At 47.7% G+C, this 144,179-nt stretch overlaps 2 protein-coding genes across 2 annotated transcripts in view; both read right to left on the bottom strand.

Annotated features, from left to right (window-relative positions):
* Positions 1–22,149: 22,149 nt before the first annotated feature.
* LOC139395213 (CCR4-NOT transcription complex subunit 2-like) lies at positions 22,150–106,548 on the bottom strand. Its single transcript, XM_071142858.1, has 15 exons — positions 106,345–106,548; positions 63,269–63,391; positions 54,216–54,288; positions 52,077–52,224; positions 51,401–51,604; positions 45,366–45,445; positions 41,696–41,821; positions 40,193–40,317; positions 37,831–37,951; positions 34,683–34,839; positions 32,350–32,411; positions 32,203–32,252; positions 30,741–30,841; positions 26,528–26,672; positions 22,150–23,849 (listed from the first exon to the last, which is right to left on the bottom strand). The coding sequence occupies exons 1-15, from the start codon at positions 106,531–106,533 to the stop codon at positions 23,763–23,765; spliced, it is 1,791 nt and encodes a 596-aa protein (XP_070998959.1). The 5' UTR covers positions 106,534–106,548; the 3' UTR covers positions 22,150–23,762.
* A 21,983-nt stretch (positions 106,549–128,531) lies between these two features.
* LOC139395214 (myelin regulatory factor-like protein) overlaps positions 128,532–144,179 on the bottom strand; it is a gene marked incomplete at its 5' end in the record, with an annotated part of 17,870 nt that continues 2,222 nt past the window's right edge. Inside the window, 12 exons of the mRNA XM_071142859.1 lie at positions 128,532–128,618; positions 130,714–130,788; positions 130,937–131,048; positions 131,677–131,751; positions 131,855–131,939; positions 132,062–132,109; positions 132,473–132,646; positions 135,210–135,262; positions 135,441–135,512; positions 140,499–140,575; positions 140,684–140,747; positions 143,233–143,402. Of these exons, the coding sequence (XP_070998960.1) occupies positions 128,532–128,618; positions 130,714–130,788; positions 130,937–131,048; positions 131,677–131,751; positions 131,855–131,939; positions 132,062–132,109; positions 132,473–132,646; positions 135,210–135,262; positions 135,441–135,512; positions 140,499–140,575; positions 140,684–140,747; positions 143,233–143,402 (1,092 nt within the window). The remainder of the gene's footprint in view (positions 128,619–130,713; positions 130,789–130,936; positions 131,049–131,676; positions 131,752–131,854; positions 131,940–132,061; positions 132,110–132,472; positions 132,647–135,209; positions 135,263–135,440; positions 135,513–140,498; positions 140,576–140,683; positions 140,748–143,232; positions 143,403–144,179) is intronic.

Here is a 144,179-nt window from a genome sequence, read left to right on the forward strand (position 1 = left end):
AATCAACAGCTAGGCTAATCCTTCTTAATGGGCTACAATCCACAGCTAGGCTAATCCTTCTTAATGGGCTTACAATCCACCGCTAGGCTACTCCTTGTTATCAGGCTACAATCCACAGCTAGGCTAATCCTTGTTATCAGGCTACAATCCGTAGCTAGGCTAATCCTTGTTATCAGGCTACAATCAACAGCTAGGCTAATCCTTGTTATTGGGCTACAATCAACAGCTAGGCTAATCCTTCTTAATGGGCTACAATCCACAGCTAAACTATTCCTTTATGTTGGGCTACAATCCACAGCTAGGCTAATCCTTTATGTTGGGCTACAATCCACAGCTAGGCTATTCCTTTATATTGGGCTTACAATCCACAGCTAGGCTATTCCTTTATATTGGGCTACAATCAACCGATAGGCTATTCCTTCTTAATGGGCTTACAATCCACAGCTAGGCTACTCCTTGTTATCAGGCTACAATCCACAGCTAGGCTAATCCTTCTTAATGGGCTTACAATCCACCGCTAGGCTACTCCTTGTTATCAGGCTACAATCCACAGCTAGGCTATTCCTTTATGTTGGGCTACAATCCACAGCTAGGAAATGTAAAATAAGTAAGCTATGGATCATCTGTGGCTTAATCGTAGGCCTTCTGGTGGTGTAGTATTCTGAATGATTTCATTTCTTTCTGAACAGACAACAGTACTTATATAACTTGGGCAAATGTATTTCAATGTATCAGGAGTGTTGCAGTTTCTCCAGAATCATGCAGCTGTGATTCTATAAGGAAACAAATGATGAATTGCAACGCTGGAGAGATGAGAGTCGCAGGCTCATGTCTATCAGAGCAGAGAGGGAGAGAGATCGTAGAAAAGTGAATTCAGTTTTAGTGATGTGAGAGAGAGAGACACAGGCACGATTCTCATACAGCCCCGGCCACCCGTTGGTCTCACACATACACAGTGGTGACCCGTCATTCAAGGCAGGCCATTTGAATTAAATACATTTTGGGGGGGTCTGTTCCGCATTTTATTTTGGTGTTAATATGTGTCACATATCAGTTTGTAAACAATGTAAACATATATATATATATATATATATATATATATATATATATATATATATATATATATATATATATATATATATATATATAATTGGGTTCATAAAGCCACATACAAACATGGTCTATTTTTGCTTTCTTGAGTAAGACAGCTCCAACATGCAGGTGTTTCAGCCGAGCTTGGTGCTTTCTGTGGTGGTGGGAAAGGCAGCAGAAAATATGGAAAGTTGCACCGTGATTGGCTCAGTGTTCTGTCACTCATGGGGACACCTCGTCACCGCCAAGTCAAAAGGGTAGACCACGAAAATTCTATCCCCTTTGGTTTTGGTGCTGCCATAGAGTTACATTGGGGCAAAAAACGTATTTAGTCAGCCACCAATTGTGCAAGTTCCCACTTAAAGAGATGAGAGGCCTGTAATTTTCATCATAGGTACGTACACTTCAACTATGACAGACAAAATGAGGAAAAAAAATCCAGAAAATCACATTGTAGGATTTTTTTTTAATTTATTTGCAAATTATGGTGGAAAATAAGTATTTGGTCAATAACAAAAGTTTATCTCAATACTTTGTTATATACCCTTTGTTGGCAATGACAGAGGTCAAACGTTTTCTGTAAGTCTTCACAAGGTTTTCACACACTGTTGCTGGTATTTTGGCCCATTCCTCCATGCAGAGCAGTGATGTTTTGGGGCTGTTGCTGGGCAACACAGACTTTCAACTCCCTCCAAAGATTTTCTATGGGGTTGAGATCTGGAGACTGGCTAGGTCACTCCAGGACCTTGAAATGCTTCTTACGAAGCCACTTCTTCGTTGTCCGGGCGGTGTGTTTGGGATAATTGTCATGCTGAAAGACCCAGCCACGTTTCATCTTCAATGCCCTTGCTGATGGAAGGAGGTTTTCACTCAAAATCTCACAATACATGGCCCCATTCATTCTTTCCTTTACACGGATCAGTCGTCCTGGTCCCTTTGCAGAAAAACAGCCCCAAAGCATGGTGTTTCCACCCCCATGCTTCACAGTAGGTATGGTGTTCTTTGGATGCAACTTGGACATAAACATCACACAACAAGTTGGAACTCGCAAATTCAACAATGAGTGGTTTGGAAGTAATCAGTGGCCACCTGCAAGCATTGCAAAGCAATCATTAGCCTGCTCTTCAGTGGAGTGGCTGTGTGGTCCCAAGTCTAAGATTAAGGGTCTCTTTTCCTAGTTTAAAATTATAAACATTCAACATTGACCATGCTGTCAATGAAGCATGATTTGTGCCGCACTCAACTCAACCGTTAATTAACTCTGAACTGCAAAATATAACTTTAGTGAGTTCAAGACAACTGGGAAATCGGGAAAAATGAGCTACGACTGGGAAAATACTTTTCGAACTTTCATTCAATTCGGAATTGTAAATCCGGGAACTCTGGCTGCTTTCTGGAGCTACAACCTGAAGATCACTGATGATATCATGATTAATATTTTCTTTATTTTCCAGTTCCCAGTTCCCAGTTTTTGAGTTCCCAGTTTGTCAACGAAGGACCACCGCACCACCTTCCTGTTCAAGTGAGCACGGCACAACAAGGTGAGTCCAAAAATGTATTGCATGCTGCTGCATTAATGATCTAATATATTAAGGAGATGTGTAGACTGTAGCTAAGAAATTAATACCAGGTGTATATTGTGTAGTAAGCTGTTAGTAGCTCATGTGTCTCACCCTGATAATTTGGTCTATTTTCACCTCTTAATTTCACCTACTGTTCTGACTTGGTGGTGCACATGTAGCCTGTAACCTGTTTTAGAGAAATGTCATCATTGAATATTGTAAGAGCTTTCATTGTCTGCTTATATATGCCCCCTTTATTTATCCTACGGTTCTGACTTGGTGTACAGGGAGAACATTGTAAGAATGGCCCATATTCTGAATTCTGTCGCTGTACATTTCAAAAGTGCTAAACAAATAGTTATATCGATTACGTCCGTCCTAGCTCGCTCATTAATTTCTTCATCTAAATTACGGATGGCCTCTTATGCGCTTGTCGTCCCCTTACGCCATAGTTTGTACATCTCAATTGTCAGTAGAAACCACATTTGTTTAAGCAAGTCAGCCATATCAGCTATGTTTTTATAAAGGCAGTAAAATAGGCTGAAAGAACTGTTTCCCTGCCAGACAAGGAAGTGGTAAGGTGTTGGGACTGCTGATATCCAGGTATAGCAGTGGTAAGGTGTTGGGACTCCGCTGATAACCAGGTGTAACAGTGGTAAGGTGTTGGGACTGCTGATATCCAGGTATAGTAGTGGTAAGGTGTTGGGACTCTGCTGATATCCAGGTATAGTAGTGGTAAGGTGTTGGGACTCTGCTGATATCCAGGTATAGTAGTGGTAAGGTGTTGGGACTCTGCTGATATCCAGGTATAGTAGTGGTAAGGTGTTGGGACTCTGCTGATATCCAGGTGTAGCAGTGGTAAGGTGTTGGGACTCTGCTGATATCCAGGTATAGCAGTGGTAAGGTGTTGGGACTCTGCTGATAACCAGGTACAGCAGTGGTAAGGTGTTGGGACTCTGCTGATATCCAGGTATAGCAGTGGTAAGGTGTTGGGACTCTGCTGATATCCAGGTGTAACAGTGGTAAGGTGTTGGGACTCTGCTGATATCCAGGTGTAACAGTGGTAAGGTGTTGGGACTCTGCTGATATCCAGGTATAGCAGTGGTAAGGTGTTGAGACTCTGCTGATATCCAGGTATAGCAGTGGTAAGGTGTTGGGACTCTGCTGATATCCAGGTGTAACAGTGGTAAGGTGTTGGGACTCTGCTGATATCCAGGTGTAACAGTGGTAAGGTGTTGGGACTCTGCTGATATCCAGGTATAGCAGTGGTAAGGTGTTGAGACTCTGCTGATATCCAGGTATAGCAGTGGTAAGGTGTTGGGACTCTGCTGATATCCAGGTGTAGCAGTGGTAAGGTGTTGGGACTCTGCTGATAACCAAGTATAGCAGTGGTAAGGTGTTGAGACTCTGCTGATATCCAGGTATAGCAGTGGTAAGGTGTTGGGACTCTGCTGATATCCAGGTATAGCAGTGGTAAGGTGTTGGGACTCTGCTGATAACCAAGTATAGCAGTGGTAAGGTGTTGAGACTCTGCTGATATCCAGGTATAGCTGTTGTAAGGTGTTGGGACTGCTGATATCCAGGTATAGCAGTGGTAAGGTGTTGGGACTCTGCTGATAACCAAGTATAGCAGTGGTAAGGTGTTGAGACTCTGCTGATATCCAGGTATAGCTGTTGTAAGGTGTTGGGACTGCTGATATCCAGGTATAGCAGTGGTAAGGTGTTGGGACTCTGCTGATAACCAAGTATAGCAGTGGTAAGGTGTTGAGACTCTGCTGATATCCAGGTATAGCTGTTGTAAGGTGTTGGGACTGCTGATATCCAGGTATAGCAGTGGTAAGGTGTTGAGACTCTGCTGATATCCAGGTATAGCTGTTGTAAGGTGTTGGGACTGCTGTTGGGACAGCTTTAGTTTGTCACCGTTATAGTGCAATGAATGTATTGTTTAGTGTTGTGGCTTTGCTGGCATTACATCCCACTTTTAGATTTTTTCCCCACCAAGATTTACATGGTAAAATCGCCACTGCACATAGAGTAGGTCACAGTGTTGTGTAAACCATAACCATGACCCCAGCCCGACCCCAATCAACTCTTCAGAATATTAGGGCCAGGGCTGAAAATCTCATTTCTTACATTACGTTTGTTTATGGAGTTGAGGAAGAGGAAACTGAAAGGACATTTTTTTTTACATTTGCAAAAAGGGAATTATTTTTCGTGCCACGAGAGAGTACCCAGATCCAGCCAAATAGGTTCCCGGAACAAAACAGTCCCAAACAGAGAGGTGGGATCCGGCTCAAATGAACCACTGCTCTCTCCTCCCACCAGCCAATTCAAACCAATCAACCCCTTCTGTTCCTGGAACGCTCCGACCATCCAGTCTAGAAACAGGATATATTAGTGACCATTATAATGAAGTCATTATAGAGCAGGACCCCTGGTGGGCCATTAGTAGAAGTAGCCTGTCAATAACGACACACACGCACACACACACACGCACACACACACACACACACACACACACACACACACACACACACATACACACACACACACACACATACACACACACACACACACATTTCCTTCCTCAGACAACCATACATAAGAATGGCTAGTTGGCACATTCTCCAGGATCTTTAAATTCATTACTTTGTTTTGGTGTTTCAACAGCTAAGGAAATCAATGACTGATCAAAAAAAATCTGTGATTAATTTACAAGACTTTGGCTGTGTTTACCTAGGCAGCCCAATTCTGATCTTTTTTTTTCACTAATTGGTCTTTTGACCAATCAGATCAGCTCTGAATAATATCTGATGTGAAAAGATCTGATGTGATTGGTCAAAAGATCAGAATTGGGCTGTGTGTGTAAACACAGCCTTTTTGAAGCAGATGTTCCCTTTTCCACAAATCACAGAGTGATTCAGCGACAAAGTCAGTTGGTTTTGTCGCCGGGAACAAAGACACACACACACACACACACACACACACACACACACACACACACACACACACACACAAATCAATAAAAACAGCTAAATCTAAGTGCAAGTCATACGTAAAAGTTGTACAACTTACAATCAACATGCAGGGTCAGGGATGATAACATTAAACATGGACTGTTGTTGTATCCCAAATAGCACCCTATTCCCTATATTGTGCACTATGTAGAGAACAGGGTTCCATTTGGGACATAGTCAATCCTCTCCTCAGACTCTACAGTTCCTCCAAGCCTGCAGTGATTGAGTCTACTAAACATGAACAGACAGACAGACTGACTACAAGACAGTGTAACTAAAGTGAGTCATTGCCTGCTTACTGCCAGGTCATTCAACCCCTGGTTCCTTTTTCCTGCTTACTGCCAACTCATTCAACCCCTGGTTCGTTTGGTAGCTTACTGCCAACTCATTCAACCCCTGGTTCATTTGGTAGCTTACTGCCAGGTCATTCAACCCCTGGTTCCTTTGGTAGTTTACTGCCAACTCATTCAACCCCTGGTTCATTTGGTAGCTTACTGCCAACTCATTCAACCCCTGGTTCATTTGGTAGCTTACTGCCAACTCATTCAACCCCTGGTTCATTTGGTAGCTTACTGCCAACTCATTCAACCCCTGGTTCATTTGGTAGCTTACTGCCAACTCATTCAACCCCTGGTTCGTTTGGTAGCTTACTGCCAACTCATTCAACCCCTGGTTCATTTGGTAGCTTACTGCCAACTCATTCAACATCTGGTTCATTTGGTAGCTTACTGCCAACTCATTCAACCCCTGGTTCCTTTGGTAGCTTACTGCCAACTCATTCAACCCCTGGTTCCTTTTTCCTGCTTACTGCCAACTCATTCAACCCCTGGTTCCTTTTTCCTGCTTACTGCCAACTCATTCAACCCCTGGTTCATTTGGTAGCTTACTGCCCACTCATTCAACCCCTGGTTCATTTGGTAGCTTACTGCCAACTCATTCAACCCCTGGTTCGTTTGGTAGCTTACTGCCAACTCATTCAACCCCTGGTTCATTTGGTAGCTTACTGCCAGGTCATTCAACCCCTGGTTCCTTTGGTAGCTTACTGCCAACTCATTCAACCCCTGGTTCATTTGGTAGCTTACTGCCAACTCATTCAACCCCTGGTTCCTTTTTCCTGCTTACTGCCAACTCATTCAACCCCTGGTTCGTTTGGTAGCTTACTGCCAACTCATTCAACCCCTGGTTCGTTTGGTAGCTGGTTCATTTGGTAGCTTACTGCCAGGTCATTCAACCCCTGGTTCCTTTGGTAGCTTACTGCCAACTCATTCAACCCCTGGTTCATTTGGTAGCTTACTGCCAACTCATTCAACCCCTGGTTCCTTTTTCCTGCTTAATGCCAACTCATTCAACCCCTGGTTCATTTGGTAGCTTACTGCCAACTCATTCAACCCCTGGTTCATTTGGTAGCTTACTGCCAACTCATTCAACCCCTGGTTCCCTTTTCCTGCTTACTGCCAACTCATTCAACCCCTGGTTCATTTGGTAGCTTACTGCCAACTCATTCAACCCCTGGTTCGTTTGGTAGCTTACTGCCAACTCATTCAACCCCTGGTTCATTTGGTAGCTTACTGCCAGGTCATTCAACCCCTGGTTCCTTTGGTAGCTTACTGCCAACTCATTCAACCCCTGGTTCATTTGGTAGCTTACTGCCAACTCATTCAACCCCTGGTTCCTTTTTCCTGCTTACTGCCAACTCATTCAACCCCTGGTTCATTTGGTAGCTTACTGCCAACTCATTCAACCCCTGGTTCATTTGGTAGCTTACTGCCAACGCATTCAACCCCTGGTTCCTTTTTCCTGCTTACTGCCAACTCATTCAACCCCTGGTTCATTTGGTAGCTTACTGCCAACTCATTCAACCCCTGGTTCATTTGGTAGCTTACTGCCAACTCATTCAACCCCTGGTTCCTTTTTCCTGCTTACTGCCAACTCATTCAACCCCTGGTTCGTTTGGTAGCTTACTGCCAACGCATTCAACCCCTGGTTCATTTGGTAGCTTACTGCCAGGTCATTCAACCCCTGGTTCCTTTGGTAGCTTACTGCCAACTCATTCAACCCCTGGTTCATTTGGTAGCTTACTGCCAACTCATTCAACCCCTGGTTCCTTTTTCCTGCTTACTGCCAACTAATTCAACCCCTGGTTCAGTTGGTAGCTTACTGCCAACTCATTCAACCCCTGGTTCGTTTGGTAGCTTACTGCCAACTCATTCAACCCCTGGTTCATTTGGTAGCTTACTGCCAGGTCATTCAACCCCTGGTTCCTTTGGTAGCTTACTGCCAACTCATTCAACCCCTGGTTCCCTTTTCCTGCTTACTGCCAACTCATTCAACCCCTGGTTCATTTGGTAGCTTACTGCCAACTCATTCAACCCCTGGTTCGTTTGGTAGCTTACTGCCAACTCATTCAACATCTGGTTCATTTGGTAGCTTACTGCCAACTCATTCAACCCCTGGTTTGTTTGGTAGCTTACTGCCAACTCATTCAACCCCTGGTTCATTTGGTAGCTTACTGCCAACTCATTCAACCCCTGGTTCATTTGGTAGCTTACTGCCAACTCATTCAACCCCTGGTTCGTTTGGTAGCTTACTGCCAACTCATTCAACCCCTGGTTCGTTTGGTAGCTTACTGCCAACTCATTCAAACCCTGGTTCATTTGGTAGCTTACTGCCAACTCATTCAAACCCTGGTTCATTTGCCTGCTTACTGCCAACTCATTCAACACCTGGTTCATTTGGTAGCTTACTGCCAACTCATTCAACCCCTGGTCCATTTGGTAGCTTACTGCCAACTCATTCAAACCCTGGTTCATTTGCCTGCTTACTGCCAAGTCATTCAACCCCTGGTTGGTTTGGTAACCAGCCAAAGTCCTCACTTCTTTCCTCTCAGTGCCAGTGTCTGCAGTCGTTCTAACCTCGTCCCCAGGCTCAGGCTCAGAGAGAGCAGGCTGGGATTACATTTGTCCTAAATGGTATCTTATTACTTTTGGCCACCCTTTTCCCTTCGCACACTACTTTTAGTCACCCTATTCCCTTAGTGGACAAAAGTAGAGCACTACATGGGGAATAGGGTGCCACTTTAAATGCAGACACATGCGATCGTGCATCACTGTTCAAAGCTGTGCTCCTGTTGCCATAGAACCCAGTCAGTAAACATAGAGGCGTGTTAAAGACACAGGACGGAGGGATGCAGTGGTGTTACCATGGAGCTGGGGGGAGAGGAGTACCTGTGGTGTAGCGGGATAGAGGTCTGATCTAGACAGCAGGGAGGATGGGAGGGGGGGTGAGGAGGGGACGAAGGAGAGGAGGGGACGGAGGAGAGGACGAGGAGGAGAGGAGGAGAGGAGGGGACAGAGGAGAGGAGGGGACGGAGGAGAGGAGGGGACGGAGGAGAGGAGGGGACGGAGGAGAGGGAGGGAGGAGGGGAGGAGGAGAGGAGAGGACGGAGGAGAGGAGAAGGAGAGGATAAGGAGGATGAGGAGGGAACGGAAGAGAGGAGGGGAAAGAGGAGGGGCAGGAAGACAGGAAGAGTTGAATGCCCTACAGTACCCCCTCAAAAGTATAAACACACTATCTACAGAAGAACACAAGATGAGAAGGTTGGATTTCAACCCTTCTGAAGTCAGCTAGAAATAACTGATGATGATGATGATGATGATGACCACAGAGAATTTGAAGAAATTCTCAAAAGGACCAAGACATTCCCGATTTGTAGTCTGAGAGGTGCACGTCTGAAAAGTAATATCACACACAATGGGACTAGAGAGTTTACTGGTCCAACTGAAAAGAAAAGACACCTTCACTCACACAGACGTTTGGGCGTTCTGTCCCAAAGGGAGTCATTTAGTCTCCTCTGTTCCTCTTCATCACAGTAGAGGTTCTCTTTGTGAGTGATGATGAGGCTATGTCTCTAGAATAGACGTGGACAGGTGTAGATCCTCTCACACTTGCTGTATAGTGACTTTTATGAAAGTTAAACTCATTATTTAAGTCTGTGATTTTTTTTGCCATATCTTTGGAATAAAAAATATCAAGAATGTTATTTCGTCTTTAGAATACAAACTGTGTGTTTACATTAACATAGTTTTAAAAAAAACAGGCAACTATTAACATAATATCGATCTAGCTCATGTCAATAAACTGAGACTGGGAACTTTTCCAGCCAGACACTTTGCCTAGCTACTGTATCGATCGTTCACAGCTTTGCATTCAGTAACTGCAACACTGTGTCGACTATAAAGTCTAGAGTGCTCCTTCCCAGTGTTCTCGTTCTAGAGCTGTAGTCATTTACCTTTGGGTTCAGCACCAGTTGCTGTTCATCAAAGTGCAGCAGAGCCACGGAGTTCGACTCGGAATTATTGACGAATATCTGCAGACACGGATACAGCGAGGTCCCCTTGCAGTCCGCCCCGCACGTGAACACGCACTCGAACATCTCCTCCGGTCTGAGCACGGACACCACCGTGCAGTTGGCCGGTTTGCTCTGCATGCTCTGTAGAGTTGGACTGAGCCAGCAGAACCCGAGGATAAAGAGGGACAGGATGCCACAGACGATGAGGAACAGTCCTAGTCGGATACTCTTATCCTCCGCCTCCGAGTACTCGTATGACACCCTCATTTTCGCCATTATGCTCCTCCTCGGTCTGAAAAGAGCTCGAAAGTGACGGAGAGGAGAGCTGGAGAGGGGCTTCTCTCTCTCTCTCTGCGCTGTGTTGCCCCAAACACTGGCAGCCTCAAGGAAAACGTCCCTCTCACTCAACCGGCCTCCGCGCTCTCTCTTCTGTATGGAGAACTTTGCGAAAGCGGGGCAGCTGCGGTCCAGACTGTGCCTGCCCCTCTCCTCCCCTCGCTCTTATGCGCGTGATATCTACTTCATATCACAACGGTCCGTAGAGATGTGGATTTTGCTGAAAGGCTGGATGTTGCATCTGGGATTAGGTTCGGAGTGAATGCCCCTCCCTTGACTGGCGATCAGATGATGCGCTGCAGCGGTCCCTCGCCGTCCCTGGCTCCGACATCCATCACTTCGCTGTGGAAAAACTGGTCTACTTTTGCCCCTTTAGAGATGGAGCCCGCTCTCTCTGCTCGCGGTGCCGAGAGGTCTGAGGACCAGCCTATATAGCCCGAGGCGAGGAGCTTTCTACAGTTAAAAATAGGTCTCTTCTGCTGACACCAATGTTACCAACTTCATTACGCTGATTGGACGGTATTGTTTTGACGCATCACTACAGGGTGCACCTGTTGACAGACTAGGCTAGCTAGTTACTGTTAACACGTTCAATAACACAAATAATGACCTACGTCATTAAGCTTTAGGACACATGATAACTTGGCTTGGCATACAAAAACAAAGCTTATAGTTGACCAATCGAAAAGCAAGCATTATGCCATGCGAGTTTTAACGTAATCAGCAGTGCCCGCCAACGATTACGGTGGTGTACGGCGCTCCGTGGCGTGCACGTGGCAGAAAAGCCTAAAAGCTAGTCTGCATCTGTTCACTTCCTAGATGTACAGAATCATTTTGGGGCTTTCTTGAATAGCACATAGAAACATACACACATAAACACACGCACATAGCGTTTTATCGTAAGGGCCATTAACCAGTGGTAATTCCATTCACTGCATCTTTATAAAGACCCAGTTTACTGTCTGACATTGTTTTGAGAGAGAAATTATTGGAACCTGCTTGTCAACTCTGATTTGTATCTTTTAATGGAAAATGACAAATGTTTAGCAAGTGTAGTGTTGAAATAATAATGGAAACTGTTTTCATAAAAGTAATGACTATTTTATATTAATTAAGGATTTCTAGATGATGCTTACATTTAGATGCAGGGACAAATCAGTATCACTTCTACTACTACTACAATCAACCTTGGTCAGCTTCTTAACCTCCTCCCCAGGCTCGTTCAGAGACGGCTGGACTGGGGATGCGATTAGTTGTGCCCCAATTCCAATCTCTGTCTCTATCCACACATGCCCAGTTTGTTGTCCCTAATATGTGAATATAACAGAGGTGATTAAAGTAACCTTCCCTGGACCTGATGACTGGCCTAGTCTTTAGCTCAGAGGGCTATTGTGCCTTGCAGAATACCACGATTCAAACCCGGATTCAGTTGGATACATAAGGATTAGAATAGCAGAAACTAAGCATGACTTGTACCTTGGTTGCATCTGTAGACTTACCTCGCCGCCAGGCTCAATTGCTATACCGGCATATAGAGAGAGACGGCTGGACTGGGGAGGATATGATTTGAGATCCAATTCTAGTGGTGATTTTAGCATGTAACTCTTGGTGGGGTAAACGAAAACATTTATTTGGGGGGGGGGGGGGGTGCATGCCAGCAAAGCCACGACACAACACTAAATAATTCATTAATTGCGCTATAACAGTGCCCCCAAACTGCTAGGGCCTGCATAAAGCTGTCCCAACAGCAGAGTCCCAACAGCAGAGTCTCAACAGCAGAGTCCCAACACCTTACCACTAGTATACCTGGATATCAGCAGAACCTTGTCTGGCAGGGAAACAGTTCATTCAGCCTCATTTACTGCCTTTATAAAAACATAGCTGATATGGCTGACTTGCTTAAACAAATGTGGTTTCTACTGACAAGTGAGATGTACAAACTATGGCGTAAGGGGAGGACAAGCGCATAAGAGGCCATCCTTAATTTAGATTGAGATATTAATAAAAGAGCTAAGATGGACGAGGTCAATATAACTATTTCTTCAGCACTTTTGAAATGTACAGCGAAAGAATTCCGAATAAGGGACGTTTATTTATTTATATGTGACACGTATTAATAACAAAAATAACATGCAAAACAGGCAACCGCTGGGGCTCAAAACTACCTGCCCTGAATGACGGGTCGCTGCCCAATTCCAATCTACATTCTACAGGGGCGGACTGCACGGCAGGAATTTTATCCTGCAATAGGGTGATCAAATTAACATCCTACATCTTTATAACATCTTCAGGGGTCATTATGAACCTGCCAGACAGACAGATGATCTACACAGTTACTGTGATGTCATTGGCTGAGAGGAGACAGCGAAGAGCCAACCGGTCACCTTATCTGTTTTATAGTGTGAGACTGCAGCTCTGTGGTGAGGACATGAGACACTGATGTCATTTATTTAGTCCCTATTGATTATTCAGTACTCTTACATCAGTCTAACTTAACCACGATGGACATGATCACCACAGAGTGAGTCTAACTTAACCACGATGGACATGATCACCACAGAGTGAGTCTAACTTAACCACGATGGACATGATCACCACAGAGTGAGTCTAACTTAACCACGATGGACATGATCACCACAGAGTGAGTCTAACTTAACCACGATGGACATGATCACCACAGAGTGAGTCTAACTTAACCACGATGGACATGATCACCACAGAGTGAGTCTAACTTAACCACGATGGACATGATCACCACAGAGTGAGTCTAACTTAACCACGATGGACATGATCACCACAGAGTGAGTCTAACTTAACCACGATGGACATGATCACCACAGACTAAGTCTAACTTAACCACGATGGACCACAGTGTGATCAAATCAAAAAATATATAGTGACAACTCAAAAAAATACATCTTTATATTGAAATGTCATTCTAAAGTTTCTATGTCGTTTATTTACGACATAGAAACAGGTAGAAAATACATCCCAAGAGGTAAACAAATGTTTACGGGTAACAACAAGGACCAACTGAAGGAAGGGGAGGAGACGAGAGAGGTCAACAGAGCCTCCCTCATCAATACTATTGGACCTGTCCAGTATAATGCGATATGGCAGCCTTGTGACCGAGCACAGAGAGATGTGTGTTCCACATGGCACCCTAATTCCCTGTATAGTGCACTACTTTTGACCAGGGGCCATAGGGCTATATAGCGAATAGAGTGCCGTTTGGGACACAGACAGAGAAGAGCCGCAGTATTGATGGTCTGGCCAGTTGAAGGAACATATTGCAAATGAGCTTGCAGCTATTTTCTGTTATTTAGGTCAGTATTTTCCACCCCACAGCCTGCGCTCCAAGTTGAGGCCCTAGTCATTAAAATGTATTAAAACAACCCAGTTGTCAGAACTACTGGTGTTCCACATATCACATCGGACAGCGTGTGTGTATGTGGGGGGGGGGGGGGCTCCAAGATTAGAGATGTGAAGCTCAATGTGGCCCTCTCTCAGGCCCTCCTTCCTTAGCTGCACACGACCCCTGTAACCCTGGTGTTGGGGTCCCTCGACACCTTTGACCAGACTACACAGCTCCTTTAGTGGTTTAGAGTCGACGTAGGAACAGTGGATCACTGAGTCAGAGTAGAGGTATTTGTTGGCAGGAAAGCGTCACTGCATTGTGACATGTCCATGGTTCTCTGCCAGGTATTTGACATGAGGGACGGTCACTAAAGAATGTCCCATGTCACATGACCAGAGTAGAGAGAAAACGTTAAGGTATCCCCGTGTTTTCATTCCTGTCGTGGTTGACCATCAAAAAAGAAACTGTAAGAACGACCTGAGGAATAAAACAACGCAGACACGTGAGAGATTTAAAACAACTTCCAGATCCAAAATATCTGTCAGCACTAATTTTGTATGTACTTTTTGTAGACACTTTATAACACATTTGGTAAATACTGTTAAATCAATGGGTTGCAAAGAACATACAGATGCCGTATCTTAATTTGATCATCCTGTTTGTGGCAGACCGCACTGTAAAAACTTCTGCCTACAAATATCCTTTATCATTTATGCAAGTTAACACTCCTTTTGCACTATACCAATAGTGACACACATACAGTGCCTTGCGAAAGTATTCGGCCCCCTTGAACTTTGCGACCTTTTGCCACATTTCAGGCTTCAAACATAAAGATATAAAACTGTATTTTTTTGTGAAGAATCAACAACAAGTGGGACACAATCATGAAGTGGAACGACATTTATTGGATATTTCAAACTTTTTTAACAAATCAAAAACTGAAAAATTGGGCGTGCAAAATTATTCAGCCCCCTTAAGTTAATACTTTGTAGCGCCACCTTTTGCTGCGATTACAGCTGTAAGTCGCTTGGTGTATGTCTCTATCAGTTTTGCACATCGAGAGACTGACATTTTTTCCCATTCCTCCTTGCAAAACAGCTCGAGCTCAGTGAGGTTGGATGGAAAGCATTTGTGAACAGCAGTTTTCAGTTCTTTCCACAGATTCTCGATTGGATTCAGGTCTGGACTTTGACTTGGCCATTCTAACACCTGGATATGTTTATTTTTGAACCATTCCATTGTAGATTTTGCTTTATGTTTTGGATCATTGTCTTGTTGGAAGACAAATCTCCGTCCCAGTCTCAGGTCTTTTGCAGACTCCATCAGGTTTTCTTCCAGAATTGTCCTGTATTTGGCTCCATCCATCTTCCCATCAATTTGAACCATCTTCCCTGTCCCTGCTGAAGAAAAGCAGGCCCAAACCATGATGCTGCCACCACCATGTTTGACAGTGGGGATGGTGTGTTCAGGGTGATGCGCTGTGTTGCTTTTACGCCAAACATAACGTTTTGCATTGTTGCCAAAAAGTTCAATTTTGGTTTCATCTGACCAGAGCACCTTCTTCCACATGTTTGGTGTGTCTCCCAGGTGGCTTGTGGCAAACTTTAAACGACACTTTTTATGGATATCTTTAAGAAATGGCTTTCTTCTTGCCACTCTTCCATAAAGGCCAGATTTGTGCAATATACGACTGATTGTTGTCCTATGGACAGAGTCTCCCACCTCAGCTGTAGATCTCTGCAGTTCATCCAGAGTGATCATGGGCCTCTTGGCTGCATCTCTGATCAGTCTTCTCCTTGTATGAGCTGAAAGTTTAGAGGGACGGCCAGGTCTTGGTAGATTTGCAGTGGTCTGATACTCCTTCCATTTCAATATTATCGCTTGCACAGTGCTCCTTGGGATGTTTAAAGCTTGGGAAATCTTTTTCTATCCAAATCCGGCTTTAAACTTCTTCACAACAGTATCTCGGACCTGCCTGGTGTGTTCCTTGTTCTTCATGATGCTCTCTGCGCTTTTAACGGACCTCTGAGACTATCACAGTGCAGGTGCATTTATACGGAGACTTGATTACACACAGGTGGATTGTATTTATCATCATTAGTCATTTAGGTCAACATTGGATCATTCAGAGATCCTCACTGAACTTCTGGAGAGAGTTTGCTGCACTGAAAGTAAAGGGGCTGAATAATTTTGCACGCCCAATTTTTCAGTTTTTGATTTGTTAAAAAAGTTTGAAATATCCAATAAATGTCGTTCCACTTCATGATTGTGTCCCACTTGTTGATTCTTCACAAAAAAATACAGTTTTATATCTTTATGTTTGAAGCCTGAAATGTGTCAAAAGGTCGCAAAGTTCAAGGGGGCCGAATACTTTCGCAAGGCACTGTAATATATAAATGGTAACTTGTGGAATAAACACATAATAATATAAATGGTAACTTGTGGAATAAACACATGATATATAAATGGTAACTTGTGGAATAAACACATGATATATAAATGGTAACTTGTGGAATAAACACATGATATATAAATGGTAACTTGTGGAATAGACACATAATAGTCAGTCAGAAGCCTAAGTAAAGTAACCCTACTGTAGAGAGGAGTGTAACCCTACTGTAGAATATAGAGGAGTGTAACCCTACTGTAGAATATAGAGGAGTGTAACCCTACTGTAGAATATAGAGGAGTGTAACCCTACTGTAGAATATAGAGGAGTGTAACCCTACTGTAGAATATAGAGGAGTGTAACCCTACTGTAGAATATAGAGGAGTGTAACCCTACTGTAGAATATAGAGGAGTGTAACCCTACTGTAGAGGAGAGAGGAGTGTAACCCTACTGTAGAATATAGAGGAGTGTAACCCTACTGTAGAATATAGTCCCCTCACATCCCCCTCTCACCTGGTCTCTCACCATACCAACCCCTCACATCCCCCTCTCACCTGGTCTCTCCCCATACCAACCCTTCACATCCCCCTCTCACCTAGTCTCTCCCAATACCAACCCTTCACATCCCCCTCTCACCTAGTCTCTCCCAATACCAACCCTTCACATCCCCCTCTCACCTAGTCTCTCCCAATACCAATCCTTCACATCCCCCTCTCACCATACCAACCCCTCACATCCCCCTCTCACCTAGTCCCTCCCTACACCAACCCCTCACATCCCCCTCTCACCTGGTCTCTCCCCATACCAACCACCAACCATATCACCCATTCACATGCAGGACTCGGACAGAACATCACTAAGGGCCTGTCCAGCTGCCGTGCATGCTCAGCACTCTGGAGGCTGTCCCACATCCCAGCATGCACCCTGGGTTGTCAAAGAGCGAGAGGAAGGCAGACGGGCAGGGCTGTGAGACTGCTCAGACAGAACTCCTCTTGGGAAATCCTGCACTTTTCTGCTGTGCTGGCTGCTGTTCTGCTGCTCTGACAGAATGACTCATTTTCTCCCTTCGTTTTAGGACTCATGCATACATAAATAAGATCTGCTGTCGGTACAGAATGCATTACCGACACGTTTTACCATATCTACAGTATGTATATTTTAAGATATATGTATATTTTAGGATATCTATATGTATATTTGACACTCACTTATCTAGTGAGGAATACATTGATGGTGAAGAGGAACATAGAGGGTTAGTGGCTGAGGAAGAAGAGAAGGAGAGTAAAGGGGAAGGAGAGAGAGAAGGACAGTAAATAAAGGCTTGGTGGCTGAGGAAGAAGAGAAGGAGAGTAAAGGGGAAGGAGAGAGAGAAGGACAGTAAATGAAAGGTTTGGTGGGTGAGCCTTAATTTGCCACATCTTTCAGTGGCTGGCTGAGACCTGTCCTCTTCACCTGCTGCTGTGTCCCAACTGGTCCAATTGGGCCCGCGGGCGGTTCTCCTGCTGCTGTGTCCCTAGAGCAGGGTTCCCCAACTGGTCCAATTGGGCCCGCGGGTGGTTCTCCTGCTGCTGTGTCCCTAGAGCAGGGTTCCCCAACTGGGCCACCTGTGCCCGTGGGTGGTTCTCCTGCTGCTGTGTCCCTAGAGCAGGGTTCCCCAACTGGGCCACCTGTGCCCGTGGGTGGTTCTCCTGCTGCTGTGTCCCTAGAGCAGGGTTCCCCAACTGGGCCCGCAGGTGGTTCTCCTGCTGCTGTGTCCCTAGAGCAGGATTCCCCAACTGGGCCACCTGGGCCCGCGGGTGGTTATCCTGCTGCTGTGTCCCTAGAGCAGGATTCCCCAACTGGGCCCGCGGGTGGTTCTCCTGCTGCTGTGTCCCTAGAGCAGGATTCCCCAACTGGGCCAACTGGGCCCGCGGGTGGTTCTCCTGCTGCTGTGTCCCTAGAGCAGGATTCCCCAACTGGGCCAACTGGGCCCGCGGGTGGTTCTCCTGCTGCTGTGTCCCTAGAGCAGGATTCCCCAACTGGGCCAACTGGGCCCGCGGGTGGTTCTCCTGCTGCTGTGTCCCTAGAGCAGGATTCCCCAACTGGGCCAACTGGGCCCGCGGGTGGTTCTCCTGCTGCTGTGTCCCTAGAGCAGGATTCCCCAACTGGGCCAACTGGGCCCGCGGGTGGTTCTCCTGCTGCTGTGTCCCTAGAGCAGGATTCCCCAACTGGGCCAACTGGGCCCGCGGGTGATTTTATTTGGCCCCTTAAGTTTAGTGAGCAAAAAAAAACTAATTTCATTGTTGGACATAAATGAGTAAAAACACCATGGGGTTTCATCTTCTCAGAGTTTAAGAGATGGAGACTAAACCTGTCTCCTCCATCTGGTATATGTTTATTGTTTTTAATATTTGACCTTGACTACTTTTCTTAAAGGGTTTTTAGTCTTTTTATGGGGCTCACCTTGGCTCTGGTATGAAATGCTACAACTCAAACCTTGACATACAAGGTCCTGGGGAAAGTTTATCTCCTCTGCTCTCTGTAAAACACAACAATTCCAAACCATTTAGTTTCAGCTCGGCCTGGCTGCATTTACAGGTGATTTATCTTTTGGAAAGAAATGGGTTTTGCTTTATGAACCCAAGAGATCGTCTCCTTGGCTTTTTTGTTGTTGTTGTCAGTAATTGTAGAATTCTTTGCAGCTTCCATACTGTTACAGTTCATTTCCTCAGGTCAGGTTGTTTCCTCGTAGCCCAGCTGTGTGGATTCTGAGAGTATACCATATATATAGACTGGTGAGTAGAGTTTCTAAATTCTATCAACATTTACAGGTTTTCTAGATATCCAGGTTGGAAGAGTTCAGAAATAAAACAGGCAATCCAGAATCCTCCAACCAGGATTTCTGGAAAAACCTGACCGAGTTTAGCTACTTTACTGCACTGAGGAAAGGTGTGATTTTTCTGCCCACTAAATCATAGGTTGACCACAAGGTGGCGCCACATACCACAACTAATAATACTTAATTAACACATCTAGTCACGAGGTTTCCCTTTAGTGGAAGATTGTAGTGGATGGTTGTATGCAGTGGATCTATGCATTTGCATGAAGGCCAGCTACGTGTGAGCAATTATCAAATCCTAACTCCTGGCATGGCTGGGTCAGCCCTGTGGACTGAGGTAGTATAACTCTACTCACCAGTCTATATATATGGTATACTCTCAGAATCAACACAGCTGGGAAAAAGATGCACAGAATCAAAAGAAGAAATCAAATAAGATTTCAGATAATTCAATTGAGACCATAAACACACAGAGTCAGACACGCAGACAGACTCACACAGCACCACACAGCTCCACACGCAGACAGACTCACACAGCGTCAGACACGCAGACAGACTCACACAGCGTCAGACACGCAGACAGACTCACACAGCACCACACAGCTCCACACGCAGACAGACTCACACAGCACCACACAGTCAGACACGCAGACAGACTCACACAGCACCACACAGTCAGACACGCAGACAGACTCACACAGCACCACACAGTCAGACACGCAGACAGACTCACACAGCACCACACAGCTCCACACGCAGACAGACTCACACAGCACCACACAGTCAGACACGCAGACAGACTCACACAGCATCACACAGTCAGACACGCAGACAGACTCACACAGCACCACACAGTCAGACACGCAGACAGACTCACACAGCACCACACAGTCAGACACGCAGACAGACTCACACAGCACCACACAGCTCCACACGCAGACAGACTCACACAGCACCACACAGTCAGACACGCAGACAGACTCACACAGCACCACACAGTCAGACACGCAGACAGACTCACACAGCACCACACAGCTCCACACGCAGACAGACTCACACAGCACCACACAGTCAGACACGCAGACAGACTCACACAGCACCACACAGCTCCACACGCAGACAGACTCACACAGCACCACACAGTCAGACACGCAGACAGACTCACACAGCACCACACAGTCAGACACGCAGACAGACTCACACAGCACCACACAGCTCCACACGCAGACAGACTCACACAGCACCACACAGCTCCACACGCAGACAGACTCACACAGCACCACACAGTCAGACACGCAGACAGACTCACACAGCACCACACAGTCAGACACGCAGACAGACTCACACAGCACCACACAGCTCCACACGCAGACAGACTCACACAGCGTCAGACACGCAGACAGACTCACACAGCGTCAGACACGCAGACAGACTCACACAGCACCACACAGCTCCACACGCAGACAGACTCACACAGCACCACACAGTCAGACACGCAGACAGACTCACACAGCACCACACAGTCAGACACGCAGACAGACTCACACAGCACCACACAGTCAGACACGCAGACAGACTCACACAGCACCACACAGCTCCACACGCAGACAGACTCACACAGCACCACACAGTCAGACACGCAGACAGACTCACACAGCATCACACAGTCAGACACGCAGACAGACTCACACAGCACCACACAGTCAGACACGCAGACAGACTCACACAGCACCACACAGTCAGACACGCAGACAGACTCACACAGCACCACACAGCTCCACACGCAGACAGACTCACACAGCACCACACAGTCAGACACGCAGACAGACTCACACAGCACCACACAGTCAGACACGCAGACAGACTCACACAGCACCACACAGCTCCACACGCAGACAGACTCACACAGCACCACACAGTCAGACACGCAGACAGACTCACACAGCACCACACAGCTCCACACGCAGACAGACTCACACAGCACCACACAGTCAGACACGCAGACAGACTCACACAGCACCACACAGTCAGACACGCAGACAGACTCACACAGCACCACACAGCTCCACACGCAGACAGACTCACACAGCACCACACAGCTCCACACGCAGACAGACTCACACAGCACCACACAGTCAGACACGCAGACAGACTCACACAGCACCACACAGTCAGACACGCAGACAGACTCACACAGCACCACACAGCTCCACACGCAGACAGACTCACACAGCACCACACAGTCAGACACGCAGACAGACTCACACAGCACCACACAGTCAGACACGCAGACAGACTCACACAGCACCACACAGCTCCACACGCAGACAGACACACAGAGCCACACGCAGACAGACTCACACAGCGCCACACACAGACAGACACACAGCGCCACACGCAGACAGACACACAGCGCCACACGCAGACAGACACACAGCGCCACACGCAGACAGACACACAGCGCCACACGCAGACAGACAGACACACAGCGCCACACGCAGACAGACACACAGCGCCACACGCAGACAGACACACAGCGCCACACGCAGACAGACACACAGAGCCACACGCAGACAGACACACAGCGCCACACGCAGACAGACACACAGCGCCACACGCAGACAGACAGACACACAGCGCCACACGCAGACAGACACACAGCGCCACACGCAGACAGACACACAGAGCCACACGCAGACAGACTCACACAGACCCACACGCAGACAGACTCACACAGCGCCACACGCAGACAGACACACAGCGCCACACGCAGACAGACACACAGCGCCACACGCAGACACTCACACAGCGCCACACGCAGACAGACACACAGCGCCACACGCAGACAGACACACAGCGCCACACGCAGACAGACACACAGCGCCACATGCAGACAGACACACAGCGCCACACGCAGACAGACACACAGCGCCACACGCAGACAGACACACAGCGCCACACGCAGACAGACACACAGCGCCACACGCAGACAGACACACAGCGCCACACGCAGACAGACACACAGCGCCACACGCAGACAGACACACAGCGCCACACGCAGACAGACACACAGCGCCACACGCAGACAGACACACAGCGCCACACGCAGACAGACAGGCCAGGCACACAGAGGAAATCAACCCACCACACCGCAGCATACAGGAGAAAGCCTTTCTACTTGATTAAAGAGAAGCAGCTTTTCTCCAGAACGTGATCAGAAAACACAACTGTTTCTTCATCTCATTTTTATTGGCTTTTTCTTTTCCTATGAAAAGCTGCTGTTGAAAACAGCCAAAGTGAAGTGCTTCAGTCCTCATCTTTCTCCAAATCGCATCCCTCCAAAACTACCATCACATGGGTACGGGTGTTCTTATTGGCTCACTGAGAATGTATCTGACCCTTGATTGTAACGCTTGGTGTTCTTCATTGTTTGCTGTGGTTGTTGAATTGAAAGTGTTCAGGGCGTGAGGCATGGTCCCCTGTCCTGACCAGTTATTGTCGTCCTCTATCCACTGGCTACAGTACAGTTTTAATCCAGGTTGATGTTGTTGTTGACAGGCATGGTCCCCTGTCCTGACCAGTTATTGTCGTCCTCTATCCACTGGCTCCAGTACAGTTTTAATCCAGGTTGTTGTTGTTGTTGTTAGGCATGGTCCCCAGAATAGTCCTGTTTTATCCACGTCGTACAGTACGTCCAGTATTGCGTCGCTCCGTGCTCACCTCCTAAAAACGAGGTACAGCCGGGGCGACAGTCTGTTTTTATTTATTTTTAATCTTCTCCAAAATAGATGTCATATATATAATATATACACATCGCACACATCTCTTTATTCATCTGTGATGCCTGTAAGCCCCCCCCCCCCCCCCCTCCCAAAAAATGGAAAAACATTTTGTACTTTTATTACTAAATTGTAACAAAGACAGTTCTTTCGTGTTCTCCTGTTCATCCCTAGAAGGAGGATGAGGCTCAGTGAATACGGACAGCTGGAGGTTGTCTGTCACTGATTGGTGGATAATTCTTGTGGGCAGAAATGGTGGATGGAAAGGGAGCGAATGACAGAATAAACAGAAGGAAAGTAAATGTTATGTGTTTGAGAGTTAATGTCCAAACTGAACTATTGTGGGTCTCGTCTTCACAATATGAACAAATCCACAAACATCTTTTGTGTTCTTTTATTACGAAATAGAGCTACAATATGAACATTGCATTTTCTCCTGGCCTCTTGTCCGTCTGTGGGTCTGTCTGTCTGTCTGTCTGTGGGTCTTCCACTCTGCTACAGTAACATTGTGTTGAGGTATTTTCTGCAGGTCACTGTGTTCTTTGAACACTTCTGTTGGATAATGACAGATCGACCTTGTTCTGTCACTGTCAGAGGGTGTGTCTGTGTGTGTGTGTGTATTATGATGTCATGGTGCTTCGTGACCAATGGGGAGGTCTGAAGAATGAGGCGTAAACAAAAAGGTTCTGAATGTTTTCAAAATGACAACCAACCAAAACAAAGGGACAAGGTCAGGGGAAAAACAGGGAAAAGAAAAAAAAATAAGATTTAAAAAAAAGAGAAACCAGCGTCTGATTGGGCGGCACATCATTCAGTTCAGGGGAAGAAGGACCTGCTCGGAGCCAAAATGGTCGCCGGATTTCCCTCCATTTGGCCTAAAGTCAATTTGGCAGACGGTGGATAGTCGAGGAATAAAAAGCAGGATGCCTGAGCCAGCCACACCGGCATTCGTAGTCTGTAGGTCTGTCCGTCTGTCTGCTGTGAGGAACCAGGGCCAGGGACCAGAACTCTAACCAGGTCTAGGATCCCATGGTGGACTGAGAACGAGGGGAAGGAAGTCTCTCAGAAGGCTTGCTGGGCTGGGTTGTAGTTGAAGGTGGATGGCACGTGGGGTCTCTCCTCTAGCTTCTCGTATTCCAGATGAAACTCCTAGAAAGGGAGGGGAGGAACAAGGGTTTTAGGGACGGTAGTGGATAACGGCAGTGGATAACGGCAGTGGATGACGGTAGTGGATGACGGTAGTGGATGACGGTAGTGGACGACGGTAGTGGACGACGGCAGTGGATAACGGCAGTGGATAACGGCAGTGGATAACGGCAGTGGACGACGGTAGTGGACGACGGTAGTGGACGACGGTAGTGGACGGCGGTAGTGGACGACGGTAGTGGATAAGGGTAGTGGATAAGGGTAGTGGACGACGGTAGTGGACGACGGTAGTGGACGACGGTAGTGGATAACGGTAGTGTTCAGCTGAAGCAGTGGATAACGGTAGTGTTCAGCTGAAGCAGTGGATAACGGTAGTGGACGACGGCAGTGGATAACGGTAGTGGACGACGGTAGTGGATAACGGTAGTGGATAACGGTAGTGGACGACGGTAGTGGATAACGGTAGTGGATAACGGTAGTGGACGACGGTAGTGGATAACGGTAGTGGATAAGGGTAGTGGATAAGGGTAGTGGATAAGGGTAGTGGATGACGGTAGTGGACGACGGTAGTGGACGACGGTAGTGGATAAGGGTAGTGGATAACGGTAGTGGACAACGGTAGTGGATAACAGTAGTGGACGACGGTAGTGGATAACGGTAGTGTTCAGCTGAAGCAGTGGATAACGGTAGTGGATAACGGTAGTGGATAACGGTAGTGGACGACGGCAGTGGATAACGGTAGTGCACGACGGTAGTGGATAACGGTAGTGTTCAGCTGAAGCAGTGGATAACGGTAGCGGATAACGGTAGCGGATAACGGTAGCGGATAACGGTAGCGGATAACGGTAGCGGATAACGGTAGCGGGTAGCGGATAACGGTAGCGGATAACGGTAGTGGATAACGGTAGTGTTCAGCTGAAGCAGTGGATAACGGTAGTGGATAACGGTAGTGTTCAGCTGAAGCAGTGGATAACGGTAGTGGATAACGGTAGCGGATAACGGTAGTGTTCAGCTGAAGCAGTGGATAACGGTAGTGGATAACGGTAGTGTTCAGCTGAAGCAGTGGATAACGGTAGTGTTCAGCTGAAGCAGCATATTAAATACAGAACATCTTGAGGAGAATATTGGACATGATATAACAATACTAGAAGCTTTCTATGGGGGGAATCAGCAGGTTTACAAATCCTCTGGGAGTGAATGATCCCATATGTCAAGGGTCCAAGTTGGAAACACACATGTCCACAACTGCATGACAAAGCACATCTATACCAAACCACATACACTTTTGCAGTTGGAAAAGCTGTTATTGTTAGCTTGCCTTAACACCCCCCACACACACACAAAAACAACAACACTACAACGCATTGGGAAAGTATTCAGACCCTTCCCCTTTTCCACATTATGTTACAGCCTCATTCTAAAATGGATTACATTGTTTTTTCCTCATCAATCTACACACCATGACATCACAATACCCCATAATGACATCACAATACCCCATAATGACATCACAATACCCCATAATGACATCACAATACCCCATAATGACATCACAATACCCCATAATGACATCACAATACCCCATAATGACAAAGCAAAAACAGGTAAAAAAAAATATTCAAATGTATTACAGATAAAAAACTGAAATACCTTATTTACATAAGTATTCAGACTCTTTGCTATGAGACTGGAAATTGAGCTCCAGTGCATCCTGTTTCCATTGATCATCCCCACTATCATCCAGAAGGCGAAGTCAGTACAGGTGCATCAAAGCTGGGACCGAGAGACTGTACCATCACTCATTCATATATCTTTATGTACATATTCTTCATCCCTTTACACTTGTGTGTATAAGGTAGTAGTTGTGGAATTGTTAGGTTAGATTACCTGTTGGTTATTACTGCATTGTCGTCAACTAGAAGCACAAGCATTTTGCTACACTCGCATTAACATCTGCTAACCATGTGTATGTGACAAATACATTTGATTTGATTTGATTTTTGATTAGAGATGCTTCTACCACTTGGACATGGTTTGGAAAGGCACACACCTGTCGATATAAGGTCCCACAGTTGACAGTGCATGTCAGAGAAATAACCAAGCCACGAGGTTGAAGGAATTGTCCTTAGAACTCCGAGACAGGATTGTGTCGAGGCACAGATCTGGGGAAGGGTACCAAAACATTTCTGCAGCATTGAAGGTCCCGAAGGACACAGTGGTTTCTATCATTCTGAAATGGAAGAATTTTAGAACCACCAAGACTCTTCCTAGAGCTGTCAGCCAGGACAAACTGAGCAATCAGGGGAGAAAGGCCATTGGTCAGGGAGTTGACCAAGAACCCGAGAAGAATGGGAGAAAATCCTCAAATACAGGTGTGCCAAACTTACCCATGAAAACTCAAGGCTGTAATCGCTGCCAAAGGCGCTTCAACAAAGTACTGAGTAAAGGGTCTGAATACTTATATAAATCTTATATTTCTGTAAAAAAATATATATTATACATTTGCAAAAATGTCGAATTGTTTTTTAGGGGGTTGAGTGTGTAGAAAAAAACAATTTAAATCAATTTTATAATTTTATATAAGGCTGTAACATAAGAAAATGTGGAGAAAGTCAAGGGGTCTGAATACTTTCTGAATGCACTGTAACTACGGTAACAGTCCTCAAGCCTCTGTCCTTCACCTTGGCTACTTTCCTCCAGTTAAGACAATCAAAGAAGTAGTAGGTGCCTCTCTCATAGGCGTTGGTCTTCAGAGTGGGCTCCATGCCCGGCGCCCGCGTGATCCACACACGCTCCTCCTTGTGGTACCGCCAGTCCCGGTTGAAGCTGAGGTCACAGGTCACAGGTCATACAGGTTAGGGCAGAGCATTGTATACGGTAGTATCAATTGATTATAAGACTTGAAAAACAAACTACATAGAGGTGGCAGAAGGGGACAGACTACATAGAGGTGGCAGACTACATAGAGGGGACAGACTACATAGAGGTGGCAGACTACATAGAGGTGGCAGACTACATAGAGGTGGCAGACTACATAGAGGTGGCAGAAGGGGCCAGACTACATAGAGGTGGCAGAAGGGGACAGACTACATAGAGGTGGCAGAAGGGGACAGACTACATAGAGGTGGCAGAAGGGGACAGACTACATAGAGGTGGCAGAAGGGGCCAGACTACATAGAGGTGCATAGAGGTGGCAGAAGGGGCCAGACTACATAGAGGTGCATAGAGGTGGCAGAAGGGGGCCAGACTACATAGAGGTGGCAGAAGGGGACAGACTACATAGAGGTGGCAGAAGGGGCCTGACTACATAGAGGTGGCAGAAGGGGACAGACTACATAGAGGTGGCAGAAGGGGACAGACTACATAGAGGTGGCAGAAGGGGACAGACTACATAGAGGTGGCAGAAGGGGACAGACTACATAGAGGTGGCAGAAGGGGACAGACTACATAGAGGTGCATAGAGGTGGCAGAAGGGGGCCAGACTACATAGAGGTGGCAGAAGGGGCCTGACTACATAGAGGTAGCAGAAGGGGCCTGACTACATAGAGGTGGCAGAAGGGGCCAGACTACATAGAGGTAGCAGAAGGGGCCTGACTACATAGAGGTAGCAAAAGGGTCCAGACTACATAGAGGTAGCAGAAGGGGCCTGACTACATAGAGGTGGCAGAAGGGGCCAGACTACATAGAGGTGGCAGACTACATAGAGGTAGCAGAAGGGGCCTGACTACATAGAGGTGGCAGAAGGGGCCTGACTACATAGAGGTAGCAGAAGGGGCCTGACTACATAGAGGTAGCAGAAGGGGCCTGACTACATAGAGGTGGCAGAAGGGGACAGACTACATAGAGGTGGCAGACTACATAGAGGGGACAGACTACATAGAGGTGGCAGACTACATAGAGGTGGCAGACTACATAGAGGTGGCAGACTACATAGAGGTGGCAGAAGGGGCCAGACTACATAGAGGTGGCAGAAGGGGACAGACTACATAGAGGTGGCAGAAGGGGACAGACTACATAGAGGTGGCAGAAGGGGACAGACTACATAGAGGTGGCAGAAGGGGACAGACTACATAGAGGTGGCAGAAGGGGACAGACTACATAGAGGTGGCAGAAGGGGCCAGACTACATAGAGGTGCATAGAGGTGGCAGAAGGGGCCAGACTACATAGAGGTGCATAGAGGTGGCAGAAGGGGGCCAGACTACATAGAGGTGGCAGAAGGGGACAGACTACATAGAGGTGGCAGAAGGGGCCTGACTACATAGAGGTGGCAGAAGGGGACAGACTACATAGAGGTGGCAGAATGGGACAGACTACATAGAGGTGGCAGAAGGGGACAGACTACATAGAGGTGGCAGAAGGGGACAGACTACATAGAGGTGGCAGAAGGGGACAGACTACATAGAGGTGCATAGAGGTGGCAGAAGGGGGCCAGACTACATAGAGGTGGCAGAAGGGGCCTGACTACATAGAGGTAGCAGAAGGGGCCTGACTACATAGAGGTGGCAGAAGGGGCCAGACTACATAGAGGTAGCAGAAGGGGCCTGACTACATAGAGGTAGCAAAAGGGTCCAGACTACATAGAGGTAGCAGAAGGGGCCTGACTACATAGAGGTGGCAGAAGGGGCCAGACTACATAGAGGTGGCAGACTACATAGAGGTAGCAGAAGGGGCCTGACTACATAGAGGTGGCAGAAGGGGCCTGACTACATAGAGGTAGCAGAAGGGGCCTGACTACATAGAGGTGGCAGAAGGGGCCTGACTACATAGAGGTAGCAGAAGGGGCCTGACTACATAGAGGTGGCAGAAGGGGCCAGACTACATAGAGGTAGCAGAAGGGGCCTGACTACATAGAGGTAGCAGAAGGGGGCCTGACTACATAGAGGTAGCAAAAGGGTCCAGACTACATAGAGGTAGCAGAAGGGGCCTGACTACATAGAGGTGGCAGAAGGGGCCAGACTACATAGAGGTGGCAGAAGGGGACAGACTACATAGAGGTGGCAGAAGGGGACAGACTACATAGAGGTGGCAGAAGGGGACAGACTACATAGAGGTGGCAGAAGGGGACAGACTACATAGAGGTGGCAGAAGGGGACAGACTACATAGAGGTGGCAGAAGGGGACAGACTACATAGAGGTGGCAGAAGGGGACAGACTACATAGAGGTGGCAGAAGGGGCCAGACTACATAGAGGTGCATAGAGGTGGCAGAAGGGGCCAGACTACATAGAGGTGCATAGAGGTGGCAGAAGGGGGCCAGACTACATAGAGGTGGCAGAAGGGGACAGACTACATAGAGGTGGCAGAAGGGGCCTGACTACATAGAGGTGGCAGAAGGGGAAAGACTACATAGAGATGGCAGAAGGGGACAGACTACATAGAGGTGGCAGAAGGGGACAGACTACATAGAGGTGGCAGAAGGGGACAGACTACATAGAGGTGGCAGAAGGGGACAGACTACATAGAGGTGGCAGAAGGGGCCAGACTACATAGAGGTGCATAGAGGTGGCAGAAGGGGGCCAGACTACATAGAGGTGGCAGAAGGGGCCTGACTACATAGAGGTAGCAGAAGGGGCCTGACTACATAGAGGTGGCAGAAGGGGCCAGACTACATAGAGGTAGCAGAAGGGGCCTGACTACATAGAGGTAGCAGAAGGGGGCCTGATTACATAGAGGTAGCAAAAGGGTCCAGACTACATAGAGGTAGCAGAAGGGGCCTGACTACATAGAGGTGGCAGAAGGGGCCAGACTACATAGAGGTGGCAGACTACATAGAGGTAGCAGAAGGGGCCTGACTACATAGAGGTGGCAGAAGGGGCCTGACTACATAGAGGTAGCAGAAGGGGCCTGACTACATAGAGGTGGCAGAAGGGGCCTGACTACATAGAGGTAGCAGAAGGGGCCTGACTACATAGAGGTGGCAGAAGGGGCCAGACTACATAGAGGTAGCAGAAGGGGCCTGACTACATAGAGGTAGCAGAAGGGGGCCTGACTACATAGAGGTAGCAAAAGGGTCCAGACTACATAGAGGTAGCAGAAGGGGCCTGACAGACTACATAGAGGTAGCAAAAGGGTCCAGACTACATAGAGGTAGCAGAAGGGGCCTGACTACATAGAGGTGGCAGAAGGGGCCAGACTACATAGAGGTAGCAGAAGGGGCCTGACAGACTACATAGAGGTGGCAGAAGGGGCCTGACTACATAGAGGTGCATAGAGGTGGCAGAAGGGGGCCAGACTACATAGAGGTGGCAGAAGGGGCCAGACTACATAGAGGTGGCAGAAGGGGCCAGACTGCATAGAGGTAGCAGAAGGGGCCAGACTACATAGAGGTGGCAGAAGGGGCCAGACTACATAGAGGTGGCAGACTACATAGAGGTAGCAGAAAGGGCCTGACTACATAGAGGTGGCAGAAGGGGCCTGACAGACTACATAGAGGTGGCAGAAGGGGCCTGACTACATAGAGGTGCATAGAGGTGGCAGAAGGGGGCCAGACTACATAGAGGTGGCAGAAGGGGCCAGACTACATAGAGGTGGCAGAAGGGGCCAGACTACATAGAGGTAGCAGAAGGGGCCAGACTACATAGAGGTGCATAGAGGTGGCAGAAGGGGGCCAGACTACATAGAGGTGGCAGACTACATAGAGGTAGCAGAAGGGGCCTGACTACATAGAGGTGGCAGAAGGGGCCAGACTACATAGAGGTAGCAGAAGGGGCCTGACTACAGAGGTATGTTCTGCTTCATGTTCCACGTCAGTACCACTACAACCCAGAGGAGGGCGCTCGATCACAAGAAAAGGTGAGTAAAACAAACACCTCACCAAGCCTGTTACCATAGCAGACACTAGCTAGCCCAGCTGAGGAGCATCCTTCACACAGTGTGGTGTGTCTGTATACGTACAGCTCTACTGCTGCCAGCAGCTGAAGGAGGTCTCCTCCGTTCATGTAGTAAAGATAGAACAGCAGGTCCTCCCCATACCGAGACAGTTTGATTGCAGCAAGCTGCAGAGAGAGGGAGAAAGACAGAGGGGGGGAACGAGAGAGAGGGGGGGAACGAGAGAGAGAGAGGGAAAAGAGAGAGGAAAGAGGAAAGAGAGACAGAGAGAGAGAGAGAGAGAGAGAGAGCAAAGAGAGAGAGAGAGGAAAGAGAGAGAGAGAGAGAGAGAGAGCAAAGAGAGAGAGAGAGCAAAGAGAGAGAGAGAGCAAAGAGAGAGAGTAAAGAGAGAGAGAGTGGAAAGAGAGAGAGAGAGAAAAGAGAGAGAGAGAGGAAAGAGAGAGAGAGAGGAAAGAGAGAGAGAGGAAAGAGAGAGAGAGGAAAGAGAGAGAGGAGAGAGAGAGAGGAGAGAGAGAGAGGAAAGAGAGAGAGAGGAAAGAGAGATGAAAGAGAGGGGGGAAAGAGAGAGAGAGGAAAGAGAGAGAGAGGAAAGAGAGAGAGAGGAAAGAGAGAGAGAGGAAAGAGAGAGAGAGGAAAGAGAGAGGAGAGAGAGAGAGGAGAGAGAGAGAGGAAAGAGAGAGAGAGGAAAGAGAGATGAAAGAGAGGGGGGAAAGAGAGAGAGAGGAAAGAGAGAGAGAGGAAAGAGAGAGAGAGGAAAGAGAGAGAGAGGAAAGAGAGAGGGGAAAGAGAGAGGGGAAAGAGAGAGGGGAAAGAGAGAGGGGAAAGAGAGAGGGGAAAGAGAGAGAGGAGAGAGAGAGAGGAGAGAGAGAGAGGAAAGAGAGAGAGAGGAAAGAGAGATGAAAGAGAGGGGGGAAAGAGAGGGGGGAAAGAGAGAGGGGAAAGAGAGAGGGGAAAGAGAGAGGGGAAAGAGAGAGGGGAAAGAGAGAGGGGAAAGAGAGAGGGGAAAGAGAGAGGGGAAAGAGAGAGGGGAAAGAGAGAGGGGAAAGAGAGAGGGGAAAGAGAGAGGGGAAAGAGAGAGGGGAAAGAGAGAGGGGAAAGAGAGAGGGGAAAGAGAGAGAGGAAAGAGAGAGAGGAAAGAGAGAGAGGAAAGAGAGAGAGAGGGGAAACAGGTTATTGATCTAGTCAGCGACCTGGCACCATCAACAGAAGCTAACCGTGCCATTCTTATTTCAACCATGCTAGATAAAAAGATGATTCAACTCTCACAGTGGACAGAGCAGTTACAACAAGTGTGGCTAGTGCACCCAAACAGAGGGGCCAATAACACAAGGGTCAAAACAACAACGTTACATTGAGCTGGTTAGAAAAAGTACTTTAACCATCCTTAATGAACAACTTAGAAGAAGGTCTGAATCAGAGAGGTGCGGGGGGGCTGCCATAAGGGTGAATGGGGGTGTGTTGTTGCCATGTTGGCCAACAGCAACCCAACCCTGGGTGGGTTTATTCTGTCTCTGAGGTACGTACATACCTTGTCCCTTATGTGAATGTTGGTTAAATACTCAGATGGAACATGGAAGTCTGGAAGGGAAGAGAGAAGTGGTTAGAGAGAACCAGACGGGGAAACTGGCAGAATCTATCCCACCTCCAGAGCACTCTGGCTGGGTAGGATACGTACCGATGTCCTGGGGTCGACACGGTGCTGACGCCCAGGGAGACGCAAACTTGGGGTACAGGTTTCTGAAGGACGAGAAAGTGGTCATGCTGTTACTGACAGATTATTTTGTTGCCATGTTAACAGGCTACAATGGCGTGTCCTTTTCTTCGTTTTTAGATTGTAAAAAAATGACAGAATTGGACATAATAGCAGCCTATTGTCCAGTGAGTGTGTGTTTTTCAGGAGGCTACAGCAGAGATCAGCTGCCTGCTACTACTCTCAGGCTGTCAGGAGGAGACAACATGTAGCAGGAGGACTGATTAGTGAAGGCTGCTCATCTTCTTATGACTGGAGGAGGGAGATGCCAAGAGAGGTGTACAGGTGTGTGAAAGAGCCACTCCTCACCCCGTCCCAGTAACAGCCCGCTCCACTCCCAGTAACAGCCCGTTCCACTCCCAGTAACAGCCCGCTCTACTCCCAGTAACAGCCCGTTCCAATCCCAGTAACAAGCCCGCTCCACTCCCAGTAACAGCCCGCTCTACTCCCAGTAACAGCCCGCTCTACTCCCAGTAACAGCCCGCTCTACTCCCAGTAACAGCCCGCTCTACTCCCAGTAACAGCCCGCTCTACTCCCAGTAACAGCCCGCTCTACTCCCCAGTAACAGCCCGCTCTCTACTCCCCAGTAACAGCCCGCTCTACTCCCAGTAACAGCCCGCTCTACTCCCAGTAACAGCCCGCTCTACTCCCAGTAACAGCCCGCTCTACTCCCAGTAACAGCCCGCTCTACTCCCAGTAACAGCCCGCTCTACTCCCAGTAACAGCCCGCTCTACTCCCAGTAACAGCCCGCTCTACTCCCAGTAACAGCCCGCTCTACTTCCAGTAACAGCCCGCTCTACTCCCAGTAACAGCCCGTTCCAATCCCAGTAACAAGCCCGCTCCACTCCCAGTAACAGCCCGCTCTACTCCCAGTAACAGCCCGCTCTACTCCCAGTAACAGCCCGCTCTACTCCCAGTAACAGCCCGCTCTACTTCCAGTAACAGCCCGCTCTACTCCCAGTAACAGCCCGCTCTACTCCCAGTAACAGCCCGCTCTACTCCCAGTAACAGCCCGCTCTACTCCCAGTAACAGCCCGCTCTACTCCCAGTAACAGCCCGCTCTACTCCCAGTAACAGCCCGCTCTACTCCCAGTAACAGCCCGCTCTACTCCCAGTAACAGCCCGCTCTACTCCCAGTAACAGCCCGCTCTACTCCCAGTAACAGCCCGTTCTACTCCCAGTAACAGCCCGTTCTACTCCCAGTAACAGCCCGTTCTACTCCCAGTAACAGCCAAACTGTCACTATTATCTTCAGAAGGACTGTTATAGTAGAGATCAGCCAAACTGTCACTATTATCTTCAGAAGGACTGTTATAGTAGAGATCTAGAGATCAGCCATCCTCACATCACATTAGACAGACAGCAGCTACTCCTCACAGCACATCAGACAGACAGCAGCTACTCCTCACAGCAGACAGACAGACAGCAGCTACACCACAGAGCACATCAGACAGACAGACAGCAGCTACTCCTCACAGCACATCAGACAGCAGCTACACCACACAGCACAGACACAAACAGCAGCTACACCACACAGCACATCAGACAGCAGCTACACCACAGACAGACAGACAGCAGCTACACCACACAGCACATCAGACAGAGAGACAGCAGCTACTCCTCACAGCACATCAGACAGGAAGCAGCTACACCACACACCAGACAGACAGCAGCTACACCACACAGCACAGACAGACAGCAGCTACACCACACAGCACAGACAGACAGCAGCTACACCACACAGCACAGACAGACAGCAGCTACACCACACAGCACAGACAGACAGCAGCTACACCACACAGCACAGACAGACAGCAGCTACACCACAGACAGACAGCAGCTACACCACAGACAGACAGCAGCTACACCACACAGAACAGACAGACAGCAGCTACACCACAGACAGACAGCAGCTACACCACACAGAACAGACAGACAGCAGCTACACCACAGACAGACAGCAGCTACACCACAGACAGACAGCAGCTACACCACACAGCACATCAGTTTATTATACTGCATCTACTGATGGATAATGAAGCGTCACTCCGTCTGACTCCATAAATTAGAGTCTAACTACGGCTGCAGCCTAAACTGCTCCTGGATCAGTTATTCCCAGGTCCTGTTGAGAGAGTTTCTAAATGTCCTCCATAAATTAGAGTCTAACTACGGCTGCAGCCTAAACTGCTCCTGGATCAGTTATTCCCAGGTCCTGTTGAGAGAGTTTCTAAATGCCCTAGAGACGACCAGACTTACTCTGGCGAGTTGAGGTTGAGTCCTAGTGTTGTCAGGTCACTGCCCAGTGCTAGGTGCACCATGCCAGGGTCCGTCTCCGCTGCCCTGATGAACGTTAACAAGCCAATCATCCCAAACTGGTCTGTTACCATGCCCCCGGGAATGTTCGTCACGCGACCTGGAGGGGAGGAGGAGAGGAGAGACCAATGAGGATGGGACCCGTGTGTGTGTGTGTGTGTGTGTGTGTGTGTGTGTGTGTGTGTGTGTTTGAGTGTGTGTTTGTGTGTGAGACCCCGTCTAACTGGAGTTGAACGTTGACCTTCGTGCCCGGCTGATGGCAAAATGACTAGGTTAAATTTTTCCTGACCATGGAAAAGTCTTAGTTAAAACGTTGTAATGTCACGTGAACAACTACAGTCAAATTCCTTTCTTGTAGCGCTAAACACAACAATGCAGTAATCAATATCAACTCATTACTAGAAAAAAACATCAGAAACAAGGAAATATAAAATACACGAAGTGAGCACCCATACTATATATAGGAAATGTTTAAAAAGTGGCGTGTAGCTCGGCCCCGGTGATGTACTGGGCTGTCCGTACGACCCTCGGCAGCGTCACGTGATCCAGGGCGGTGCAGTCGTCATACCAAGCAGTGATGTACTGGGCTGTCCGTACGACCCTCTGCAGCGTCACGTGATCCAGGGCGGTGTGGTCATGATACCAAGCGATGATGTACTGGGCTGTCCGTACGACCCTCTGCAGCGTCTCGTGATCCAGGGCGGTGCCGTTGTCATACCAAGCGGTGATGTACTGGGCTGTCCGTACAACCCTCGGCAGCGTCACGTGATCCAGGGCGGTGCAGTCGTCATACCAAGCAGTGATGTACTGGGCTGTCCGTACGACCATCTGCAGCGTCACGTGATCCAGGGCGGTGTGGTCATGATACCAAGCGGTGATGTACTGGGCTGTCCGTACGACCCTCTGCAGCGTCTCGTGATCCAGGGCGGTGCCGTTGTCATACCAAGCAGTGATGTACTGGGCTGTCCGTACGACCCTCTGCAGCGTCTCGTGATCCAGGGCGGTGTGGTCGTCATACCAAGCGGTGATGTACTGGGCTGTCCGTACGACCCTCTGCAGCGTCACGTGATCCAGGGCGATCAGCTCCTTGTCTTGTTGACGTTGAGGGAGAGGTTGTTGCTCCAGCACCACACTGTCAGGTCACGGACCTCCTCCCTGTAGTCCAGGATCAGCTCCTTGTCTTGTTGAGGGAGAGGTTGTTGCTCCAGCACCACACTGTCAGGTCACGGACCTCCTCCCTGTAGTCCAGGATCAGCTCCTTGTCTTGTTGACGTTGAGGGAGAGGTTGTTGCTCCAGCACCACACTGTCAGGTCACGGACCTCCTCCCTGTAGTCCAGGATCAGCTCCTTGTCTTGTTGACGTTGAGGGAGAGGTTGTTGCTCCAGCACCACACTGTCAGATCACGGACCTCCTCCCTGTAAGCTGACTCATCGTCGCTAACTTAGTGTTGGAGACCTGCATGGCGCCACAGTCGTGGGATAACAGGGAGTACAGGAGGGGACTAAGCACACACCCCTGTGGGGTCCCTGTGTTAAGGGTCAGCGTGGCGGAGGTGATGCTGCCAACTGTCCCCACCTGCAGTTGGCCAGTCAGAAAGTCCCAAGATTCAGTTGCAGGGGGAGGTGTCCAGACCCAGAATCCTAAGCTTGGTGATGATCTTGAAGGGGACTAAGGTGTAGTCAATGAACAGCATTTTCACATAGGTATTCCTCTCATCTAGGTGGGTGAGGAGAGTAGTTGAGATCGCATCGTCGATGGATCTGTTGGGGCGGTATGCAAATTGGGGCTGGGTCTAGGGGGCTGGGGTTAACCAGCCTATCAGAGCACTTCATGATTACAGAAGTGACTGCTACAGGACGGTAGTCGTTGTGGCACGAAGCCTTAAGAGTTCTTAGGAACAGGAATCATGGTGAAACATCTTAAAACACGTGGGGATTAACAGACTGGGACAAGGAGAGGTTGAACGTTACTGTGAATATGCCTGCCAGCGGTCCTGCGCCCTGGAATGCTGTCGGGGGTCCGCGGCCTTGACCTGATTAAAGACCCTTCTCACGTCGGACTGGCAGAGTGAGATCACCCAGTCCTCTGGGTCGGCGACGGCCCTCACACCCGGCTCCATGTGGTTGTGAAAGCGTGGAGAGCGTCTGATAGAGGCATCGTTGGGCAGATCACGGCCGGTTCTTCCTCTGTAATTCGTAATGGTCTGTAGCCCCGGGACACATGAGGCTGGCGTCAGAACCTGTGTAGGAGGATTCCACCTTGTTCCTGTATTGTCCGTTTGCTGGTTTGATGACTAAGGAGGTCGTAGCGTGCCTTCTTGTACTTATTCCTGTCCTCAGCCGTAGCATCGAGGTTGTCTACGATACCTCTACGTGTGGTAGCCCTGATCTTTAGTTTAGCCCCAACCTCTGTGTTAATCCAGGGCTTTTGACCAGAGAAGCAGCGAACACTCACCGTGGGGACAACATCGCTGATTCATTTTATAATTAAGTCATCACCTATACCAGGTCTTCCTAGTCATCACCAGCACCAGGGTCTTCCTAGTCATCACCTACACCAGGTCTTCCTAGTCATCACCTATACCAGGGTCTTCCTAGTCATCACCAACACCAGGGTCTTCCTAGTCATCACCAACACCAGGGTCTTCCTAGTCATCACCTACACCAGGGTCTTCCTAGTCATCACCTACACCAGGTCTTCCTAGTCATCACCTATACCAGGTCTTCCTAGTCATCACCTATACCAGGGTCTTCCTAGTCATCACCAACACCAGGTCTTCCTAGTCATCACCAACACCAGGTCTTCCTAGTCATCACCTACACCAGGTCTTCCTAGTCATCACCTACACCAGGTCTTCCTAGTCATCACCTACACCAGGTCTTCCTAGTCATCACCTACACCAGGTCTTCCTAGTCAGGTCCTGTCCTGTGACAGGTGAAAGGTTGGATGGAGTGAAGGACAGCGTGAAGGACAGAGTGAAGGACAGAGTGAAGGACAGCGTGAGGGACAGCGTGAGGGACAGAGTGAGGGACAGAGTGAGGGACAGAGTGAGGGACAGAGTGAGGGAGAGAGAGAGGAATTGAGCCTCACCGTCCGGTAACACCTGTATGCCTTTCTTCGACTGGTTGTTGTTCTGGGCTGTTGAGCTCTTGTCCCCGGGGAACTTGGGCCCGTCTGTGCTGCTGGAAGTCTTACCTGAAGAGTTTAGATTCTGGAGAGAGGGACATGAAGAGAAGCAGGGTTTAGATTCTGGAGAGAGGATCAGGAAGAGAAGCAGGGTTTAGATTCTGGAGAGAGGAACAGGAAGAGAAGCAGGGTTTAGATTCTGGAGAGAGAGAGAGAGGGGAAGAGAAGCAGAGTAGATTCTGGAGAGAGACAGGAAGAGAAGCAGAGTAGATTCTGGAGAGAGAGAGACAGGAAGAGAAGCAGAGTAGATTCTGCAGAGAGAGAGACAGGAAGAGAAGCAGAGTAGATTCTGGAGAGAGAGAGACAGGAAGAGAAGCAGAGTAGATTCTGGAGAGAGAGACAAGAAGAGAAGCAGAGTAGATTCTGGAGAGAGAGACAGGAAGAGAAGCAGAGTAGATTCTGGAGAGAGAGACAGGAAGAGAAGCAGAGTAGATTCTGGAGAGAGAGACAGGAAGAGAAGCAGAGTAGATTCTGGAGAGAGACACAGGAAGAGAAGCAGAGTAGATTCTGGAGAGAGACACAGGAAGAGAAGCAGAGTAGATTCTGGAGAGAGGAACAGGAAGAGAAGCAGAGTAGATTCTGGAGAGAGGGACAGGAAGAGAAGCAGGGTTTAGATTCTGGAGAGAGGAACAGGAAGATAAGCAGAGTAGATTCTGGAGAGAGGGACAGGAAGAGAAGCAGAGTAGATTCCGGGGAGAGACAGGAAGAGTAGCAGAGTAGATTCCGGGGAGGGATGAAGAGGCATAGTGGAAGAGTACATTCTACACAGGGAGGAAGAATCCTGTTAGAGTCCCAGTATCTTTCCCTGTGCGGTTGGTTCTCCTCCGAACACTAAAGATAGTCTAATAACGTCACTGAAACGGTCTTCACTAAATTGAACTACTTCCTGTGGGATAAATAGAACTACACTTCAGAACAGAAAAACAGGGAAACTTACACTGGCTTCATTAACTTCTGGGTGACAGGGGGCAGTATTTGCACGTCCGGATGAAATGCATGCCCAAATGCAACTGCCTGCTACTCATCCCCAGAAGATAAAATATGCATCTTATTAGTAGATTTGGGTAGAAAACACTCTGAAGTTTCTAAAACTGTTTGAATCATGTCTGTGAGTATAACAGAACTTATTTAGCAGGCGAAACCCAGAGGACAAACCATTCAGATTTTTTGTTGTTGAGGTCACTCTTGTCAATGGGTTTCATTGGGAATCCAAATTTCTAAGGGACCTTCTTGCAGTTCCTATCGCTTCCACTGGATGTCAACAGTCTTTAGAAATTGGTTGAGGTTATTCCTTTGTTTAATGAAGAAGTACGGCCATCTTGAACAAGGGTCACTTGAAGTGTACTGTTAGATAGAGGCGCGTGACCAGAAAGCTAGCGTCAGTTTTATCGATTATTTATGTTAAAAAAATACCTAAAGTTGTATTACAAAAGTAGTTTGAAATGTTTTGGCAAAGGTTACAGGTAACTTTTGAGATATTTTGTAGTCACGTTGAGCAAGTTGGAACCGGTGTTTCTCTGGATATATATCGACAGAATTAATTGAACAAAAGGACCATTTGTGATGTTTATGGGACATACTGGAGTGCCAACAAAAGAAGCTCGTCAAAGGTAAGGCATGATTTATATTTTTATTTCTGCGTTTTGTGTCGCGCCTGCAGGGTTGAAATATGGTTTCTCTCTTTGTTTACTATGGTGCTATCCTCAGATAATAGTGTTGTTTGCTTTCGCCTAAAAGCCTTTTTTGAAATCTAACATGTCGGCTGGATTCACAACGAGTGTAGCTTTAATTTGCTATCTTGCATGTGTGATTTAATGAAAGTTAGATTTTTATAGTAATATATTTGAATTTCGCGCTCTGCATTTCCCCTGGCTTTTGGGACGCTAACGTCCCACATATCCCACAGAGGTTAAACAGCCCTCCTACAATGGATTTCAAAAGCCACGTCCATAGTAAACAGCAGCTCACAAGTCCCTCATCCGTCTCCCTCGCAATCCATTAGAGATGCTGTTTCAGACAGTGACCCGTGTTGATTTCCCCAGCAGCTCTCATACCCCCTGCTACTAGAACACATGTCCCTGCGACATGAATCAATAATAAGTTAGTTTTGTCCTAGTTTAGTTCCAGGTCTCTCTACCCATCGACGAAGCCTCCGAGCTGAGCCACATTAGTCACACAGACGACGATCAACTCCACTCAGCAGGAACAACACCAAACGGACCTTATATCAAATGGCCTAAGTTCCTCCTAGAGATTAAAGACCCACCGTTATGCTGTCGTCGTTGTTCGCCGTGGGGTCCTTGTAGTTGGGACCAGGCAGCGCAGGGAAGTCCTCGTTATGGATGGAGAAGTCTTGGGACTGTTCGTTTGAGGGTTTGGTGACCATTCCAACTGCAGTACAGGAGGACAGGATGGACAGGCTGTAGCTCGGGTAAATACAGGGACAGAGAAGATCTTATCTCTCCGGGAAGACAACCATCAATATCGTCGCATCCCAGCAACCCAGAAGCAAAGGTAAACATGTTTTATTTTCCTCACAGACTGGGACGCACTCTCACCATAAGGAGCCCTCCCAGCCAGTGGGTTGAGGAGAGGAGGTAGGGGGTCTCACCATAGAGAACCAGTGGGTTGAGGAGAGGAGGTTGGGGGTCTCACCATAGAGAACCAGTGGGTTGAGGAGAGGAGGTTGGGAGTCTCACCATAAGGAGCCCTCCCAGCCAGTGGGTTGAGGAGAGGGGGTCTCACCATAGAGAACCAGTGGGTTGAGGAGAGGATGTAGGGGGTCTCACCATAAGGAGCCATCCCAGCCAGTGGGTTGAGGAGAGGAGGTCTCACCACAGAGAACCAGTGGGTTGAGGAGAGGAGGTCTCACCACAGAGAACCAGTGGGTTGAGGAGAGGTCTCACCACAGAGAACCAGTGGGTTGAGGAGAGGAGGTTGGGGGGTCTCACCATAGAGAACCAGTGGGTTGAGGAGAGGAGGTTGGGGGGTCTCACCATAGAGAACCAGTGGGTTGAGGAGAGGAGGTAGGGGGTCTCACCATAGAGAACCAGTGGGTTGAGGAGAGGAGGTAGGGGGTCTCACCATAAGGAGCCCTCCCAGCCAGTGGGTTGAGGGGAGGAGGTAGGGGGTCTCACCACAGAGAACCAGTGGGTTGAGGAGAGGAGGTAGGGGGTCTCACCACAGAGAACCAGTGGGTTGAGGGGAGGAGGTCTCACCACAGAGAACCAGTGGGTTGAGGGGAGGAGGTCTCACCACAGAGAACCAGTGGGTTGAGGGGAGGAGATCTCACCACAGAGAACCAGTGGGTTGAGGAGAGGAGGTCTCACCACAGAGAACCAGTGGGTTGAGGGGAGGAGATCTCACCACAGAGAACCAGTGGGTTGAGGAGAGGAGGCCTCACCACAGAGAACCAGTGGGTTGAGGAGAGGTGGGGGTCTCACCACAGAGAACCAGTGGGTTGAGGAGAGGTGGGGGTCTCACCACAGAGAACCAGTGGGTTGAGAAAAGGTGGGGGTCTCACCATAGAGAACCAGTGGGTTGAGGAGAATAGGTAGGGGGTCTCACCATAAGGAGCCCTCCCAGCCAGTGGGTTGAGGAGAAGAGGTAAGGGGTCTCACCATAAGGAGCCCTCCCAGCCAGTGGGTTGAGGAGAAGAGGTAAGGGGTCTCACCATAAGGAGCCCTCCCAGCCAGTGGGTTGAGGAGAGGAGTAGGGGGTCTCACCATAGAGAACCAGTGGGTTGAGGAGAGGAGGTAGGGGGTCTCACCATAAGGAGCCCTCCCAGCCAGTGGGTTGAGGAGAGGAGTAGGGTTCCCACCTCCTTCCCTCCGACTCCGGTCTGCTAACGCTGGGAAGTCTGACAAGTCCAGACCTGTCACGTTTTCACTTCCGTCTACAGCAGGAAGAGAGACGGGACAAGAGAACAGTTAGTCAAGTCACCTCCCAATGTATTTAAAAAGCATTTCAGCATCTCACACTTTACAGATAAAACAGCTATTCCATAGCAAACCTCTAGTCAGTCAGAGAAACAAACCTCCATCTAGTCAGTTAGAGAAACAAACCTCCATCTAGTCAGTTACAGAGAAACAAACCTCCATCTAGTCAGTTAGAGAAACAAACCTCCATCTAGTCAGTTAGAGAAACAAACCTCCATCTAGTCAGTTAGAGAGAAACAAACCTCCATCTAGTCAGTTCAGAGAAACAAACCTCCATCTAGTCAGTCAGAGAAACAAACCTCCATCTAGTCAGTTAGAGAAACAAACCTCCATCTAGTCAGTTAGAGAAACAAACCTCCATCTAGTCAGTCAGAGAAACAAACCTCCATCTAGTCAGTTACAGAGAAACAAACCTCCATCTAGTCAGTTAGAGAAACAAACCTCCATCTAGTCAGTTAGAGAAACAAACCTCCATCTAGTCAGTTAGAGAAACAAACCTCCATCTAGTCAGTTAGAGAAACAAACCTCCATCTAGTCAGTTAGAGAAACAAACCTCCATCTAGTCAGTTAGAGAGAAACAAACCTCCATCTAGTCAGTTCAGTTAGAGAAACAAACCTCCATCTAGTCAGTTAGAGAAACAAACCTCCATCTAGTCAGTCTAGTCAGAGAAACAAACCTCCATCTAGTCAGTTAGAGAAACAAACCTCCATCTAGTCAGTTAGAGAAACAAACCTCCATCTAGTCAGTTAGAGAAACAAACCTCCATCTAGTCAGTTAGAGAGAAACAAACCTCCATCTAGTCAGTTAGAGAAACAAACCTCCATCTAGTCAGTTAGAGAAACAAACCTCCATCTAGTCAGTTAGAGAAACAAACCTCCATCTAGTCAGTTAGAGAAACAAACCTCCATCTAGTCAGTTAGAGAAACAAACCTCCATCTAGTCAGTTAGAGAAACAAACCTCCATCTAGTCAGTTAGAGAGAAACAAACCTCCATCTAGTCAGTTACAGAGAAACAAACCTCCATCTAGTCAGTTACAGAGAAACAAACCTCCATCTAGTCAGTTACAGAGAAACAAACCTCCATCTAGTCAGTTAGAGAGAAACAAACCTCCATCTAGTCAGTTAGAGAAACAAACCTCCATCTAGTCAGTTAGAGAAACAAACCTCCATCTAGTCAGTCAGAGAAACAAACCTCCATCTAGTCAGTTACAGAGAAACAAACCTCCATCTAGTCAGTTAGAGAGAAACAAACCTCCATCTAGAGAAACAAACCTCCATCTAGTCAGTTAGAGAAACAAACCTCCATCTAGTCAGTTAGAGAAACAAACCTCCATCTAGTCAGTTACAGAGAAACAAACCTCCATCTAGTCAGTTACAGAGAAACAAACCTCCATCTAGTCAGAGAAACAAACCTACATCTAGTCAGTTAGAGAAACAAACCTCCATCTAGTCAGTTAGAGAAACAAACCTCCATCTAGTCAGTTCAGAGAAACAAACCTCCATCTAGTCAGTTAGAGAAACAAACCTCCATCTAGTCAGTTAGAGAAACAAACCTCCATCTAGTCAGAGAGAAACAAACCTCCATCTAGTCAGTTAGAGAGAAACAAACCTCCATCTAGTCAGTTAGAGAGAAACAAACCTCCATCTAGTCAGTTAGAGAAACAAACCTCCATCTAGTCAGTTAGAGAGAAACAAACCTCCATCTAGTCAGTTAGAGAGAAACAAACCTCCATCTAGTTAGAGAAACAAACCTCCATCTAGTCAGAGAAACAAACCTCCATCTAGTCAGTTAGAGAAACAAACCTCCATCTAGTCAGTTAGAGAGAAACAAACCTCCATCTAGTCAGTCAGAGAAACAAACCTCCATCTAGTCAGTTAGAGAAACAAACCTCCATCTAGTCAGTTAGAGAAACAAACCTCCATCTAGTCAGTTAGAGAAACAAACCTCCATCTAGTCAGTTAGAGAAACAAACCTCCATCTAGTCAGTTACAGAGAAACAAACCTCCATCTAGTCAGTTACAGAGAAACAAACCTCCATCTAGTCAGTCAGAGAAACAAACCTCCATCTAGTCAGTTACAGAGAAACAAACCTCCATCTAGTCAGTTCAGAGAAACAAACCTCCATCTAGTCAGTTAGAGAAACAAACCTCCATCTAGTCAGTTAGAGAAACAAACCTCCATCTAGTCAGTTAGAGAAACAAACCTCCATCTAGTCAGAGAGAAACAAACCTCCATCTAGTCAGTCAGAGAAACAAACCTCCATCTAGTCAGTTAGAGAAACAAACCTCCATCTAGTCAGTTACAGAGAAACAAACCTCCATCTAGTCAGTCAGAGAAACAAACCTCCATCTAGTCAGTTAGAGAAACAAACCTCCATCTAGTCAGTTACAGAGAAACAAACCTCCATCTAGTCAGTTAAGAGAAACAAACCTCCATCTAGTCAGTCAGAGAAACAAACCTCCATCTAGTCAGAGAAACAAACCTCCATCTAGTCAGTTACAGAGAAACAAACCTCCATCTAGTCAGTCAGTTACAGAGAAACAAACCTCCATCTAGTCAGTCAGAGAAACAAACCTCCATCTAGTCAGTTACAGAGAAACAAACCTCCATCTAGTCAGTCAGAGAAACAAACCTCCATCTAGTCAGTTACAGAGAAACAAACCTCCATCTAGTCAGTTAGAGAAACAAACCTCCATCTAGTCAGTTAGAGAAACAAACCTCCATCTAGTCAGTTAGAGAAACAAACCTCCATCTAGTCAGTTAGAGAAACAAACCTCCATCTAGTCAGTTAGAGAAACAAACCTCCATCTAGTCAGTTACAGAGAAACAAACCTCCATCTAGTCAGTTACAGAGAAACAAACCTCCATCTAGTCAGTTAGAGAAACAAACCTCCATCTAGTCAGTCAGAAACAAACCTCCATCTAGTCAGTTAGAGAGAAACAAACCTCCATCTAGTCAGTTACAGAGAAACAAACCTCCATCTAGTCAGTTACAGAGAAACAAACCTCCATCTAGTCAGTTAGAGAAACAAACCTCCATCTAGTCAGTCAGAGAAACAAACCTCCATCTAGTCAGTTACAGAGAAACAAACCTCCATCTAGTCAGTCAGAGAAACAAACCTCCATCTAGTCAGTTAGAGAAACAAACCTCCATCTAGTCAGTTAGAGAAACAAACCTCCATCTAGTCAGTTAGAGAAACAAACCTCCATCTAGTCAGTCAGTCAGAGAAACAAACCTCCATCTAGTCAGTTAGAGAAACAAACCTCCATCTAGTCAGTCAGAGAAACAAACCTCCATCTAGTCAGTTAGAGAAACAAACCTCCATCTAGTCAGTTAGAGAAACAAACCTCCATCTAGTCAGTCAGAGAAACAAACCTCCATCTAGTCAGTTACAGAGAAACAAACCACAAAATAAATGATCAAATTACTACTATAACTATTACTTTGTCATCAATGAAGGGTATCAATCATACAGCCAATCAATGTCTTGAACATCACCTGTTCCGTTGAAGATGTTGCTGGATAACGAGTTGTTCATCCCGAACGATGGATTCCGGTTCATTCCAAACCCCGACATACTGAAACAGAGACACTATTTCAGTCGGAATTCAATTTCACATTTGACTCATTCAGCAGATGCTCTTATCCAGGGGCAAATGACAAAACATGGACATCCTGAAACATGGAGAGAGAAACATCACTTCCCTTTAATTCCTGTTCAAGTTGTTAAGTCTTAAAACCACGCAATATAGAAAAGTCCCTAAAAAAGTCCAAACCCCCCATAACACCCTAAGGCAGTCATAGGTACGTTATGTTATGACATACGGTAACCTAGTAATAATGGGTCACTACAGAGGACCCCAGTCACTGCTGAGCACCCCAGTCACTACAGAGCACCCCAGTCACTACAGAGCACCCCAGTCACTACAGAGCACCCCATTGATGAGACCAATAACAAGTGGGACACAATCATGAAGTGTAACGACATTTATTGGATATTTCAAACTTTTTTAACAAATCAAAAACTGAAAAATTGGGCGTGCAAAATTATTCAGCCCCTTCACTTTCAGTGCAGCAAACTCTCTCCAGAAGTTCAGTGAGGATCTCTGAATAATCCAATGTTGACCTAAATGACTAATAATGATAAATACAATCCACCTGTGTGTAATCAAGTCTCCGTATAAATGCACCTGCACTGTGATAGTCTCAGAGGTCCGTTAAAAGCGCAGAGAGCATCATGAAGAACAAGGAACACACCAGGCAGGTCCGAGATACTGTTGTGAAGAAGTTTAAAGCCGGATTTGGATACAAAAAGATTTCCCAAGCTTTAAACATCCCAAGGAGCACTGTGCAAGCGATAATATTGAAATGGAAGGAGTATCAGACCACTGCAAATCTACCAAGACCTGGCCGTCCCTCTAAACTTTCAGCTCATACAAGGAGAAGACTGATCAGAGATGCAGCCAAGAGGCCCATGATCACTCTGGATGAACTGCAGAGATCTACAGCTGAGGTGGGAGACTCTGTCCATAGGACAACAATCAGTCGTATATTGCACAAATCTGGCCTTTATGGAAGAGTGGCAAGAAGAAAGCCATTTCTTAAAGATATCCATGAAAATTTTTGTTTAAAATTTGCCACAAGCCACCTGGGAGACACACCAAACATGTGGAAGAAGGTGCTCTGGTCAGATGAAACCAAAAGTGAACTTTTTGGCAACAATGCAAGATGTTATGTTTGGCGTAAAAGCAACACAGCTGAACACACCATCCCCACTGTCAAACATGGTGGTGGCAGCATCATGGTTTGGGCCTGCTTTTCTTCAGCAGGGACAGGGAAGATGGTTAAAATTGATGGGAAGATGGATGGAGCCAAATACAGGACCATTCTGGAAGAAAACCTGATGGAGTCTGCAAAAGACCTGAGACTGGGACGGAGATTTGTCTTCCAACAAGACAATGATCCAAAACATAAAGCAAAATCTACAATGGAATGGTTCAAAAATAAACATATCCAGGTGTTAGAATGGCCAAGTCAAAGTCAAGACCTGAATCCAATTGAGAATCTGTGGAAAGAACTGAAAACTGCTGTTCACAAATGCTCTCCATCCAACCTCACTGAGCTCGAGCTGTTTTGCAAGGAGGAATGGTAAAAAATGTCAGTCTCTCGATGTGCAAAACTGATAGAGACATACCCCATGCGACTTACAGCTGTAATCGCAGCAAAAGGTGGCTCTACAAAGTATTAACTTAAGGGGGCTGAATAATTTTGCACGCCCAATTTTTCAGTTTTTGATTTGTTAAAAAAGTTTGAAATATCCAATAAATGTCGTTCCACTTCATGATTGTGTCCCACTTGTTGTTGATTCTTCACAAAAAAAGACAGTTTTATATCTTTATGTTTGAAGCCTGAAATGTGGCAAAAGGTCGCAAAGTTCAAGGGGGCCGAATACTTTCGATACTGATAAATAATACTTTTTTTTGATGTGGTTCTCTGCAAAATCACAGGATGTTTTGGAAGCAAAACATTACTGAACGTAACACGCCAATGTAAACTGAGATTTTGGGATATAAATATGAACTTTATCGAACAAAACATACATGTACTGTGTAACATGAAGTCCTATGAGTGTCATCTGATGAAGATCATCAAAGGTTAGTGATTAATTGTATCTATATTTCTGCTTTTTGTGACTCCTCTCTTTGGCTGGAAAAAATGGCTGTGTTTTTCTGTGACTAGGTACTGACCTAACATCAACAGATGGTGTGCCTTCGCCGTAAAGCCTTTTTGAAATCGGACACTGTGGCTGGATTAACAACAAGTTTATCTTTAAAATGGTGTAAAATACTGTTTGAGGAATTTTAATTATGACATTTCCTTTGTTTGAATTTTGGCGCCCTGCACTTTCACTGGCTGTTGTCATATCGATCCCGTTAATGGGATCTCAGCCGTAAGAGGTTTTTAATGCACTGGAATGATCCTAATGGGTTAGCTAGACAGATACATAACTACCACACACACACGCCTTAGACACACATATACACGTATCTATTGTTGTCATATATTAACAGGTTTACACACCATCTCCATGGAGACAGATGTGGACCACTTCCTCTGTACTGTAGTGTGAGGACTAATTAGCTACACTGGGGAAGAATCAAAGTGATGACAGAGGAGAAAAGGAGAGGAAGTGCAGAGGAGGAGGAGGAGGAAGAGGAGAGAGATGAGATTGAAACTGCTTAGTTGACACCTATTCTCACTAAACACACCTTCAGGATAACGCAGTAGATATGTCTTCACACTCATCATTATCCACATCATTAAGAGACAAAGAGAAGAGAGGGCGAATAATACACTCTAGGTTACACACTCTGCAATACACTCTAGGCTACACACTCTGCAATACACTCTAGGCTACACACTCTGCAATACACTCTAGGCTACACACTCTGCAATACACTCTAGGCTACACACTCTGCAATACACTCTAGGCTACACACTCTGCAATACACTCTAGGCTACACACTCTGCAATACACTCTAGGCTACACACACTGTAATACACTCTAGGCTACACACTCTGTAATACACTCTAGGCTACACACTCTGTAATACACTCTAGGCTACACACTCTGTAATACACTCTAGGCTACACACTCTGTAATACACTCTAGGCTACACACTCTGTAATACACTCTAGGCTACACACTCTGTAATACACTCTAGGCTACACACTCTGCAATACACTCTAGGCTACACACTCTGCAATACACTCTGCAATACACTCTAGGCTACACACTCTGCAATACACTCTAGGCTACACACTCTGCAATACACTCTAGGCTACACACTCTGTAATACACTCTAGGCTACACACTCTGCAATACACTCTAGGCTACACACTCTGCAATACACTCTAGGCTACACACTCTGTAATACACTCTAGGCTACACATTCTGTAATACACTCTAGGCTACACACTCTGTAATACACTCTAGGCTACACACTCTGTAATACACTCTAGGCTACACACTCTGTAATACACTCTAGGCTACACACTCTGCAATACACTCTAGGCTACACACTCTGCAATACACTCTAGGCTACACACTCTGCAATACACTCTAGGCTACACACTCTGTAATACACTCTAGGCCACACACTCTGCAATACACTCTAGGCCACACACTCTGCAATACACTCTAGGCTACACACTGTAATACACTCTAGGCTACACACTCTGCAATACACTCTAGGCTACACACTCTGTAATACACTCTAGGCTACACACTCTGTAATACACTCTAGGCTACACACTCTGTAATACACTCTAGGCTACACACTCTGTAATACACTCTAGGCTACACACTCTGCAATACACTCTAGGCTACACACTCTGCAATACACTCTAGGCTACACACTCTGCAATACACTCTAGGCTACAATACACTCTAGGCTACAATACACTCTAGGCTACAATCTAGGCTACACTACAGTCAACAATACAGTCTAGGCTACAATAGAGGCTAGGCTACAATAGTCTAGGACGCAATACAGTCTACAATACAGTCTAGGCCACACTACAATACAGTCTAGACTATGCTACACTAGTCTATGCTACACTAGGACACTACACAGTCTACAATACAATCTAGGATGCAATACAGTCTACAATACAGTCTAGGCCACACTACAGTCTAGGCTACAATACAGTCTACGCTACACAAGTCTACAATACAGTCTAGGCTACACTACAGTCTACATTACAGTCTAGGACGCAATACAGTCTACAATACAAGACAGTCTAGGCTATGCTACACTAGTCTATGCTACACTAGTCTACAATACAGTCTAGGACGCAATACAGTCTACTCTACAGTCTAGGCCACACTCTACAGTCTAGGCCACACTCTACAGTCTACAATACAGTCTAGGCTACGCAGTGGCGTGCCGTGGGCCTGGGCCTTCAGTGAAGTTCTACACAGTCCCACCCGAATTAATCCACCTCTTATTACCATCATTATGATGCCACGGCTCTAGACACTATACATTTAGACAGAAACGCAGTATAACCAGGCGTTGCGTCACCTTGAAATTGACATTTTTATCCAGAGAATTGCAGGTGAATAATACAATACAGTAAAGTTCAACTAATAGGCAAGAACATAGTCGAGTGCAACAGAGTTATATTAATAGTCTTCTTCTATCTATTTCTGGTCCACAAACTTTGAGCTTTAAGTCCAAAAAAAATAAAGTGTCAGCACTTTCATCGTGTCCCCTAAATGAAAGTTCCTGTTTCCCCAAAAACACGACACAATCAATGAGTCAATATTTCCCTATTTTTCTTCACCTTTTCATTGTGCGGCTCCGTTGCCCTGCGCGCTTGTTCGTTGAGCTGTAGATCCACTCGGGTGTCCCCAAAAGTTTTCAAAAGCACCATTGCTTGTAAGTGCCCAGCCGTACTTTGGTGTCTCGTTGCTGCCTTGGTTTAGACAACTCAAGTTTGCAAAGCCAGTGTGGCTCCAAACACCAAATCCATCACTTGTAAATAATAGGCATTCCCAGCAGTACAGTTTGCAGGGCTTCTCGGAGCCTGTGAGCCATTGATAGCGCTCGTAGTTGGAACTTTGAAAGTGGCGAACGAACCCCTTTCCCGTCTGTGACAGGCTTTGTAGCGTCGGCGTCGGGCGACCTCTCCTTACAACGTCTAACTTTTCTTGAAAAGTTCGTCTTGAGAATGGCGTTATAATTATATCCTCTACCAAATCGATATCTTCTCCTCCTTCCGCCATTGTGGGTTGAAAAAACAGCTTAGTAGTACGCAAATTAATTTGTTTATCAAATTCAGTTTCCTAGTTCTGAGGTCCTGCCCATATAGAACTTGCCTCTCAATATTGGTAATGGTTTTATACTGTACCATTTATACCATGGTTTTATACTGTAGTAGGGAGGTAAAAGGTTTGACAGGCTCCTATTCCATGGTTTTATTCTGTAGTAGGGAGGTAAAAGGTTTGACAGGCTCCTCCTATTCCATGGTTTTATACTGTAGTAGGGAGGTAAAAGGTTTGACAGGCTCCTATTCCATGGTTTTATACTGTAGTAGGGAGGTAAAAGGTTTGACTGGCTTCTATTCCATGGTTTTATACTGTAGTAGGGAGGTAAAAGGTTTGACTGGCTCCTATTCCATGGTTTTATACTGTAGTAAGGAGGTAAAATGTTTGACTGGCTCCTATCCCATGGTTTTATACTGTAGTAGGGAGGTAAAATGTTTGACTGGCTCCTATTCCATGGTTTTATACTGTAGTAGGGAGGTAAAAGGTTTGACAGGCTCCTATTCCATGGTTTTATTCTGTAGTAGGGAGGTAAAAGGTTTGACAGGCTCCTATTCCATGGTTTTATACTGTTAATTGTCTCACCGTTTCAAAGTCTGTCTTTATTATATGTGACCAACAGGTCTTCATGGTTTCTATGTCCTGTCTTCACAATGTTCAATACATCACCCATTGATACGGTCTGGCTTCATTCTAGTATTACCTGTTGATGGTGAAAGGTTGCCGTGACTGCTGTTGCTTGGGCATGCAGATGATGCTGGGAGAGGCACGGTTGGGGCTGCCCAGGCCCGAGCTGCCCAGGCTGTTGGTCCTGCCCCCACTAGGCATGCCCCCCACCATGACCTCCTGGCGCCCCACCTGCTGAGGGGTGTTCATCATGTTCCGCGTGTTCATGGGCAGGATGCCCCTACAGTGGAAAAAAGAGAGCCAGAGAGAGACAGAGAGACAGAGAGCCAGAGAGACAGAGAGCCAGAGAGCCAGAGAGACAGAGCCAGAGCCAGAGAGAGACAGAGAGAGAGAGAGAGAGAGAGAGACACACAGATATGATCAGGGTGGCGTGATCAGGACAACATGAAAAGCACCTTGTATAAAAAGAGAACCGCATAAGAATGGCTGATTCATCAAAACCTTGTTTTTATTAGACACGATGAGTGATATTTACCTACTAAAAACAACAGTCCTAACCCCATTGGGAGGAGCCCACCGGGCTGCTGACAGCTGCTCTATCATGAACAACATGCTCCTTTTACCAAGCAACTAATGCATCAGTCGGCTGAACCAGGTCGGTAGAACCAGACATGCTGATATGAATCCCAGAGCCAACTAGGTGACTGTCAATGGAAATGGTCAGCACGTGGCCTATAAGTGGAGGGGTGTACCTGCTTGGCGAGGGAGGAGTATGGAGGGACATTGTGGGGGCGACTCCAGAGGCAGGGGTAACGTGGCTCGGTAGCTGGTTGCCCTGTGGTAAGCTGCGATTCAACTGAGCCGTGTTGCTCATGCCCCTCATAGGGAACCCTAGGGCACCTGGACGTCACAGACAACACAGACACACAGGGGAGAAAGGTGGTTATAGTTGGGAGAAACACAGGCTTTAAAACAGTCAGCTATATTCCTTTATTCAGTAGACATACACAGAAGGACGGGGGAGAAAGGCAGTGGGTTAGAGTCGGAGATAAACAGGCTTTGGACTGGTGAGCTCTGAAGACGCTAGGCTATATTCCTGTAAAATACTTGGGAGAAACAGAGATTGAGTATTTCACGACAACAGCTGACAGGAGAAGCCCGATAGTGACAACATGGAACGGGGCCTAAAACCCAGAGGGCTACTGTATTTACATTGATCTGTGTACCAAGGTCAGCCTCAATTACACTTTCAACTCAGCCAATTCAATCCACTTCCTGCACTGAACAGGATATGGTGTTGACCGCAATCCTTTCCTGTAGAGCATTATGCCATAGGTAGGACATATTAACTCAGCTAAAGGATCAGACCGGAGGACGTGTGTTTAGTCCCAAATGGCATCTTATTCCCTATTAAGTACACTACTTTTGACCAGAGCTCTAAATGCAGGCTAAGCAGTGACAGAATGCAGGCTAGGCAGTGACAGAATGCAGGCTAAGCAGTGACAGAATGCAGGCTAAACAGTGACAGAATGCAGGCTAAGCAGTGACAGAATGCAGGCTAAGCAGTGACAGAATGCAGGCTAAGCAGTGACAGAATGCAGGCTAAGCAGTGACAGAATGCAGGCTAAGCAGTGACAGAATGCAGGCTAAGCAGTGACAGAATGCAGGCTAAGCAGTGACAGAATGCAGGCTAAGCAGTGACAGAATGCAGGCTAAGCAGTGACAACATGCAGGCTAGGCAGTGACAGAATGCAGGCTAGGCAGTGACAGAATGCAGGCTAAGCAGTGACAGAATGCAGGCTAAGCAGTGACAGAATGCAGGCTAAGCAGTGACAGAATGCAGGCTAAGCAGTGACAGAATGCAGGCTAAGCAGTGACAGAATGCAGGCTAAGCAGTGACAGAATGCAGGCTAAGCAGTGACAGAATGCAGGCTAAGCAGTGACAGAATGCAGGCTAAGCAGTGACAGAATGCAGGCTAAGCAGTGACAGAATGCAGGCTAAGCAGTGACAGAATGCAGGCTAAGCAGTGACAGAATGCAGGCTAAGCAGTGACAGAATGCAGGCTAAGCAGTGACAGAATGCAGGCTAAGCAGTGACAGAATGCAGGCTAGGCAGTGACAGAATGCAGGCTAAGCAGTGACAGAATGCAGGCTAAGCAGTGACAGAATGCAGGCTAAGCAGTGACAGAATGCAGGCTAAGCAGTGACAGAATGCAGGCTAAGCAGTGACAGAATGCAGGCTAAGCAGTGACAGAATGCAGGCTAAGCAGTGACAGAATGCAGGCTAAGCAGTGACAGAATGCAGGCTAAGCAGTGACAGAATGCAGGCTAAGCAGTGACAGAATGCAGGCTAAGCAGTGACAGAATGCAGGCTAAGCAGTGACAGAATGCAGGCTAAACAGTGACAGAATGCAGGCTAAACAGTGACAGAATGCAGGCTAAGCAGTGACAGAATGCAGGCTAAGCAGTGACAGAATGCAGGCTAAGCAGTGACAGAATGCAAGCTAAGCAGTGACAGAATGCAGGCTAAGCAGTAACAGAATGCAGGCTAAGCAGTGACAGAATGCAGGCTAGGCAGTGACAGAATGCAGGCTAGGCAGTGACAGAATGCAGGCTAAGCAGTGACAGAATGCAGGCTAAGCAGTAACAGAATGCAGGCTAAGCAGTGACAGAATGCAGGCTGAGCAGTGACAGAATGCAGGCTAGGCAGTGACAGAATGCAGGCTAAGCAGTGCCAGAAGGCAGGCTAGGCAGTGACAGAATGCAGGCTGAGCAGTGACAGAATGCAGGCTAGGCAGTGACAGAATGCAGGCTAGGCAGTGACAGAATGCTAAGCAGCAGTGGAGTGTCCATAGCCATGCATGGATGGTGTAGGGACAAGCAGTGCTTACTTTGTGGCCCGTATAAACTGGCACCAAGCTGCGACAATTGACCTGACGACGATGGGGATGGAGATGCCAGCATCTGGAAGACAGGAAGCAGGAAATGCATGTTAGTGGAGATTCATTCCCTTCTCTTCCAGGTCACTTACAAGAGAAGGAAACTGGTAGGGGGGGGGGGGTTTAAGTCAAAATATATTTTCCATTCACTTTACAAAGAAAGTAATCTTGTTTTGTGGGATAAAATGGTATCTAATGTTAAACAAGCAGGGCTCCCTTATGCTGCTCTTGTACAGGCTACACTAAAATCGACTGAGTTTGTTTCTGCTGTTTGTTTTTTTTTTTGTCACATTATCAGTCAGACCAGGCCAATTGGCTCTACTAGATGGAAGACAGCGTGTGTGGCTTTGTGTGGGCGAGCGATTTGCTGATGTCAACGTTGTGAACAGAGTGCCCTATGGTGGCGGTGGGGTTAAGGTATGAGCAGGCATAAGCTAAGGACACCGACCACAATAGCATTTTATTGATGGCATTTTGAATGCACAGAGATACCATGACGAGATCCTGAGGCCCATTGTCGTGTCATTCATCCGCCACCATCACCTCATGTTTCAGCATGATAATGCACGGCCCCATGTCCCAAGGATCTGTACACAATTCCTGGAGGCTGAAAACGGCCTGCATACTCTGACATGTGACCCATTCAGCATGTTTGGGATGCTCTGGATCGACATGTACATGTAAAGCTGTATATGGTTGGCTGTCATCAGGTAAAGCTGTATATGGTTGGCTGTTATTAGTCATCAGGTAAAGCTGTATATGGTTGGCTGTCATCAGGTAAAGCTGTATATGGTTGGCTGTCATTAGTCATCAGATAAAGCTGTATATGGTTGGCTGTCATCAGGTAAAGCTGTATATGGTTGGCTGTCATCAGGTAAAGCCGTACATGGTTGGCTGTCATCAGGTAAAGCCGTTTATGGTTGGCTGTCATCAGGTAAAGCTGTTTATGGTTGGCTGTCATCAGGTAAAGATGTATATGGTTGGCTGTCATCAGTCATCAGGTAAAGCTGTATATGGTTAGCTGTCATCAGGTAAAGCTGTATATGGTTGGCTGTCATCAGGTAAAGCTGTTTATGGTTGGCTGTCATCAGGTAAAGCTGTTTATGGTTGGCTGTCATCAGGGAAAGATGTATATGGTTGGCTGTCATCAGTCATCAGGTAAAGCTGTATATGGTTGGCTGTCATCAGTCATCAGGTAAAGCTGTATGTGGTTGGCTGTCATCAGGTAAAGCTGTTTATGGTTGGCTGTCATCAGGTAAAGCTGTATATGGTTGGCTGTCATCAGGTAAAGCTGTATATGGTTGGCTGTCATCAGGTAAAGCTGTATATGGTTGGCTGTCATCAGGTAAAGCTGTATATGGTTAGCTGTCATCAGGTAAAGGTGTATATGGTTGGCTGTCATCAGGTAAAGGTGTATATGGTTGGCTGTCATCAGGTAAAGCTGTATATGGTTGGCTGTCATCAGGTAAAGCTGTATATGGTTGGCTGTCACCAGGTAAAGCTGTATATGGTTGGCTGTCATCAGGTAAAGCTGTATATGGTTGGCTGTCATCAGGTAAAGCTGTATATGGTTGGCTGTCATCAGGTAAAGCTGTATATGGTTGGCTGTCATCAGGTAAAGCTGTATATGGTTGGCTGTCATCAGGTAAAGCTGTATATGGTTGGCTGTCATCAGGTAAAGCTGTATATGGTTGGCTGTCATCAGGTAAAGCTGTATATGGTTAGCTGTCATCAGGTAAAGGTGTATATGGTTGGCTGTCATCAGGTAAAGGTGTATATGGTTGGCTGTCATCAGGTAAAGCTGTATATGGTTGGCTGTCATCAGGTAAAGCTGTATATGGTTGGCTGTCACCAGGTAAAGCTGTATATGGTTGGCTGTCATCAGGTAAAGCTGTATATGGTTGGCTGTCATCAGGTAAAGCTGTATATGGTTGGCTGTCATCAGGTAAAGCTGTATATGGTTGGCTGTCATCAGGTAAAGCTGTATATGGTTGGCTGTCATCAGGTAAAGCTGTATATGGTTGGCTGTCATCAAGTAAAGGTGTATATGGTTGGCTGTCATCAGGTAAATGTGTATATGGTTGGCTGTCATCAGGTAAAGGTGTATATGGTTGGCTGTCATCAGGTAAAGGTGTATATGGTTGGCTATCATCAGGTAAAGGTGTATATGGTTGGCTGTCATCAGGTAAAGCTGTATATGGTTGGCTGTCATCAGGTAAAGGTGTATATGGTTGGCTGTCATCAGGTAAAGCTGTATATGGTTGGCTGTCATCAGGTAAAGCTGTATATGGTTGGCTGTCATCAGGTAAAGCTGTATATGGTTGGCTGTCATCAGGTAAACCAACCAACTTCAGGAGCAGAGAAAGTGACAATAATGAAATGTTTAATTTTCCTAATGATGGGGCTTTACACTGTTTCACTACTTCTGTTGTTGTTCCTTTTAATCTAAAAATGAGACCAGTCTGTCAGTTCATCATGTGATCAGTGTTTAGTTCTCTGGTTCAGTCTAAATGAGACAAGCCTGTCCGTTCATCATGTGATCAGTGTTTAGTTCTCTGGTTCAGTCTAAATGAGACAAGCCTGTCAGTTCATCATGTGATCAGTGTTTAGTTCTCTGGTTCAGTCTAAATGAGACAAGCCTGTCAGTTCATCATGTGATCAGTGTTTAGTTCTCTGGTTCAGTCTAAAAGGGGACAAGCCTGTCAGTTCATCATGTGGTCAGTGTTTAGTTCTCTGGTTCAGTCTAAATGAGACAAGCCTGTCAGTTCATCATGTGATCAGTGTTTAGTTCTCTGGTTCAGTCTAAATGAGACAAGCCTGTCAGTGCATCATGTGATCATTGTTTAGTTCTCTGGTTCAGTCTAAATGAGACAAGCCTGTCAGTTCATCATGTGATCAGTGTTTAGTTCTCTGGTTCAGTCTAAAAGGGGACAAGCCTGTCAGTTCATCATGTGATCAGTGTTTAGTTCTCTGGTTCAGTCTAAATGAGACAAGCCTGTCAGTTCATCATGTGATCAGTGTTTAGTTCTCTGGTTCAGTCTAAATGAGACAAGCCTGTCCGTTCATCATGTGATCAGTGTTTAGTTCTCTGGTTCAGTCTAAATGAGACAAGCCTGTCAGTTCATCATGTGATCAGTGTTTAGTTCTCTGGTTCAGTCTAAATGAGACAAGCCTGTCAGTTCATCATGTGATCAGTGTTTAGTTCTCTGGTTCAGTCTAAATGAGACAAGCCTGTCAGTTCATCATGTGATCAGTGTTTAGTTCTCTGGTTCAGTCTAAATGAGACAAGCCTGTCAGTTCATCATGTGATCAGTGTTTAGTTCTCTGGTTCAGTCTAAATGAGACAAGCCTGTCCGTTCATCATGTGATCAGTGTTTAGTTCTCTGGTTCAGTCTAAATGAGACAAGCCTGTCCGTTCATCATGTGATCAGTGTTTAGTTCTCTGGTTCAGTCTAAAAGGGGACAAGGAAAACAACGTTGAGAAACATGACGGTCTGAAACAGAACCAGCATTAACTGGTGTCATTTGCTTAAGCACATGAAATATGCAAATGGTGTGAATTATACCCCACAATGAGAGAATATCTTTAGCACAGAACACAAGTGTGTAAAAAAAAATATGAACCAAATGTGTGATGAGAGGATACTATTGAGATAATACAGCTATTTTACAGGGGAGACAAATCCATCCTCTGGCTAGAAGCAGTATGGCACAGCAGACGACTAGAAGTTGTCTGAATTCTTCCAGACTGGACTGAACCGAGCCCTGCTACCTGCTCCTTGAACCCAAGAACTCCGGAATCCTGTCCCACCTATAGAACCCAGAGCCGGTTGGCGTCACATTCCATCAGCACGGCTCGTTACCTCTGACCCGAGGGAAGTTTCTGGGTTGGACTTAAGACTTGGACCTGCTCATCTCGTTATCCTTTCTACCAAAGTGGCCTACACACTGTACTGGTATGAAGGGACCAGAACCTAGTCCAATCTGAGCTGCACATCTTTAGACCACCCATACGTTAACATGTATGCAGGCATGACTGACACAAAGCTGTCTGCTAAACGGTATATTACATGATGATATCCTCAGCACTCGTCTAAATGAGAGGTGATCACAGCGTTGAGGTTATAACACATATTTATCATCACACCCACTAGCAGAGTCCAGTTTAGCTGGCCATAAAACAACCCTTTAGATGTCAGAGTCCCTTCCCAGTTTCACTACTGCTCTGCTAAGAAGCTCCTTGTACAGAGAGTTTAGATGCCCATCAGATGTGTCTGCTTACCAGGAGCTGGTTATAAGTTCTTTAAAGTCCTGGGAGTCAAAACTATCCAATAGAGAAGCACCAGTCAGTGGAGCTGTTATCAGACAGGTCTGGTTTCAGGACAGATGATGATCTCTCTAGGTTCAGTAGAGCGGTTATCAGACAGGTCTGGTTTCAGGACAGATGATGATCTCTCTAGGTTCAGTAGAGCTGTTATCAGACAGGTTTCAGGACAGATGATCGCTCTCTAGGTTCAGTAGAGCTGTTATCAGACAGGTCTGGTTTCAAAACAGATGATGCGCTCTCTAGGTTCAGTAGAGCTGTTATCAGACAGGTTTCAGGACAGATGATCTCTCTCTAGGTTCAGTAGAGCTGTTATCAGACAGGTTTCAGGACAGATGATCTCTCTAGGTTCAGTAGAGCTGTTATCAGACAGGTTTCAGGACAGATGATCTCTCTCTAGGTTCAGTAGAGCTGTTATCAGACAGGTTTCAGGACAGATGATCTCTCTCTAGGTTCAGTAGAGCTGTTATCAGACAGGTCTGGTTTCAGGACAGATGATCTCTCTCTAGGTTCAGTAGAGCTGTTATCAGACAGGTTTCAGGACAGATATGCGCTCTCTAGGTTCAGTAGAGCTGTTATCAGACAGGTTTCAGGACAGATGAAGATCTCTCTAGGTTCAGTAGAGCTGTTATCAGACAGGTCTGGTTTCAGGACAGATGATGCGCTCTCTAGGTTCAGTAGAGCTGTTATCAGACAGGTTTCAGGACAGATGATCTCTCTCTAGGTTCAGTAGAGCTGTTATCAGACAGGTTTCAGGACAGATGATCTCTCTCTAGGTTCAGTTGAGCTGTTATCAGACAGGTTTCAGGACAGATGATCTCTCTCTAGGTTCAGTAGAGCTGTTATCAGACAGGTTTCAGGACAGATGATCTCTCTAGGGGTTCAGTAGAGCTGTTATCAGACAGGTTTCAGGACAGATGATCTCTCTCTAGGTTCAGTAGAGCTGTTATCAGACAGGTCTGGTTTCAGGACAGATGAGGCTCTCTCTAGGTTCAGTAGAGCTGTTATCAGACAGGTCTGGTTTCAGGACAGATGATGCTCTCTAGGTTCAGTAGAGCTGTTATCAGACAGGTTTCAGGACAGATGATGCTCTCTCTAGGTTCAGTAGAGCTGTTATCAGACAGGTTTCAGGACAGATGATCTCTCTAGGTTCAGTTGAGCTGTTATCAGACAGGTTTCAGGACAGATGATCTCTCTCTAGGTTCAGTAGAGCTGTTATCAGACAGGTCTGGTTTCAGGACAGATGATGCTCTCTAGGTTCAGTAGAGCTGTTATCAGACAGGTTTCAGGACAGATGATGCTCTCTCTAGGTTCAGTAGAGCTGTTATCAGACAGGTTTCAGGACAGATGATCTCTCTCTAGGTTCAGTAGAGCTGTTATCAGACAGGTTTCAGGACATATGATCTCTCTAGGGGTTCAGTAGAGCTGTTATCAGACAGGTTTCAGGACAGATGATCTCTCTAGGGGTTCAGTAGAGCTGTTATCAGACAGGTTTCAGGACAGATGATCTCTTTAGGGGTTTAATACCTCTTCTCTGACCGATGAGCTGAGGTACCTGTTTTGATGATGGCGGTGAGCCTTAAAGCAGCAGAATTCCCTCAGAGCAGACTGTGTGGGTGATAAACCCTTTGATATGTTATTGGCTGATAACAGAAGCCCTTATATGGCTGTTAGACACCATAATAATGGAGGCTATGGTAAAGCATGGGGACTCAACACAAACCACAATGCCCACACCATCAGTAGTTGGGTTCATGCTTGGCCGCTGTCACCATTGTCCCCTCACCCGCAGCGTGGTCCTGCGCAGCGTGTCCTGCGTAGGGGCCTTGCTCCGAGGTTAGAGTAGAAAGGCATTCCTCTGCCTCCCACAGAGTTGGGCTCCAGTCAGTCTGCCTCCCACAGAGTTGGGCTCCAGTCAGTCTGCCTCCCACAGAGTTGGGCTCCAGTCAGTCTGCCTCCCACAGAGTTGGGCTCCAGTCAGTCTGCCTCCCACAGAGTTGGGCTCCAGTCAGTCTGCCTCCCACAGAGTTGGGCTCCAGTCAGTCTGCCTCCCACAGAGTTGGGCTCCAGTCAGTCTGCCTCCCACAGAGTTGGGCTCCAGTCAGTCTGCGTCCCACAGAGTTGGGCTCCAGTCAGTCTGCGTCCCACAGAGTTGGGCTCCAGTCAGTCTGCCTCCCACAGAGTTGGGCTCCAGTCAGTCTGCCTCCCACAGAGTTGGGCTCCAGTCAGTCTGCCTCCCACAGAGTTGGGCTCCAGTCAGTCTGCCTCCCACAGAGTTGGGCTCCAGTCAGTCTGCCTCCCACAGAGTTGGGCTCCAGTCAGTCTGCCTCCCACAGAGTTGGGCTCCAGTCAGTCTGCCTCCCACAGAGTTGGGCTCCAGTCAGTCTGCCACCCAAAGAGTTGGGCTCCAGTCAGTCTGCCTCCCACAGAGTTAGGCTCCAGTCAGTCTGCCTCCCACAGAGTTAGGCTCCAGTCAGTCTGCCTCCCACAGAGTTGGGCTCCAGTCAGTCTGCCTCCCACAGAGTTGGGCTCCAGTCAGTCTGCCTCCCACAGAGTTGGGCTCCAGTCAGTCTGCCTCCCACAGAGTTGGGCTCCAGTCAGTCTGCCTCCCACAGAGTTGGGCTCCAGTCAGTCTGCCTCCCACAGAGTTGGGCTCCAGTCAGTCTGCCTCCCACAGAGTTGGGCTCCAGTCAGTCTGCCTCCCACAGAGTTGGGCTCCAGTCAGTCTGCCTCCCACAGAGTTGGGCTCCAGTCAGTCTGCCTCCCACAGAGTTGGGCTCCAGTCAGTCTGCCTCCCACAGAGTTGGGCTCCAGTCAGTCTGCCACCCAAAGAGTTGGGCTCCAGTCAGTCTGCCTCCCACAGAGTTAGGCTCCAGTCAGTCTGCCTCCCACAGAGTTAGGCTCCAGTCAGTCTGCCTCCCACAGAGTTGGGCTCCAGTCAGTCTGCCTCCCACAGAGTTGGGCTCCAGTCAGTCTGCCTCCCACAGAGTTGGGCTCCAGTCAGTCTGCCTCCCACAGAGTTGGGCTCCAGTCAGTCTGCCTCCCACAGAGTTGGGCTCCAGTCAGTCTGCCTCCCACAGAGTTGGGTCCCAGTCAGTCTGCCTCCCACAGAGTTGGGTCCAGTGGGTTCTTCTCAGGGAGGGAACGTAGCCTTGGAGTAGTGGGCACAACTGACAACAACGTCTGTTGTTGTGGGACTGGGAACATGATGACGGGTGCTCAGACTCAAGGATCTTTCTCAAAAACATCTCCTCGCTACTTATCAAACAGCACTGGAGGAGAAGATCTGAGGCTCTCCATAACTTGGCCAGGAGAGAGGACCGGAGGAACTGGGGGTAAAGACTTGACACAGAGACTGTCAGCATATTTCCTGAGCCTTCTCCTGACTCCTGTATGTTTGTCTGTCTGACTAACAGGCTGGAGGAGAAGATCTGAGGCTCTCCATAACTTGGCCAGGAGAGAGGACCGGAGGAACTGGGGGTAAAGACTTGACAAAGAGACTGTCAGCATATTTCCTGAGCCTTCTCCTGACTCCTGTATGTTTGTCTGTCTGACTAACAGGCTGGATCATTATGAAGGGAACCTCGGAGATGATCACAACACACAGAGATGCTTGCTAACTGAGGGTTTTATGTCCCTGGCTGTCTGCCCTGTCTCTGGTCCCAGAGAACACTGTAGGTCCATTGTTCCTTCCCACACAAGTGTCAACTAACCAACATGGTTCGTCCTGGGCAGCTTCTGAAAAGGCAATCAATTTACTATATAAACACCCTACTTTTTGACCAGGGCCCACAGGGTAGTGCACTACATAGGGAATAGGGGTCCATTGGGGACACATCCCTGATTGTATCCCCCCCCATTCCCAGAGAACTGAAGGAAAACTCAGAACTCTTCAGGCACCAGATCAAGGTGGCCTGCTCGGGTCTTTGGCACCAACAATTCCGCAGGGAGCCAACGGCTCCAATGTGGCCTCTGATTAACAAATGGAAGGAGTCCCAGGCAGAGGTTGTGTCCCAAATGCACCCTATCCCCTGAGTTCCATATTCTCCTTTCATAGGAGCCCTGGTCAAAAGTAGTGCACTATATAGGGAATAGGGTGCCATTTGGAACACAAGCAGAGTGAAATCTCTATTGAACTCTGAGACCTGGGTTATGAATGCCTTGTTCTGCTCTTCTCTATGGATATCCTGTCTAGATGGTCCGGGTTAGATGTCATCCTGTCTAGATAGAAGGCTTAAATCTAACCTGGTCTCTATGTGATCAGTCACATAGCAGGCCCAGGATTCAGAGGAGTTCATCTCGTAGAGACCACTGTTAGGATGTTCCATATCTGGATGTAGTAATGTCACCATGTGACTCCTCTCTATTCACTGTAACTAAGAGTGAATGAGTCATGTCCACTTCCCTATAAACCACCCAACCAGACACACATTTAACCAAACCGTTACTGAGGAAAAGCAGAAACGCCAAAAGATCAGCTTTGAAAATAATGTCATAGCAACAGAAACATAAGCTTAGATGACTGCAACGAAGCCGTTCACCCCCACATGAATCCAGACCACAGAGAGCCAAGGAGTCTGGATTCAACCTCTACGGGTTTTACTGACTAAGTGACAACTGACGAATCAGTCACCTCATAATAGGGGGTCAAAGGTTGCAACATGCTGGTAGCATCACTTACGTCTTTGTCTGATGGATGAGGGAACATGGATGTCTGGCCATAATACACAGTGTCGTCGGGGTAGTCACTCTCCACCCCTTCTACAAACCTCTTTCTGGTAGCACTAAACATGCTGTTAGTCACCTGTAGAGGGGAGGAAAGGAGGAAAGCGTTTAGGACACAGGTCACCAACTGGTCGATCGCCATCCACAAGGCATTCCTAGTCGATCACCAAACATTTCTGGACAAAAGACAACGATGAAGACATGAGCTACATTTATATTATTATTTGTGTTGCCCGGTTGGCGGTGGGTGCACTTGATTCAGAAGCCCGGTTGGCGGTGGGTGCACTTGATTCAGAAGCCCTGTTGGCGGTGGGCGCACTTGATTCAGAAGCCCGGTTGGCGGTGGGTGCACTTGATTCAGAAGCCCTGTTGGCGGTGGGCGCACTTGATTCAGAAGCCCGGTTGGCGGTGGGTGCACTTGATTCAGAAGCCCTGTTGGCAGTGGGCGCACTTGATTCAGAAGCCCGGTTGGCGGTGGGTGCACTTGATTCAGAAGCCCTGTTGGCAGTGGGCGCACTTGATTCAGAAGCCCTGTTGGCAGTGGGCGCACTTGATTCAGAAGCCCGGTTGGCGGTGGGTGCACTTGATTCAGAAGCCCTGTTGGCAGTGGGCGCACTTGATTCAGAAGCCCTGTTGGCAGTGGGCGCACTTGATTCAGAAGCCCTGTTGGCGGTGGGTGCACTAGATTCAGAAGCCCTGTTGGCGGTGGGTGCACTAGATTCAGAAGCCCTGTTGGCGGTGGGTGCACTTGATTCAGAAGCCCTGTTGGCGGTGGGTGCACTTGATTCAGAAGCCCTGTTGGCGGTGAGTGCACTTGATTCAGAAGCCCTGTTGGCGGTGGGTGCACTTGATTCAGAAGCCCTGTTGGCGGTGGGGTGCACTTGATTCAGAAGCCCTGTTGGCAGTGGGTGCACTTGATTCAGAAGCCCTGTTGGCAGTGGGTGCACTTGATTCAGAAGCCCTGTTGGCAGTGGGGTGCACTTGATTCAAAGGCGGTGGGTGCACTTGATTCAGAAGCCCTGTTGGCGGTGGGTGCACTTGATTCAGAAGCCCTGTTGGCGGTGGGTGCACTTGATTCAGAAGCCATGTTGGCGGTGGGTGCACTTGATTCAGAAGCCATGTTGGCGGTGGGTGCACTTGATTCAGAAGCCCTGTTGGCGGTGGGTGCACTTGATTCAGAAGCCCTGTTGGCGGTGGGTGCACTTGATTCAGAAGCCCTGTTGGCGGTGGGTGCACTTGATTCAGAAGCCCTGTTGGCGGTGGGTGCACTTGATTCAGAAGCCCTGTTGGCGGTGGGTGCACTTGATTCAGAAGCCCTGTTGGCGGTGGGTGCACTCGATTCAGAAGCCCTGTTGGCGGTGGGTGCACTCGATTCAGAAGCCCTGTTGGCGGTGGGTGCACTCGATTCAGAAGCCCTGTTGGCGGTGGGTGCACTCGATTCAGAAGCCCTGTTGGCGGTGGGTGCACTTGATTCTGAAGCCCTGTTGGCGGTGGGTGCACTCGATTCAGAAGCCCTGTTGGCGGTGGGTGCACTCGATTCAGAAGCCCTGTTGGCGGTGGGTGCACTCGATTCAGAAGCCCTGTTGGCGGTGGGTGCACTCGATTCAGAAGCCCTGTTGGCGGTGGGTGCACTCGATTCAGAAGCCCTGTTGGCGGTGGGTGCACTCGATTCAGAAGCCCTGTTGGCGGTGGGTGCACTTGATTCTGAAGCCCTGAGCACCTGATAGGCCAAGTGTTCCCATGTTCAACCATTTAAATTTGTCTAAAAACACAAACTCGTCCTACCCGGCGGACTGGGAGATCTGTGGCTAAATCAAGTGGGCCCGCTGCACTGGCCAATCGGATAGCTCAAAAATCACCATGCCGACATCTTCCACAGCAACGTTTGATACTAGCCTACGTGAGATTTCATACCTTTTAAAACCATAAAGAGACTGTCAAAGAATACAGCAAAGAGCTGCTGTTTTTATGACTTCATGTTAAAGTTAATATTCAACAGTATTACAGAACATAAAAGCTCTTCTCCCGACTTCCACTCGCCCTGCAGCTGAAATGAATGAGTAGCCGTGTGTATCGACAGCCCTTCCTTTTTCTTATTATTAGCAGCTCGTCTATTTTAATATCAAGGAATCTTTCACTTTCTCTGGTCATGAATTTGTGCGATGCAGTGTGACTCAAGTTCCACGTGTAAGACAGTGTATCCCCTCCTCTCTGGTCAGACTCACCGGAGGAAAGGAAAACCAGAGCAGGGATCCTCCTCTGCTGCTCTCTCTCTCTCTCTGCTGAGACTAATGATGTGTTCAAAACAACGGAGAACTCGGAAATCTCAGACTTCAGTGTGTTCAAGACAACTGGGAAGGACGAGATCTGACTGGGAAAAAAACGTTTTTGAACGGTCATCCAAGTCGGACAACCTGAAGATCACGGACGTCATGATACGCTCAGCTCTGCCGAGCGACTGCTACACCAACTGTTGTGTTGTCATGATACGCTCAGCTCTGCCGAGCTACTGCTACACCAACTGTTGTGTTGTCATGATACGCTCAGCTCTGCCGAGCAACTGCTACACCAACTGTTGTGTTGTCATGATACCCTCAGCTCTGCCGAGCAACTGCTACACCAACTGTTGTGTTGTCATGATACCCTCAGCTCTGCCGAGCTACTGCTACACCAACTGTTGTGTTGTCATGATACCCTCAGCTCTGCCGAGCTACTGCTACACCAACTGTTGTGTTGTCATGATACCCTCAGCTCTGCCGAGCGACTGCTACACCAACTGTTGTGTTGTCATGATACCCTCAGCTCTGCCGAGCGACTGCTACACCAACTGTTGTGTTGTCATGATACCCTCAGCTCTGCCGAGCTACTGCTACACCAACTGTTGTGTTGTCATGATACCCTCAGCTCTGCCGAGCTACTGCTACACCAACTGTTGTGTTGTCATGATACCCTCAGCTCTGCCGAGCTACTGCTACACCAACTGTTGTGTTGTCATGATACCCTCAGCTCTGCCGAGCTACTGCTACACCAACTGTTGTGTTGTCATGATACCCTCAGCTCTGCCGAGCGACTGCTACACCAACTGTTGTGTTGTCATGATACCCTCAGCTCTGCCGAGCTACTGCTACACCAACTGTTGTGTTGTCATGATACCCTCAGCTCTGCCGAGCTACTGCTACACCAACTGTTGTGTTGTCATGATACCCTCAGCTCTGCCGAGCTACTGCTACACCAACTGTTGTGTTGTCATGATACCCTCAGCTCTGCCGAGCTACTGCTACACCAACTGTTGTGTTGTCATGATACCCTCAGCTCTGCCGAGCTACTGCTACACCAACTGTTGTGTTGTCATGATACCCTCAGCTCTGCCGAGCTACTGCTACACCAACTGTTGTGTTGTCATGATACCCTCAGCTCTGCCGAGCTACTGCTACACCAACTGTTGTGTTGTCATGATACCCTCAGCTCTGCCGAGCTACTGCTACACCAACTGTTGTGTTGTCATGATACCCTCAGCTCTGCCGAGCTACTGCTACACCAACTGTTGTGTTGTCATGATACCCTCAGCTCTGCCGAGCTACTGCTACACCAACTGTTGTGTTGTCATGATACCCTCAGCTCTGCCGAGCTACTGCTACACCAACTGTTGTGTTGTCATGATACCCTCAGCTCTGCCGAGCTACTGCTACACCAAATGTTGTGTTGTCATGATACCCTCAGCTCTGCCGAGCAACTGCTACACCAACTGTTGTGTTGTCATGATACCCTCAGCTCTGCCGAGCTACTGCTACACCAACTGTTGTGTTGTCATGATACCCTCAGCTCTGCCGAGCTACTGCTACACCAACTGTTGTGTTGTCATGATACCCTCAGCTCTGCCGAGCTACTGCTACACCAACTGTTGTGTTGTCATGATACCCTCAGCTCTGCCGAGCTACTGCTACACCAACTGTTGTGTTGTCATGATACCCTCAGCTCTGCCGAGCTACTGCTACACCAACTGTTGTGTTGTCATGATACCCTCAGCTCTGCCGAGCTACTGCTACACCAACTGTTGTGTTGTCATGATACCCTCAGCTCTGCCGAGCTACTGCTACACCAACTGTTGTGTTGTCATGATACCCTCAGCTCTGCCGAGCTACTGCTACACCAACTGTTGTGTTGTCATGATACCCTCAGCTCTGCCGAGCTACTGCTACACCAACTGTTGTGTTGTCATGATACCCTCAGCTCTGCCGAGCTACTGCTACACCAACTGTTGTGTTGTCATGATACCCTCAGCTCTGCCGAGCTACTGCTACACCAACTGTTGTGTTGTCATGATACCCTCAGCTCTGCCGAGCTACTGCTACACCAACTGTTGTGTTGTCATGATACCCTCAGCTCTGCCGAGCTACTGCTACACCAACTGTTGTGTTGTCATGATACCCTCAGCTCTGCCGAGCTACTGCTACACCAACTGTTGTGTTGTCATGATACCCTCAGCTCTGCCGAGCTACTGCTACACCAACTGTTGTGTTGTCATGATACCCTCAGCTCTGCCGAGCTACTGCTACACCAACTGTTGTGTTGTCATGATACCCTCAGCTCTGCCGAGCAACTGCTACACCAACTGTTGTGTTGTCATGATACCCTCAGCTCTGCCGAGCTACTGCTACACCAACTGTTGTGTTGTCATGATACCCTCAGCTCTGCCGAGCAACTGCTACACCAACTGTTGTGTTGTCATGATACCCTCAGCTCTGCCGAGCTACTGCTACACCAACTGTTGTGTTGTCATGATACCCTCAGCTCTGCCGAGCGACTGCTACACCAACTGTTGTGTTGTCATGATACCCTCAGCTCTGCCGAGCTACTGCTACACCAACTGTTGTGTTGTCATGATACCCTCAGCTCTGCCGAGCGACTGCTACACCAACTGTTGTGTTGTCATGATACCCTCAGCTCTGCCGAGCTACTGCTACACCAACTGTTGTGTTGTCATGATACCCTCAGCTCTGCCGAGCTACTGCTACACCAACTGTTGTGTTGTCATGATACCCTCAGCTCTGCCGAGCTACTGCTACACCAACTGTTGTGTTGTCATGATACCCTCAGCTCTGCCGAGCTACTGCTACACCAACTGTTGTGTTGTCATGATACCCTCAGCTCTGCCGAGCTACTGCTACACCAACTGTTGTGTTGTCATGATACCCTCAGCTCTGCCGAGCTACTGCTACACCAACTGTTGTGTTGTCATGATACCCTCAGCTCTGCCGAGCGACTGCTACACCAACTGTTGTGTTGTCATGATACCCTCAGCTCTGCCGAGCTACTGCTACACCAACTGTTGTGTTGTCATGATACCCTCAGCTCTGCCGAGCTACTGCTACACCAACTGTTGTGTTGTCATGATACGCTCAGCTCTGCCGAGCTACTGCTACACCAACTGTTGTGTTGTCATGATACCCTCAGCTCTGCCGAGCTACTGCTACACCAACTGTTGTGTTGTCATGATACCCTCAGCTCTGCCGAGCTACTGCTACACCAACTGTTGTGTTGTCATGATACCCTCAGCTCTGCCGAGCTACTGCTACACCAACTGTTGTGTTGTCATGATACCCTCAGCTCTGCCGAGCTACTGCTACACCAACTGTTGTGTTGTCATGATACCCTCAGCTCTGCCGAGCTACTGCTACACCAACTGTTGTGTTGTCATGATACCCTCAGCTCTGCCGAGCTACTGCTACACCAACTGTTGTGTTGTCATGATACCCTCAGCTCTGCCGAGCTACTGCTACACCAACTGTTGTGTTGTCATGATACCCTCAGCTCTGCCGAGCGACTGCTACACCAACTGTTGTGTTGTCATGATACCCTCAGCTCTGCCGAGCTACTGCTACACCAACTGTTGTGTTGTCATGATACCCTCAGCTCTGCCGAGCGACTGCTACACCAACTGTTGTGTTGTCATGATACCCTCAGCTCTGCCGAGCGACTGCTACACCAACTGTTGTGTTGTCATGATACCCTCAGCTCTGCCGAGCTACTGCTACACCAACTGTTGTGTTGTCATGATACTCTCAGCTCTGCCGAGCTACTGCTACACCAACTGTTGTGTTGTCATGATACCCTCAGCTCTGCCGAGCTACTGCTACACCAACTGTTGTGTTGTCATGATACCCTCAGCTCTGCCGAGCTACTGCTACACCAACTGTTGTGTTGTCATGATACCCTCAGCTCTGCCGAGCTACTGCTACACCAACTGTTGTGTTGTCATGATACCCTCAGCTCTGCCGAGCTACTGCTACACCAACTGTTGTGTTGTCATGATACCCTCAGCTCTGCCGAGCTACTGCTACACCAACTGTTGTGTTGTCATGATACGCTCAGCTCTGCCGAGCTACTGCTACACCAACTGTTGTGTTGTCATGATACCCTCAGCTCTGCCGAGCGACTGCTACACCAACTGTTGTGTTGTCATGATACCCTCAGCTCTGCCGAGCTACTGCTACACCAACTGTTGTGTTGTCATGATACCCTCAGCTCTGCCGAGCTACTGCTACACCAACTGTTGTGTTGTCATGATACCCTCAGCTCTGCCGAGCTACTGCTACACCAACTGTTGTGTTGTCATGATACCCTCAGCTCTGCCGAGCTACTGCTACACCAACTGTTGTGTTGTCATGATACCCTCAGCTCTGCCGAGCTACTGCTACACCAACTGTTGTGTTGTCATGATACCCTCAGCTCTGCCGAGCTACTGCTACACCAACTGTTGTGTTGTCATGATACCCTCAGCTCTGCCGAGCTACTGCTACACCAACTGTTGTGTTGTCATGATACCCTCAGCTCTGCCGAGCGACTGCTACACCAACTGTTGTGTTGTCATGATACCCTCAGCTCTGCCGAGCTACTGCTACACCAACTGTTGTGTTGTCATGATACCCTCAGCTCTGCCGAGCGACTGCTACACCAACTGTTGTGTTGTCATGATACCCTCAGCTCTGCCGAGCGACTGCTACACCAACTGTTGTGTTGTCATGATACCCTCAGCTCTGCCGAGCTACTGCTACACCAACTGTTGTGTTGTCATGATACCCTCAGCTCTGCCGAGCTACTGCTACACCAACTGTTGTGTTGTCATGATACCCTCAGCTCTGCCGAGCTACTGCTACACCAACTGTTGTGTTGTCATGATACCCTCAGCTCTGCCGAGCTACTGCTACACCAACTGTTGTGTTGTCATGATACCCTCAGCTCTGCCGAGCTACTGCTACACCAACTGTTGTGTTGTCATGATACCCTCAGCTCTGCCGAGCTACTGCTACACCAACTGTTGTGTTGTCATGATACCCTCAGCTCTGCCGAGCTACTGCTACACCAACTGTTGTGTTGTCATGATACGCTCAGCTCTGCCGAGCTACTGCTACACCAACTGTTGTGTTGTCATGATACCCTCAGCTCTGCCGAGCGACTGCTACACCAACTGTTGTGTTGTCATGATACCCTCAGCTCTGCCGAGCTACTGCTACACCAACTGTTGTGTTGTCATGATACCCTCAGCTCTGCCGAGCTACTGCTACACCAACTGTTGTGTTGTCATGATACCCTCAGCTCTGCCGAGCTACTGCTACACCAACTGTTGTGTTGTCATGAAACCCTCAGCTCTGCCGAGCTACTGCTACACCAACTGTTGTGTTGTCATGATACCCTCAGCTCTGCCGAGCTACTGCTACACCAACTGTTGTGTTGTCATGATACCCTCAGCTCTGCCGAGCTACTGCTACACCAACTGTTGTGTTGTCATGATACCCTCAGCTCTGCCGAGCTACTGCTACACCAACTGTTGTGTTGTCATGATACCCTCAGCTCTGCCGAGCTACTGCTACACCAACTGTTGTGTTGTCATGATACCCTCAGCTCTGCCGAGCTACTGCTACACCAACTGTTGTGTTGTCATGATACCCTCAGCTCTGCCGAGCTACTGCTACACCAACTGTTGTGTTGTCATGATACCCTCAGCTCTGCCGAGCTACTGCTACACCAACTGTTGTGTTGTCATGATACCCTCAGCTCTGCCGAGCGACTGCTACACCAACTGTTGTGTTGTCATGATACCCTCAGCTCTGCCGAGCTACTGCTACACCAACTGTTGTGTTGTCATGATACCCTCAGCTCTGCCGAGCGACTGCTACACCAACTGTTGTGTTGTCATGATACCCTCAGCTCTGCCGAGCGACTGCTACACCAACTGTTGTGTTGTCATGATACCCTCAGCTCTGCCGAGCTACTGCTATACCCTCAGCTCTGCCGAGCTACTGCTACACCAACTGTTGTGTTGTCATGATACCCTCAGCTCTGCCGAGCTACTGCTACACCAACTGTTGTGTTGTCATGATACCCTCAGCTCTGCCGAGCTACTGCTACACCAACTGTTGTGTTGTCATGATACCCTCAGCTCTGCCGAGCTACTGCTACACCAACTGTTGTGTTGTCATGATACCCTCAGCTCTGCCGAGCTACTGCTACACCAACTGTTGTGTTGTCATGATACCCTCAGCTCTGCCGAGCTACTGCTACACCAACTGTTGTGTTGTCATGATACGCTCAGCTCTGCCGAGCTACTGCTACACCAACTGTTGTGTTGTCATGATACCCTCAGCTCTGCCGAGCGACTGCTACACCAACTGTTGTGTTGTCATGATACGCTCAGCTCTGCCGAGCTACTGCTACACCAACTGTTGTGTTGTCATGATACCCTCAGCTCTGCCGAGCTACTGCTACACCAACTGTTGTGTTGTCATGATACGCTCAGCTCTGCCGAGCTACTGCTTCACCAACTGTTGTGTTGTCATGATACCCTCAGCTCTGCCGAGCGACTGCTACACCAACTGTTGTGTTGTCATGATACCCTCAGCTCTGCCGAGCTACTGCTACACCAACTGTTGTGTTGTCATGATACCCTCAGCTCTGCCGAGCTACTGCTTCACCAACTGTTGTGTTGTCATGATACCCTCAGCTCTGCCGAGCTACTGCTACACCAACTGTTGTGTTGTCATGATACCCTCAGCTCTGCCGAGCTACTGCTACACCAACTGTTGTGTTGTCCTGATACCCTCAGCTCTGCCGAGCTACTGCTACACCAACTGTTGTGTTGTCATGATACCCTCAGCTCTGCCGAGCTACTGCTACACCAACTGTTGTGTTGTCATGATACCCTCAGCTCTGCCGAGCGACTGCTACACCAACTGTTGTGTTGTCATGATACCCTCAGCTCTGCCGAGCTACTGCTACACCAACTGTTGTGTTGTCATGATACCCTCAGCTCTGCCGAGCTACTGCTACACCAACTGTTGTGTTGTCATGATACCCTCAGCTCTGCCGAGCGACTGCTACACCAACTGTTGTGTTGTCATGATACCCTCAGCTCTGCCGAGCTACTGCTACACCAACTGTTGTGTTGTCATGATACCCTCAGCTCTGCCGAGCGACTGCTACACCAACTGTTGTGTTGTCATGATACCCTCAGCTCTGCCGAGCTACTGCTACACCAACTGTTGTGTTGTCATGATACCCTCAGCTCTGCCGAGCGACTGCTACACCAACTGTTGTGTTGTCATGATACCCTCAGCTCTGCCGAGCTACTGCTACACCAACTGTTGTGTTGTCATGATACCCTCAGCTCTGCCGAGCTACTGCTACACCAACTGTTGTGTTGTCATGATACCCTCAGCTCTGCCGAGCTACTGCTACACCAACTGTTGTGTTGTCATGATACCCTCAGCTCTGCCGAGCTACTGCTACACCAACTGTTGTGTTGTCATGATACCCTCAGCTCTGCCGAGCTACTGCTACACCAACTGTTGTGTTTTGAAATATAATACGGCTTGAGAAGAACAAGATTGTCAGGCCAGGCATATGGTGAATATGCTGTGATAATGTATTAGGAATACTGCACCAACCTCATTCCTAAATAACTATTTTTTTAGGAGGTTAATGGTACATTTAAGTCCATTTTAATTGTATATTTAAGATCTTAGACCTTGGCTTTTTGACTGGGAAAGGTTGCTGACCACTGGTTAAGGACAACATGGAGTGACTGACAACGAGTGATGATAGCCAATCACAGTCTGGAGCTGGCCATAAGCCCCTCCTCCCTGTCAAAGTCCTTGCCAATAGGAGCCAGGGGTAGGGGTGAACTCCATGTCCTGGTTGGTCACATAGCTGAGCAGTGCAAGTCATTGATCATAGGAGTTGGATTAGCTGGTTTGTTGACAACAGCTGACCTGACCTACTAGTGCAGCCAGCTTCAGTGAGGTCAGGTTGTCTTATCTTCCTAAAAACACATGGCTCCTGTGGAAGAGGCTCGTCTATCATGAAAGCACAGAGTATCAACCCTCACACACACACACTGCTCATCTAATAGTATTAGCTTTTAGCAGATAAAGTGTTTGGTGCAACGTCACTCTCCTTAGTTTAGGATTATGTAAAGCGTCGGGGGAATAGTGATATTTTTTAAAGTGTTTTTTTAATAACTAGCTGAGCAAAATAACAACCAGCCTAAACGTAGGCCCGGATGCAGTATCTTTGACTTCCCAGATGCCTTCACATTGTATTTTGAAAATATGTTTTCTACATTTCCCTTTTTGAAGCAAACATTCTCCATCTAGCTTTGCAGCACAAACTAGACACGGCGAACCCATTTTACAGTTTAGGCCCAAGACCGTTGGCTAGGCTAACTAACTGAGAGGGATGAGGCCCAGCAAGAGCACGAAACAAAGCTCAACATTGACCAAGTCACCACCAACAAGACCGTTGGCTAGGCTAACTAACTGAGAGGGATGAGGCCCAGCAAGAGCACGAAACAAAGCTCAACATTGACCAAGTCACCACCAACAAGACCGTTGGCTAGGCTAACTAACTGAGAGGGATGAGGCCCAGCAAGAGCACGAAACAAAGCTCAACATTGACCAAGTCACCACCAACAAGACCGTTGGCTAGGCTAACTAACTGAGAGGGATGAGGCCCAGCAAGAGCACGGAACAAAGCTCAACATTGGGGTTGTTGAAGAGAACAGAAAAATGTACTTTGTCTAGCAAATCCAGGCCAGGGACATTGTGGAATACAGTAGGCTGCTGGACGACCTTGAGAGGATGTTTGAAAACCAGCTGTAGGCCTATTGAGTAAACTATTGTACACGGTCAAAATCCAGCATTCCCACACAAAATAAAGGAATAATCCATTAGGAACGACCCAAAACAACATGGTCCACCCTCTGAAGGAACACGAATGGCCTAACTATTTATCTCCCACACCAGCTACCAACAGCCTATGTTATGAACTTACCCCAATATGAAAAACCTTCCCAGACTCTCACCAAGGCGCTCTAAATACACCGACTAGGCCATTTCCATTAGTCTCACAGCACAGCTACTCTGAGTTCATCAGGAGCGTATGTCACTCCAGGATGTCTGAAACTAGACATAACGGACCGACTTTCAAATAACTGCCTTTTTATTGGCCTAAAAATAACATTTTCACAAACATATCTGCCCCCAAAAACGCATTCAAATAACAAGATGTACCCACCAATCCAAAGAGAGGAATAGGCAGGCACTTGAGAGCCTGCTGTGGACAAATCCCATTGTTGGGGGGGTGGGGACAAATCCCATTGTTGGGGGGGTGGGGACAAATCCCATTGTTGGGGGGGCGGGGACAAATCCCATTGTTGGGGGGGCGGGGACAAATCCCATTGTTGGGGGGGCGGGGACAAATCCCATTGTTGGGGGGGCGGGGACAAGTCCCATTGTTGGGGGGGCGGGGACAAGTCCCATTGTTGGGGGGGTGGGGACAAATCCCATTGTTGGGGGGGTGGGGACAAATCCCATTGTTGGGGGGGTGGGGACAAATCCCATTGTTGGGGGGGGGGGGGGGGCGGGGACAAATCCCATTGTTGGGGGGGTGGGGACATTGTTGGGGGGGGCGGGGACAAATCCCATTGTTGGGGGGGGGCGGGGACAAATCCCATTGTTGGGGGGGCGGGGACAAATCCCATTGTTTGGGGGGGGGGGGGGGGGCGGGGACAAATCCCATTGTTGGGGGGGCGGGGACAAATCCCATTGTTGGGGGGGCGGGGACAAATCCCATTGTTGGGGGGGGCGGGGACAAATCCCATTGTTTGGGGGGGGGTGGGGACAAATCCCATTGTTGGGGGGGCGGGGACAAATCCCATTGTTGGGGGGGCGGGGACAAATCCCATTGTTGGGGGGGGGGGGCGGGGACAAATCCCATTGTTGGGGGGGGGGGGGCGGGGACAAATCCCATTGTTGGGGGGGGGGGGGCGGGGACAAATCCCATTGTTGGGGGGGGGGCGGGGACAAATCCCATTGTTGGGGGGTGGGGACAAATCCCATTGTTGGGGATAGGGGACTAATCCCATTGTTGGGGGGGGCGGGGACAAATCCCATTGTTGGGGGAGCGGGGACAAATCCCATTGTTGGGGGGGGGGCGGGGACAAATCCCATTGTTGGGGGGGGGCGGGGACAAATCCCATTGTTGGGGGGGGGGCGGGGACAAATCCCATTGTTGGGGGGGGGGGGGCGGGGACAAATCCCATTGTTGGGGGGGGGGGGCGGGGACAAATCCCATTGTTGGGGGGGTGGGGACAAATCCCATTGTTGGGGGGGTGGGGACAAATCCCATTGTTGGGAGGGGGCGGGGACAAATCCCATTGTTGGGAGGGGGCGGGGACAAATCCCATTGTTGGGGGGGTGGGGACAAATCCCATTGTTGGGGGGGTGGGGACAAATCCCATTGTTGGGGGGGGGGGGCGGGGACAAATCCCATTGTTGGGGGGGTGGGGACAAATCCCATTGTTGGGAGGGGGCGGGGACAAATCCCATTGTTGGGGGGGGGCGGGGACAAATCCCATTGTTGGGGGGGGGCGGGGACAAATCCCATTGTTGGGGGGGGGGGCGGGGACAAATCCCATTGTTGGGGGGGCGGGGACAAATCCCATTGTTGGGGGGGCGGGGACAAATCCCATTGTTGGGGGGGCGGGGACAAATCCCATTGTTGGGGGGGCGGGGACAAATCCCATTGTTTGGGGGGGGGCGGGGACAAATCCCATTGTTTGGGGGGGGCGGGGACAAATCCCATTGTTGGGGGGGCGGGGACAAATCCCATTGTTGGGGGGGCGGGGACAAATCCCATTGTTGGGGGGGGCGGGGACAAATCCCATTGTTGGGGGGGGGGGCGGGGACAAGCATCTGGTCATGACACCCTGTATGTGTGGTGGTGACTAGATGTAGACCAGTCATCAGGACATTAAGGAGTAGGGGGGTAAAGGATGGTGACTAGATGTAGACCAGTCATCAGGACATTAAGGAGTAGGGGGGTAAAGGATGGTGACTAGATGAAGACCAGTCATCAGGACATTAAGGAGTAGGGGGGGGTAAAGGATGGTGACTAGATGTAGACCAGTCATCAGGACATTAAGGAGTAGGGGGGTAAAGGATGGTGACTAGATGAAGACCAGTCATCAGGACATTAAGGAGTAGGGGGGGTAAAGGATGGTGACCAGTCATCAGGACATTAAGGAGTAGGGGGGGTAAAGGATGGTGACTAGATGTAGACCAGTCATCAGGACATTAAGGAGTAGGGGGGTAAAGGATGGTGACTAGATGTAGACCAGTCATCAGGACATTAAGGAGTAGGGGGGGGTAAAGGATGGTGACCAGTCATCAGGACATTAAGGAGTAGGGGGGTAAAGGATGGTGACTAGATGTAGACCAGTCATCAGGACATTAAGGAGTAGGGGGGGTAAAGGATGGTGACTAGATGAAGACCAGCCATCAGGACATTAAGGAGTAGGGGGGTAAAGGATGGTGACTAGATGTAGACCAGTCATCAGGACATTAAGGAGTAGGGGGGTAAAGGATGGTGACTAGATGTAGACCAGTCATCAGGACATTAAGGAGTAGGGGGGTAAAGGATGGTGACCAGTCATCAGGACATTAAGGAGTAGGGGGGTAAAGGATGGTGACTAGATGTAGACCAGTCATCAGGACATTAAGGAGTAGGGGGGTAAAGGATGGTGACTAGATGTAGACCAGTCATCAGGACATTAAGGAGTAGGGGGGGTAAAGGATGGTGACTAGATGTAGACCAGTCATCAGGACATTAAGGAGTAGGGGGGTAAAGGATGGTGACTAGATGTAGACCAGTCATCAGGACATTAAGGAGTAGGGGGGGTAAAGGATGGTGACTAGATGTAGACCAGTCATCAGGACATTAAGGAGTAGGGGGGTAAAGGATGGTGACTAGATGTAGACCAGTCATCAGGACATTAAGGAGTAGGGGGGTAAAGGATGGTGACTAGATGTAGACCAGTCATCAGGACATTAAGGAGTAGGGGGGTAAAGGATGGTGACTAGATGTAGACCAGTCATCAGGACATTAAGGAGTAGGGGGGTAAAGGATGGTGACTAGATGTAGACCAGTCATCAGGACATTAAGGAGTAGGGGGGGTAAAGGATGGTGACTAGATGTAGACCAGTCATCAGGACATTAAGGAGTAGGGGGGTAAAGGATGGTGACTAGATGAAGACCAGTCATCAGGACATTAAGGAGTAGGGGGGGGTAAAGGATGGTGACCAGTCATCAGGACATTAAGGAGTAGGGGGGTAAAGGATGGTGACTAGATGTAGACCAGTCATCAGGACATTAAGGAGTAGGGGGGGTAAAGGATGGTGACTAGATGAAGACCAGCCATCAGGACATTAAGGAGTAGGGGGGTAAAGGATGGTGACTAGATGTAGACCAGTCATCAGGACATTAAGGAGTAGGGGGGTAAAGGATGGTGACTAGATGTAGACCAGTCATCAGGACATTAAGGAGTAGGGGGGTAAAGGATGGTGACCAGTCATCAGGACATTAAGGAGTAGGGGGGTAAAGGATGGTGACTAGATGTAGACCAGTCATCAGGACATTAAGGAGTAGGGGGGTAAAGGATGGTGACTAGATGTAGACCAGTCATCAGGACATTAAGGAGTAGGGGGGGTAAAGGATGGTGACTAGATGTAGACCAGTCATCAGGACATTAAGGAGTAGGGGGGTAAAGGATGGTGACTAGATGTAGACCAGTCATCAGGACATTAAGGAGTAGGGGGGGTAAAGGATGGTGACTAGATGTAGACCAGTCATCAGGACATTAAGGAGTAGGGGGGTAAAGGATGGTGACTAGATGTAGACCAGTCATCAGGACATTAAGGAGTAGGGGGGTAAAGGATGGTGACTAGATGTAGACCAGTCATCAGGACATTAAGGAGTAGGGGGGTAAAGGATGGTGACTAGATGTAGACCAGTCATCAGGACATTAAGGAGTAGGGGGGTAAAGGATGGTGACTAGATGTAGACCAGTCATCAGGACATTAAGGAGTAGGGGGGGGTAAAGGATGGTGACCAGTCATCAGGACATTAAGGAGTAGGGGGGTAAAGGATGGTGACTAGATGTAGACCAGTCATCAGGACATTAAGGAGTAGGGGGGGTAAAGGATGGTGACTAGATGTAGACCAGTGATCAGGACATTAAGGAGTAGGGGGGGGGTAAAGGATGGTGACCAGTCATCAGGACATTAAGGAGTAGGGGGGTAAAGGATGGTGACTAGATGTAGACCAGTCATCAGGACATTAAGGAGTAGGGGGGGTAAAGGATGGTGACTAGATGTAGACCAGTCATCAGGACATTAAGGAGTAGGGGGGTAAAGGATGGTGACTAGATGTAGACCAGTCATCAGGACATTAAGGAGTAGGGGGGGTAAAGGATGGTGACTAGATGTAGACCAGTCATCAGGACATTAAGGAGTAGGGGGGTAAAGGATGGTGACTAGATGTAGACCAGTCATCAGGACATTAAGGAGTAGGGGGGGTAAAGGATGGTGACTAGATGGTGACCAGTCATCAGGACATTAAGGAGTAGGGGGGTAAAGGATGGTGGTGACTAGATGTAGACCAGTCATCAGGACATTAAGGAGTAGGGGGGGTAAAGGATGGTGACTAGATGTAGACAAGTCATCAGGACATTAAGGAGTAGGGGGGTAAAGGATGGTGACTAGATGTAGACCAGTCATCAGGACATTAAGGAGTAGGGGGGTAAAGGATGGTGACTAGATGTAGACCAGTCATCAGGACATTAAGGAGTAGGGGGGGGGTAAAGGATGGTGACTAGATGTAGACCAGTCATCAGGACATTAAGGAGTATGGGGGGTAAAGGATGGTGACTAGATGTAGACCAGTCATCAGGACATTAAGGAGTAGGGGGGTAAAGGATGGTGACTAGATGTAGACCAGTCATCAGGACATTAAGGAGTAGGGGGGGTAAAGGATGGTGACTAGATGTAGACCAGTCATCAGGACATTAAGGAGTAGGGGGGGTAAAGGATGGTGACCAGTCATCAGGACATTAAGGAGTGGGGGGGTAAAGGATGGTGACTAGATGTAGACCAGTCATCAGGACATTAAGGAGTAGGGGGGGGTAAAGGATGGTGACTAGATGTAGACCAGTCATCAGGACATTAAGGAGTAGGGGGGGTAAAGGATGGTGACTAGATGTAGACCAGTCATCAGGACATTAAGGAGTAGGGGGGGTAAAGGATGGTGACCAGTCATCAGGACATTAAGGAGTGGGGGGGTAAAGGATGGTGACTAGATGTAGACCAGTCATCAGGACATTAAGGAGTAGGGGGGGGTAAAGGATGGTGACTAGATGTAGACCAGTCATCAGGACATTAAGGAGTAGGGGGGGTAAAGGATGGTGACCAGTCATCAGGACATTAAGGAGTGGGGGGGTAAAGGATGGTGACTAGATGTAGACCAGTCATCAGGACATTAAGGAGTAGGGGGGGTAAAGGATGGTGACCAGTCATCAGGACATTAAGGAGTAGGGGGGTAAAGGATGGTGACTAGATGTAGACCAGTCATCAGGACATTAAGGAGTAGGGGGGGGTAAAGGATGGTGACTAGATGTAGACCAGTCATCAGGACATTAAGGAGTAGGGGGGTAAAGGATGGTGACCAGTCATCAGGACATTAAGGAGTAGGGGGGTAAAGGATGGTGACTAGATGTAGACCAGTCATCAGGACATTAAGAAGTAGGGGGGTAAAGGATGGTGACTAGATGTAGACCAGTCATCAGGACATTAAGGAGTAGGGGGGGTAAAGGATGGTGACTAGATGTAGACCAGCCATCAGGACATTAAGGAGTAGGGGGGGTAAAGGATGGTGACTAGATGTAGACCAGTCATCAGGACATTAAGGAGTAGGGGGGTAAAGGATGGTGACTAGATGTAGACCAGTCATCAGGACATTAAGGAGTAGGGGGGTAAAGGATGGTGACTAGATGTAGACCAGTCATCAGGACATTAAGGAGTAGGGGGTAAAGGATGGTGGTGACTAGATGTAGACCAGTCATCAGGACATTAAGGAGTAGGGGGGTAAAGGATGGTGACTAGATGTAGACCAGTCATCAGGACATTAAGGAGTAGGGGGGTAAAGGATGGTGACTAGATGTAGACCAGTCATCAGGACATTAAGGAGTAGGGGGGTAAAGGATGGTGACTAGATGAAGACCAGTCATCAGGACATTAAGGAGTAGGGGGGTAAAGGATGGTGACTAGATGTAGACCAGTCATCAGGACATTAAGGAGTAGGGGGGTAAAGGATGGTGACTAGATGTAGACCAGTCATCAGGACATTAAGGAGTAGGGGGGTAAAGAATGGTGACTAGATGAAGACCAGTCATCAGGACATTAAGGAGTAGGGGGGGTAAAGGATGGTGACCAGTCATCAGGACATTAAGGAGTAGGGGGGTAAAGGATGGTGACTAGATGAAGACCAGTCATCAGGACATTAAGGAGTAGGGGGGTAAAGGATGGTGACTAGATGTAGACCAGTCATCAGGACATTAAGGAGTAGGGGGGTAAAGGATGGTGACTAGATGAAGACCAGTCATCAGGACATTAAGGAGTAGGGGGGTAAAGGATGGATGGTTCAAGCCCGGACTTGAACCCAATTGAACATCTCTGGAGAGACTTGAAAATAGCTGTGCAGCGATGCTCCCCATCCAACCTGACAGAGCTTGAGAGGATCTGCAGAGAAGAATGGGGGAAACTCCCCAAATACAGGTGTGCCAAGCTTGTAGCGTCATACCCAATAAGACTTGAGGCTGTAAATCGCTGCTTCAACAAATTACTGAGTATGAAAAATATGGTACATTTGTCTTTTTACTATCATTTTTAAATAAATGGGCAAACATTTGTTTTTGCTTTGTCATGATGGGGTTGTGTGTGTACACTGTTAAGGGGGGATTGCAAGTCAATTAGCCATCACCCACCTATTGAGTTGAATGTCCGTTCTTGTGATTCCAATTCTATGGTGCTGCTGCCTGCTACCAACAGTTCTGTTCAGCAGGTTATCCAGGTCAACAACAAACCCAGCAGGAAACCTCTCTGCCTTCCTTCCTGCCTGGTGTCGGTTTCACACAACAGCCAAATATAAGCCTGGGAACACCTCACACTATTACATAGACTAGTACCATTTGATAACCCTACTGGTATCGCTGAAGGCAGCACTGATGGAGAGGGAATAGGCTTTGTGTATAGACGTGAGAGGATGTAATCTGTCCACGAGAAGAGTTCACGGCTTTAGATTGATTTTCTAAACAGTTTGGTTCTGGCTGTTAAGGGAAACATCAGACTGAAGTTGGTAGATTCAGAGAGCATTGAGTGCAATGTCCACAATGGGGCCAGAGTCAGGCAGATGGATGCGGGGGTGGCTGATGTCTCAGTCTTCAGCTGCTTCCTACACGGAGCAGTCAGTTATGGAACCAACACAAGGTCTTATATAGGCGGATTGATGTGTATCAGTTCAGAAAGTAGGAGTCATGTTTAGAAACCTCTATAGGTTATGAAATACACCTAACATGGCCTGACAGCATCTGTAACAAAACAAAACTCATTGTCAATAATACTGTAATAACAGTGTCACCTATTCTTCATATATCTGTTCTTCTTCAGCCTCGTTCAAAACCACCACCTGCAATTTTATACATAAAAGCCTGGTCCCTGTGAGAGAGATGGGCACCTGGGAGTCAGTGTGTGAAGTGGGCCTCTTCCTCAGAGCAGCTGGGACTCCCTGCCCGCCTCGGCACCCACCTCCCTCCTTCCCTCCCTGCCCGCCTCGGCACCCCTCCTTCCCTTCCTACCCACCTCCCTCCTTCCCTCCCTGCCCGCCTCGGCACCCACCTCCCCCCTTCCCTCCCTGCCCGCCTCGGCACCCACCTCCCTCCTTCCCTCCCTGCCCGCCTCGGCACCCGCCTCCCTCCTACCCTCCCTGCCCGCCACGGCGCCCGCCTCCCTCCTTCCTTCCCTCCCTGCACCGCCTCCCTCCTTCCCTCCCTGCCCCCGCCTCCCTCCTTGCCTCCCTGCCCCCGCCTCCCTCCTTGCCTCCCTGCCCCCGCCTCCCTCCTTGCCTCCCTGCCCGCCTCCCTCCCTCCTTGCCCGCCTCCCTCCCTCCTTCCCTCCCTGCCCGCCTCCCTTCCTCCTTCCTTCTCTCCCTGCCCGCCTCCCTCCCTCCTTCCTTCCCGCCTCCCTCACTCCCTCCTTTTCTCCCTGCCCGCCTCCCTCCCTCCCGCCTCCCTCCCTCCCTCCTTCCCGCCTCCCTCCTTCCCTCCCTGCTCGCCTGCCTCCTTCCCTCCCTTCCCGCCTCCCTCCCTCCCTCCTTCCCGCCTCCCTCCTTCACTCCCTGCCCGCCTCCCTCCTTCACTCCCTGCCCGCCTCCCTCCTTCACTCCTTCCCGCCTCCCTCCTTCCCTCCTTCCCGCCTCCCTCCTTCCCTCCCTGCCCGCCTGCCTCCTTCCCTCCCTGCCCGCCTCCCTCCCTGCCCGCCTCCCTCCTTCACTCCTTCCCGCCTCCCTCCCTCCCACGCTGCCCGCCTCCCTCCTTCACTCCCTGCCCGCCTCCCTCCTTCACTCCTTCCCGCCTCCCTCCCTCGCTGCCCGCCTCCCTCCTTCACTCCCTGCCCGCCTCCCTCCTTCACTCCCTGCCCGCCTCCCTCCCTGCCTCCTTCCCTCCCTGCCTCCTTCCCTCCCTGCCCGCCTCCCCTCCCTCCTTCCCTCCCTGCCCGCCACAGCGCCCGCCTCCCTCCTCCCCGGCTGACTGGCTCCTTGCTGGAGCTCAAGAGCCAGACACGCCTCAGAAACTGTTCCTGGCAGGAGTGGTCGTCCAATCAGTGGACCGTGTACTACATACAGCACCGTCAGCAGCAGAGACTCCACCTGAGGAGAATCACCGACTTCCTCTACCTGACAGGGTAACATATGTGCTCCGCGCTAGCGTTGGACTGAAACTCCGCGCTAGCGTTGGACTGAAACTCCGCGCTAGCGTTGGACTGAAACTCCGCGCTAGCGTTGGACTGAAACTCCGCGCTAGCGTTGGACTGAAACTCCGCGCTAGCGTTGGACTGAAACTCCGCGCTAGAACATGAAAAACGGTCCTGTACTCCAATTCTGTTACTTTCTGTACTCAAATGTGTCTCACGGATCAATCCAGTCATTGTCCCCCTTATTAGCTCCCACCAAGCACAGGTACTGCACAGCCTGCACTGGGAGATCAACCTAACATGGCAACAGGGATCTTGATCGGGAGGCGGGGGGGGGGGGGGGGGGTTGAATATCTCTGCTGTAACCAAGTAGTTTGATCTTGACATCTAGCCTCTTAGCTAGCAAGTTAGCAAACCAAATGCATAGCTGGATCCCTGAGCTGGATAGAATGTATTCAAAACATCAGATATCTCAGTTCTACTTAACCTCATTGTTGGTTATCAGCAGTGGAGCAGCACGTAACCCCGCAGTGACCCAAACTGCCCCGTAAAATAAATATTTATTTTAAATTTCACAATACCCCGGTATAAAACGGTATGTCGTCCAAGCCTAATGATGCCCGCACACCCCGAGTAGGCAACAACATGGGGGTTTTGACTCCCATCTCAAAGACTTGTCTGGGCCAGATAAATCATGCAGTGTAGACTGGCTTTAGTCTACTTTTAAAACATATTTGTTTAAATGACAGGAGCCCATTAACCACAACAGAAATCCAGCGGTAGTATATTTTGCTAGAATTGTATGGTAGGGACCAGGACGTTGAGCAGACGACATTAAACTGACCTCTGGACAGATGTTCCTAAACACATTGGAGTTCCAGACAGATGTGTCCCAGCCAGGCCAGAGAGGCCATGGAGGAGGAGAGAGGCCGTGGAGGAGGCTAGGAGAGGCGGAGGAGGAGGAGGAGAGGCCGTGGAGGAGAGGCCGTGGAGGAGAGGCCGTGGAGGAGAGGCCGTGGAGGAGAAGAGAGGCAGTGGGTGGAGGGAACAGAATAACACCTCACCTCCAGTCCTGACAAAAAGACTGATGACCCACCATTTAGCTGTAGATAAATCAAGATGGACGCCAGAAGCACTTACTGATTAAGTGTCAGGAATCAGAAGTGCCCCACTCACAGCCAATACACTACAGTCCAGTCTGGCTCTCTGTCAAGAGTAGAATACTAGAGAAGGCCATGCTGGGAGGACAAAAGGAACGTCTTATCCTCCCACTGGAATCAGACAGACTTGGGAGTATAAACAGACAGGTCACCACACCGGGAGGTTAAACAGGACAGGTCACCCCACCGGGAGGTTAAACAGACAGGTCACCCCACCGGGAGGTTAAACAGACAGGTCACCCCACGGGGAGGTTAAACAGACAGGTCACCCCACGGGGAGGTTAAACAGGACAGGTCACCCCACGGGGAGGTTAGACAGCCAGGTCACCCCACCGGGAGGTTAGACAGACAGGTCACCCCACCGGGAGGTTAAACAGACAGGTCACCCCACCGGGAGGTTAGACAGACAGGTCACCCCACCGGGAGGTTAAACAGACAGGTCACCCCACCGGGAGGTTAAACAGACAGGTCACCCCACCGGGAGGTTAAACAGACAGGTCACCCCACCGGGAGGTTAAACAGGACAGGTCACCCCACCGGGAGGTTAAACAGGACAGGTCACCCCACCGGGAGGTTAAACAGGACAGGTCACCCCACCGGGAGGTTAAACAGACAGGTCACCCAAACCGGGAGGTTAAACAGACAGGTCACCCAAACCGGGAGGTTAAACAGACAGGTCACCCCACCGGGAGGTTAAACAGGACAGGTCACCCCACCGGGAGGTTAAACAGGACAGGTCACCCCACCAGGAGGTTAAACAGACAGGTCACCCCACCGGGAGGTTAAACAGGACAGGTCACCCCACCGGGAGGTAGAAAATACATCATATTGAAGGGATCTTCAACGGGACGATCTTTTCTGGAACGGACGGTCGGGAACATCATGACAAATCATTCGTAGACTGGAAATTGACCACAAGAAGAACAAATCAGATAATATGACTAAAACAATCATTTCAAACCTTGATTAAATTGTATATGATCACGTGTCTCTATCATGCCTGGGAATACCTGGGAACAGATTTACTCAATTAAAATCACTTGGTGTTTTTACAGTCTTAAGGTCCAACAATGAACATTAAAAAAATATATCATTTTAAAGGTTAATTTTTATTGGTTCAGAAAACTTAGGGGGCCAAACAAAAGCAAGCCAACCGGTGAGCACGGAGCTGCTTTAAGCAAGCCAACCAGTGAGCACGGAGCTGCTTTAAGCAAGCCAACCAGTGGGCACCGAGCTGCTTTAAGCAAGCCAACCAGTGGGCACCGAGCTGCTTTAAGCAAGCCAACCAGTGGGCACGGAGCTGCTTTAAGCAAGCCAACCAGTGGGCACGGAGCTGCTTTAAGCAAGCCAACCAGTGGGCACCGAGCTGCTTTAAGCAAGCCAACCAGTGGGCACCGAGCTGCTTTAAGCAAGCCAACCAGTGGGCACCGAGCTGCTTTAAGCAAGCCAACCAGTGGGCACCGAGCTGCTTTAACAAAGCCAACCAGTGGGCACCGAGCTGCTTTAAGCAAGCCAACCAGTGGGCACCGAGCTGCTTTAAGCAAGCCAACCAGTGGGCACCGAGCTGCTTTAAGCCAGCCAACCAGTGGGCACCGAGCTGCTTTAAGCAAGCCAACCAGTGGGCACGGAGCTGCTTTTAAGCCAGCCAACCAGTGGGCACGGAGCTGCTTTAAGCCAGCCAACCAGTGGGCACGGAGCTGCTTTAAGAGGACTGTTTATGGAAGACAGATGACTCCAGAGGGAGCCCGATGGAAACTGATTTGGGCCGGGCCGGGCGCGTGTCTCTCTCTCCTCCTGCAGCGACCACAGAAACACCAACAGTGTTATTGCCGCTGTCCGTGGTGCTGAAGCTGCAGCATAAGACATGTCTAGTTTCTCACTTGTTTTTCCCCCTTGACTGAAACACTTCACTACAGAAATCCCTAATTTGTTTAGGATATACATTCCCTATTCCCTCAAACCTTGCTCTCTTTACGTGACACATGTAAGCGTCGCATGCATGTGACCAATAGGGACTGACCTATAGCCTGTCATAACCACATTAATAACTTGGTTATAACTAACTCCCAACACCGTAACATGTGTAAAAACATAGAGGACGTGAAAAATAAACTCCAAAACAGGAGACTGCTGGACTAAAGAACTCTCAGTTGACCAACGGTGTCCATTCATCAACCCCTTGGTGGAACAGGAGGTGAATTTAGAGGCTGCTTGTATTCAGCTCCAACTTCTCTCGTCGTGAGAGACTTCCTCTTATCATACCCTGCTCTTTCAGGGCTAGATCACTGGGAAACATGACAACTTCCTCTTATCATACCCTGCTCTTTCAGGGCTAGATCACTGGGAAACATGACTTCCTCTCATCATACCCTGCTCTTTCAGGGCTAGATCACTGGGAAACATGACTTCCTCTCATCATACCCTGCTCTTTCAGGGCTAGATCACTGGGAATCATGATGACTTCCTCTCATCATACCCTGCTCTTTCAGGGCTAGATCCCTGGGAAGCATGACTTCCTCTCATCATACCCTGCTCTTTCAGGGCTAGATCACTGGGAAACATGACGACTTCCTGCTTCTTATTGATCCCTTTCAGAACACCAGTATGCAGCTCACAGGAGGCTGGTGGCGCCTTCATTAGGGAGGACGGCTCATAGTAACGGCTGGAACAGAATAAACGGAAAGGTATGAAACTCATGAGCTCATGGAATGCATGTGTCTGATACCATTCCATTCACTCTATTCCAGCCATTATTATGAGCCATCCTCCCCTCAGCAGCCTCCTGTGCTGCAGCCAGAGTTATAGAGCTGGCAGGGTGGCATTGTGATGTTCTGCAAACCCATTCAGACAGCTGGGTTTCCTCCCTCCTACTCAGCAGCAGTAGTTTAACCGCCGTGCCCCAGCGCCCACCTAACAGCTCTGGAGCCAGGTGCAGCACTCGAGTCCATTACCTCCACTCCAGGCAGGGCTCACACCTTCCCACTGGGACGCCATTTTGGATCTAATTCTCACCAGTCACCTATCCAGCTGGTGGCTGCAGGCTCTAATCTAGTGGGCATCAGCGGCACAGTCCCATTACCTCCACTCCAGGCAGGGCCCACACCTTCCCACTGGGACGCCATTTTGGATCTAATTCTCACCAGTCAGCTATCCAGCTGGTGGCTGCAGGCTCTAATCTAGTGGGCATCAGCGGCACAGTCCCATTACCTCCACTCCAGGCAGGGCCCACACCTTCCCACTGGGACGCCATTTTGGATCTAATTCTCACCAGTCAGCTATCCAGCTGGTGGCTGCAGGCTCTAATCTAGTGGGCATCAGCGGCACAGTCCCATTACCTCCACTCCAGGCAGGGCCCACACCTTCCCACTGGGACGCCATTTTGGATCTAATTCTCACCAGTCAGCTATCCAGCTGGTGGCTGCAGGCTCTAATCTAGTGGGCATCAGCGGCACAGTCCCATTACCTCCACTCCAGGCAGGGCCCACACCATCCCACTGGGACGCCATTTTGGATCTAATTCTCACCAGTCAGCTATCCAGCTGGTGGCTGCAGGCTCTAATCTAGTGGGCATCAGCGGCACAGTCCCATTACCTCCACTCCAGGCAGGGCCAAAACCTTCTCCACTGGGCCTCCATTTTGGATCTCCTTTCCTCTCCTACCCATCTGGCTACTTGAGGCTCTAGTCTAGTGGGTATCAATGGCACAGCTTGACAGAGGAGGGGATACAGGGATTAATAAACAGAGTCAGACTACAACTCAGACTAGTAGTACAGCTATAAACTCTTAATTCTGTTAGAGGCCAGCCAACACAGTTAGACACACCGAGCGTGCAGATGTAGGTTAAGTGGTGGGTTTTCATGTGCAGCTCTGGAAAGCAACAACATGCAATAGAACCCCATCAGTTCATAAAGTGTCTGCAGTCTAGAAGAGATGCATGTGTGATGTGTCAATGGGAGACAGTGAGGTGACCTATAGACCACCTGACTGTAGTCTAGTAGTAGTAGAGGAGGTATAGACCACCTGACTGTAGTCTAGAAGTAGTAGTAGAGGTGGTATAGACCACCTGACTGTAGTCTAGTAGTAGAGGTATAGACCACCTGACTGTAGTCTAGTAGAGGTATAGACCACCTGACTGTAGTCTAGTAGAGGTATAGACCACCTGACTGTAGTCTAGTAGAGGTATAGACCACCTGACTGTAGTCTAGTAGAGGTATAGACCACCTGACTGTAGTCTAGTGGTAGAGGTATAGACCACCTGACTGTAGTCTAGTGGTAGAGGAGGTATAGACCACCTGACTGTAGTCTAGTAGTAGTAGAGGAGGTATAGACCACCTGACTGTAGTCTAGTAGAGGTATAGACCACCTGACTGTAGTCTAGTAGTAGAGGTATAGACCACCTGACTGTAGTCTAGTAGTAGAGGTATAGACCACCTGACTGTAGTCTAGTAGAGGTATAGACCACCTGACTGTAGTCTAGTAGAGGTATAGACCACCTGACTGTAGTCTAGTAGTAGAGGTATAGACCACCTGACTGTAGTCTAGTGGTAGAGGTATAGACCACCTGACTGTAGTCTAGTGGTAGAGGAGGTATAGACCACCTGACTGTAGTCTAGTAGTAGTAGAGGAGGTATAGACCACCTGACTGTAGTCTAGTAGTAGTAGAGGAGGTATAGACCACCTGACTGTAGTCTAGTAGTAGAGGTATAGACCACCTGACTGTAGTCTAGTAGTAGAGGTATAGACCACCTGACTGTAGTCTAGTAGAGGTATAGACCACCTGACTGTAGTCTAGTAGAGGTATAGACCACCTGACTGTAGTCTAGTAGAGGTATAGACCACCTGACTGTAGTCTAGTAGAGGTATAGACCACCTGACTGTAGTCTAGTAGAGGTATAGACCACCTGACTGTAGTCTAGTAGAGGTATAGACCACCTGACTGTAGTCTAGTAGTAGAGGAGGTATAGACCACCTGACTGTAGTCTAGTAGTAGAGGAGGTATAGACCACCTGACTGTAGTCTAGTAGTAGAGGTATAGACCACCTGACTGTAGTCTAGTAGTAGAGGTATAGACCACCTGACTGTAATCTAGTAGTAGAGGTATAGACCACCTAACTGTAATCTAATAGTAGAGGTATAGACCACCTGACTGTAGTCTAGTAGTAGAGGAGGTATAGACCACCTGACTGTAGTCTAGTAGTAGTAGAGGAGGTATAGACCACCTGACTGTAGTCTAGTAGTAGTGGAGGAGGTATAGACCACCTGACTGTAGTCTAGTAGAGGTATAGACCACCTGACTGTAGTCTAGTAGAGGTATAGACCACCTGACTGTAGTCTAGTAGTAGAGGTATAGACCACCTGACTGTAGTCTAGTAGTTGAGGTATAGACCACCTGACTGTAGTCTAGTAGTAGAGGTATAGACCACCTGACTGTAGTCTAGTAGTAGAGGAGCTATAGACCACCTGACTGTAGTCTAGTAGTAGAGGTATAGACCACCTGACTGTAGTCTAGTAGTAGAGGTAAAGACCACCTGACTGTAGTCTAGTAGTAGAGGTATAGACCACCTGACTGTAGTCTAGTAGTAGAGGTATAGACCACCTGACTGTAGTCTAGTAGTAGAGGTATAGACCACCTGACTGTAGTCTAGTAGCGGTATAGACCACCTGACTGTAGTCTAGTAGTAGAGGTAAAGACCACCTGACTGTAGTCTAGTAGCGGTATAGACCACCTGACTGTAGTCTAGTAGTAGAGGTAAAGACCACCTGACTGTAGTCTAGTAGTAGAGGTATAGACCACCTGACTGTAGTCTAGTAGTAGAGGTAAAGACCACCTAACTGTAGTCTAGTAGAGGTATAGACCACCTGACTGTAATCTAGTAGTAGAGGTATAGACCACCTAACTGTAATCTAGTAGAGGTATAGACCACCTGACTGTAGTCTAGTAGTAGAGGTATAGACCACCTGACTGTAGTCTAGTAGAGGTATAGACCACCTGACTGTAGTCTAGTAGAGGTATAGACCACCTGACTGTAGTCTAGTAGTAGAGGAGGTATAGACCACCTGACTGTAGTCTAGTAGTAGAGGAGGTATAGACCACCTGACTGTAGTCTAGTAGTAGAGGTATAGACCACCTGACTGTAGTCTAGTAGTAGAGGTATAGACCACCTGACTGTAATCTAGTAGTAGAGGTATAGACCACCTAACTGTAATCTAATAGTAGAGGTATAGACCACCTGACTGTAGTCTAGTAGTAGAGGAGGTATAGACCACCTGACTGTAGTCTAGTAGTAGTAGAGGAGGTATAGACCACCTGACTGTAGTCTAGTAGTAGTGGAGGAGGTATAGACCACCTGACTGTAGTCTAGTAGAGGTATAGACCACCTGACTGTAGTCTAGTAGAGGTATAGACCACCTGACTGTAGTCTAGTAGTAGAGGTATAGACCACCTGACTGTAGTCTAGTAGTTGAGGTATAGACCACCTGACTGTAGTCTAGTAGTAGAGGTATAGACCACCTGACTGTAGTCTAGTAGTAGAGGAGCTATAGACCACCTGACTGTAGTCTAGTAGTAGAGGTATAGACCACCTGACTGTAGTCTAGTAGTAGAGGTAAAGACCACCTGACTGTAGTCTAGTAGTAGAGGTAAAGACCACCTGACTGTAGTCTAGTAGTAGAGGTATAGACCACCTGACTGTAGTCTAGTAGTAGAGGTATAGACCACCTGACTGTAGTCTAGTAGTAGAGGTATAGACCACCTGACTGTAGTCTAGTAGCGGTATAGACCACCTGACTGTAGTCTAGTAGTAGAGGTAAAGACCACCTGACTGTAGTCTAGTAGCGGTATAGACCACCTGACTGTAGTCTAGTAGTAGAGGTAAAGACCACCTGACTGTAGTCTAGTAGTAGAGGTATAGACCACCTGACTGTAGTCTAGTAGTAGAGGTAAAGACCACCTAACTGTAGTCTAGTAGAGGTATAGACCACCTGACTGTAATCTAGTAGTAGAGGTATAGACCACCTGACTGTAGTCTAGTAGTAGAGGTATAGACCACCTGACTGTAGTCTAGTAGAGGTATAGACCACCTGACTGTAATCTAGTAGTAGAGGTATAGACCACCTGACTGTAGTCTAGTAGTAGAGGTATAGACCACCTGACTGTAGTCTAGTAGTAGAGGTGACCTATAGACCAGCTGTTGTACAAAACCTAAAATGTCATGTTTTTGTGATAAACAATGAATGCCCTGAAGGTTAGATTATTTAAGCTCACTATCTGAGTGACTAGTTAGACTAAACCATCTCTTAGTAGACGATCAGAACAGAGTTGGTTTGTAATAGAAAGTCAAAGTAGTGGAGGATACATGCACTAAGAGATATCTGACCTTGATCTTCACATTAAGAGAGGACTGACATGTCAGTGTCACTCATTAACTTGCTGACCTGATAAGAGCTACTCTCTGCTTCCGGGCAACATAGTTTATCACGTCCCAAATTCTGCAAGGCCTTGGACGGGCACCGTTACTTCTTGACAAGATCGACCGAGCTGTGTAGCATCCTGTCCAAACCCAGCCACAGTAAGTCTACTTAGCAATCCCAATTGGCAACCTGCACCCTGTATAATGCACTACTTTAGACCAGGGCTCGTGGGCTCTGGTTAAAAGTAGTGCACTACATACGGAATAGGGTGCATTATGGGACACAGTCGGCGTATCAGCTAAGGAAGCAGATTAACGAGATTCTGTGAGAAGCTAGCCAATCAGTATCTTTACTGCATTGAATACTAATGTGACCCATTTCTCATGTGTTTTTCCCGACTAAAATGGGCTTAGCCCAACCAGTTCCTCTGTTACGCCTCAGATGGATACGAGATCACAACAGAAGGATTAGTCACACAAATAAAAGAGAAAACGACGCAGTAGCCAGCCTAGTTACATCATGTTAATGACATCATTTCCTTGGTACATTTTGATCTGGACAGAAATAAATAAAAATCGTCAAGATGGGGGGGAAATAAGGCCGCTCCTCGTCGAGACGGGGGGGAAATAAGGCCGCTCCTCGTCGAGACGGGGGGGGGAAATGAGGCCGCTCCTCGTCAAGACGGGGGGGAAATAAGGCCGCTCCTCGTCAAGACGGGGGGGAAATAAGGCCGCTCCTCGTCAAGACGGGGGGGAAATAAGGCCGCTCCTCGTCAAGACTGGGGGGAATTGAGGCCGCCCCTCGTCAAGACGGGGGGAAAATAAGGCCGCTCCTCGTCAAGACGGGGGGGAAATAAGGCCGCTCCTCGTCAAGACGGGGGGGAAATAAGGCCGCTCCTCGTCAAGACGGGGGGGAAATAAGGCCGCTCCTCGTCAAGACGGGGGGGAAATGAGGCCGCTCCTCGTCAAGACGGGGGGGAATTGAGGCCGCTCCTCGTCAAGACGGGGGGGAATTGAGGCCGCTCCTCGTCAAGACGGGGGGGAAATAAGGCCGCTCCTCGTCAAGACGGGGGGAAATAAGGCCGCTCCTCGTCAAGACGGGGGGGAATTGAGGCCGCTCCTCGTCAACACGGGGGGGAAATAAGGCCGCTCCTCGTCAAGACGGGGGGGAAATAAGGCCGCTCCTCGTCAAGACGGGGGGGAAATAAGGCCGCTCCTCGTCAAGACGGGGGGGGAAATAAGGCCGCTCCTCGTCAAGCCGGGGGGAAATAAGACGGCTCCTCGTCAAGCCGGGGGGGAAATAAGGCCGCTCCTCGTCAAGACGGGGAGAAATAAGGCCGCTCCTCGTCAAGACGGGGAGAAATAAGGCCTCTCCTCGTCAAGACGGGGAGAAATAAGGCCGCTCCTCGTCAAGACGGGTGGGAATTGAGGCCGCTCCTCGCCAAGACGGGGGGGAAATAAGGCCGCTCCTCGTCAAGACGGGGGGGAAATAAGGCCGCTCCTCGTCAAGACGGGGGGGAAATAAGGCCGCTCCTCGTCAAGACGGGGGGGAAATAAGGCCGCTCCTCGTCAAGACGGGGGGGAAATAAAGCCGCTCCTCGTCAAGACGGGGAGAAATAAGGCCGCTCCTCGTCAAGACGGGAGGGAAATGAGGCCGCTCCTCGTCAAGACGGGAGGGAAATGAGGCCGCTCCTCGTCAAGACGGGGGGGAAATAAGGCCGCTCCTCGTCAAGACGGGGGGGAATTGAGGCCGCTCCTCGTCAAGACGGGGGGGGAATTGAGGCCGCTCCTCGTAAAGACGCGGGGAATTGAGGCCGCTCCTCGTCAAGACGGGGAGAAATAAGGCCGCTCCTCGTCAAGACGGGGAGAAATAAGGCCGCTCCTCGTCAAGACGGGGAGAAATAAGGCCGCTCCTCGTCAAGACGGGGAGAAATAAGGCCTCTCCTCGTCAAGACGGGGAGAAATAAGGCCGCTCCTCGTCAAGACGGGGGGGAAATAAGGCCGCTCCTCGTCAAGACGGGGGGGAAATAAGGCCGCTCCTCGTCAAGACGGGGGGGAAATAAGGCCGCTCCTCGTCAAGACGGGGGGGAAATAAGGCCGCTCCTCGTCAAGACGGGGGGAAATAAGGCCGCTCCTCGTCAAGACGGGGGGGAAATAAGGCCGCTCCTCGTCAAGACGGGGGGGAAATAAGGCCGCTCCTCGTCAAGACGGGGGGGAAATAAGGCCGCTCCTCGTCAAGACGGGGGGGAAATAAAGACGCTCCTCGTCAAGACGGGGGGGAAATAAGGCCGCTCCTCGTCAAGACGGGGGGAAATAAGGCCGCTCCTCGTCAAGACGGGGGGAAATAAGGCCGCTCCTCGTCAAGACGGGAGGGAAATGAGGCCGCTCCTCGTCAAGACGGGAGGGAAATGAGGCCGCTCCTCGTCAATACGGGGGGAAAATAAGGCCGCTCCTCGTCAAGACGGGGGGGAATTGAGGCCGCTCCTCGTCAAGACGGGGGGGGGAATTGAGGCCGCTCCTCGTAAAGACGCGGGGAATTGAGGCCGCTCCTCATCAAGACGGGGGGGAAATGAGGCCGCTCCTCGTCAAGACGGGGGGGAAATGAGGCCGCTCCTCGTCAAGACGGGGGGGAAATGAGGCCGCTCCTCGTCAAGACGGGGGGAAATGAGGCCGCTCCTCGTCAAGACGGGGGGAAATGAGGCCGCTCCTCGTCAAGACGGGGGGAAATGAGGCCGCTCCTCGTCAAGACGGGGGGAAATGAGGCCGCTCCTCGTCAAGACGGGGGGAAATGAGGCCGCTCCTCGTCAAGACGGGGGGAAATGAGGCCGCTCCTCGTCAAGACGGGGGTTAATGAGGCCGCTCCTCGTCAAGACGGGGAAAATGAGGCCGCTCCTCGTCAAGACGTGGAAAATGAGACCGCTCCTCGTCAAGACGTGGTAAATGAGTCCGCTCCTCGTCAAGACGTGGTAAATGAGTCCGCTCCTCGTCAAGAAGGGGGAAATGAGGCCGCTCCTCGTCAAGACGGGGGGAAATGAGGCCGCTCCTCGCCAAGACGGGAGAAATGAGGCGGCATATGTGCCCACAGTAGCATGAAGTACAGGCCATCTGTGCTGCTACCCATGGTACATACTGCTGTACCCAGGCAGCGCCCTGCTCCACTGGATCCACAAAGACAGCACTGCCATGGGCAGAACTCATACCAGGTGGGCTCTTCAGTCAGACTATTCGTTTCCCAAACAGGACAGACCTCCAGCAGTGTGAATGTACAATAGTGGAACTCCAGGCTCTCCTAGGTGTGTCCAACAACACGTATCCCGATAGATAGACTGGCCCTACCTACGACAGACCAGTCTGTCACCATTTCCATTCAAGCTGGTTGCAGAACAACAGTCGAGTGTTAAAAACAGAAAGGACTAAAGAGACTGAACACATTCAGCCTACAGAATGACATGGTCATAACATAAGGGTTGTTAGGATGAAGACAGACACACTGGTTATAGGAGAGGAAATCTGACCCACTCTGTCCTTCTCTGGGGAGCTACCGATTACACAAACACAGAGAGACAGAGGGAGACGGACACCGAGAGAGGCAGACACCGAGAGAGGCAGACACCGAGAGAGGCAGACACCGAGAGAGACAGACAGCGAGAGAGACAGACAGCGAGAGAGACAGACAGCGAGAGAGACAGACAGCGAGAGAGACAGACAGCGAGAGAGACAGACAGCGAGAGAGACAGACAGCGAGAGAGGCAGACAGCGAGAGAGGCAGACACCGAGAGAGGCAGACACCGAGAGAGGCAGACACCGAGAGAGGCAAACACCGAGAGAGGCAGACACCGAGAGAGGCAGACACCGAGAGAGGCAGACACAGAGAGAGACAGACAGCGAGAGAGACAGACACCGAGAGAGACAGACACCGAGAGAGACAGACAGCGAGAGAGACAGACAGCGAGAGAGGCAGACAGCGAGAGAGGCAGACACCGAGAGAGGCAGACACCGAGAGAGGCAGACACCGAGAGAGGCAGACACCGAGAGAGGCAAACACCGAGAGAGGCAGACACCGAGAGAGGCAGACACCGAGAGAGGCAGACACAGAGAGAGACAGACAGCGAGAGAGACAGACACCGAGAGAGACAGACACCGAGAGAGACAGACACCGAGAGAGACAGACACCGAGAGAGACAGAAGTAGTCCCATCCCAGAGAGAATGAACAGAGACTAGATCAGGGCCATGTAACTGGGGAGGACAGAGCACTGAGCAGTCACCTAACCTCTGCCTGTCTTCCTGGGAACATCCCCCTATTCCCTAGCCAACTAGTTTAGACCAACCCCATATGACTCCGGTAAAGAAACTAGTGCACTTTATAGGGAGTCATTTGGGACACAGAATATGTCTGACCTGCCTGAACTGCTCTACAAATTAACAGGCTAGATCAAGTCCCAGGCCCTCCATATGGGAAGTTAACGACCCCTGAACTAAAGAATAGTGCAACACATCACATGAAACCCATTCATTAATAACAAATGAGTTATTCAGTCTCCAGACGACGTGGTCAGATATCCCTCCTCTGTAACAAGGCTGGCTAGACTAAAAAGGAGTCCTCTGGGCAAACTGCCTTCTGGCAACAGATAAACCACCATGGGAGTATTCATCAAGGCCTCAGAGACTTCCAGAGGGGTTTTAGAGAGAGTAGTTCAGACAGGGAAGAGTAGTGTGGTCAGAGACTTCCAGAGGGGGTTTTAGAGAGAGTAGTTAAGACAGGGAAGAGTAGTGTGGTCAGAGGGGTTTTAGAGAGAGTAGTTAAGACAGGGAAGAGTAGTGTGGTCAGAGGGGTTTTAGAGAGAGTAGTTAAAGACAGGGAAGAGTAGTGTGGTCAGAGGGGTTTTAGAGAGAGTAGTTAAAGACAGGGAAGAGTAGTGTGGTCAGAGGGGTTTTAGAGAGAGTAGTTAAAGACAGGGAAGAGTAGTGTGGTCAGAGGGGTTTTAGAGAGAGTAGTTAAAGACAGGGAAGAGTAGTGTGGTCAGAGGGGTTTTAGAGAGAGTAGTTAAAGACAGGGAAGAGTAGTGTGGTCAGGGACTTCCAGAGGGGTTTTAGAGAGAGTAGTTAAAGACAGGGAAGAGTAGTGTGGTCAGGGACTTCCAGAGGGGTTTTAGAGAGAGTAGTTAAAGACAGGGTAGAGTAGTGTGGTCAGAGGGTTTTAGAGAGAGTAGTTAAAGACAGGGTAGAGTAGTGTGGTCAGAGGGGTTTTAGAGAGAGTAGTTAAAGCCAGGGTAGAGTAGTGTGGTCAGAGGGGTTTTAGAGAGAGTAGTTCAGACAGGGAAGAGTAGTGTGGTCAGAGGGGTTTTAGAGAGAGTAGTTCAGACAGGGAAGAGTAGTGTGGTCAGAGGGGTTTTAGAGAGAGTAGTTAAAGACAGGGTAGAGTAGTGTGGTCAGAGGGGTTTTAGAGAGAGTAGTTAAAGACAGGGAAGAGTAATGTGGTCAGAGGGGTTTTAGAGAGAGTAGTTAAAGACAGGGTAGAGTAGTGTGGTCAGAGGGGTTTTAGAGAGAGTAGTTAAAGACAGGGAAGAGTAGTGTGGTCAGAGACTTCCAGAGGGGTTTTAGAGAGAGTAGTTAAAGACAGGGTAGAGTAGTGTGGTCAGAGGGGTTTTAGAGAGAGTAGTTAAAGACAGGGAAGAGTAGTGTGGTCAGAGGGGTTTTAGAGAGAGTAGTTAAGACAGGAAAGGCAGTAGGGTGGACATCTCTATTGTCAAGAGATAGAAACAGAAGAACAAAGCAATGCATTGGTCACTACACCAAAGAAAATGCATCTCATTCTAGTAGGGTTGTAACGAGTACCAGCACCGTGACAAAACAACTGCTCCCCAGGCAGCGCTGACATGGATTAAGGCTGCCCCCCCCCCCCCTCCCTGAGGAAGACCCATTCAGTTGTACAACTTTCTAGGTCTCCCCTTTCAACGTCAGGACTGTTGTCCTCAACTGACTAGGTCTCCCCTTTCAACATCAGGACTGTTGTCCTCAACTGACTAGGTCTCCCCTTTCAACATCAGGACTGTTGTCCTCAACTGACTAGGTCTCCCCTTTCAACATCAGGACTGTTGTCCTCAGGAAACAGAGTCTGCTTCATGTTTTGTTTCCTCTGAGGATGGCGATAGTGGTATCCTGACAACCCTACATTCTAGTTATGTGGGCAACACACAGGAGTGGTGAATCTGGTGCGAGAGCCGTATAAAATGGAGTGGTGAATCCGGTGCGAGAGCCGTATAAAATGGAGTGGTGAATCCGGTGCGAGAGCCGTATAAAATGGAGTGGTGAATCCGGTGCGAGAGCAGTATGAAATTGTGTTGTGAATCCGGTGCGGGAGCAGTATGAAATGGTGTTGTGAATCCGGTGCGAGAGCAGTATGAAATGGTGTCATCATGTCAGGTAGTCCTGAGGCTGTCGTGCCCTGCTCTGTCCTGCACTGACCTGCTCTGTTCTGTCCTGCCCTACTCTGCTCTGTCCTGACGTGCCCTGCTCTGTCCTGCACTGACCTGCTCTGTTCTGTCCTGCCCTGCTCTGTTCTGCTCTGTCCTGACGTGCCCTGCTCTGCCCTGCCCTGACGTGCCCTGCTCTGTCCTGCCCTGACGTGCCCTGCTCTGTCCTGCCCTGCCCTGCTCTGTCCTGACGTGCCCTGCTCTGTCCTGTCCTGACGTGCCCTGCCCTGCTCTGCCCTGACGTGCCCTGCTCTGCCCTGACGTGCCCTGCTCTGCCCTGACGTGCCCTGCTCTGTCCTGCACTGACCTGCTCTGTTCTGTCCTGCCCTGCTCTGTTCTGCTCTGTCCTGACGTGCCCTGCTCTGCCCTGCCCTGACGTGCCCTGCTCTGTCCTGCCCTGACGTGCCCTGCTCTGTCCTGCCCTGACGTGCCCTGCCCTGTCCTGACCTGACGTGCCCTGCTCTGTCCTGCCCTGACGTGCCCTGCTCTGTCCTGCCCTGACGTGCCCTGCTCTGTCCTGCCCTGACGTGCCCTGCTCTGTCCTGCTCTGTCCTGCCCTGACCTGCTCTGTCCTGACGTGACGTGCCCTGCTCTGTCCTGACGTGACGTGCCCTGCTCTGTCCTGACGTGACGTGACGTGCCCTGCTCTGTCCTGACGTGACGTGACGTGCCCTGCTCTGTCCTGACGTGACGTGACGTGCCCTGCTCTGTCCTGACGTGACGTGCCCTGCTCTGTCCTGACGTGACGTGCCCTGCTCTGTCCTGACGTGACGTGCCCTGCTCTGTCCTGACGTGACGTGCCCTGCTCTGTCCTGACGTGACGTGCCCTGCTCTGCCCTGACGTGCCCTGCTCTGCCCTGACGTGCCCTGCTCTGCCCTGACGTGCCCTGCTCTGCCCTGACGTGCCTTGCTCTGTCCTGACGTGCCCTGCTCTGTCCTGCACTGACCTGCTCTGTTCTGTCCTGCCCTGCTCTGTTCTGCTCTGTCCTGACGTGCCCTGCTCTGCCCTGCCCTGACGTGCCCTGCCCTGACGTGCTCTGCCCTGACGTGCCCTGCCCTGTCCTGACGTGCCCTGCTCCGTCCTGCCCTGACGTGCCCTGCTCCGTCCTGCCCTGACGTGCCCTGCTCCGTCCTGACCTGACGTGCCCTGCTCCGTCCTGACCTGACGTGCCCTGCTCCGTCCTGACCTGACGTGCCCTGCTCCGTCCTGACGTGACGTGCCCTGCTCCGTCCTGACGTGCCCTGCTCCGTCGTGACGTGCCCTGCTCTGTCCTGACGTGCCCTGCTCTGCCCTGACGTGCCCTGCTCTGCCCTGACGTGCCCTGCTCTGCCCTGACGTGCCCTGCTCTGCCCTGACGTGTCTTGCTCTGTCCTGACGTGCCCTGCTCTGTCCTGCACTGACCTGCTCTGTCCTGCACTGACCTGCTCTGTTCTGTCCTGCCCTGCTCTGTTCTGCTCTGTCCTGACGTGCCCTGCTCTGCCCTGCCCTGACGTGCCCTGCCCTGACGTGCTCTGCCCTGACGTGCCCTGCCCTGTCCTGACGTGCCCTGCTCCGTCCTGCCCTGACGTGCCCTGCTCCGTCCTGACGTGACGTGCCCTGCTTCGTCCTGACGTGACGTGCCCTGCTCCGTCCTGACGTGACGTGCCCTGCTCCGTCCTGACGTGACGTGCCCTGCTCCGTCCTGACGTGACGTGCCCTGCTCCGTCCTGACGTGACGTGCCCTGCTCCGTCCTGACGTGACGTGCCCTGCTCCGTCCTGACGTGACGTGCCCTGCTCCGTCCTGACGTGACGTGCCCTGCTCCGCCCTGACGTGACGTGCCCTGCTCTGCCCTGACGTGACGTGCCCTGCTCTGCCCTGACGTGACGTGCCCTGCTCTGCCCTGACGTGACGTGCCCTGCTCTGCCCTGACGTGACGTGCCCTGCTCTGCTCTGTCCTGACATGCCCTGCTCTGTCCTGACGTGCCCTGCTCTGTCCTGACGTGCCCTGCTCTGTCCTGACGTGCCCTGCTCTGTCCTGACGTGCCCTGCTCTGTCCTGACGTGTCCTGTCCTGACGTGCCCTGCTCTGTCCTGACCTGTCCTGACGTGCCCTGCTCTGTCCTGACCTGTCCTGACGTGCCCTGCTCTGTCCTGACGTGCCCTGACGTGCCCTGCTCTGTCCTGACGTGCCCTGACGTGCCCTGCTCTGTCCTGACGTGCCCTGCTCTGCTCTGTCCTGCCCTGACGTGCCCTGCTCTGTCCTGCCGTGCCCTGCTCTGTCCTGCCCTGCTCTGTCCTGCCCTGACGTGCCCTGCTCTGTCCTGCCCTGACGTGCCCTGCTCTGTCCTGCCCTGACGTGCCCTGCTCTGTCCTGCCCTGACGTGCCCTGCTCTGTCCTGACGTGCCCTGCTCTGTCCTGACGTGACGTGCCCTGCTCTGCCCTGACGTGACGTGCCCTGCTCTGCCCTGACGTGACGTGCCCTGCTCTGCTCTGTCCTGACCTGCTCTGTCCTGACATGTCCTGCTCTGTCCTGACGTGCCCTGCTCTGTCCTGACGTGTCCTGCTCTGTCCTGACGTGTCCTGTCCTGACGTGCCCTGCTCTGTCCTGACGTGTCCTGTCCTGACGTGCCCTGCTCTCTCCTGCCGTGCCCTGCTCTGTCCTGCCCTGACGTGCCCTGCTCTGTCCTGACGTGCTCTGTCCTGACGTGCCCTGCTCTGTCCTGCCCTGACGTGCCCTGCCCTGCTCTGTCCTGACGTGCCCTGCTCTGTCCTGACGTGCCCTGCTCTGTCCTGACGTGCCCTGCTCTGTCCTGACGTGCCCTGCTCTGTCCTGACGTGCCCTGCTCTGTGTCTCATTGACACTGATGACTATGACACCTATATACACGGTCTGGTTAAATTGCCCCATTTGGCTGTGTGACAGGAGGCCCGTTCCTTCGGTCAGGGTTCACTGAAGCACAGCTCCTGCCAGGGAGGCAGCTCAAGACACACGCCGCCGGTTGATTGACACACTAACAATGGTAGTGCACTGTACAACCCTTGTTTATGGCTCTGCACAGAGGTAATGGGGATGCTGCTACAACAAGCTACACTATTCAGTATTCAGTTGTAGTGCTCTTTCCTGGTTGGTGTTGATTAGGAGTCCTGTGACTTAATATTTTCTGATAATATATATTTGGTTTTACATCCAGCCCCAAGAGGTGGATGAAGGTACACATGAACAAAAGCGTGTGGACACCTGCAGGTCGAACATCTCATTCCCATCGCTGCTAAAACAGTCTCGACTCTTCTGGGAAGGCTTTCCGCTAGATGTCAGGCCCTGATGTTGGGTGATTAGGCCTAGCCTCCAGTCGACGGTCCAATTCATCCCAAAGGTGTTCTGTGGGGTTGAGGTCAGGGCTCTGTGCAGGACAGTCAAGTTCTTCCACAATCTCAACAAAGCATTTCTTTGGGCCTTCCCCAAATTGTTGCCACAAAGTTGGAAGCACAGAATCGTCTAGAATGTCATTGCATGCTGTAGTGTTAAGATTTCCTTTCACTGGAACTAATGGGTCAAGCCCGAACCATGAAAAACAGCCCCAAATCATTATTCCTCCTCCACCAAACTTTACAGCGGGCACTATGCAGTCGGCAAGGTAGCGCTCCGCTGGCATCAGTGTTAAACAAAAGATATGTTTGAGATTCTTCAAAGAAGCCAACCTTTGCATTGACAGCTTTGGAAACTCTTGGCATTCTCTCAACCAGCTTAACCTGGAATGATTTTCCAACAGTGTTGAAGGAGTTCCCACATATTCTGAGCACTTGTTGGCTGCTTTTCCTTCCCTCTGCCGTCCAACTCATCCCAAACCATCTCAATTGGGTTGAGGTTGGAAAATTTTGGAGGCCAGGTCATCTGATGCAGCACTCCATCACTCTCCTTCTTGGTCAAATAGCCCTTAAACTGCCTGGCGATGTCTTGGGTCATTGTCCTGTTTAAATCTCAAAATTTGGACTCTTCAGACCAAAGGACAGATTTCCACCAGTCTAATGTCCATTAGTCATGTTTCTTGGCCAAAGCAAGTCTCTTCTTATTATTGATGTCCTTTAGTAGTGTTTTCTTTGCAGCAATTCAACCATGAAGGCCTGATTCACACTGTCGCCTCTGAACAGTTGATGTTGAGATGTGTTCTCTTTGCTTATTTGAGCTGTTCTTTTACCAAATAGGGCCATCTTCTGTGTACCCCCCAACTTTGTCACAACACAACTGATTGGCTCAAACGCATTAAGGAAAGAAATTCCACAAATTAACTTTTAGCAAGGTACACCTGTTAATTGAAATGTATTCCAGGTGACTACCTCATGAAGCTGGTTAAGAGAATGCCAAGTGTGCACAAAGCTGTCATCAAGGCAAAGGGTGTCTACTTTAAAGAATCTCTCAAATATATTTTGATTTGTTTAACACTTTTTTGGTTACTACATGATTCCACATGTATTATTTCATAGTTTTGATGTCTTCGCTATTATTATACAATGTAGAAAATAGTAAACATAAAGAAAAACCCTTGAATGAGTAGGTGTCCAAACGTTTGACTGGTTCTGTTTACATTTTTGAATACGGCTGTAACGTAACAAAATGTGGAAAAAGTCCAGGGGTCTGAATACTTTGAATGCACCGTATATCTAAACAAATATGCTTAATCCTCCACCACTGCCCCAACAGCAGGCCCCACCCACCCCACAGCAGCACCTCCACCCCCCCCACAGCAGCACCTCCACCCCCCACAAAGCAGCCCCCATCCACCCCAACAGCAGCACCTCCACCCCCCCACAGCAGCACCTCCACCCCCCCCACAGCATCCCCAACAGCAGGACCCACCCACCCCACAGCAGCACCTCCACCCCACAGCAGCACCTCCAACCCCCCACAGCAGCCCCAACAGCAGGACCCACCCACCCCACAGCAGCACCTCCACCCCACAGCAGCACCTCCACCCCCCCCCCCACAGCAGCCCCAACAGCAGGACCCACCCCACAGCAGCACCGCCACCCCCAACAGCAGGACCCACACACCCCACAGCAGCACCTCCACCCCCCCCACAGCAGCACCTCCACCCCCCCCCCCCCCCACAGCAGCACCTCCACCCCCCCACACAGCAGCCCCTCCACCCCCCGCCCCCCACAGCAGCCCTCCACCCCCCCCCACAGCAGCACCTCCACACCCCCCCACAGCAGCCCTCCACCCCCCCCACAGCAGCACCTCCACCCCCCCCACAGCAGCACCTCCACCCCCCCACAGCAGCCCCGCCGTCAAACACAGGTTATCATACTTCCAGCGTTTCCAGAGGGGATTTTGGCCAATATGTTTCTTAAAACACATCACTGATTCACTAAAGAGATCCCAATCCCACCGTCTGTCTGTTAGGGCAGATCAAACGGCCTGGCACACCTGCTCTGTGGTTGCTGCATGCCTGCACAGCTCTTTGGTTTAACTCCTCAGAAGCAGTTCACATTGATGTGGTTCAGCAACTGTTTTTAACTACTGAGCCAGGTATGATGTGAGGCTGAGGCTCCATCACAAACCCATAGACCTTGGCTACAGTTTAGGGGCTTTTTAATAGTTACAGAATATGTGAAGTAACATCTGTCGTGCTTCCACATCAGATATGCAGCTTTGTCTGTTTACAGTATTCTTACATTTGTCTTGAATGTGGACACCTGAAGACCCATTGGATCTCTCCTCGGTACTGCATGTTCTTTGGCAGTAGAAATGACGACAAGGGCTGTGGACTAGCTTGAGTTTTAATAGAAACACATGTGTGATCCAACTCCATCTGAACTAGAGTCGCTGAAGACAGAACACAACAGTATGTGGCTGCTGATCCCTCTGCTCCAACAGCCTTTGTGCCACTGCACAGCCAGGGCACGCACACACAGACACAGGGCAGCAGCTTGCAGACACAGGGCAGCAGCTTGCAGACAAGAAGCTTTCTTGCCTTCTTTGCTTGCATCTCACCCCACCCACAATCAGATATGCTTGAGCCTCTCTCTGTGCTGTGTGCACTCAACAGCAGCCAATCTGGGACTACACTAATGAGAAATGTTGGGGACTGTTAGTGCACTGTTAAAAATGTAGGCTATTACCAGCAGTAGTTCATCAGAGAAACAAAGACCCCAAAAAATATTGTTGAATCCTTTTAGGCATGAATCATTTAATTCGACCCTTATCTAAAAACATGTATTATTTTGTCATTACCGATAACACTGAGGAAATCAGACAGCGTCACCGGAGGTCAGGGGCCGTGTCAACTTCACATCAATCACCATTCTGATTGCTGTCAGTCTTCAGTTTTCTAAAGTACAGATAGAGACTGACTCAACCAACCCAAATTCATTACAGAGTGTTCATTGGAATATGAAAACAGAATGGGGCCTAAATGCATTAAATCCACAGCTGGACATCCTGGACAAAAACACAGAGTTGGGCTGAAGAAAAGTTTGCTGATTTAGAGTAGGTATATTCTTCCCAATAGCTATTTCATTTCAGTCAAGACCTCCAAATCACCACCTGCAACCAAAACAATACCTTTCCCTGAGTGTCAATGCAGATAAATAGCTGGTAGATCTTGTAACAGAGAGTCATGAGTCTTTGTCCTTTAGCTACACGGTCATGTAATACCACAGGATGTGTAGCTACTCATCTCTCTCCAGACCAAGAACAGCATTGGCTAATGTTTTGTTCTCAGATTGTAGAGACTACTGGATGAACTGACGGGATATCATGATATTATCGTGTAGGTATTGTGTGTGTTGAGTAGCTAACGACGTGGCTTGGAAGTTGCCTTAAATAGCTACTGTGTTGTCAAAGTACCAGCAGGCTACTATGGCTATCAACTCATGCAACTAGTCAGGTGTAACTGGCAAACATTCAATGGACCACGATGAGTTTAGGCTGAAGTTTGATTTACATTCCCCTCGAACTGGACAACTAGGAAGAAGTAGTTAATTCACTGGTTAGATAAAGTTGGATGAATAAACACTTCGGTTGTTAAGTTATATGGATTAGCAAAAGTCGGCTAACTAGAAACACTGGAACTAAATTAGACATAAAAATCATACGAGGTACCGTTAGCTGAACACAACCAAAACATCATGATAAGCGACAATAACTACATGTATAGGCCAGATATGTGTGGATGTTTGAACAGTGAACATTGTAAAGGTTAGCTGTTCGCTAAGCAGAGATAACATAGCAGGCTAACAAGCTAACCAAAATACGCGCTAGTTGGTTTGACTTGAATAGCTCATTGAAAACTGTTACTTAGCCATCTATACCTGTAATGAAATGCCCTCCATAAAAACAGGAGAAATCAGCTGGCTTGTAAGACATCAGTAGGACTCAATGTTCAAACCTTGGGATAACTATTTGACTACAGCAGAGGGGGAGGGCTGCTGTGCGGACTGGGCCTGCAATGTCTTGGTTCTCTGTCGCTCTCAATTTGTACAGACAAAAACGTTAACGCCAAAGGTCGGATTACACCTCGACCACTGGCCCAATTTCCCCCAAACCGGGGTCGCTGGGTGCCAAAATAATACCGGTTTGACATGCAACGCTTCCCTGGTGGAGCATCGTGGATATTTTTAAAGGAAAAAACAGAGGGAAAAAAAACTCACCGCATTAATTTCTCTTCTCCTCGCAGATCCAAGATGGCTGTGTACTCTAAAATCGAGGATGCTGGGTATACAGCCTTTACCCTCTGACCCTGCCTCAACCTCCAAAGGCATCTCCTGTAGCTGTTGCCGTGTTGGGCGGGTGCTCTTTCTGCGACTGTTGCCACCGAAGACTCGTCTCCCTCGCTTCATGTTTCTCTCTAAACAGACCGTGAAACATCTTCCGTGACCGAGCATGATCTATATAGACATTGAAGACGTGAATTGTGACGTGGCCTATGAAATGACATTAGAAATATGACACATTAAATGTAAATAATTGTTTTCACCCCCCCCCCCCCCCATCTCCCTTTCATCACAGAACCTCACTGTTTTGTCATTTGTTGCAGACAAAATGATACACATTTAAGTGAACAATGTGATAGTTTGCTCATTGGAATTCATGCTCAGTTGCAGGGGTCATGGGCTAAAAAGTGATGATGATTGTGATGATGATATGGAGACACTGCCCCAATCAATCACATGTTGGAATATAGTTTAACATGATATTGAAGTGATATGACTAACTTTAATGTGCAAGATGCCCAACCATGTTGTATGTATTGTCTGTTTGCTTTGACAGACAGCCACCATTTTCCTCACCATTCAGTGTTTATCCTCCTTTTAATCTGACCGTTTTCAGGTTATAAATAAAAGACAATGCTCTTTTGAGGCAACAAGAGATGTTAATAGACGAGCCAGTGTTATTACCGCTCCGGCTCACTCACTCACAGCTCAACCTCTTCTGCACAGAACATTACAAATACCGCAACACAATTATTTCATTCAATCTTCTTCGTCTGCTTTTATGGGAAATACAAGGTCACGGTAAATATTGCACGATGAATCTCACATATGTTTCAATGTAATATGGAGATCCGTTGCGTTTCTACATGTGCAGTGTCATTCATTGATTTATGGCTCAATTTATTTTTTATACACAAAAGATGGGAGATACATGGTGGTTGCTGCTCGTGCTTCTGTTGACTTCCCCCTGTTGGTAAGGAAGTGAACTACTACAGATCTGTTCTTTCAGCGTACTGAGCGTACAGTTACTGTAGCATCAGCATTACCCTGGGCAATGAATATCAGACAGTTACCCACTTTCAATTCATTTTGCATCATTCATTCACACCTCTTGCATGTTTAGGCCAACATCTTTGTTCCCCGGGTGGAACTAGAGTCTTCATCTCATTTAATGAATCTGTCCTTTGTGTTGTTGTTGTCTGTCAATGGTCAGGTCGTCTGTTGATGTTACCCAGACTATGCTTCGGTTGACCTATACCTTTCTGTTTGGGCAGCTCTACAATAGCTAGATATCCTCTGTTCTCCTCCAGACCAAGACAGGTCTCAATGGGCCAGTGACAGGAGCGGTAAGGGACTGACTGACGCTCGTCCAGGTGTGTATAATGCATTCTGCCAGAGCCAACCCATTCAGCATGAAGGAAACGTGAGCATGATGAGAACCTGCCAGAATCTGCCACCTGGTTCCAACGGTCACCTAGAAGGAACTGTCACTGGTCGCGTTCCCTTGCTCAGACGTTGCATGCATCAACCAATGGTTGCGTGCCACGTCATCGACTGCGCTGTCGGGCACCAGATGGCAATAACATATGTGGTTAGGTGATAGGTAAAATATCTATCCAGGCGGTGTGTAAGATCTGGCTCCAGCAACATCTCAGTATGGGTACATGAACATTGTCTTAAAAAACAAATATGGCCACTCAGAGCCGACAGTGGAGCAGGGTAATTAACTAAATATGACTAATGATTCCATTCTACAAGGCTGAATGAACACAGTTATTAATTCATGTATTATTATTTTTTAAACATGGCTGTGTTGGCTTGAACTCTTGAAGGCTTCCACTGTGAGGAGGGAGGGAGAGAGAGAGAGAGAGAGAGATGGAGGGAGGGAGGGAGAGAGGGAGGGAGGGAGAGAGGGAGGGAGGGAGAGAGGGAGGGAGGGAGGGAGGGAGGGAGGGAGGGAGAGAGGGAGGGAGGGAGAGAGAGAGAGAGAGATGGAGGGAGGGAGGGAGAGAGGGAGGGAGGGGAGAGGGAGGGAGGGAGGGAGGGAGGGAGGGAGGGAGGGAGGGAGGGAGGGAGGGAGGGAGGGAGGGAGAGAGGGAGGGAGGGAGGGAGGGAGGGAGGGAGGGAGGGAGGGAGGGAGGGAGAGAGGGAGGGAGGGAGAGAGAGAGAGAGAGAGAGATGGAGGGAGGGAGGGAGAGAGGGAGGGAGGGAGAGAGGGAGGGAGGGAGAGAGGGAGGGAGGGAGGGAGGGAGGGAGGGAGGGAGGGAGGGAGGGAGGGAGGGAGGGAGGGAGGGAGGGAGGGAGGGAGAGAGGGAGGGAGGGAGGGAGGGAGGGAGGGAGGGAGGGAGGGAGGGAGGGAGAGAGAGAGATGGAGGGAGAGAGAGAGAGAGATGGAGAGAGAGAGAGAGAGAGGGAGGGAGGGAGGGAGGGAGGGAGGAATGGGTGTTGGGTGGAAGGTAGAGCAGCCGAGCTATCCGTCTGATTAGCGAACTGTCAGTCACAAGCTTGCCCTGTGCCATGTTTCCAAACCGATCACATTGAACGCAGCTTAGAGAGAGACAGCAACCACTGTGAGAAAATAAACCCACGCTAATTGTCTTGAAGTTAAGATGAGGTGCAGCAAATTCATCCATAATGGAGGAAATTAAGTTGACACACGACTACGGGCTTGGGGTTTTCTAAAAAAAAATCGACTTTTCTTCGGTTCTGTATAAGAGCCAGTTTATAAGGTAATGGGTTCCAAACAGAGGACATTTTGTCACAACAAACTAAAACTTTACAAAAATATAAAACTGTATCAGACCCCTTTGACTTCTTCCACATTTTGTTAGGTTACAGCCTTATTTTAAAATGTATTAAATAGTTTATCCCCCCTCATCAATCTACACACATTACCCCATAATTACAAAGCAAAAATGTTTTGTCGAAATTTTTTGCAAATTTCTTTAAAAAAAAAGAAAGAAAAGAAATGGAAACATTCCATTTTATTCAGAACTTTGTTGAAACACCTTTGGCAGCGATTACAGACTCGAGTCTTCTTGGGTATGACGCTACAAGCTTGGTACACCTGTATTTGGGGAGTTCTTCCCATTCTTCTCTGCAGATCCTCTCAAGCTCTGTCAGGTTGGATGGGGAGCTTCGCTGCACAGCTATTTTCAGGTCTCTCCAAAGATGTTCAATCGGGTTCAAGTCCGGTCTCTGGCTGGGCCACTCAAGGGCATTCAGAGACTTGTCCCGAAGCCACTCCTGCACTGTCTTGGCTGTGGGCTTAGGGTCGTTGTCCTGTTGGAAGGTGAACCTTCGCCCCAGTCTGAGGTCCTGAGCGCTTTGGAGCAGGTTTTCATCAAGGATCTCACTGTATTGTGCTCCATTCATCTTTACCTCGATCCTGACTAGTCTCCCAGTCCCTGATGCTGAAAAACATCCCCACAGCATGTTGCTGCCACCACTATGCTTCACCGTAGGGATGGTGCCAGGTTTCCTCCAGACGTGACGCTTGGCATTCAGGCCTGGGAATCTTGTTTCTCATGGTCTGAGAGTCCTTTAGGTGCCTTTTGGCAAACTCCAAGCGACCTGTCATGTGCCTTCTTCTGAGCAGTGGCTTCCGTCTGGCCACTCTACCATGAAGGCCTGATTGGTGGAGTGCTGCAGAGATGGTTGTCCTTCTGGAAGGTTCTCCCATCTCCACAGAGGAACTCTAGATCTCTGTCAGAGTGACCATCGGGTCCTTGGTCACCTCCTTGACCAAGGCCCTTCTCCCCCATTTGCGGCCAGCTTTAGGAAGAGTCTAGGTGGTTCCAAACGTCCTCCATTTAAGAATGATGGAGGCCACTGTGTTCTCGGGGAACTTCAATGCTGCAGAAATGTTTTGGTACCCTTCCCCAGATCTGTGCCTACGACACAATCCTGTCTTAGAGCTCTTTGGACAATTCCATCAAATCAAATCGATCTCACTGCTTGTTTTTTTCTCTGACATGCACTGTCAACTGTGGGACCTTATAAAGACAGGTGTGTACCTTTCCACATCATGTCCAATCAATTGAATTTACCACAGGTGGACTCCAATCGAGTTGTAGAAACATCTCAAGGATGATCAATAGAAACAGGATGCACCTGAGCTCAATTTCGAGTCTCATAGCAAAGAGTCTGAATACTTATGTAAATAAGGTATTTTTGGGGGTTTTTTTATATACATTTGCACAAAAAAAAATGAACAACCTGTTTTCTCTATGTCATTATGGTGTATTGTGATGTCATTATGGTGTATTGTGATGTCATTGTGGTGTATTGTGATGTCATTATGGTGTATTGTGATGTCATTGTGGTGTATTGTGATGTCATTGTGGTGTATTGTGATGTCATTGTGGTGTATTGTGTGTACATTACTGAGGATGTTTTATTTTATTTAATCCATATTAGAATAAGGCTGTAACGTAACAAAATGTGGAAAAAGGGGGAAGGGGTCTGAATGCTTTCCGAAGGCAGTGTATATCAGTATAGTGGCAAAGTAAGAAATACCGGAGAGAGAGCATATAGATATCCAGAATATTCTTTGTGACTTTCTTTTTTATCAATGCAGTACAGAATGTTAAAAGAAGCAGCGTTCAGCAGGACTTGTGAATGACATAGTCCTGTGTCCCACAGTGGTACATGGAAGTGGAACCGATGAACTGTCACACGCATCCTCCCAGACTGCACTCCTATTCTACTTCCTCTTCTTCTCATCTCTGCCACTTCTTCTTCTTCTTCTTCTTCGTCTTGTTACTGTTGCCTTTTCCAACAGTCTGAATAGGGAGACAGTAGATGTGCATCGGGATGTTCTTGTAATAGCTGGTTACAACAGGCCTGGCAAAACAGAGACAGTCAGCATGGTGTAAATACAGTAAAACAGCATCTGTAGAATAAACTGTACTACCAGGTATGAACAGGTTACCAGTAGGGTATCTCCTTTGGGAGGAGACTGTACTACCAGGTATCAACAGGTTACCAGTAGGTTATCTCCTTTGGGAGGAGACTGTACTACCAGGTATCAACAGGTTACCAGTAGGGTATCTCCTTTGGGAGGAGACTGTACTACCAGGTATGAACAGGTTACCAGTAGGGTATCTCCTTTGGGAGGAGACTGTACTACCAGGTATCAACAGGTTACCAGTAGGGTATCTCCTTTGGGAGGAGACTGTACTACCAGGTATCAACAGGTTACCAGTAGGGTATCTCCTTTGGGAGGAGACTGTACTACCAGGTATCAACAGGTTACCAGTAGGGTATCTCCTTTGGGAGGAGACTGTACTACCAGGCATCAACAGGTTACCAGTGGGGTATCTCCTTTGGGAGGAGACTGTACTACCAGGTATCAACAGGTTACCAGTAGGTTATCTCCTTTGGGAGGATTAATGTAGTATATGTCCTTGATAGCCTTTCACTATCTCATAAATTCATACTACAGTATCATATCTGGAGAGAAAAAAATGATATTGTAAAGTCTGTGGTACGTACTTTTTGAGGCGCTGGTTGAGCTGGAGAAAGCACAGTGTCCTCCAGCGTAGCCTGTTGTCCTCCTGTCGCAGAACGTTCAGCTCTCTCTGTCTCGCCACCTCCCTGCGAAGACGGTCTATCAGCTCCTCCTCCATACGCGCCAGCTGCACAGCAGAGAGCCCAGGGAGACTCCTTTTAGTATCCACATCACTGCTTTAGTTAACCACAGGGAGTTATAGCTGTGGCTCTTCTGTGTGTTGACTGCAAGGTGACTCTGCATAGATAAATCCACCAAGACGGATTTTGCCAAAAGGGTACATTACAAACTGAACAGACTTCTAGCATTCAGAAGCACTATCCTCAAGTATCCCACCCAAACACACAAGAAGCACTATCCTCATGTATCCCACCCAAACACACAAGAAGTACTATCCTCACGTATCCCACCCAAACACACATAAGTGACAACCCTCGCTGCTCACTCACACAAAAAGCCATCTGTTCCAGCTTGAGGACAACTTATCGACAACAACATCGTGGTCATTTCAGCCAGCACGGAGCCCATCATTTCAGCCAGCATGGAGCCCATCATTTCAGCCAGCACGAAGCCCATCATTTCAGCCAGCACGAAGCCCATCATTTCAGCCAGCATGGAGCCCATCATTTCAGCCAGCACGAAGCCCATCATTTCAGCCAGCACGGAGCCCATCATTTCAGCCAGCATGGAGCCCATCATTTCAGCCAGCATGGAGCCCATCATTTCAGCCAGCACGGAGCCCATCATTTCAGCCAGCACGGAGCTCATCATTTCAGCCAGCACGGAGCCCAGAGGCTTTATGACTGCAGTTGTGAATGAACAGAGACAAACTCTCTGAAACAAGATGTTATGAGTATCTTCTGTTGTGGTTAAACACAAACAATACTGTATGTTGGGGACATCGTATTGCATTGGTAAAGGATTCCCAACCACGGTCCAAATGAGGCAGATTGAATCTAATGATGTATTTTAGTGTATTTATTTACCTCTTCTCTCTGTCGCTATCAGCCAGATAACAACCCTGTAAGATGGCTGAGATAAGACATGATGATGACAGTCAGTACAGCCTCTATAGCGTTATCCCCTCTCACAGTCAGTACAGGCTCTATAGCGTTATCCCCTCTCACAGTCAGTACAGGCTCTATAGCGTCATCCCCTCTCACAGTCAGTACAGCCTCTATAGCGTTATCCCCTCTCACAGTCAGTACAGCCTCTATAGCGTTATCCCCTCTCACAGTCAGTACAGGCTCTATAGCGTTATCCCCTCTCACAGTCAGTACAGCCTCTATAGCGTCATCCCCTCTCACAGTCAGTACAGCCTCTATAGCGTTATCCCCTCTCACAGTCAGTACAGCCTCTATAGCGTTATCCCCTCTCACAGTCAGTACAGCCTCTATAGCGTTATCCCCTCTCACAGTCAGTACAGCCTCTATAGCGTTATCCCCTCTCACAGTCAGTACAGCCTCTATAGCGTTATCCCCTCTCACAGTCAGTACAGCCTCTATAGCGTTATCCCCTCTCACAGTCAGTACAGCCTCTATAGCGTCATCCCCTCTCACAGTCAGTACAGCCTCTATAGCGTTATCCCCTCTCACAGTCAGTACAGCCTCTATAGCGTTATCCCCTCTCACAGTCAGTACAGCCTCTATAGCGTCATCCCCTCTCACAGTCAGTACAGCCTCTATAGCGTCATCCCCTCTCACAGTCAGTACAGCCTCTATAGCGTTATCCCCTCTCACAGTCAGTACAGCCTCTATAGCGTCATCCCCTCTCACAGTCAGTACAGCCTCTATAGCGTTATCCCCTCTCACAGTCAGTACAGCCTCTATAGCGTTATCTCCTCTCACAGTCAGTACAGCCTCTATAGCGGTATCTCCTCTCACAGTCAGTACAGCCTCTATAGCGTTATCTCCTCTCACAGTCAGTACAGGCTCTATAGCGTTATCCCCTCTCACAGTCAGTACAGCCTCTATAGCGTTATCCCCTCTCACAGTCAGTACAGGCTCTATAGCGTTATCCCCTCTCACAGTCAGTACAGCCTCTATAGCGTCATCCCCTCTCACAGTCAGTACAGCCTCTATAGCGTTATCCCCTCTCACAGTCAGTACAGCCTCTATAGCGTTATCTCCTCTCACAGTCAGTACAGCCTCTATAGCGTTATCTCCTCTCACAGTCAGTACAGGCTCTATAGCGTTATCCCCTCTCACAGTCAGTACAGCCTCTATAGCGTTATCCCCTCTCACAGTCAGTACAGCCTCTATAGCGTCATCCCCTCTCACAGTCAGTACAGCCTCTATAGCGTTATCCCCTCTCACAGTCAGTACAGGCTCTATAGCGTTAACCCCTCTCACAGTCAGTACAGCCTCTATAGCGTCATCCCCTCTCACAGTCAGTACAGCCTCTATAGCGTTATCCCCTCTCACAGTCAGTACAGCCTCTATAGCGTTATCTCCTCTCACAGTCAGTACAGCCTCTATAGCGTTATCTCCTCTCACAGTCAGTACAGCCTCTATAGCGTTATCTCCTCTCACAGTCAGTACAGCCTCTATAGCGTTATCCCCTCTCACAGTCAGTACAGCCTCTATAGCGTTATCTCCTCTCACAGTCAGTACAGCCTCTATAGCGTTATCTCCTCTCACAGTCAGTACAGCCTCTATAGCGTTATCCCCTCTCACAGTCAGTACAGCCTCTATAGCGTTATCCCCTCTCACAGTCAGTACAGCCTCTATAGCGTTATCTCCTCTCACAGTCAGTACAGCCTCTATAGCGTTATCCTCTCACAGTCACACTCTGCTGTGATCTGATAGCTGTGAAGATGTCACCACCGCTGCAAGACAACTAACCGACTGCTGATCCCATCTCATCTCTCTCTCTCTCACACACACACTGCTGGCCCCATCTCATCTCTCTCTCTCTCTCACACACACACACACTGCTGATCCCATCTCATCTCTCTCTCTCTCTCACACACACACACACTGCTGATCTCATCTCATCTCATATACACACACACTGCTGATCTCATCTCATCTCATCTCATATACACACACACACACACACACACACACACACACACACTCAACTGTGATATTCAATACGAGTGTTTCTCTCTCTCCACCCACCCAGGGGCAAGCAGCTTCTGAGGTAGACTCCATGACTACCTTTCCCACAAGTCCTAGAGGCAAAATAGAAGACGTTGTAGTTCCTACCACATGTACTGTACCTCCTCAAGTAGATGCTTGTTGTCCTCCACTTTCCTCTGGTGTTCCTGGATGGGGAGCTCCTGGAGGGGGAGCTTGGCTGGGTCTCCCCTCTCTTTGCTTTGAGTAGCAGGGTTGATGGGAGGGAAAATACATGGCCTGTAAAAGGAGAACGGTGGGGGGACATTAGATGATGCTCCTTTTTCTAACACATTCTTAAATATATTACTTTATTTTCCAACACATTTCCAGAACATTTAAACCTCCAGACATGATTTTCATAAGCGTTTCGTTCCACTGACAGCAGGTTTTCTAAGTGAGCAAACGGCACGTTGACAAAGTGAATGATGGCGCAGCAGCAGTCCACATAGTGTAACCGTGAAGTCTCCCATTTACCAATGTCTTCCTCTCTCGTTGCTTCCTTCCCTGCCTGCTGTTAACCAATCAGATGTATTTACTGTACATTGAGCCTTGCCACTGTAACGTATCCCTGCTCCTGAAAGAGAGGTTGTGGTTCGGTCCTGCATCGCCGTGGAAAATCTGAGTAATCATCATTATTCAGGTCAGTAGCCAAGAGCCCTTAAATTAAGAGAGGAGAAGCCTGATAGAGGTGTTGGCTTGCCTGGGTCTGTATCACAGCACGCACGCACGCACACACGCACACACGCACACACGCACACACACACAGCGCAGGGAGAAGTGAGCTCACGTTGAGGTTGTCTTCGGGAGCTTATTTTACAGGTTTGCCTCAATGTGATCATGATGGAACACTAAGTGTTGGGTTACTGGATTGAAACGACACCAAGACATGAGATCGATAGCACCTTGACGTGGCCCACCCCTGTCTCTCTCTCACTAGAGCCCACCCTGTCTCTCTCTCTCACTAGAGCCCACCCTGTCTCTCTCTCTCACTAGAGCCCACCCTGTCTCTACCTCTCACTAGAGCCCACCCTGTCTCTCTCTCTCACTAGAGCCCGCCCTGTCTCTCTCTCTCACTAGAGCCCACCCTGTCTCTCTCTCTCACTAGAGCCCACCCTGTCTCTCTCTCTCACTAGAGCCCACCCTGTCTCTCTCTCTCACTAGAGCCCACCCTGTCTCTCTCTCTCACTAGAGCCCGCCCTGTCTCTCTCTCTCACTAGAGCCCGCCCTGTCTCTCTCTCTCACTAGAGCCCACCCTGTCTCTCTCTCTCACTAGAGCCCACCCTGTCTCTCTCTCTCACTAAAGCCCACCCTCTCGCTCTCTCTCACTAGAGCCCACCCTGTCTCTCTCTCTCACTAGAGCCCACCCTGTCTCTCTCTCTCACTAGAGCCCACCCAGAGAGAGCGACAGAGAGAGAGAGAGAAAGAGAGCGAGAGAAGGAAAAAAGAGAGCCAGAGAATGAGCGAGAGCAAGAGAGAGAGAGCGAAAGAAAGAAAGAGCGCGAGAGAAGGAAAAAGAGAGAGGGAGAGAAAGAGAGAGAGAGAATGAGAGAGAGAAGGAAAAAGAGGGAGAGAATGAGAGAGAGAGAGGGAGAGAATGAGAGAGAGAGAATGAGAGAGAGAAGGAAAAAGAGAGAGGGAGAGAATGAGAGAGAGAGAATGAGAGAGAGAAGGAAAAAGAGAGAGAGAGAGAATGAGAGAGAGAGGATGAGAGAGAGAAGGAAAAAGAGAGAGGGAGAGAATGAGAGAGAGAGAGAGGGAGAGAATGAAAGAGAGAGGGAGAGAATGAGAGAGAGAGAATGAGAGAGAGAGGAGTCACCTGAAACCCTCACCTTTCTGCTGCTGAATGTGAGAGGTAAAGACGTCTTAATGTCCGGTCCACTAGCGCCTGTCAAATAAAAGACAGAAGGGGATTATTCCTAAGTAACATCCCAGTTTACTGCAGCAGAACAAGAGCCAGACACCTAAAAGCAATACTTCATTTATATTACTTTCACACTTTCATCGAGTGAGGTGTCTTTACAGTTTGAGCTGAGTGAGAGGTGGGACCGTGGGAGCTAGGGATGGACGGACTTGTTTCATTATGCCTATGTGAGACAGGTGTGTGTGTGTGTGTCTGTCTGTGTCTGTGTGTGTGTGTGTGCTGTCACTAAGGAACCGGACACCTCTCCCGCTGCAGCTGGGTTGAGCTTATTTACCTCAGTAGAACTGAACTAGGTAGAGTGGACTAACATCTGAGCCCTCAGTAGAACTGAACTAGGTAGAGTGGACTAACATCTGAGCCCTCAGTAGAACTGAACTAGGTAGAGTGGACTAACATCTGAGCCCTCAGTAGAACTGAACTAGGTAGAGTGGACTAACATCTGAGCCCTCAGTAGAACTGAACTAGGTAGAGTGGACTAACATCTGAGCCCTCAGTAGAACTGAACTAGGTGGAGTGGACTAACATCTGAGCCCTCAGTAGAACTGAACTAGGTGGAGTGGACTAACATCTGAGCCCTCAGTAGAACTGAACTAGGTAGAGTGGACTAACATCTGAGCCCTCAGTAGAACTGAACTAGGTGGAGTGGACTAACATCTGAGCCCTCAGTAGAACTGAACTAGGTGGAGTGGACTAACATCTGAGCCCTCAGTAGAACTGAACTAGGTGGAGTGGACTAACATCTGAGCCCTCAGTAGAACTGAACTAGGTGGAGTGGACTAACATCTGAGCCCTCAGTAGAACTGAACTAGGTGGAGTGGACTAACATCTGAGCCCTCAGAAGAACTGAACTAGGTAGAGTGGACTAACATCTGAGCCCTCAGTAGAACTGAACTAGGTGGAGTGGACTAACATCTGAGCCCTCAGTAGAACTGAACTAGGTGGAGTGGACTAACATCTGAGCCCTCAGTAGAACTGAACTAGGTAGAGTGGACTAACATCTGAGCCCTCAGTAGAACTGAACTAGGTAGAGTGGACTAACATCTGAGCCCTCAGTAGAACTGAACTAGGTAGAGTGGACTAACATCTGAGCCCTCAGTAGAACTGAACTAGGTAGAGTGGACTAACGTCTGAGCCCTCAGTAGAACTGAACTAGGTGGAGTGGACTAACATCTGAGCCCTCAGTAGAACTGAACTAGGTAGAGTGGACTAACGTCTGAGCCCTCAGTAGAACTGAACTAGGTAGAGTGGACTGACATCTGAGCCCTCAGTAGAACTGAACTAGGTAGAGTGGACTAACATCTGAGCCCTCAGTAGAACTGAACTAGGTAGAGTGGACTAACATCTGAGCCCTCAGTAGAACTGAACTAGGTGGAGTGGACTAACATCTGAGCCCTCAGTAGAACTGAACTAGGTAGAGTGGACTAACGTCTGAGCCCTCAGTAGAACTGAACTAGGTAGAGTGGACTGACATCTGAGCCCTCAGTAGAACTGAACTAGGTAGAGTGGACTAACATCTGAGCCCTCAGTAGAACTGAACTAGGTAGAGTGGACTAACATCTGAGCCCTCAGTAGAACTGAACTAGGTAGAGTGGACTAACATCTGAGCCCTCAGTAGAACTGAACTAGGTAGAGTGGACTAACATCTGAGCCCTCAGTAGAACTGAACTAGGTAGAGTGGACTAACATCTGAGCCCTCAGTAGAACTGAACTAGGTAGAGTGGACTAACATCTGAGCCCTCAGTAGAACTGAACTAGGTAGAGTGGACTAACATCTGAGCCCTCAGTAGAACTGAACTAGGTAGAGTGGACTAACGTCTGAGCCCTCAGAAGAATTGAACTAGGTAGAGTGGACTAACATCTGAGCCCTCAGTAGAACTGAACTAGGTAGAGTGGACTAACATCTGAGCCCTCAGTAGAACTGAACTAGGTAGAGTGGACTAACATCTGAGCCCTCAGTAGAACTGAACTAGGTAGAGTGGACTAACATCTGAGCCCTCAGTAGAACTGAACTAGGTGGAGTGGACTAACATCTGAGCCCTCAGTAGAACTGAACTAGGTAGAGTGGACTAACATCTGCCATGAAATACATTCAATAGTATCATAGTGTTTGTTTCATGTGGGTACATTCATGAGTTACAAATCCCACATTTCTGTCGACATCTGAGTCAAGTTCTTTGCAAATTGTCCAATACAAATCCTCCATTAAAACGTTGTGAGAACATCACAAAAACTGCTTTTTAAAAACACATCCAACAGCCTGTCACTTGGTCATTTTTATGTAGTTCATGTCACTGCAGAAGGCAGGATTGATGACTTCATTCACTATGCACTGTTATTACTGACTGGACAAAACATTAAGAACACCTGCTCTTTCCATGACAGACTGACCAGGTGAATCAAATCAAATCTCAAATCTAATTTTATTTGTCACATACACATGGTTAGCAGATGTTAATGCGAGTGTAGCGAAATGCTTGTGCTTCTAGTTCCGACAATGCAGTAATAACCAACAAGTAATCTAACTAACAATTCCAAAACTACTGTCTTGTACACAGTGTAAGGGGATAAAGAATATGTACATAAGGATATATGAATGAGTGATGGTACAGAGCAGCATAGGCAGATACAGTAGATGGTATCGAGTACAGTATATACATATGAGATGAGTATGTAAACAAAGTGGCATAGTTAAAGTGGCTAGTGATACATGTATTACATAAGGATACAGTCGATGATATAGAGTACAGTATATACGTATGCATATGAGATGAATAATGTAGGGTAAGTAACATTATATAAGGTAGCATTGTTTAAAGTGGCTAGTGATATATTTACATCATTTCCCATCAATTCCCATTATTAAAGTGGCTGGAGTTGAGTCAGTGTCAGTGTGTTGGCAGCAGCCACTCAATGTTAGTGGTGGCTGTTTAACAGTCTGATAGCCTTGAGATAGAAGCTGTTTTTCAGTCTCTCGGTCCCAGCTTTGATGCACCTGTACTGACCTCGCCTTCTGGATGATAGCGGGGTGAACAGGCAGTGGCTCGGGTGGTTGATGTCCTTGATGATCTTTATGGCCTTCCTGTGACATCGGGTGGTGTAGGTGTCCTGGAGGGCAGGTAGTTTGCCCCCGGTGATGCGTTGTGCAGACCTCACTACCCTCTGGAGAGCCTTACGGTTGAGGGCGGAGCAGTTGCCGTACCAGGCGGTGATACAGCCCGCCAGGATGCTCTCGATTGTGCATCTGTAGAAGTTTGTGAGTGCTTTTGGTGACAAGCCGAATTTCTTCAGCCTCCTGAGGTTGAAGAGGCGCTGCTGCGCCTTCTTCACAATGCTGTCTGTGTGAGTGGACCAATTCAGTTTGTCTGTGATGTGTATGCCGAGGAACTTAAAACTTGCTACCCTCTCCACTACTGTTCCATCGATGTGGATAGGGGGGTGTTCCCTCTGCTGTTTCCTGAAGTCCACAATCATCTCCTTAGTTTTGTTGACGTTGAGTGTGAGGTTATTTTCCTGACACCACACTCCGAGGGCCCTCACCTCCTCCCTGTAGGCCGTCTCGTCGTTGTTGGTAATCAAGCCTACCACTGTTGTGTCGTCCGCAAACTTGATGATTGAGTTGGAGGCGTGCGTGGCCACGCAGTCGTGGGTGAACAGGGAGTACAGGAGAGGGCTCAGAACGCACCCTTGTGGGGCCCCAGTGTTGAGGATCAGCGGGGAGGAGATGTTGTTGCCTACCCTCACCACCTGGGGGCGGCCCGTCAGGAAGTCCAGTACCCAGTTGCACAGGGCGGGGTCGAGACCCAGGGTCTCGAGCTTGATGACGAGCTTGGAGGGTACTATGGTGTTGAATGCCGAGCTGTAGTCAATGAACAGCATTCTCACATAGGTATTCCTCTTGTCCAGATGGGTTAGGGCAGTGTGCAGTGTGGTTGAGATTGCATCGTCTGTGGCCCTATTTGGGCGGTAAGCAAATTGGAGTGGGTCTAGGGTGTCAGGTAGGGTGGAGGTGATATGGTCCTTGACTAGTCTCTCAAAGCACTTCATGATGACGGAAGTGAGTGCTACGGGGCGGTAGTCGTTTAGCTCAGTTACCTTAGCTTTCTTGGGAACAGGAACAATGGTGGCCCTCTTGAAGCATGTGGGAACAGCAGACTGGTATAGGGATTGATTGAATATGTCCGTAAACACACCGGCCAGCTGGTCTGCGCATGCTCTGAGGGCGCGGCTGGGGATGCCGTCTGGGCCTGCAGCCTTGCGAGGGTTAACACGTTTAAATGTCTTACTCACCTCGGCTGCAGTGAAGGAGAGACCGCAAGTTTTCGTTGCAGGCCGTGTCAGTGGCACTGTATTGTCCTCAAAGCGGGCAAAAAAGTTATTTAGTCTGCCTGGGAGCAGGACATCCTGGTTCGTGACTGGGCTGGATTTCTTCCTGTAGTCCGCGATTGACTGTAGACCCTGCCACATGCCTCTTGTGTCTGAGCCGTTGAATTGAGATTCTACTTTGTCTCTGTACTGACGCTTAGCTTGTTTGATAGCCTTGCGGAGGGAATAGCTGCACTGTTTGTATTCGGTCATGTTACCAGACACCTTGCCCTGATTAAAAGCAGTGGTTCGCGCTTTCAGTTTCACACGAATGCTGCCATCAATCCACGGTTTCTGGTTAGGGAATGTTTTAATCGTTGCTATGGGAACGACATCTTCAACGCACGTTCTAATGAACTCGCACACCGAATCAGCGTATTCGTCAATTTTGTTGTCTGACGCAATACGAAACATGTCCCAGTCCACGTGATGGAAGCAGTCTTGGAGTGTGGAGTCAGCTTGGTCGGACCAGCGTTGGACAGACCTCAGCGTGGGAGCCTCTTGTTTTAGTTTCTGTCTGTAGGCAGGGATCAACAGAATGGAGTCGTGGTCAGCTTTTCCGAAAGGGGGGCGGGGCAGGGCCTTATATGCGTCGCGGAAGTTAGAGTAACAATGATCCAAGGTCTTTCCACCCCTGGTTGCGCAATCGATATGCTGATAAAATTTGGGGAGTCTTGTTTTCAGATTAGCCTTGTTAAAATCCCCAGCTACAATGAATGCAGCCTCCGGATAAATGGTTTCCAGTTTGCAAAGAGTCAAATAAAGTTCATTCAGAGCCAACGATGTGTCTGCTTGGGGGGGGATATATACGGCTGTGATTATAATCGAAGAGAATTCTCTTGGTAGATAATGCGGTCTACATTTGATTGTGAGGAATTCTAAATCAGGTGAACAGAAGGATTTGAGTTCTTGTATGTTTCTTTCATCGCACCATGTCACGTTAGTCATAAGGCATACGCCCCCGCCCCTCTTTTTACCAGAAAGATGTTTTTTCCTGTCTGCGCGATGCGTGGAGAAACCTGTTGGCTGCACCGCTTCGGATAGCGTCTCTCCAGTAAGCCACGTTTCCGTGAAGCAAAGAACGTTACAGTCTCTGATGTCCCTCTGGAATGCTACCCTTGCTCGGATTTCATCAACCTTGTTGTCAAGAGACTGGACATTGGCAAGAAGAATGCTAGGGAATGGTGCACGGTGTGCCCGTCTCCGGAGTCTGACCAGAAGACCGCCTCGTTTCCCTCTTTTTCGGAGTCGTTTTTTTGGGTCGCTGCATAGGATCCACTCCAGGTGAAAGATATGATCCCTTATTGATGTCACCTGTTAAATCCACTTCAAATCAGTGTAGATGAAGGGGAGGAGACAGGTTAAAGATGAAGAGGAGGAGACAGGTTAAAGATGAAGGGGAGGAGACAGGTTAAAGATGAAGGGGAGGAGACAGGTTAAAGATGAAGGGGAGGAGACAGGTTAAAGATGAAGGGGAGGAGACAGGTTAAAGATGAAGGGGAGGAGACAGGTTATAGATAAAGGGGAGGAGACAGGTTATAGATAAAGGGGAGGAGACAGGTTAAAGATGAAGGGGAGGAGACAGGTTAAAGATGATGGGGAGGAGACAGGTTAAAGATGAAGGGGAGGAGACAGGTTAAAGATGAAGGGGAGGAGACAGGTTAAAAATGAAGGGGAGGAGACAGGTTAAAGATGAAGGGTGGAGAGAGGTTAAAGATGAAGGGGAGGAGACAGGTTAAAGATGAAGGGGAGGAGACAGGTTAAAGATGAAGGGGAGGAGACAGGTTAAAGATGAAGGGGAGGAGTTTTAAGTCTTGAGACCATTGAGACATGGATTGTGTTTGTGTCAGAGGGTGAACGGCCAAGACAGAATATTGAAGTGTCTTTGAACAGGGTCTAGTAGTATTGAACCTTTACTTAACTAGGCAAGTCAGTTAATTAAGAACAAATTCTTATTTACAATGACGACCTACACCGGCCAAACGACGCTGGGCCAATTGTTCGCCACCCTATGGGAGTCCCAATCACGGTCGGTTGTGATACAACCAGGATTTGAACCAGGGACTGTAGTGACGCCTCTTGCACTGAGATGCAGTGCCTTAGACCGCTGCCCCACTCGGGAGCCAAGAAGGTGCCAGGCTCACAGGTTTGTGTTAAGAACTGCGACGCTGCTGGGGTTTTTCTCACTCAACAGTTTCCTGTGTGTATCAAGAATGGTCCACCACCCAAAGAACATCCAGACAACTTGACACAACTGTGGGAAACACTGGAGTCAACATGGACCAGCATCCCTGTGGAACGCTTTCAACACCTTGTAGAGTCCCATGACCTGATGAATTGAGGCTGTTCTGAGGGCAATAGGGGGGTGGAGTGGATTAGTACGAAGGTGTCCTTAATGTTATGTCCACTCAGTGTAGAGTCCATGACCTGATGAATTGAGGCTGTTCTGAGGGCAATAGGGGGTTCAACTCAATATTAGGAAGGTGTTCTTAATGTTTTGTCCACTCAGTGTAGAGTCCATTTTCTCTTCTGAAGTTCTCTCTTCTATTAAAAATAAATAAATCCCAAGTAGCCTATGCACACAAATTCGATGAAAATGTCTACATAATTTGCAATACATCTTTCATCGATTTGGCATCACGCGAATGTTATTAATCCTCAAGTGTTAGCAGGCTGTGTAGCCCAACTCACACGTACATACGTATAACATGCATTATGTTCACCCTGTGATTAAACAGGCTATTTCTGCTTTAGTGTTTACATTGTAGACAGAGAAGAACACATTAAAAGTAACTGAATCAATACATTATACATTCTCTGTGTACTAATAAATAATACATGCAGATATTTATAAAATGTTTTCTGTGGCAGTAACTCACCTCTACGTCCATCTCTGTTGCAGAGGCTTGTGGGAATGCTGCTGGTGTGTGGTCTGGGCTGTGTGCCTCTGTCCCCCCCACCCCCTGTCCCAGCCTAGTCTACTCTCTCTGCCTCCACCCCTGTCAGCCACAGCCTACTCCTCACCCCCTGTCCCAGCCTAGTCTACTCTCTCTGCCTCTCTCTGCCTCCACCCCTGTCAGCCACAGCCTACTCCTCACCACCTGTCCCAGCCTAGTCTACCCTCTCTGCCTCTCTCTGCCTCCACCCCTGTCAGCCACAGCCTAGTCTACCCTCTCTGCCTCCACCCCTGTCAGCCACAGCCTAGTCTACCCTCTCTGACTCTCTTTGCCTCCACCCCTGTCAGCCACAGCCTAGTCTACCCTCTCTGCCTCTCTCTGCCTCCACCCCTGTCAGCCACAGCCTAGTCTACCCTCTCTGACTCTCTCTGCCTCCACCCCTGTCAGCCACAGCCTACTCCTCACCGCCTGGCTAACCAGTGTCTTCACTGTTCGTCAATAATGCAGCAGAATCTTCTACAGTTTCTCCCATCCCTCCAGGTAGAGCGGAAGGATGCGTCTTCTGAATCTTCCAGCCGTCATTCTCCACGCCGTCTACTGCCACCTAATTAGTCTTTCAGAGTGCTGCTTGGGTTGCGCTTGAATAAGTCATAAAACACACAGAGAGATGGGTTGTGTGTCAACGTGTTCCTCTGTGTTTCTGGTTGTAAGGACCACGTCATGTCTGTTGGCGGATATTTTGTTCTTTAGTTTTAATGAAGGAATTAGTTGATGACTAAATGAGTGACGGTGGGGTCCTGTGACGGTGTGGTCCTGTGGGGTCCTGTGACAGTGGGGTCATGTGACGGTGGGGTCCTGTGACGGTGTGGTCCTGTGACGGTGGGTTCCTGTGACGGTGGGGTCATGTGACGGTGGGGTCATGTGACGGTGGGGTCCTGTGACGGTGGGGTCCTGTGACGGTGGGGTCCTGTGACAGTGGGGTCATGTGACGGTGGGGTCACGTGATGGTGGGGTCATGTGACGGTGTGGTCCTGTGACGGTGGGGTCCTGTGACGGTGGGGTCATGTGACGGTGGGGTCCTGTGACGGTGGGGTCCTGTGGAGTCCTGTGACGGTGGGGTCATGTGACGGTGTGGTCCTGTGGGGTCCTGTGACGGTGGGGTCCTGTGACGGTGTGGGGTCCTGTGACGGTGGGGTCCTGTGACGGTGGGGTCCTGTGACGGTGTGGTCCTGTGACAGTGGGGTCCTGTGTGGTCCTGTGGGGTCCTGTGACGGTGGGGTCCTGTGGGGTCCTGTGACGGTGGGGTCCTGTGACGGTGGGGTCCTGTGACAGTGGGGTCCTGTGTGGTCCTGTGACAGTGGGGTCCTGTGGAGTCCTGTGACGGTGGGGTCCTGTGACGGTGGGGTCCTGTGACAGTGGGGTCCTGTGTGGTCCTGTGACAGTGGGGTCCGGTGGGGTCCTGTGACGGTGGGGTCCTGTGACGGTGGGGTCCTGTGGGGTCCTGTGACGGTGGGGTCCTGTGGAGTCCTGTGACGGTGGGGTCCTGTGACGGTGGGGTCCTGTGACGGTGGGGTCCTGTGGGGTCCTGTGACGGTGGGGTCCTGTGACGGTGGGGTCCTGTGGGGTCCTGTGACGGTGGGGTTCTGTGACGGTGGGGTCCTGTGACGGTGGGGTCCTGTGACGGTGTGGTCCTGTGATGGTGGGGTCCTGTGACGGTGGGGTCCTGTGGGGTCATGTGACGGTGGGGTTCTGTGACGGTGGGGTCCTGTGACGGTGGGGTCATGTGACGGTGGGGTCATGTGACGGTGGGGTCCTGTGGGGTCCTGTGACGGTGGGGTCCTGTGACGGTGGGGTTCTGTGACGGTGGGGTCATGTGACGGTGGGGTCATGTGACGGTGGGGTCCTGTGACGGTGGGGTCCTGTGACGGTGGGGTCCTGTGATGGTCTGGTCCTGTGGGGTCCTGTGACGGTGGGGTCCTGTGGGGTCCTGTGACGGTGGGGTCCTGTGACGGTGGGGTCCTGTGATGGTCTGGTCCTGTGACGGTGGGGTCATGTGACGGTGGGGTCCTGTGACGGTGGGGTCATTTGACGGTGGGGTCCTGTGACGGTGGGGTCCTGTGCTTGATCAGGATAATATTGGGAGCATCATTCTCCGTAACACACAGCTAATTCATTCAGACCTACAGCGTCCACTTATCGTTTGTTCTAACATCTCTAATCCACTCCAACCAACTTTTCTCCCTCCATCCCCCATTTTTCCCTCAACCCCCTAGCTCTCCCTCTACTCCTCTCTCTCCCTCCATGCATTACCCCCATCTCCCTCCATCCATCACCCTCATTTCTCCCTCCATCCATCACCCCCATTTCTCCCTTCATCCATCCCCCATCGATTCCCCCATCCCCCATCTCTCCCTCCACCCCACTTCTCTCCCCCCATCTATCCCTCCATCCCATTTCTCCCTCCATCCCCCACTTCTCTCCCCACATCTATCCCTCCATCCCCCATTTTTCCCTCCATCCCCCACTTCTCCCTCATCTATCCCTCCATCCCCCATTTCTTCCTCCATCCCACTTCTCTCCCCCATCTCCCATCTATTCCCCCATCCCTCCCTCTATCCCCATCTTCCATCTATCCCTCCATCCCATTTCTCCCTCCATCCCCCATTTCTCCCTCATCTCTCCCTCCATCCCCCACTTCTCCCTCATCTCTCTCCCCATCCCCCACTTCTCCCTCCATCCCCCATCTCTTCCTCCATAACCCCCATCTCTCCCTCCATCCCAACCCTCCAATCCCTCCCTCCATCCCTCCCTCTATCCATCCCATTTCTCCCTCCCTCCATCCCATTTCTCCCTCCATCCCCCATTTCTTTCCCATCCCCCATCTCTTCCTCCACCCCCCCATCAGACACACACACACTGCACTCATATAGGTCATAGGCTGCACAAAGATATCTCTTGTCTCCTGTTGGAATGGATTTCAGATTAATTAAAATGTGAATGATTTATACGGATGTCAGAACGGATTATGGGCCATTGGTTGTGTACTTTACATTCTAGTGTGTGTGTGTGTGTGTGTGTGTGTGTGTGTGTGTGTGTGTGTGTGTGTGTGTGTGTGTGTGTGTTACTTTCTATTCCAGATTCCTCCAATCCCTCTCTCATGGTGTGTGGATGATGTCAAAGGTTTAAAGAGGAGAGAGGAGAAGGAGACATTTCTATTGGTTAGAATAGAGGAGACATCTCTATTGGTTAGAATAGAGGAGAGGAGACATCTCTATTGGTTAGAATAGAGGAGAGGAGACATCTCTATTGGTTAGAATAGAGGAGAGGAGACATCTCTATTGGTTAGAATAGAGGAGAGGAGACATCTCTATTGGTTAGAATAGAGGGGAGGAGACATCTCTATTGGTTAGAATAGAGGAGACATCTACATTGGTTAGAATAGAGAGGAGAGGATATGTTTCCATTGGCCAGAATAGAGGAGAAGGAGACATTTCTATTGGTTAGAATAGAGGACAGGAGACATCTCTATTGGTTAGAATAGAGGGGAGGACACAGAGAGACATATCTATTGGTTAGAATAGAGGAGACAGGGGGACATTGGTTAGAATCCCTTGTAGCCGTTGGTTTAAAAGTTGTGTTGTCGGTGGTGTGTGTTGTTGGCAACTGACGTCATTCTAAATTTGCGTCTGAATGATAAAGTTGACCCTGGATGGGAAGTAGCTGCTTCAGAACAGAGAATTCAGTACTTTATTTTACAGTTTCCAATGGTATTTACCTGGTAATTACTAGGAAATGATGCAGTAACACAGAATTCAACACAATTACTTTCTGAAATAAATGAAATAGCTACCTACATAGTCAAGTATGACATAGAAGTACTATTTTACTTTGGGCCTCATCCTGTCCTCCTGTGTTCCAACAGTGTGACATGATCAATGTATAGTTTAATGAACAATCAATAACCTGTTATACTGCATTTACATTCCACTGAAAACAAAATGATCCTGTTCAGGTCTGTTCCAATTCAATCTCTTTTCACATAGTGCAAGAACTGTCACAAGGCAAAGTCAATCATAGGACTCTTACCTGCTGTAATTCTGTATCTGTATCAATAAATATTCTCTTATTACAGTCCTTGTAAAAGAGATTATGTACAACGATCTCATCAACAATCAGGACATTTCATAGAAAAACAATACAAAGTGGATGAATTATTACGATTGCCATGCATCACGAAGAGAAGCATCGACACCCATGTCATTGGACACTGGCTGGCCTGCCAGAGGAACTACAGTATGAGATCTTCTTCCTCACTCACACCTCCGGTAGAAGTTGAAGTGGTAGTCTGTGAACAGCGCCCCCACGAAGCCACGGTCGGTATTGCAGTCTGCCTGTCCCTGGATGGAGATAGATCAAGATTGTCTATTACATTGACAAGTGATGCCTCTAACAGTGGAAATACTGTACAAGTCCTCAAAGATGGAAGGCAAGCCTGAGGAGGCGAGATCAGGTGGAACCATTCTAGCCAATGACAGGGTAGATAGGCGTGTGCACAACAGGCCTTAGAGATAGAGTTCTCATTTTAGCTTCTGTGCCAGCACGGGCAGCATCTCCATTTTAAAGTAGTCAATTTTCTTCTTCTTCATTGTGGGATTGCTTCCATCTCGTAGGAATCCCCACCCAGTTGACTACTTTAAAATGGTGGAAGCCCTCAATGACAATGCCCATGCTAAAATGGGTTTAAGCCATGTTGAGTTCTCCATCTATCCCTATGACAACAGTCACAAATCTGGTAGAAAGTCGGGGGGGGGGGGGGGGGTTTCAAAGTTGCCGAAATGCCACGTGCGTTCGCTTATATCCGTTTAACCACCTAACAATTACGAAACTTCTATTTGATCAAACAAGCCTCACGTAGCAAAATACGAATTACATTTTTTGTTGACCAAAGTCGACACTCTCTCATTGACCTTTATACAAAAATTCCTCACTTTGTGGGCAGATTTTGAGCAGAGTAAAACCTCTCGCTTCCCCTCTTCCTCTCTGAGATGAAGAAGATTTACAGTTTGTTTTGGTCAGAAACAAATCCTCAAATCAACCACACATACATTTAACTGTGTGATATCGTAAGAATAGGACATCTGGCAAAGACTACTAAACCATGACAATAACAGGGTGTAGTCAACGTCTGTTACAACATTAAATAACATCTCTGGGTGGCCTACAGTGACAGTTGTGAACTCTTGTTCAGTTTCCAATACCAGTGTGAGACGAGAGCATTACGGGGAGACGAGAGCATTACGGGGAGACGAGAGCATTACGGGGAGACGAAAGCATTACGGGGAGACGAAAGCATTACGGGGAGACGAAAGCATTACGGGGAGACGAGAGCATTATGATGAGATGGGGAGACGAGAGCATTACGGGGAGACGAGAGCATTACGGGGAGACGAGAGAGCATTACGGGGAGACGAGAGCATTATGATGAGATGGGGAGACGAGAGCATTACGGGGAGACGAGAGCATTACGGGGAGACGAGAGAGCATTACGGGGAGACGAGAGAGCATTACGGGGAGACGAGAGAGCATTACGGGGAGACGAGAGAGCATTACGGGGAGACGAGAGCATTACGGGGAGACGAGAGCATTACGGGGAGACGAGAGCATTACGGGGAGACGAGAGCATTACGGGGAGACAAGAGCATTACGGGGAGACGAGAGAGCATTACTGGGAGACGAGAGAGCATTACGGGGAGACGAGAGAGCATTAAGGGGAGACGAGAGAGCATTACGGGGAGACGAGAGAGCATTACGGGGAGACGAGAGCATTACGGGGAGACGAGAGCATTACGGGGAGACGAGAGCATTACGGGGAGACGAGAGCATTACGGGGAGACGAGAGCATTACGGGGAGACGAAAGCATTACGGGGAGACGAAAGCATTACGGGGAGACGAGAGCATTATGATGAGATGGGGAGACGAGAGCATTACGGGGAGACGAGAGCATTACGATGAGACGAGAGAGCATTACGGGGAGACGAGAGAGCATTACGGGGAGACGAGAGAGCATTACGGGGAGACGAGAGAGCATTACGGGGAGACGAGAGAGCATTACGGGGAGACGAGAGCATTACGGGGAGACGAGAGCATTACGGGGAGACGAGAGCATTACGGGGAGACGAGAGCATTACTGGGAGACGAGAGCATTACGGGGAGACGAGGAGACGAGAGCATTACGGGGAGACGAGAGCATTACTGGGAGACGAGAGCATTACGGGGAGACGAGGAGACGAGAGCATTACGGGGAGACGAGAGCATTACGGGGAGACAAGGAGACGAGAGCATTACGGGGAGACGAGGAGACGAGAGCATTAGATTGGGTCGTTTTCTCCCCATAACATACAACACGTAGTAGTTGTGAGGCTACCTGGACAGTGTCGTTTGACATTGATATTTTAGGAAAGGACACATTGGAGAAATCTTTTAGTTCTTACAGCCACTGCTGAGCGGAAGTGGTAGGAGCTCCTGTAGAATCGAGACACTGGCAGAGGCCATTCATGGACGTAGCCCTGGAGAGAACAAGAGAAACACTTTCAACCTTTATACTCTCTTTCTTTCTTACTTTCTTGGTTCACTTTTTATCATACAAAGAGCAGAGAGTTTGTAATTATCAAACAGAGAGCAACCACAGTATAGTGTTGTCTGTGGATGCCATACCTGTGTATTTATGAAATTGTATTCTTCGTTGGTTTGATCGTGGTCCATCAAGGCAGAGCATTTAAACGTCTCATCATTATGACACAGGTGGACAACCAGCAGCTCTGTAGTACTGCGTCAGAGGAGAGGAGACACCTAGTGGTCATTTACGGTACTTACAACAAACCCACGGTGCAAGTACCAAGTGCTCTGTGACCATTTGTAATTAGTGTGAACAACAATGAGAGAATGTGCCTTATGCAGCTCTGTCTTAGAGGCCTTCATCTCCTCATACAGAACAGGAAGTCCTGCCAGAATGGGGTCCAATGTCTGATTCAGACAAAGCTTCAAGTCTCGATTCAATCCGTAGCGCTGAAGATCTGCGGTATAGTGTGATTGACATTTAAAGGTAATTTCCCATTGAGACGACATACGCAGCAACTACGTGACTGCAGTCTCCGCAAATGCCCGGAAACATTGCCCTTAAATCCCAAATCGCATCCTACTGCACTAAGGATTAAATGGAGCCCTTAGACTCACAAGGTCCCCCGGGTATGGACTCTGAATGTCTGGGAGGATTCAGACCATCATCAGCCCCGGAGGTAAAACAACCTCTTAGAAACTATCCCCTGCTCCTTCCAGAGTCCCCAGTCAATGCCAACCTGTCACCACCGCAGTGGGAAGACAAGTCCTATTGAATTATTCAAGTGGAAAACAAAGTGGAGACCAGAGGAAGCATGTCTCGTGTCCTGGTCACTCACTTCATCTGGACAGTGACACGCATGTTGGTGGGGACGAACTTGCTGATAGGGATTTGGAAGGAGTAGTTTCCTGACCTGAATGGAAACAGATCAACGTGGAGATGAAGTATACCATCGGGTTTGGCAGTCTGAATCTACATCTATTAAATGAGTTCAAACTACTGACTGAATGACGTACCCGCAGCTTCCCCTCTCACAGTACCGAGAGTCAATGATCTGTTCGTTTTCTTTGATGAAAAAAGACTTTATGGTTGTGTTTGTCCCTGAAAATAGAACAACAATCTGATGTCAAACTCTGAAGTATTGTGAAATAAAGTCAGAAAATTACACATTTGGATTAGCATTAAAATGTGTCATCAAACGCATGTGATAGAATCTGACTTACAATCTCCGGCACCTTTGATTTCTTCATTGAATTTGTCTTTCCCTTTATCTGAGAAGGCAGAATTGGAACCAAAAAGAGAAGTGGGATTACTGCCTGTCACAAGCAGCACAATGCCAACACTTTATAGAGCATCAGAATTACGTCTCATTCAAGGTCAGCAACATGGTAGGTTTTACGTCAAGATAAGCTAGCATGAAGAAAGAGATACAGTGGAGATGGCTGTTGGTAAATGAAGACCGGGAGTAGCCAGCTCACCTGCTAGAGAGGGCCCGGTAGTGGGAGATACAGTGGAGATGGCTGTTGGTAAATGAAGACAGGGAGTAGCCAGCTCACCTGCTAGAGAGGGCCCGGTAGTGGGAGATACAGTGGAGATGGCTGTTGGTAAATGAAGACCGGGAGTAGCCAGCTCACCTGCTAGAGAGGGCCCGGTAGTGGGAGATACAGTGTAGGAGAGGAGGGCAGGAGAGATGGTGCTGGTATTATCCATGGAGACTGTAGTGGGACAGCAGAACACTTTATCACAGTAGATCAGGCTACAGAAGTCCACATCAGGGGTCCACGGGACAGGGGTGGTTGTTGGGTTAACTAATAAACAAACAAACAAACAAACGTCAATTTCCACATAGAGGACTATTCATGACAGGCAGCAATACGTTTACCACCTCTTTGTACAATAGAATTGAATGAGACACCACAACGTCACCACGATGAGACATCACAACGTTACTACGATGAGACACCATAACGTCACCACGATGAGACACCACAACGTCACCACGATGAGACACCACAACGTTACTACGATGAGATACCACAACGTTACCACGATGAGACACCACAACGTTACTACGATGAGACACCATAACGTCACCACGATGAGACACCACAACGTCACCACGATGAGACACCACAACGTTACCACGATGAGACACCACAACGTTACCACGATGAGACACCACAACGTTACTACGATGAGACACCACAACGTTACTACGATGAGACACCACAACGTTACCACGATGAGACACCACAACGTTACTAAGATGACACCACAACGTTACTACGATGAGACATCACAACGTTACTACGATGAGACACCACAACGTTACTAAGATGACACCACAACGTTACTACGATGAGACATCACAACGTTACTACGATGAGACATCACAACGTTACTACGAGACACCACAACGTTACTAAGATGACACCACGTCACTACGATGAGACACCACAACGTTACTACGATGAGACACCACAACGTTACTACGATGAGACATCACAACGTTACTATGATGAGACATCACAACGTTACTACGATGAGACACCACAACGTTACTAAGATGACACCACAACGTTACTACGATGAGACATCACAACGTTACTACGATGAGACACCACAACGTTACTACGATGAGACATCACAACGTTACTACGATGAGACATCACAACGTTACTAAGATGACACCACAACGTTACTACGATGAGACACCACAACGTTACTACGATGAGACATCACAACATTACACCACAACGTTACTATGATGAGACACCACAACGTTACTATGATGAGACACCACAACGTTACCACGATGAGAAATCACAGCGTTACCACGATGAGACATCACAACGTTACTACGATGAGACATCACAACATTACTACGATGAGACATCACAACGTTACTACGATGAGACATCACAACGTTACTACGATGAGACATCACAACGTTACTACGATGAGACATCACAACGTTACTACGATGAGACATCACAACATTACTACGATGAGACATCACAACGTTACTACGATGAGACATCACAACGTTACTACGATGAGACATCACAACGTTACTACGATGAGACAGCACAACGTTACTACGATGAGCACAACGTTACTATGATGCGACATCACAACGTTACTACGATGAGACACCACAACGTTACTATGATGCGACATCACAACGTTACTAAGATGAAAGTAGAACTATATAAAGAGCATTTATGGGTTGTTTACCTAAGGTAGTCCTGACTGTTGTGGTGTAGAGAGGTTGTTTACCTAAGGTAGTCCTGACTGTTGTGGTGTAGAGAGGTTGTTTACCTGAGGTAGTCCTGACTGTTGTGGTGTAGTGAGGTTGTTTACCTAAGGTAGTCCTGACTGTTGTGGTGTAGAGAGGTTGTTTACCTAAGGTAGTCCTGACTATTGTGGTGTAGAGAGGTTGTTTACCTAAGGTAGTCCTGACTGTTGTGGTGTAGAGAGGTTGTTTACCTAAGGTAGTCCTGACTGTTGTGGTGTAGAGAGGTTGTTTACCTAAGGTAGTCCTGACTGTTGTGGTGTAGAGAGGTTGTTTACCTAAGGTAGTCCTGACTGTTGTGGTGTAGAGAGGTTGTTTACCTAAGGTAGTCCTGACTGTTGTGGTGTAGAGAGGTTGTTTACCTAAGGTAGTCCTGACTGTTGTGGTGTAGAGAGGTTGTTTACCTAAGGTAGTCCTGACTGTTGTGGTGTAGAGAGGTTGTTTACCTAAGGTAGTCCTGACTGTTGTGGTGTAGAGAGGTTGTTTACCTAAGGTAGTCCTGACTGTTGTGATGTAGAGAGGTTGTTTACCTGAGGTAGTCCTGACTGTTGTGGTGTAGAGAGGTTGTTTACCTAAGGTAGTCCTGACTGTTGTGGTGTAGAGAGGTTGTTTACCTAAGGTAGTCCTGACTGTTGTGGTGTAGAGAGGTTGTTTACCTAAGGTAGTCCTGACTGTTGTGGTGTAGAGAGGTTGTTTACCTAAGGTAGTCCTGACTGTTGTGGTGTAGAGAGGTTGTTTACCTAAGGTAGTCCTGACTGTTGTGGTGTAGAGAGGTTGTTTACCTAAGGTAGTCCTGACTGTTGTGGTGTAGAGAGGTTGTTTACCTAAGGTAGTCCTGACTGTTGTGGTGTAGAGAGGTTGTTTACCTAAGGTAGTCCTGACTGTTGTGGTGTAGAGAGGTTGTTTACCTAAGGTAGTCCTGACTGTTGTGGTGTAGAGAGGTTGTTTACCTAAGGTAGTCCTGACTGTTGTGGTGTAGAGAGGTTGTTTACCTAAGGTAGTCCTGACTGTTGTGGTGTAGAGAGGTTGTTTACCTGAGGTAGTCCTGACTGTTGTGGTGTAGAGAGGTTGTTTACCTAAGGTGGTCCTGACTGTTGTGGTGTAGAGAGGATGCACAGTAGTCTCGTTGCTGCAAATAAAAAAAAACATGATATGACCTTTGAAATGAATTTCACATTCCATTCTGGATAGCATTTGGCACAGATGATAAAGTTTGAGTCTCAGTAGTATTCTTGGCACCGTATTCTTGGCAGATAAAGGCTGGCGGCATCTGTAGTTTGTGAAGCCGGGTCAGTGGTGTTTCTTACGTGTTTCCAGGAAGCGGCATGCCGGCGTCATCTCTCAGAGTCAGCATGTAGAGAGCTGTGATGGCAATAGAACTGTGGAAGAGACATAGGGATGTCATAACACTTCATAACACATTCATAACACATTACATAAGAAAGAAAAAACATTGTCAGGCCCAGACCAGGGGACTTACAATGCAGGTGCATCAACAACAACAAAACTTCAAGAGTGGATTTATGAAAAGGAATAGTAAAACTTCTATATTCTGAACTCTCCAATGCTTTTATACAGTCACGTCCCACCCCATCTGATCTGATAGTCTACCTTTTCTCACATTTTCATTTCTCTGATACAGTTATCAGAATAGATAAAGCTGTATGCATTCAATATTATATTATATTCAGGTACAGGTAACCGCCAAAATAATGGAAACACTTGAGTAAATGAGGGATACAAAGTACATGGAAAGCAGTCGCTTCCACACAGGTGTGGTTCCTGAGTTAATTAAGCAATTAACATCCTGGCCTGCTTAAGGGTTATTATTTATATTATCATGCTTAAGGGTTATTATTTATATAATATTATCACGCTTAAGGGTTATTATTTATATTACCATGCTTAAGGGTTATTATTTATATTATCATGCTTAAGGGTTATTATTTATATTACCATGCTTAAGGGTTATTATTTATATAATATTATCACGCTTAAGGGTTATTATTTATATTACCATGCTTAAGGGTTATTATTTATATTATCATGCTTAAGGGTTATTATTTATATTATCATACTTAAGGGTTATTATTTATATTATCATGCTTAAGGGTTATTATTTATATTACCATGCTTAATGGTTATTATATATATTATATTATCACGCTTAAGGGTTATTATTTATTTTATATTATCATGCTTAATGGTTATTTATTTTATCATACTTAAGGGTTATTATTTATATTACCATGCTTAAGGGTTATTATTTATATTATATTATCATGCTTAAGGGTTATTATTTATATTATCACGCTTAAGGGTTATTATTTATATTATATTATCACGCTTAAGGGTTATTATTTATTTTATCATACTCAAGGGTTATTATTTATATTATCATGCTTAAGGGTTATTATTTATATTATATTATCACGCTTAAGGGTTATTATTTATATTATCATGCTTAAGGGTTATTATTTATATTATATTATCACGCTTAAGGGTTATTATTTATATTACCATGCTTAGGGGTTATTATATATATTATATTATCACGCTTAAGGGTTATTATTTATTTTATATTATCACGCTTAAGGGTTATTATTTATTTTATCATACTTAAGGGTTATTATTTATATTATCATACTTAAGGGTTATTATTTATATTATCACGCTTAAGGGTTATTATTTATTTTATCATACTTAAGGGTTATTATTTATATTATCATGCTTAAGGGTTATTATTTATATTATCATACTTAAGGGTTATTATTTATTTTATCATACTTAAGGGTTATTATTTATATTATCATGCTTAAGGGTTATTATTTATATTATATTATCACGCTTAAGGGTTATTATTTATTTTATATTATCATGCTTAATGGTTATTATTTATATAATATTATCACGCTTAAGGGTTATTATTTATTTTATCATACTTAAGGGTTATTATTTATATTATCATGCTTAAGGGTTATTATTTATATTATATTATCACGCTTAAGGGTTATTATTTATTTTATATTATCACGCTTAAGGGTTATTATTTATATTATCATGCTTAGGGGTTATTATTTATATTATATTATCACGCTTAAGGGTTATTATTTATTTTACCATGCTTAAGGGTTATTATATATTTTGTATTATCAGGCTTAAGGGTTATTATTTATATTATATTACAACACTTAAGGGTTATTTATATTATATTATCATGCTTAAGGGTTATTATTTATATTACCATGCTTAAGGGTTATTATTTATATTACCATGCTTAAGGGTTATTATTTATATTATCATGCTTAAGGGTTATTATTTATATTATCATGCTTAAGGGTTATTATTTATATTATCATGCTTAAGGGTTATTATTTATATTATCATGCTTAAGGGTTATTATTTATATTACCATGCTTAAGGGTTATTATTTATATTATCATGCTTAAGGGTTATTATTTATATTATATTATCACACGTAAGGGTTATTATTTATATTATCATGCTTAAGGGTTATTATTTATATTATCATGCTTAAGGGTTATTATTTATATTATCATGCTTAAGGGTTATTATTTATATTACCATGCTTAAGGGTTATTATTTATATTATCATGCTTAAGGGTTATTATTTATATTATCATGCTTAAGGGTTATTATTTATATTATCATGCTTAAGGGTTATTATTTATATTATCATGCTTAAGGGTTATTATTTATATTATATTATCACGCTTAAGGGTTATTATTTATTTTATATTATCACGCTTAAGGGTTATTATTTATATTATCATGCTTAGGGGTTATTATTTATATTATATTATCACGCTTAAGGGTTATTATTTATTTTACCATGCTTAAGGGTTATTATATATTTTGTATTATCAGGCTTAAGGGTTATTATTTATATTATATTACAACACTTAAGGGTTATTTATATTATATTATCATGCTTAAGGGTTATTATTTATATTACCATGCTTAAGGGTTATTATTTATATTACCATGCTTAAGGGTTATTATTTATATTATCATGCTTAAGGGTTATTATTTATATTATCATGCTTACGGGTTATTATTTATATTATCATGCTTAAGGGTTATTATTTATATTATCATGCTTAAGGGTTATTATTTATATTACCATGCTTAAGGGTTATTATTTATATTATCATGCTTAAGGGTTATTATTTATATTATATTATCACGCGTAAGGGTTATTATTTATATTATCATGCTTAAGGGTTATTATTTATATTATCATGCTTAAGGGTTATTATTTATATTATCATGCTTAAGGGTTATTATTTATATTACCATGCTTAAGGGTTATTATTTATATTATCATGCTTAAGGGTTATTATTTATATTATATTATCACGCTTAAGGGTTATTATTTATTTTATATTATCACGCTTAAGGGTTATTATTTATATTATCATGCTTAGGGGTTATTATTTATATTATATTATCACGCTTAAGGGTTATTATTTATTTTACCATGCTTAAGGGTTATTATATATTTTGTATTATCAGGCTTAAGGGTTATTATTTATATTATATTACAACACTTAAGGGTTATTTATATTATATTATCATGCTTAAGGGTTATTATTTATATTACCATGCTTAAGGGTTATTATTTATATTACCATGCTTAAGGGTTATTATTTATATTATCATGCTTAAGGGTTATTATTTATATTATCATGCTTAAGGGTTATTATTTATATTATCATGCTTAAGGGTTATTATTTATATTATCATGCTTAAGGGTTATTATTTATATTATCATGCTTAAGGGTTATTATTTATATTACCATGCTTAAGGGTTATTATTTATATTATCATGCTTAAGGGTTATTATTTATATTATATTATCACGCGTAAGGGTTATTATTTATATTATCATGCTTAAGGGTTATTATTTATATTATCATGCTTAAGGGTTATTATTTATATTATCATGCTTAAGGGTTATTATTTATATTACCATGCTTAAGGGTTATTATTTATATTATCATGCTTAAGGGTTATTATTTATATTATCATGCTTAAGGGTTATTATTTATATTATCATGCTTAAGGGTTATTATTTATATTATCATGCTTAAGGGTTATTATTTATATTATCATGCTTAAGGGTTATTATTTATATTATCACGCTTAAGGGTTATTATTTATATTATCATGCTTAAGTGTTATTATTTATGTTATCATGCGTAAGGGTTATTATTTATATTATATTACAACACTTAAGGGTTATTTATATTATATTATCATGCTTAAGGGTTATTATTTATTTTGTATTATCAGGCTTAAGGGTTATTATTTATATTATATTACAACACTTAAGGGTTATTTATATTATATTATCATGCTTAAGGGTTATTATTTATATTACCATGCTTAAGGGTTATTATTTATATTATATTACAACACTTAAGGGTTATTATTTATATTACCATGCTTAAGGGTTATTATTTATATTACCATGCTTAAGGGTTATTATTTATCTTATCATGCTTAAGGGTTATTATTTATAATATATCATGCTTAAGGGTTATTATTTATATTATCATGCTTAAGGGTTATTATTTATAATATATCATGCTTAAGGGTTATTATTTATATTACCATGCTTAAGGGTTATTATTTATATTATCATGCTTAAGGGTTATTATTTATATTATCATGCTTACGGGTTATTATTTATATTATCACGCTTAAGGGTTATTATTTATATTATCATGCTTAAGGGTTATTATTTATATTATCATGCTTAAGGGTTATTATTTATATTACCATGCTTAAGGGTTATTATTTATATTATATTATCATGCTTAAGGGTTATTATTTATATTACCATGCTTAGGTACATTATTTTGGCCATTTTTTAGGTTACCATGGCTATGCCCCCGTTGATGACAATGCCCAGATCCACAGGGGTCGAGTGGTCACAGAATGGTTTGATGTGCATGAAAACGAAGTAAACCATATGCCATGGCCATCTCTGTCACCAGATCTCAACCCAATGGAACATTTATAGATTCTGAAGCGGCGCCTGAAACCACCATCAACAAAACACCAAATGATGAAATGTCTGGTGGAATAATGGGGTCACATCCCTCCAATAGGGTTCCAGACACTTGTAGAATCGATGTCAAGGTGCATTGATGCTGTTCTGGCTGGTGGAGACCCAACGCCCCTAGTAAGACACTTCATGTTTCCTTTACTCTGGAAGTTACCTGTATATTGCAGTGCTTCAACATCCAGAGGTATTTTCTAACAAAGCAGTCATACTTTTTGTTTCAATATGAAAGTAACATGAACATCTGCTCCTCAGTTGTAACAGGAAGTCTTACCAGAAAGCCATTGTTGTTACCAGAATGATCATGCTGACTTGGACAAACTTGTGTTTTAAACAGCGGTGGAACTTTGCCTACAAGAGAATAAATATGAATATTAATGCTTTTAGTTTAGTTTGATTCAGACTTGCTGTACACCTGTTCTTATACAAGTATACAGTCTTTCTGCAGTTCTACCTCACCTTGACAGATTTGAGAGGTGTTGGCTTCTGTGATGGTGGAACACTGCTGTGTCTGTTTATTTTCCTGTGTGACACAACACATATATTATCAACACAACACATTAAATAATGACAGTTGAAACATGTTAAATAATGACAGTTGAAACACGTTAAATAATGACAGTTGAAACACGTTAAATAATGACAGTTGAAACACGTTAAATAATGACAGTTGAAACACGTTAAATAATGACAGTTGAAACACGTTAAATAATGACAGTTGAAACATGTAAAATAATGACAGTTGAAACACAACATGTTAAATAATGACAGTTGAAACATGTTAAATAATGACAGTTGAAACACGTTAAATAATGACAGTTGAAACATGTTAAATAATGACAGTTGAAACATGTAAAATAATGACAGTTGAAACATGTAAAATAATGACAGTTGAAACATGTAAAATAATGACAGTTGAAACACGTTAAATAATGACAGTTGAAACACGTTAAATAATGACAGTTGAAACACGTTAAATAATGACAGTTGAAACACGTTAAATAATGACAGTTGAAACATGTTAAATAATGACAGTTGAAACATGTTAAATAATGACAGTTGAAACACAACATGTTAAATAATGACAGTTGAAACATGTTAAATAATGACAGTTGAAACATGTTAAATAATGACAGTTGAAACGTTAAATAATGACAGTTGAAACACAACACGTTAAATAATGACAGTTGAAACACAGCACGTTAAATAATGACAGTTGAAACACATGTTAAATAATGACAGTTGAAACACAACACGTTAAATAATGACAGTTGAAACATGTTAAATAATGACAGTTGAAACACAACATGTTAAATAATGACAGTTGAAACACAACACGTTAAATAATGACAGTTGAAACGTTAAATAATGACAGTTGAAACACAACATGTTAAATAATGACAGTTGAAACACGTTAAATAATGACAGTTGAAACACGTTAAATAATGTCAGTTGAAACATGTTAAATAATGACAGTTGAAACACAGCACGTTAAATAATGACAGTTGAAACACATGTTAAATAATGACAGTTGAAACACAACACGTTAAATAATGGCAGTTGAAACATGTTAAATAATGACAGTTGAAACACAACATGTTAAATAATGACAGTTGAAACACAACACGTTAAATAATGACAGTTGAAACACGTTAAATAATGTCAGTTGAAACATGTTAAATAATGACAGTTGAAACACGTTAAATAATGTCAGTTGAAACATGTTAAATAATGACAGTTGAAACACGTTAAATAATGACAGTTGAAACACGTTAAATAATGACAGTTGAAACACGTTAAATAATGACAGTTGAAACACGTTAAATAATGACAGTTGAAACATGTTAAATAATGACAGTTGAAACACAACATGTTAAATAATGACAGTTGAAACATGTTAAATAATGACAGTTGAAACATGTTAAATAATGACAGTTGAAACACAACATGTTAAATAATGACAGTTGAAACACGTTAAATAATGACAGTTGAAACATGTTAAATAATGACAGTTGAAACACAACATGTTAAATAATGACAGTTGAAACATGTTAAATAATGACAGTTGAAACACAACATGTTAAATAATGACAGTTGAAACACAACACGTTAAATAATGACAGTTGAAACGTTAAATAATGACAGTTGAAACACAACACGTTAAATAATGACAGTTGAAACATGTTAAATAATGACAGTTGAAACACAACATGTTAAATAATGACAGTTGAAACACAACACGTTAAATAATGACAGTTGAAACGTTAAATAATGACAGTTGAAACACAACACGTTAAATAATGACAGTTGAAACACAGCACGTTAAATAATGACAGTTGAAACACATGTTAAATAATGACAGTTGAAACACAACATGTTAAATAATGACAGTTGAAAATGTATTAGAAATCAAAGAACGTTGAGCATTCAGTCCATTACAAGTATAAACTCAGTCCTTCCAAAAGGAGAGATTCCTAAGCTACAATAAAGTGGAGATATTTGACAGTACAGGAGGCATAATGCAGAAGGCTGTTATGGTTGAGCTGAGGAAGTGTTGATGGTCCCCATGAGAGTGACCCTGGTCACAAAGACAGACACACAACACATCCAGAGGTCAACCATCCTCAGTACAGCCCCACCGTCTCATAGACACCAGGCTGTATCACAACCGGCCGTGATTGGGAGTCCCATAGGGCGGTGCACACTTGGCCCAGCGTCGTCCGGGTTTGGCCGGTGTCGGCTGTCATTGTAAATAAGAATTTGTTCTTAACTGACTTGCCTAGTTATATAAAGGTTAAATAAAATGTGAAAATGGTTGAAATACAGCAGGGATCTGAAAAGAGTCCCTGAGTACCTGACTAAACCGACTGACTAAATGTACTAAAACAAATGTTTTTATGTTGGGTGAAAATCTCTCAATGTCTTCAAATTATTTTGAAAACTGAAAGAGAACTTGTAGGCAATAGGCCATAGAGAAATAGCACCCCCTGGTGGCACTGTGACATTACCCTTTAGCGCTGCTGTTAGCAGGGTTGCTGCTGTTAGCAGGGCTGCCCATGTCCTTTAGCTTGGCTGACCGTGTGTTCCACACCTCCAGCTCCTGAATCCTGTTCTCCAGGTTGTCAGTCACCTTGCACAGCTGCTTCACAGCCCCTACATTCTCCATGAAGATCTGCTCCTATGGGGGACAAATAGCATAGAAATGGTACAGTATTTTGTTCTTCAAAGTAAAAGTTTTATTTTTTATTGAACCTTTACTTGGCAAGTCAGTTAAGAACACATTCTTATTTACAATGAGAGCCTACCAGGAAACAGTTAACTGCCTTGTTCAGGGGCACAAAGACAGATTTTTACCTCGTCAGCTCGGGGATTCGATCCAGCAACCTTTCGGTTACTGGCCCAACGCTCTAACCACTAGGCTCCCCTGTCTCTAACCACTAGGCTACCCTGCCTCTAACCACTAGGCTACCCTGCCTCTAACCACTAGGCTACCCTGCCTCTAACCACTAGGATACCCTGCCTCTAACCACTAGGATACCCTGTCTCTAACCACTAGGCTACCCTGCCTCTAACCACTAGGATACCCTGCCTCTAACCACTAGGCTACCCTGCCTCTAACCACTAGGCTACCCTGCCTCTAACCACTAGGCTACCCTGCCTCTAACCACTAGGATACCCTGCCTCTAACCACTAGGCTACCCTGCCTCTAACCACTAGGCTACCCTGGCTCTAACCACTAGGCTACCCTGCCTCTAACCACTAGGCTACCCTGCCTCTAACCACTAGGCTACCCTGCCTCTAACCACTAGGCTACCCTGCCTCTAACCACTAGGCTACCCTGCCTCTAACCACTAGGCTACCCTGCCTCTAACCACTAGGCTACCCTGCCTCTAACCACTAGGCTACCCTGCCGCCCCAAAGTGGGACCATAACTCAGATCTCTTGGCAATCCTCA

Source organism: Oncorhynchus clarkii, unplaced genomic scaffold (genome assembly GCF_045791955.1).
Source record: "Oncorhynchus clarkii lewisi isolate Uvic-CL-2024 unplaced genomic scaffold, UVic_Ocla_1.0 unplaced_contig_798_pilon_pilon, whole genome shotgun sequence".
NCBI lineage: Eukaryota > Metazoa > Chordata > Actinopteri > Salmoniformes > Salmonidae > Oncorhynchus > Oncorhynchus clarkii.

Excerpts from the sequence above, each read along its gene's own strand:
- LOC139395213 (XM_071142858.1), bottom strand. The coding sequence starts at position 106,533 with ATGAAGCGAGGGAGACGAGTCTTCGGTGGCAACAGTCGCAGAAAGAGC. Across the intron at positions 52,225-54,215 it reads CAGTTTATACGGGCCACAAA|GTGCCCTAGGGTTCCCTATG; the intron begins GTAAGCACTGCT and ends TGTGACGTCCAG. Across the intron at positions 41,822-45,365 it reads CAACATCTTCAACGGAACAG|ACGGAAGTGAAAACGTGACA; the intron begins GTGATGTTCAAG and ends TTCCTGCTGTAG.